This window comes from Numida meleagris, chromosome 12, assembly GCF_002078875.1.
Source record: "Numida meleagris isolate 19003 breed g44 Domestic line chromosome 12, NumMel1.0, whole genome shotgun sequence".
Classification (NCBI taxonomy): Eukaryota; Metazoa; Chordata; class Aves; order Galliformes; family Numididae; genus Numida; species Numida meleagris.
This window is the reverse complement of record NC_034420.1, coordinates 6412498-6543056: the sequence shown is the minus strand read 5'-3', so window position 1 is coordinate 6543056 and position 130559 is coordinate 6412498. Positions and strand designations below refer to the sequence as shown.

Sequence of the window (130559 nt, the reverse complement as noted above, 5' to 3'; positions counted from 1 at the left end):
CTTTTCCAGCCCTTCCACGGCCTCCTGTGATGGATCCAAGCAGGCATCCCAAGGGTAGGCAGTCAATTTTTATTGACTTTACAGACCCACATCTACATCCCCTGTCATTACCCAGCCACTTCATGACAGGTCGCTAAGGATGAAGGAGATCACAACATACACTGGGAACATTTCTCCTTTGTGCTTGCTTACAGCTGTCCTTGTTGGTGATGAGTACAGAGTTTCTTGGTCTAATCCTCCCCGTGAGCCTCAGGGTGATTCTGAGGGTAAGCTGCTTCAATAAATAAGCATTTCAGTGTTCTTTTCATGTGAAATTTAACTTCACCTTGAGGCGGGTAAAAACGGTAGGGGGATGCATGCTGATTGGCACAGTGCGAAAGTTCCAGTAAACGAGAGTTGACTCCACAGCATCTGTGATTGTGTCTCTCTCCCCGGGATGGGATCCTGGTTCTTTGGGGTCTATTAATTGTAGCACTGCGACATCACCTTTCCTTGACCAATGCACAGACACGGAAAAGAGTAGAGTAAGAACAGGTCAAGCTTGGTGATTTGCCAAGCGCCTTGTGAAAATGTCCTTGTGAGCCACTGCAGTCCTTTGCTGCTTCCAGCACCAGCTAAAAACCAGCTGGCATATTGAGGTTAAATTTAAAGCTGGTGTGGGCTCCAGGGAGCTCCTGACATCTCCACATGTGATTAGTTTTGTACCAGTGTGTTGCTAGTGCAGGTAACTCTTTGAAAGATGCTCATCAGTAGAAGAGAGAGATGAGTGCTGTAGAACAACCTTGTGCTTGAACTGCATTTGCTGTTATTTTGATCAGAAGAATTGTAATGACATAGTTCACTGGAGAGTCTCTGTCCTGTGTTTGTTCAAAGATGTGGCAGTAGGTGATGGTTATCCAGCTTTCCAGCTGCATTTCAGTGCTGAACCTCCAGGAGATCACATGGATATGTGGCTTTTTACTTCCTTTGAGAGCTTTCAGGCCAAATTTGAGACAGGTGTCTCTGCAGGTGTGAAAATTTAGACCTGCATGTGTGTGTCCTGTCACTGCATGATCCGTGATAGGTTCTGCTATTCAGTTATGTTGATATTGATCACAGTACATGATGGGAACTTCTTATGTTCTCATGTTTAGTTACAGATGTGCCCCCCGAGAAGGCTTTTCCAGGTCTTCCGCGGCCTCCTGTGCTGGATCCAAGCTGGCATCCAAGGGGTAGGCAGTCAATCTTTATTGACTTAACAAAATAAGCACTGCTTATCTGTATTCTTTGGGGGCAAAATTTAACTTCATACTTCATGTTAAGGTACTCAGAGAGCACATTATACAGCTAGAAGAGGAAAAAAATCCCCAAAGAAATCAGAAGCCTTGGAGAAAATGTTGAAGGAACTGGCGCAGGCAGCATCTGGTGAGTCCCAAATCTTTTTCTCTTAAACTTTATTGATGTATTTGTAGAAGACCTGCCGCCTGAAGACAGCATTCTCCTGATGAGGAACACATAATCCAGCTCTCATGCTTTCTTTTTAAAGATACATCTGCAGAAACTATGCAGAAGGAAGGAAGCCGTCGCATGCCGTCAGTTTCTGGTGTAAAAAGAAAGGCAATGCACGCAACTAGCATGCCATGTAAGTGCTGTTCCCTGGCCAGCCAGTGTCACAAACCAGAATCCCTGTGTGTTAGTAGACCCTGGCCCCCGCCAGCCCTCATGTCAGCCACTAAACCTGAATGTGTCAGTACAGAGCAAGTGCTGCAGAAGAAGCCAGGAATGGCTCGTGAGGAATGGCTGTTGTCCCTGGTGTGTGGAGATCAGTGCCACCAGTACGCTAGAGAGATGCTTGTAGTCCTCTGTGGAGTGCTTAGACATTTTCAGCTTGCCACTGTACCCAGTTCCCAGGGTCTCTGGAACATTAGGAATGCTCCCTTTTAAGAACTAGACTACTTGAGGGCTGTAATGCAGACCATGCTGCCCTGGGGCCAGCTTTCCCTCTGCTGCTGCTAGGCTGGAGTCTAACTTCTAGCCTGGGGGACATCCTGGGAGAGCGCTCAGGAGATGTATGCTTGGGAAAGCATGAGCATTTTTCCTTCAGCTCTGCTCCCCTTGGATGGGGAGCTGGACTCCCAACACCCAGCTCTAGCCCACAGTCTGGAGGAACAGATCGGGGCAGCATCGGTGCAGCCTCTCACTGTGATCCTTCTTGTCCTTTGTTGCTAAGACACCACAGATGGAGGAACTCACCACTGCATGAGAAGATCTTTTGGGCATGTGAAGCAAACAGTGAGGTTATGTGTAGTACAGAACATGATATCATGTTGAATTTTCTCTTTTCCTCTAGGGGCAGACTCTGGGAAAAATACAAAGGCAGTCAGTGACAAACGTCAGCGGTTGTACAGTACAATGTCTTTTGTGGTCCCGATGGCGCTGCTGTCTTTGCGTCTGATGCTTTTAGTTAACAAACTGCTCCAGAAGAAAAGAGAGCTGTGAGTTGGCTTTTCCCCAAAAGTCTTTATTGCTGCAATTGGCAATGAAACCCCTGAAGTTATGGTATCCTGGATGGCCAAGTCAGCTGTTGACAGTACTCTGCTGAATTCCTGTTGTAAGATTTTTTTAAACTGGCTTCTTAATTCCCACATAATCAGTAGTATTTTCTGAAATCCATCCTTACAGAACGGAAGAGAGTGAAGAGGGAGCACCGGGACAAGCTAACACTGATGCTGCCTCGACTGGAGAAGATCAAACTGGAGATGCAGCATCAAAAGAAGAAACAAAATGACACTCTTACCCAAGAAGACGAGACAATCAACAACAGCCTCAGTCCGTGCCCCAGCACCTCTGCACCAGAGTTCACTCAGCTTTACAGCAACATGAGTGCAGATGCCTCACCTCTAAAAGCATGTCCCAGCAGCTCTCCTGTTGATGGTGGCTCTTCTCCAGACATCCACGTTTCTTTGGATTCACCTCAGCCTGACCACTTCTTGTGTCCCTGCTACCAGTACCAGCAGGAATACTGTAGTTCAGAATATGATTCTTTTCTAGAACAATGAACATGTTCTGGCCAAAACAGTGAGTTCTTCCCTCTTCTGTCGGGCTACAATGCACGGAGCTGGGGTCAGCACAGGATCTGAGAGGCAAGCTGTCACAAAGCTTCACATAGGTGAGGGACTCCTTGGTCCCAACATCTGCCTGGTTTCCCAGCTTGGGCTGCCACCAGGCACTAACCCACCGGAATGGTAAACAGAGCAGGTCCCCTGTAATGAAACGCAGAAAGGTACCTCTCAGAAGCTGCAAGATACATCCTCCTGATAAAATGGTCATTTGTGCAGAGGGAATGTGCTACACATGTAGGTTCAGCATCACAAAGCTGCAGATCAGCCTGGGGCACATTTATGGGGGAATCAGGTATTCCCTGCCAGGGACACAGGCTCTCATCCCCCTCAGGCTCCATGTGCCTGAGTCACAGTGGACAGTGCAGAGCTCCCCTCCTTCCTCACACCAGGCCCACCAATGCCTGCCTCCACCCTCCATGCCTCTTTCTGCAGAGTTGGATAGGGAGGTGGGGCCTCCTCCCAGCCCCGCTCTCCCATGCAGCCCTCCTCCAGTGCATCCCAGAGGAAGGGGCCGTGAAGACCCAGCAACTAGCACGGGAAGCAATGCTACATGTGGATATTTCCCAGACTTGATGTACCCGGTCCAACAAGGCTCACCAGCAGTCTGTGGCCACCACAGCCTGAGCATGCATGTCTCTGCACGCTTCCTGGCAGATCCCCTGCAGCTGTCAGAGGCCAGAGATTTGAGCCTCCCATCACTCTCCCCCAAGACTGTGTCCAACAGACCTGCAGAGCTCTGGGGCAGGGCATGTCCCAGCTCGCTGAAGGCAGATCACCCCAGGAGGGAACAGCTGTTCCTTAAGGTCATCCTGCAGCAGGCCAGTGAACTTGGTCTGTGCAGAGGTGTGCAGCACCCACCCGTACAGGGCTGAGAGCCCTTGTTCCCCAGCCTGGGGAGGTGAGAGCGATGGGAAGGGAGGTGTGGTGAGAGGAGGAAGAGAGGAGAGTCCCCTCCCTGCCCCGCGCTGCCTCTGCTCCCTGCCCGCGCTAACTGCCAGGCACGCCCCGTTTGCGCGTCCCGTTGGCAGCGCTCCCTAACGGCTGCTGTTACACAGGCAGGGGTTGGCTGCCGTCGCTCCCGGCTCTACCCACACCATGTCAGCACCCGGGGCGGCACAAACACGGCTGTTGTCCGCTCAGGGTGGAGCTGCCGCGCTGAACAAACGGTTCTGCCCGGCAGGTCAAGCCACGGTTTTGGGGGTTGGTTCTGTTTACCTCTCTGCCAGGATCCCTCGTCGCAGTCGGTCTTGGTGAGGTCCTCGCTAAAATGGCGATTCTCGTGCCGAGCTCTTCTCCTGATAGAAGGATTGACGCTGCTGGCAGGGTTTCCTACGCAGCTGAAGGAGATAACACAAGGGATTACTTCAGCCCATTGCACAGCAGTTCCCCTGGAGCTCCAGGGACATCTCCAGGGAGGCCGGTTGGTGGCAGAGGAAGGGAGGCCTTGGGCTGGGCCTCTGTTGCTGCTCAGGGCTGGCTCCTGGGATGTGGGGAACTGCTGGCAAGTGGGCTGTGCTGCAGCGAGACAGCTCTGCACAGGAGCAGCTCCTCTGTACGGAGAGGGAAAACAACTGAGAGCTCACCGACGGAGGAAGTTTCATAGACTCATGGAATGGCTTGGGTTGGAGAGGACCTTAAAGGTCACTGAGTTCCAACTCCAGATCACGCTGCCCAGGGCCCTGGCCAGGGCCTTGGGCATCTTTAGAGATGGGGCACCCACAGCTCTCTGGGCAACCCAGAGGAAATGATTTTTGAATTTTTTCCTGGAAAAAAATAATGGTAAAGAGACAACTTCTTCAGGCAGCTAAATCTGCTAATGATGAGCTTCATTCACAGTACTCTTTAGTATCATGTTATCATAAGAAATTATGTAGTGTAAGGATCCAGTGTCTGTTGGAAAATACTCCCTTGAAGGTGTTCAGTTAGAGCATAATATTACACAACTATAAAAGCAAACAAACAAAAACACAGAATGACATAAATCAATTATTCATGCATTCCTTTTTGCACAGATGAACCTGACCCACCACAGTTGCTCATAGAAGTTACTTTGATTACTATGACATTTTGACTAGCTTATTGTAAATGACATTCTTTGAATGGCAGACATCAAACGGTAAAGGAAAGTGGCTACTTGTAATGTGAGGGAGCATTACTTTGCTGAAAGCTGTGAATATAATGAAACTAATTTTCCATATGAGATAGGTGCAGCCATAAAGAGCTTTATGGCTATATTCTGAACAGCTGCTTGGGTCTTTTCTAATTGGAAAGATGCATTGTAGACAAACTAAATTGGACAGTGAAATATGTTTTATACTTGTATAAAAATTATACAGGAATAGGGAGAAAACGTACTAAATGAATAAGCAAGAAAAGTTTCTTAGCTAGTAAATGAGTGAAGATCATCTGACACCAATATTAAATTTTACCATCTAAAGACTGATTCTGTTTTGTGGCTCAGTAAATTCACTACAGTGCACATCTTTGGGGTAGGTAAATGCATATTTTGGAAATGATTTCCTTTCCCCTTTCTTTGTCGTCTGTTCTATTTATATTTTCAGTGCATTTTTCCAGACTCAGGAAAGGACTGGAGGACCTAAAGTGATCTTTGATTTTAAGTGGAGGCAATTATGTTTTGCCAAGTAACTCTTGACCCCAGTCATTCAGTCTCTGGGACCTTGATGCAGCTCAGATGCTGTCAGCAAGAGATCCCTGATGTTCCTGATTGCCCAGCACCCATTGCACACCTCTGAAGAGTATAGTGCTTCAAAAAAACATTTCAGATTGTAGCCTTCTCTGTCAAGCAGGAATGCAGGTCCAAATCCAGTCAAAAATGAAAGTGAGCACCTCATGTCCCCGTGTAATCCCACTAATCTGAACCTGTTCATGCTTTGTTAAGCTGGGACTGCCTACAAAGTGAGCGCTTTTTTTCCCCTCAAAATCTTAATATCAAACACGGTTTCATTCATCACTGATTAAACTGCTGCAAACATCCACTAATGCATGTAAGAGAAGTCCCTGAAATGCAGGATGTGTTCTGATACATAAAATAAACTTCGTTTCAGTTAGTACTTAACCTCATTAAAATATTAAAAACTGAAGCAAATACACATCTCTGACAAGCAGATTTTTACCTGCTCTCTTTGTTTTGTGTAATAGTTACTCCTCACAGTACAAATGCAATTAAGTCAGAAAACAAATAAGCAAATGCTCCACTTTCATCTGGGGTTTTCGCTGATAACTTCGTCCTTGCTTGCCAGGCCTGCCAGGGCTCCATAGGGCTGTTGGGCCTCACTGGCCCCTGTGGGCAGCAGTGTAAGGTGGGGCAGCCAGGGCAGCCCTGAATGGTGTGACACAGACCTAAGCTCCTCTTCTTGGGAAGTGGAGGCATTAAGGGGTAAATCACTGGTCAGTAAATTCCTGACCATCCTGCAGAAAAAGAGATGCCCTCAGACACTCAGTAAGAAAGTGCACCAAGATGGGAAAGGCAGCCCATCCTGGGCATTCTGTGCAGATGGAATGCTCACCTGAAGTGCTGAGGACTTGTGAAGGAGGCTGGTAGGTAATGTGTCATTTCCCCTGAAATCAGCGCAGCTTTCAGAGCGCTGTGGGTTGTTGCTAGTGCAGTTTCCACTGTCATGGAAGGCATAATCTTTGTTAACACACTGTTCTGATGTAACAAAAAGCTCTCCCTCTCAAATCTGAATCACCAAAGTATGCTTCACGTGTTTAATTTTTATCAGATAAATTCTTCCTTACTTAGTAAAATTAACAAAGTATCTACAAATTTGTCAGTTAAAATACAGGATCTGGCACTGATGAACCTTTCCAACAAATTTCGAGAAAATAATTTCAAGTTGTAGGTAGGATTCAGTTCTATAAGCAGGATCCAAAGTAGTTTAGATAGGTACCTGAGCAATAAAATGATCAAAACTCTGTCTTGTATCCTCTAGAACAAATTCACGAACACATGATTAGTTTCTGGGATTTAGGAAGTCTCCTATTATCAGGTTATTTTGAAAAATTTATTCCAATATTTTCTGAGCTGCCTGCTACATAATATGAAGTAAATAAAAATCCTGGGAATGCTTCTTTGATATGGCATTATAGTGGATAATATATATTTTTGTAATTTAGCAAAATAAAAAAAATACATAAAAAACGAATAGGTGAAATCTTAGTAATATTCCTGTTTTTTTGCTTCACAGACATCATCTTGAAAAAAGATGAAGATACATAGTAGCAAAAAAGAATCATTACTGTGCTTAAGATAAATTATTGGTTTGTTAATTATCCACATCATTATATTATGCTTTGCTTTCAGTAAAAAAGTGGAATGACTTCAGCTTCCTATCATTGAATCTTTCACCTGCACAATTTAAAAGCCTCTCCTATCAGAATTTTCCCCTTCTCCTTCTGAACATTTGTAGATTTTCATATACTCTCCCTTTTTAACTTTCTTTTGCATAAAACAAACAGATGAGATTTTTAGTATGTCTCACCTCAAGACAAGTTACGTTGTCCCATGAGCGTGGTTTCAAATATTTCCAGTAATTCAATATCTTTTCAAAGCCCCAGCTTATACTTCTAAATATCTCATTCATGTTGACAACTAAAATATTTCGCTTTAAATTTGTCCAAGAGGTTATTAACCATAACCCTAGACTATTTTCACCATCACTGTATCACCTTTTCCATTTTGTATGTGACCTACACTATTTAATCTTGTATGTATAGTTTGTGTTTCAATATGATGCCATTGGCAATTATCTGAGAATCTGTCCAGTTTACATTTTACATTATAAAAAAAAGGAAAAGCTTTTGTCTCATTACAGCCACTGTGTTTCACAGCATAGATTACACAAGTGAGTCTACTCTGGTTTTCTTTTCACACAATAAAAAATGCATCCTGAATTCAAGTGGAAGTTCCTTGGCAATGTTACAAAATTTTGGATAGTAACTGAGCTCCCAAATAAAGTGTTTGATATTGGAGAAATGAGGCATGAAGTGCGGTAAACAGCTTCGAGCCAGGAACTAGGAGACACTCGTCTTTCCTTCGGACTCGTAGTGGCAGAGCGTCTCTGATGGTTATTGCTGTGAATTTAATGTGTGGATGCATAGTGCAGATCTGATCATGTAAAGTAATTGATTAGTATTTTCTTTCAAATAAATGCAGAAGCCTTAAAAAGCCACAAAAAGCAAGTAGTCACAGTTATAGAAATCTTTGCAATCCCAGTTTAACAGATAAACTATTTTCACGTTGAAACTGGTGGCTTCAGCAATGAGATTTTCCATTTCCACACAACACAGAGAAAATAACTACCATTTAAAAGGCTATCTATTTACTTCATTACTGTACGTGAGCTTGGATAAGAGAGTATCAACAGAATCCTTCTACTATTGAAAAGCTTGCTATTGACCTTTTTAGTTTTCCTCCTACCACTTTATGTAATATCAAAATCTAAAAATGCTAACTTAGGCCATCTGTTCTTATTCCTATTTCCAGCATTCTTTTTTGTTTTTGTTGCATTCCCTCAGTTTAACTCATTTTAGCAGTACCGAAACTCATTCTGTGACATTTTGCTACAGGGAAAACCCATATTTATTTCTATACAATTTAATAGACTCAATCAAACAATGAATATTCAAATTCTGGAAATAGCAAGACTTGAAAAAGAACTGTGGAAAAAAAAATCTACTAATAAACACAGAACCAAAATGTTAGAGAGCAGCTGTAATGAATGTTACAAAGGAGAATGAGTATTATAATTAGCTTCTAGACGCTACAGAGAAATATAGGATACACTGCCCAGATCAACAAATGGAATAAAGAAAAAAATATTTAATTACGCTAAAAATGAATGGAGATAGAACTAAAAAAACTGTAAAGTTTTACAGTTTAATAGTTTATTCACTGCCAAAAGGAGAACAGAAATGATGAGAAATATTTGCATATGTGGATGACATTTTGAGCAAAAAAAAAAAAAAAAGGTGGAGGGAGAATTTTCTATTTTAGCATTTTGCTTTCTATGCTGGGGAGAAGGATAAGAATAAGTGGCAAAAAAAAGCTGGCCTAAACTTGGCTGGTATTACCTTTGGGATGCTGATGCCAAGAAATCCCCAGCTGCTTAAGCACATTTTCTGTCCCTACTTTGAACAATGTAAAAGAACCAGGGTTGGGAACGTGATCTGACAAAACATATCTGAAAATTCAGTTAAACCATCCATAAACAAAATGAAAGGATGCAAATAAGCAAACATGTTGTCATATATAAATAACTCTGGGTCGTGTGCGGTCATCTGTCATTTAAAAGAGGCTAATTTATTTGTTTTCCCAGGATTGCCTATCACAGATGTTGCAAGAGAAATTTTCCCCCCTGTCTTTCTGCAGGATTGTGACTTCAACGTCCACTAGGGAGGATTATTTTGAGAAACAGTCTCTCCATCTGTTGTCTCTTTCAAACAGTGTTAAGCATTTTTTCTCCTCACTGGGAAGGCTGTCCATATATTCCATTTCCGCCGTGCAGCAGAAGCCTGGAACACCTAGGAAACCTAACCAAATGGAGCAGTTTCAAATATCAATGTTTAATTGAGAATAAGAATAGATTTACCTTCATATGGAACATTATAAAGAGCGCACCTTTTAATGCATCATAACCTGTGGCTTTTAATTAAATCCCTTGATATCTCAACAATACAGTCTGCTGCAATAAAAGGCCACTTTCTGCTCTCCCTCCCAGCAGTGAAGCTTTGGTGGAGACGTGTGGGAGCTGGCAGTACGGGGGCGCAGCGTTGCTTTTTCACATCCTTCAGGGCAAAAATACTCAGAGAAGTGCTAGGGCAGCTGCCTGTTTCCATGCCTGGGCGCTTCAAAGCCAAACTCTGGGCCGCAGGGTAAGCTTATCTATTTCAAGACTAGAAAGAAAGAAATTTCACTTGTAAAAGCTAATGTCAGAGACATTAGGCTAATTAGCTTTAAAACAAGTTAAAATTTCTGAATTTTTGACTTCCCACTGAGGACTGGGAAATTTCAGTTTTAGATGTGAACTTGTGAGCTTAGCCCCACCTCTCTGAGTTTTTCTTCAAATCTGTTTCTTAGGGTTCGATGAATTATTAATGAAGAAAGAAAGAAGGAAAGAAGTGCCCTTCTGCCTGTGGTTATGCAAACACGCTACCTCAGAGGCACAACGTGTTGCTTCTGTTGCTGAGGGTGTTGCTCTGAAATTATACGAAACTTAATTAAAAAGCATCTCTGAAAAAATTCAGCCACTTTATTTTGAATGACTAATTTAAATAAGGATACTGGTGTCTGCTGCTAGACATACAGACATAAAAGCATCAAATTAGCATTTATTCCTGGATACATACTGAGATCCCTGTTGTTGACATCGTCTGACAAATAGGAAAGTGTACAGTCCATTAGTTTCTTGGCTTTTTCTCTGGGAAAAGTACAAAGCATTAAATCAATATATGCTGAAAGAAATAGCTCAAAAGTTTTAAGATCTTGGTTTTAGCTTCTGAGACATCTTTCTAAAATAATGGGAGTGTGTAAAATTAACCCAATACCTAAAAAGTACTCTGTCTAAAGTTTTCTTGCAGTGTCAGTTCACTAGCAGATCAGTACCACTTCATTTTCAACTGGACAAATTTGGGGATTCTCCCATTTTAATTTCTACCTGATCTTATGTATTTGACAGTGGTAGTAGATACAAGGTATTGTCAAAAACAAGTCTTATAGTAGTTATTTTAATTCCATTTTTCTTGTCTTGCTTTAGTTTTTATTAATATATAACTTAGTATTTGATTTAGTCCAAGCCTTTGGAATAATAGAGCACACATTGCAAGGCCTTCAGACTTCAAAATAAGCAGTGCCACCTAATCATGATTATGATGTTATCAATTTTAATAACAGCACGATTGTTTAATAATTACCATTGTTAATCATTATCCTAACCTGACTAGACATTATAGTGTTTTATATGTTTACATTTATTTAAATGTCTGTATTTTTGCAGTTATTTCTGCTCTAAAATTAGTTTCATTTACACTGAAGATCTAAAGGGATCTTTTTGTGCTTTTTTTTTTCCTTTTTTCTTTTGCCAGCAGAAAGTGTACAGAGCACACAGTCTACAAAGTGGGCACCCCCAATTTTTTTTTTTCTTCAATGTAAAAGAAATAATAACTATAGCTTTTCTCAGGCTGGTTTTAGCTAGCAGTGTACCCAGACCCCAGATTTCAGCCTGATGCTGTCACATGTCTATATGGCAGGCCTTCAGAGATATTTCGTGTTTTCAGTCCCAATTCTGAAAGCTTTATAGTGCTGAAGAAAGTAAAATACTGAATTAGTATAATTTCTTATCGTCCTGTTACTGCATGGAGTCATAGCAGCTCCTGAAGCCTCATTTCATATGAACAAATAAACTGTGGCAGCCAATAGGGGAAATATTTCTTTCACTATACATATGACTTACTGAGTGACACATGGATGATATAGAACTATAGCACTATATATTTGGGGGCAACAGTGTTCTTGAAAACTTATAACTGTGAGGAAATCTGTTAATATGTGTAGAAGCTCAAATCAAGACTGCAGCTGAGATCATCATACAACCTACATTTCTGTGGAAAAAGAATGATTTGGAACTAATTTTTATTATTAAAAAGTCCGTATAATTTATAGGTGCTAAAGATGGTAGTGTAATAGGATGATGCTAATATTTACTATCAAAAAAAAAAAAAAAAAAGGCAAGAAAACAATCAGGGAAGGGAAATAAGGGAAATAAATGCATGATAAGTCTCTTGCAGACCCACCGATCTGAAGAGATTTCTGATGCAGTTACAGTTCTGAGTATGTTGTAAGTAATGCCAGACCAAATACTGTGAAACGCAGTAAGTTTATTTTAGAAATACGATCCTGAAAATCATTACTTAGCAGTGGACTTTCATGTCAGAAAACTGAACTTAAGAGGGAGAGATGAAAAGAAGCTATAGACTTTATATAACATCCTAGGAAATCACTTTTTTTCTTCATTTTCTTTTGATCTTGTAAGCAATACTCCCCATTTCCCATTATTTTTTCTCCATTTGCTTTTTATCTCATATGCCTAATTTATCATTACCTTTAAAATGTGTTGTTTTCCTCTTTTTTTTTTTTGTCATCTAAATCATTAAAAATGCATCTTTTATTTAGAAGGCTTCAAATGTTTCACTGCCCTTTAACATACTAAAGGAATGAATTTCTATGGGTTCTTACAGATAAAAAGATATCACCTTTTTACTTTTATGTTTAAAAGCTTATCTGAAAAATTCTCTTTTGTTTAATTGCAGTCAATTTTTTAATATAAGCCTTCAGCTACAGTTTATATACAGCGCTTCTCTATCAGTCACTGGAAACAGCATTGATGGGACCTTTATATACCTGTTTGACTTCAGCAAATTGTTCCAGTGTTCCAAGGTTCCTACCACGGGACTTATTTTTTTTTCTTCTGAATTATCTAAAGATAATTAATCAGTAAGAATACACGCGGTTAGAAGTTTTCTTATGCTGTGCACATACTGAAAGCTAACCTCAAAAAGAGTATGTAAACAGGTTGAATGATGACTGATCACCGTTGTACTGGAAATGATTGAGCTGAACTCATCCCACTGAAAGTACGTAGGTTTCTTTGAAAGTAATGCCTGCTATTTATTTCCATGAAAACTACAGCAGATACAAAGAGCACAATAACATTATTTGACAGAGCAAATTTTCAGCTAGAAGACACTATTCTTCAACATAGTCACCAGCAGTAGCTATGCATTTTCGCCAGCAATGAACAAGAGCCTGTGTGCTGCACCAGCATTGCTGATACGCTGTTTCACAGCTGCTATGACAGCAGTGTTGCTAGGAAAATGTTGCCTACTCAGTCCATCTTTCATTGCCCCAAAGAGATAGAAGTCAGAAGGTGTCAAATCTGGACTATACATGGGTGTGGTAGGACAGTCCAGCCAAGATTGGCAGTGTGCTCCGTGGTCTTCAAAGTATTACAGTGCCTGGGGTTACCGTGTTGCAAGAGAAAGGTTGTCTTCTTCTCTGGCCTGACTCTGGAAGTTTGAGCCTTCATCTTAGTCAGTGTTGCAATGTGGCGGTCAAAGTTGATGGTTTGTTTGGGTTCCAGGAAATCCAGAAGGATAACCCCTTTCCTATCGCAAAACCCTGCACATCACTTTACCTGCAGAGAGCTGCGTCTTGAACTTTTTCTTCATTGGGAATTCACATCTCACCAGTCAGTGGACTGTGGTTTTGGCTCTGGCTCATAGTGGTGATACCACATCTCATCATGGGTAATGATGCATTTCAGAAATGTCACCTTCAGCCTTATATTGGTTCAGCACGTCCTGACAAACTTGCATGTGGTGTTTTCTCTTGTGTGAGCATTTGTGGGACCCACTTGCTGCAAACTTTGAGATATTCCAACATTACCACTATCATTTCCAATGCATTGAAGCTGATATTCAGCTCCTTATGCAGTTCCCTGATTGTAATCTGCAGATTCGCATGGATAAGCTTATCGAGGTGTTCTTCATTTAGTGGTGGGACAGCTGTGCTTGGCTGTCTGGAACATGGCATGTCTTTCATTTGTCTGTGACCACTGCTGAAAGACATCACCCATTGCCTCACTGTGCTCACATCCACTGTCTGGTCACATTCAATAAGAATCAATGAATGTCAGTGTGTGCATTTTTTTCTGGAAGAATTCAGTGACACACTTTTGCTTCATACACACTTCCCTGTCAGACGCCATTTTGTCAGACTGCCCCTCTGCAGCCATCTGTTGCACGGCAACAAACAGTGCCACTACCTGTCTGCTGTGCCTCACTCTTTCAGGAATGAGAGAATGAAGACAACTCTAGTTTATTCCTTTTCCCCTCATTTCAGTACTTGACTAGCAGAAGGAGGAGCTGCCTTCCTCGGGTGGTCTCATAGAATCATAGAATCATAGAATTAGCTAGGTTGGAAAAGACCTACAAGATCACCTAGTCCAACCATCCACCTACCACCAATAACCCCACTAAACCATGTCTCTCAACGCTATATCTATATCTGCTTTCTTGAAAAGCAACTGGTCTTTAACTTAGAGATTTAGCACAAGGTATGGGGAGAAAGCTGTAGTTCGGATACAGTTTTTTGACCTGAGCTTGTCCAATACAAACATACTCAAAATACTACGTGCAAGAAACCTTGCTAAGATGAATACATACATGAATATATATCTATATATGGGTCCTGAAAATAGCACTTTTCTGAAACTCTTGTGGAGTTATCTCTTAGGCATTAATGATGTTGTTTAGAAAAGAACCATTATTGTGTTCCTCAGAAAGTATCTTGAGCTGGTGATTTTTTTTCAGAGAAGAGTTAGTGTAATGGAGCTGGATCTTTGAGCATTACAGCAAGGGAAAGCTTTCTCAGGGTCAGTGGCTGGGATATGTGGAATGCAGTTTGCTGAAAGGGTTTTGTGATCACAGAATACTAGATATTTATAGAAAGAAGTACCTTTTGTTACAGCTTTTGCTGGCAGAAACTTGTAAATCTAAGTACAGCAAGCGAGCTCATAGTCAAAAACATATTTTTGTACTGTTTTAACACAAGATCAAAGCATATAAACAAACACAGCATTTTGGGATTGTGTTATGGTTGCATTTAGGCTACCAGAATTGTAAGTCAGATGCTCAGAAATCAATGGCTTGGAATAGAAACCTAATGAAAGAGCTTAAATAAAAATATTACTGAAAAAAAATGTACAGTTTATATAAAAACCTGAAATAGTACTGTATACATATTTTAGAAGATAACACCCTGCCTTTTTAATTCTTAAACTCTAAAACAGTTCTAAAAAACATAAAATCACATCCCAGACAGTACAATATTTTGGCTTTTTAAAAAATTCAGTATGTTGAATCCTCTGAGAAGTTGGACCCAGCATGACGGCTTTGTCCAAAGGTTTATTATTTTTACCTTTTTCATCTCATTTTTCTTTTATTCTATCAACTTGTGTGAATCATCTTTATTGTAATAAATAGCACTGAAACAAAGCTTGAACCATACTTTCTCAGTTAAATAATAAAGTCTTACTTTGCCAACCTAGGATATCCATCTTGTACACAATGATATGCAATCTAACTCCATCCAATATTTGCCAGGCAAGAGTAATAGTGATACTTAATATTACAAAGTGATTAATATAGCTATATCACAATAAATAATTAGATTTATTACATTTGCCAAAATAGATAGGACTGTATTTGGATATATGGTACAGTATAGTTTTGAGTTTATCTTCTTAGATCTGATACAAATGGATAGATCTGTGCAGTTGCTGTTATGTTCACTTAGAATCAATTAAATACAAACTCTTTAAAAGGACCAGATTTCCTCTTCATTAAGAAGTAAATAACCATCTCTAAACTAAAGAGTGTAATTTCTCTTCAGCACACATCCTTACCACTCCTTCACAAAATATCTGTGGGTATCTGTGGATATTTTCTGCAAATGAATTAGAAGAGAACTAGACCTCGAGGTGTTCTAACTGGAATCTCCACCCACAGGCCCTTGGCTTGGAAGTAAATGGTCAGAACTGGCAGTTCCTGCTCTAGAACAAAATTTTCTTTGTCACTGAGATAATAAACTAATAAACTAACAGGAAAACGCACCCACCCATATGCAGTCACAAACATATGTACCCTAATAGCCACTTAAAAATGAGCTACCTTTCTTCTAAGAGATGAATCTGTTCTGCAAGAATCATTTTATTTCTAGGTGCTTTCAGTTTGAATATAAATTTATATCCCTGTTGAGCAGAAAATACATTAAAAGTTAGGCCTCAGGAAGAGTGTCATTTTGACTTGTGTTAAAGCCTAGAACACCATCTGTGGAACACTTTTTGTTGGACTGTACTTTGCTCAGGAATTCAGTATTCACAGATTTTCCCAGTGCTTGAACATGCTAGGGCAATTTTGGAAAAAAACAAAATGCTATCAGTGTTACTACTACTACTATTACAAAATATATCTGTAACTTTAAACAAATTTTTATTGTTATCATTGTTGAATTCATACCGTTCAAACATTTCGTCGATTTTTCGAAGGATCAAATGATGAGTTGATGTGTAATTAACAATGTCTGCTAAATCATCACTAGACAGCTTAGATGCCAAGACAATGTTTCCCTTTTTTTTTTTTTGCCTTTAAGAAATACCTTTATCGTGACCTATAAAAGCCAGTGTTACATCTTCCCCGAGTTTTATGCCACTTGAAAGGTAGCAAATTAGCTTCAAGAATGTTTTGTTGCTGTTGTTTTTGTTTGTTTGTTCGTTTTTCTTGTCTAAAATGTCACAATAAATGACAAGCTGATACAGAAAGGACTTCCAGATAGGGAAAAGATAAATGCAATCTTTTCTGGGGATAATTTCGCAATCTCTTGACATTGGCAGTGTATATATTTTCACTTTGGCCCTTCCCCTTCCCTTCCATTTTTTCTTTCTGCAAGCCAAAAGGGGTGCTACCAGCTGTGGAAGAAATTGCTTTGGCTGCAGGGAACAAGTAGATGGCTTGACCAGAGTTCAGTACTTTTTTATTTCAACTGGATCCTTATGCCTTCTTTGGTATTGTATAATACAATATTTGATATACAGGAAAAATAATTTCAATAGTAAGGAAGAGCCAGGTTTTCACTGGGCTTAAAGATAAAGACATCTTGGAAATCAGAGGGATCTGGAAATCTATATGTAAATGAACAACACATCTGCCAAAGTAGGATACTGCTGTATTATTCTGGTCTGATATAGAAAGTACATTTTGGAACAGTCACTTTTGTGTTCAATTATTTTTTGTAAGACATCTTTTTCTACACAAAACCTTTAAGTCATTTGTTGTGAAGATATCATGTCTGTGCTCAGGGACAAGTGAATATGTGGGATTGATTTATCACACACACAGTGTCAAATAAACATTTGACACCAGGCTGTGTCCTCATGTAAATTTGGTCCTTTGTGATAATTTATTATGATGCAGTTCTGGAAGATTGCTGTATGATTTGAGCTTGTAGATATAAAATGCAGAAACCTGTTCTTCAGAGACAATGTGTTCAAATAGAAAACATTCTACTAGATTTTTGTTTGGCAGAGCAGTTACATCTGCTACAAATAAACAGTGTTTTTCCCTGCAAAGATTGTTATCATAACCAGAGATTATAATGCTTAAATGCATTGCGTAAAACCTGGTTTTGCTTTCTTGCCCTCTAAGCCATGGCCAAGAACTGCAGGATGATTTTGCATCCAGGATTACTTACATCCAGCATTAATGGTGGGTAAGTTTTATGAATCATGGTCAAGTATTCAGATACTGAAATGATGTTAGCTCTGATATCTACTCTCTAGAAGCACTGAGAAATGTAACTTGGCCTTTGTGTGGTCCACTGATTGTACCAGAGGCCAAATCCTTAATTCCCACTACCTAAGTTGGTGCCCAAAGTCAACTGCACGCATCTGAAAATCATCATAAATCATAAAATGATGCCACTTTTAATATGAACAATATCTGCACAATCTTCAGGACACACTGATCCATCAAAATGCAATGATAGCCAATCAACAACATAAATAAAAGATACAGTTAATACCTTACCTACCAGAATAATATTATTGATGGGCTATATCTCTGTACATCTTAATGAATTCCAAGTGGTAGAGGATTAATATAACACTTCCTAACTCCTTTTGAGATACCCTATATATGATGGGAAGTGCAAGGAGAAAATAAACAAAAAATCCTGCACACACACACACAAAAAAACATAAAACCTGAAGATCTGACAGCAGAAGTTTTTTTCTTCATTTGCAGACCCTTTGCCTCTCCAGCGGAGCATAATGAGCTGGACCTCTGGAGTAAATCTGCAGAATAATTTTGCAGGGAGTTGAGGAATTATTTTCAGACTAAAAGGTTAGGAAACATTTTGCTTTGGGACAAATTTCAGTAAATAATCTGTAGTATAAAGTTGGTATTTCCTATGTTACATCAGACTTAGTTACTGTAGTGAAGACGATAACATTAGCAGAGTTCAGATGCTTAGATCAACTATAAACAATGTTGACTCCCACATCAAAACATGCACAGTATTGTTAACCTTCAAAGGGATGTTTGGGTAACTGATGAGAGAGACTACAGTAGTAAAACCACAAAAGTGTCATGTTGACAGGTAGTAAAATGAACGATGAGCAAATGTTAATGTTTGAATATGCATACATACGCATGTATTTACACACATATAGAGAGAGAGGGATACAGGGAGAGAGCATTTGCAATTTTTATAGCTTTTTATCTGTGAGTATTTCACAAATTGGTGAAGTGACTTAATTTAGAATAAGATCAGTGATTGGAAATATTAACAATCAAGCTCCTAACTTGGTACTTTGCTTGGAAACACTGATGAACATACAGTGACAATATTATATATGGGTATGAATTATCACAGAAGGTAATATCCAGTTTCAAGATGTGTTTCATTCATCTGATGACATTGATCTATCTCTTGTTGTAGTTACATATATAAACTGTTTGGAAATGAGAAACAAAAGTATACAGCTTGATGGCCAAAGGCTGGATCTATGTTTTTTGAGCTGTCAGGAGAACAGTTACTGTCTATTTTTCATGGATAAAGTACACTCTGCATTTGGACCTTGGAGTCACCACGTCAGCCCAAGTATTGGCAGGTTTTTGTAGGATCCAGCCATTGAGTTTGGTACAGATGTAAATGCTGATGTCTTTATTCTATCAGAAGCATTTCACTTGCTCTCTGAGCGCTCCTTAAAAGAATTCTTTTCTCTCTTGAGTTCTAGAGGGATGGGCTTGGAACTGAGATGGCATCAAGTTACACTTGCCACTTCCTTCTCATCCTATTTGCACATCAGTCTCCCAGCTCCTAAGCAGGAGGGTTTGAGGAGGCTTCAGGCTGTCTGTATTTGTTTTGACTTCAGGCATAAAGAAAATGGAGGGTCAACAATTTGTTAGTGGTCCAAGTGACTGTGTTAGCCCTGCCTCTGGGAAATCATGAGATTCTGCTTGTTATACTGCCCTAAAAGCAGCTAAATTACACATTGGAACAGTGGAACCTAGGATTCCAAAATTTGGCAAGATTCAGCTTTTATAAGCATCTAGTGTTTCCCCTGTGCCCGGGAAGTATTTCCTGTGTTAGTCTAACCTGATTTTATTAGGGGGAGGGGAGATGAAAACCTTGCATTTCTCCCTAATCCTATCACACACTAAATCACCTCATTCATACTGACTCCACCAATGCTGCTTTCCTTATTTCCTGAGTTACTTAGCAACAACCATCCCTCCCCTTTCCACTCCCCCGATCCATCCTTTTATTTTTTCCCTTTGCAATCACGATTTTCAAGCTGTTTAGAAAAATGAGGATGCTCAGCAGCACAGGGCAAGCTTTTCCTTCCAACCTCCCTTTTTATGCCTGCCAAATCCTTCTCGCCTTCAAAACGAAAATCCAGGCTGCCTGCATATGTGTAATCAAAGGTTAAAAAGCACCACGGCTGACACCACGCATGTGTTAATCTGTGCTGCAGCAGAGTGCATCATTTCCACTTTGACCTCGGAGTTAATCTGCATTCAGGCAGAAGCTCCATTGCTTTATTCTTTCATTTCTTTTTGTCTCTCATTTACTCTTTCCATTGCTGTTCCAGATTTTTTTTTTTTGCACGTATGTGAGTAGTTCTGTAGATATGTGCATGCGTATGTGATTCTCCTTCCCTTGACTGTTTTTATTCTGTGAGTGTCTGTGTGTTTTTTCTGTTCTTTCCTCCCAATTATATTATCCCCCTAGATCGGGAAGCTGCTGCCTGCTGCCTGAGCTGACGTTTTTTGATTATATCTGCAAAGGGCTTGTGCAGATCTAATTTCTGCCCCCCTGCATATTAATTCCCGCAGCTGGGCGCAATGTATCATCCCACTGACGGGACCTGGTAGGGAGGGGGGAGAACCACTACCAAAAAAAAAATTAAAGAAGGGGACGGATCCATCTGCAACCAAGAGGAAAGGGGAAAAAACAGGGTTGGGGGGGAGAGAGAAAGAGATGATTCCTCCAAATCCAACAAGCCTGGGGAGCACTGCACTCTTGAATCCTGCATTTTCTCTCAAAATGATGGTGTGGGCACTTGTGTTCCTCTCTCTCATCCAGTGGTAAGATGTGCTTTCTGATTCTGTTTGTTGGGGGGGGGAGGAGAGGGAGGGCTGGGGGGTGAAGATGCTGTTTGCAAATTTGCAGAGCCATAGTGAGAATGCCGGAGGTTTGGATAGCGGCATTGCATTCATCTGTCTCCTAGAAGATGAGATCTTAGAATGTTTTATTTCTGTTACAGTTGTGGTTGCTCTGAAACGGACGGGGAGGGTAAGCAGCGGGTGTGTGCGGCGATGGTATGTGCCGGGTGTTTCATGGAATTTGATGCCATATTAATGAAGCCTTCTGTCTCTGAATTAGTGTTTGCTAGAGTGCAAGGAGTTACAGTACAGCTGTGTTTTGTGGGCAGATTGTCTGTGCCTTCATGTTTGTTTCCACCTAACCAGCCGCATCATGGCTGTGCCCGGGCTCTGGGCTCAGAAGCGCTGTAGTTTGCTCCATCTGCAAGGAACTAGCGCGAGGATTTAGGACCAAGGACAGGGATGCAGATCTCTGCAACCCTCCCAAAGCAGGCAGTGGGGTGCTGCCCACATTCCCCAGTTTCTGAGGTGCTCTTAATGCTGATGGAGCAAGCAATGGGATGTAATAAAGTGTTTGCAAATCACACAGCCAGTCAGATTAGATGAATGTTTACAATAGGTTTTACCCCCACAGGCTGGCACATGTACTGTTTGAAGATAACCTGTGCATGTTGCATGTGTGCATTGTACACATGAATGCAAAGATGCAAAAAATTATAGCAGAGGAAGAAGGAGTTTATATGTGGATGGGCAGAAAGTGGAGGGGGGGAGTGAGTATAGCTGCAGTGCCAAGCATTACGCTGAACCAGGCTTTTTTGCAAAAAATGTGGACTGTGCATTTAACGGATTGGATGAGAAAGTAGCACTGCATTGCAAAGTACCTGGCCTTTCAAATGGTAATAGACTTTTCCTCACAGCTGCATAAGCCATGTTGTCATTTATTAATCATAGAAGTTAGAACCCACTACCTTTTATTTTATTAATGCTGTATTCGTACAGACTCCTCATTCAAATTCACTTTCTTTCTTATCTCAGTCCTTTTCCCTGGACAATGCTGTACTAAAACATGGCTTTACTTCTTTTTCTTTCTGTTTTTTTTCTGTTTAAGTAAAACTGAACTTTGTAGCTACAGGGGTAGGATTTAACTTCTAAGCAAAACAAAAGGCCAAAATGACTGGCCAGGAAAATTAAAAGTTGCTGTTTTCTTTATGGTAACTTTCATCACATTAAAAGAACTTTGTGAAGAATTCCTCTAAAAAATAAATGTAAAATGGGTGAAAATTGAGTAGAAAGTGAAAAAATACTTGGTGAGCCCACTAGGAGAGATACTTTGTTGTCAGAAGTAAGAAAAGTATAAGGCTTCTCTGATTTGTAAGAATTCCTTCAGATTACTTTGAGAATACAGCAATAGAAAATGAGCTTTTAGAGGATTATAGGAAGGCAGTTCACCTGAACAATGCTGAGGGCTTCAGCTGAGGTGGCTAGACCTGTGTTTCTACTGCTCTGTGTGATTATTCCTTCTTTCCCGTTGCCAAGTGCTCAGGTTACACAAACACAGCCTCATTAATTTACCATAAAACTTCCACCAAAATAATCCCTGATAGTTATTTTAACACACTTCTTTCTTTTCACTCATCTTTCAGATTGACGTAGCCTTAGAGGAATTTTACCAAAATTATTTCAAAAGCTTTAAAAGAAAGTCTTCATAGTAGAAATTAAAGTTTCAGCTCAGAAAAGGATTGTTTTCTGCTCATAACCATCTGATAGGTGAGATGGTTTCCTCTGACACCTCCTTGACATCCTATTTTACAGAAAAATAGCAGACAGAGAAGAAATATTAAATAACTACAATTTAAGGGGAAATTTCTCCTAAATGCTTTACAAAAATATTTTCAGTGGATCAGCATGAAAATGTTTTAATTCTAATAATCAAGACACCTTTCTCCTCCTGTTGAGGAAGAAACTTTAGTGTTAGTTTTGGAAAGTCATGGACTGAGAGAGAGTTACAAAAGGTGATTTTATATAGTGTTTCTTTATAGCCATCATTCAGAAAGAAAATTTTTCTTTCTTAAAACTCAGCAAAAAATTCAGATGGAGGAGGACTTAATTGCAGTATGTGTCACTTGTCTTGGACGTTGAAATTCTTACAGACATATGTAACTGAACTCTAATGTGTTCCATGTTATGTGTGTGAACACAAGTGTTGTCATCAGTCAGTACATGCAAAAGTTAAAGTCTTTGCAGAATCTGATGGAAGCTAAACAGATTAATACTGTGTAGAGGATTTTCCCATTTTAATATAAAAAGATTATACTCTTGAGAAATTCATTGGAGAAAACCATTCAAGCATCACTGAAAACAATAAACCATGATTTGAAACAATTCAGAATAAATGTCCCATTACAGCACAGTAGGATATTACCTTTACAGTAATTTAATATCATTAGTTTCATCACATCCACACAGCACATCCCTATAATTGTGCACACAAAAGTTTTAGGAAGTGCTTCCTTCCATGTTTCATGATGTTTCTAACAGTTCTGCAAACACTGCATAGTTTCCCCATCACCCCATCACTCAAACAAGGGTGCCTGCATTGTGCAGCCCCCTCCCCCCCCCTTGACTGAAAATCTGTTTTAGCGAAAATGAACCAAACAAAACTCCAGAGTTCTGTGCACCAAAATCACGTGTTTGAGAAAATGCTTTAAAAATGTAAAGAGAATACTTTAAGATTTGCACACCAATGTGGCATTTAATTGGAACTAATATTTGATTAAACTTATCAAACATGCAATGAGTATTTAATGCATGTTACACGTAATAGATCTTACTGACCAGCCAAGTTTCAGACAGATTTAAAGCTATACCTTGCATACTGTTTACATGCAGGTTTTATCTGTTATTTTTGCACAGCCATTGGTTTTAAAAAATGGTCAGCAAAAATCACATGAGAATAATGCAGAGAAATGCCTAGATGTGAAATGCTGGACACTGGCTACTTTTATTTTTCTTCTTGTAAGTGCCCAAGCAGTGGAATGGCAATGTTTCTATGCTGCAGCTAGAAACTTAAAATTGAAAACTGTCAAGATTGATTAGAAAAAAACACAAGTAAGAAAATCATTTAAACACCAAAATATTTTGGTGTGTATGTGAATATGTATATATTTATTAGTATGGATATAAATAAAATCGTTCTTGCAAAGCACTAGCAGTGTCAGCTGGCTTCTTGTGCTGTGTGATAAATGATACAATAACAATGATTAAAAGGGGCATGAATATCCCTGCGCTGAACAGTCCTTTAGAATTACTGTAAAGACTGCTAACATCAGTTTGGTATTAATCTGGTAAATGTGGTCATTTATACACTAGCTTCCAATGCTTTCACACAGCATATAGCACTTGTGTTATGCCAGAGGTCCTGTGGAAGTCACCAGGAGCGTTACTGGAATATGATGTAGTTCAGCAAGAGCCAATTTCTCGACTAATAAGGAACAGTCCTTTGTAAAGAGGCATCAGGACAGAAGATGTGAATCTAGGTGCCGTTAAACTATGACTTGTCCATGCTACTATCAAAGTGAAGATTTAGTGCTGACTGGGCTATATACCACAGTGTTTGTTTCAGCAGAGGTGAGACTGTCTGGACACAGGACCTGAATTATACTTGAAAAATTGGGGGGCAGCATGGAGGACAAGATTGCCTTTGAGTTTTTCACAGTCATATTGCATTACTGACTGCTACCAACCATCAGCTATAATGCCAGAATTCAAATTGTTTCAGAGAAGGAACTTGGAACATCTATTATTCTAATAAAAAGACCACAAAAAGCAATGATATAAACTAGATTTGAACAATTAAATAACATTCTCATTTGCTCATTATTGATATCTTGATGGGAGCATAAAAAATTGTAGACACTGTTTCCCTACTTGCACTTAAAAATGTGGATTAAACCCTTTAACTTCTGTTTTAGTGACTATACCACTTAGCCATAACTTGCATGCTAAAATTAAATTATTCAAAATTACTGTGATGAATGTGCAGAGTAATGTTAGAAAGCCTTTGAAAATCTGAGAAGTAAAACTTGTTAATAAAAATAACAACAAACTACAGAAAATATAGCCTTAGGAATGAAGTTGCTCTTTAAATGTAGTATTTCCCATACAGTTCATATTACATGTCTTCTCAATGGCCATTCAAACTGTGCCTTTGTGTTTTAAGTTTAAACTGCTCTAGTTCAGTGCTGATCTGGAAAAAATATCTTGTTGATTTGGACTGTGGTCTTGTTTTCTTGTTTCTTGCTCAGTTGGCAGGTCAAGAAACATTGCACAAAAAGTTAAAAGGGAGACTGTCAGGAGCAAATGTATTAAAGGAAAGGAAACACACATTTGGTCAAAGAAAATTCACTGCAAGTGTCAGTCCTGCTATGCTTAAAAACTTTTGTACCCAAGTAATGGCCACTTCTTGCTCCAGCAAAGAACTGAGTTATGAATTAAGAGTAAGGATTAGGTAAAACATTAGATACAGGTGAGAAACAACTGACACACATGCTTATAGGAAGGTTGATTTCTTTATATTTTCATCTCATATTTCTGCTTAGACTATTCCAGCACTGTCTTGCACCACAGAGATGTACTAGTTGATTTAACGTTATCTCAGTACTTGGTAGCCATTCCCATGTTATGTTCAGCTATAAAAGTTTTACACGTTCCTAGATACCAATTTTATAATACAGTATTCATTTGATTATTATTTGAAAACAGTCGACAAGATGACTAGAGTGCACGGTGGTTCTCTGCATCACCAGTGCAGTATGAACTGCTGCTTTACAAACTACTGTACCTGCAGCCCCACTCAGTCTTGGACAGAGGAAGAGGAAGATTGTGTGAGAATGGCAGTGGAGATTAAAATGCTAGCTAAGGACTCCCTTAATATGGATTTGGGCTTGCAATATATACACACATACACTAAAAGATTGACTCAGGGATATTAGAAGTGAAAGCTTTTCGTTTGTTTTGATGCATCAGAGACTTTTTAACAGATGTTTATTGCATTATAAATTCCCTATAATATATATAGTAAGGTTTGATTTTGCATTTTCCCAGTGATGTCTACTAAGAATTCAACACTCTATTCTACATCTAATTCTGAACATCTCAGCAGCCTCATATAATGGACCTAGTTGAATCCTCTCACTTGACCAAATGAAGTCAGTCTGCTGCTGAGAGAAAAGCCAGGACGCATGTGATGTGTATTGTTATCAGTAGTTATGTATCTAGAGCTCAGAGCTGGGAAGCAACCCAAAGTTAACTTGTAACTTAAAAGAATCTTCAAGAAGTGTGTCTTACACTTATAATGCTGTTACTCTTTGCTAAAAGATCTCAACCTACATTCCAGCTAACTGATTTACTATAGCTATAAACAGGGTTTTTTATTCCAGGGTGAAATATATTCCCTATAGAAGGTCAGCTTAAACTTAACACTGCACTTCTGGCCACAAACTATAACATAAATTGATCTTAAGTGGCACACAGGTCTTGTCCTGACCCTCTTGGCCATAAAGGAATTTCTCCATTAAAGAGCAGGGATTGCTTTCGGTGAATGGAAGTTCTGTATAAGCATTAGGGAGATTCTGAGGCAGTAAAAGAGAAAGATGCATGTTTGTTTATCTCTTTTTAGAAAAGATGTGACAACTGATGATAGAAATAGGTGTCCAAGTAACTCTACTGAAAGTAGAAGTATGCTTCTGGGTGCAAAGGTGGAGGCTGTTTACTCAGGACAATTTACATCCATTATATGACAAATTAAAAGACTACATTCCTGAAGAAAGCACCAGGACAGAAGCCCAAACTTCAGGTAAAATAAGTGCATTGTCATAGTCAGGTAACTACAGTAATTATGAGGCAAGCAAAAGCCTATTTCACAGAATGAGTCTAAAATATATTGAGCACTAATGAAGTTAGGAAATATAATTACCTGTAGTGAAAATATTCATTGCATTAAAAACAAGAAGAAGAGATATTTCAGCTAAAGGGTAAAAGTGATATGATAAAGGAACAGTTTAAACTGTCCATTCTAAATGTATTGATTTTAGACTTGAGCTTCAATACAATGAGCGAATTCTGATGATCTAAAACTTAGCATTCATTTAAGGTTTCCTTCTCATAGTGGATTACAGCCCAAATCATCAAGGTGCTAACAAAAAACAAACCATGAGAGTCTAAATGCCCCTGGTGTGTACACCTGTAAAAGCATATTATCTTTACAGGCATTTTATTTAAGTGAGCTCCTGACACAGAAGAGCTCCAATAGGAGCTTTGCTGTTTAAGTTGGGTCCTGTTTTCATTCTGTTATGTCCAGAAGTAACGTGCCTGTTTGACTCTTCTCATTAAGAAGAAATTTAGGTTTGGTTTAATTCAGGAGATAAAGAAAACATCAGTGAGTTTTATCTTTGGAAAGAAGGAAAAAATAGCGTTTACTTTTAAACCTGTCATATGAAGTGGTCAGAAATTCATTTATAACATAGTATGTAACTATTTCAATGTGGGAAATTTATATAAAAACTATATTTTATACAAAAAAGAGGTACATAGAGGTTACATATTCTCACAAGATTTAGCATCTGCCAACTTACTGAGACAAACTGACTTAAAAGAGGGGTAAGGCAGTAGGTTGAAGAAAGCTATTGAGATAACAGTGGGGATTACATCTGGTGAGATTCTGGGTTGTTTGTATAGTTGGGACAGGAAGTTAATATGTGAATCTTGTCAGACTGAATATTGAGCATTCAGTCTGGCACACAATGATATCCTCTTATTTATCTAACTGGATAATATTTTTAATGCAACTACTCTCAGAAAAAGGAGGTTTTAATGCTGCTGAAAGCCATCATTAAGAAGAAGTAATTCAGTGACTGCATAAGCAGAGGAGAAATCTTGCAAACACTTTCCCATATAAATGACTGCTTTAGCTGCGTAATGCTTTTTCATATGATGTTCTAAGCAACATCAAGAAAGTTCACAACAGAAGCACCGCTTGTTTTCTCTTATGTAAAGGGCACAGAGCACCTCAAGAAATTATCATTGGCTGTGTGAAAGTTTAACAAAACGTTTTTCTTTCTAATCAGTAAAGTAACTGCAGAGTCTAACGTTTTATATAGAATCAAAACCAAGAAAAATACATCAAGGAGCACTGAAGTCAGTGGCAAGACTTCATTACAGGAAATCTCCAGCTGCATGTTTCTGGAAGTGGAGAGATTTTACCAGGGAAGAATTGCTATATTCTTGCCACAATTTTTACTCTTAGCTTCTGCTACTGGCAAATCAGATGCAAAATACATGGCCTGATATATACCTGATCAGAGTAATCATTATTTTATCCTCATGTCTGCAAAGTGATTACAGCTGATAGCAGTTCAGTAATTTATACAAGAATCTCAATTAAGCAAACGATTAAGAAAGAAAAACACGTGTCAGTCATATTTTCTAAACTACAGAATCAGTTCTATTTTTTTCAGATTTAGTTGAAGGACATTTTCACACATAATCAGTAATGTACAACACAATGCGTAGGCCTAACTGTGAAATCTGGCCATTGAATATCAAACTAAATATTGCTCTTACAAGATAGAACTTTCATCTGTACACAGACAGCAAAACATAAAAGAAATAGCACTTCTACAAAACCTAAGCCAATGTATACAGATTAGTGCCATAAATAAAATATCAATAGATGGAAAGAAAAATGTTTGAAAAAAATGAAGGATAACAATAAGCAATGGAAGGAATGGAATGAGGAACAGATATTTACTTTTTATGCCTGCATCATTTCAAATGATGCAGGTAATCACATATGAAATAGTATTTTCTTACTGAATGCCACCTTGGGTGTTTATGTGAACTTGTGAGATGAAAGACCAGCTGTTCTCTGAGCCACTTATATTAAGCTTTTTGAACTCTTCGTGTCTTACAGAAAAATAGTTATGGCACTATAGAGTGATGAAGAGTGCATCTCAAAAAGATTCTCACGCATACCCCAAAATAACTGTCTGACAGAATTCCCTGGAAAACACTGGGTGAAATCAGAAAATGCTTTCCTTCAATAGTGATTCAGTGCCGTATTGTGTAACACAAATAGCATGTTCTGGTCATATGAAGCTTTTGTTAATCTGTAGTGAAATATCTTCAGATATAAGCAGAAATCTGCCTGCTGCAACAGATTGCGGATTATGTACCGAAATGCACTTTCACTTAATTTATCCTGTAAAAAAATGTCCTTCAGATTGTTTTTCAAAAGAAAGCAGGAAAAGAGATAGAAAGAGGAAGAATGATGAAAAGTACAATTAAGAACAATTAACATTAATGAGGTAAAGTTAGAAAGCCTTATTAAACTAGTCAGTATATTATTAAATATGTTACTAGGTGCTGCTGCACTTCTGTAACTCACTGATCCATGCATATTGTTGACTAAGACCAAGGAAGTCACCAAACCAGTCTGAATTATGCTCAGAATGGTCAGATAAGGGAATTGGTCACTTCTTACTTCACATCTTGTACAATCTGTAAAAAGATGGTACAGGACATACTCTGCTTTTGTACTCCCAAAACTGATGAAGGCTCAAAAGACTTCTCACTGTAGATTAGCACTTAAAAGTCTTCAATCAGGTGTGCAGCAAATACTGATGCAGGCAAGGGAGCACAGCTGATTAAGGTTCATTAAGTTCATAATCTTCATGTGCTATCCCAAACTAAATCTCTTATTTCTATGTTTATAGGCCAAAGAGCCACTGTACCTAAATTTAGGCACTCAAACTGTGCCTGTGTACAGAAATGTACTCAACCGACCAAAAAACATAAATAAATCAATAATATAGTTCCATATGCAGATTATTGGCTCATACTTACTTGTGGTACAGGCAATATTTTCAAAACATTTGAGAAACCATTGCCCAAATAGATATCACACTTAAGGCAAACAAGCGGGCAGATGCCAGTGAATGAAGAATATAATCAAATAATTGATATAATTCCTATTACAGTCAGCCTGACTTTCTGTAGATGAATCACTGATAGCTCTTAGAGAGACTTACTACTGAGAGCAAGGGCTTTAGCTGCGAGAAAGGCTGCACAGTTGTTACAAATAGGAGGTAGAACCGAAAGCAATATGGAAATGAATTATGAATTGAAATTAGACAGTGTTTTGAACATAGTGGAAAGAAGCTTGGTGTTACTTCAGATAGGAAACCAGTGCAGGGATTCAGGAGGATGGGTTATTACAATCAAATTAAGAGACCAAAATGATGAATGCAGGGCAACCTTTTGTATGAAGTTGGGCTTTATGTATTTTTTTGGAATTAGAGAGAAGGGAAACGGCACCATGGAATGAGAACACAGATGAGAAGGTTGATCTGTTTGGTTGATTGGTTGATAGTAGATCTCAGTTGTGCAGAAAAAGGAGAGAGAAGCAAAGAAAATCCATTACTACAGCATGCAACTTTGGTTGGATGTATAGTGATGTGGTAAGAGGATTTGGAAGAGAGAAGGCATGTGATCAGTGTAATAATACTTACATTGCCAAGAACTATCTTAGTAGCTGAACTTAAGAATCAAAACACTCATTTTTGCTTCTGTATAAATAACTGATACGATGCAATTTGATCCTATGGCCAATAAAGCCTGTGAACCCTAATCTGTTTGTGCATTACACTACTGTTCTGTAAGGTAGTAAAGGAATTGCTGTTTTATTGGCAGATGGGGATTTGGAAGAGGGGAATGTTGCCACTGATGAAAAGCTTTGAGGACCTTAAAGGACAATCACAAATACTACTGCTCTTTTGTTGGACCAAAATAGTTAACTATAGTCAAAGACTGCTTTACAGTGAATAAACATGTATTGATATTTGTAAACCCTTTGGGGCAAGGACAATCAGCATGACATTCATTTTATATATATATATATATTCATTTTCTCTCTCAGGTTTCTATAGGAAAAGCTCAAAAACCTTACTAAGCTGCATTAAAGACTTAAAGCGTGTGCTTAAAATGACTTAAAACCTTTCTAAACCTCTAATGCAACACATGAGATTAAATTGCCACAAATCTTTAGGACCAAATTCTTAACGTCCAGGTCCAGCGTAACTAATCAAGCTATGAACGTAATATTTAAGAGGCAATGATGAGTAGCATGAAAGGATTCTCCTCTTCCACTGGTCATGCTGATACAATTCTTCAACCCTACCCCCTTGATGTCAAAAAGGTTATGAAGCTAAGGTATCTCAATTTACCACAGGTGAGGACAGTGTTCCTTTCATCTTATAGCATGCCACCACTGCCTCTAGAGAGTGGTAGCTTCTCAGTAATAGAATGAAGCAGTTCCAAGTTCATATTTACTATTAATATCCAACAACATTTTACCCTTTGGTCTGAGTAGGCACCTCCATAAAGTTTATTTATTTGAGTTTCAAAATTTACTATTCATTTATCCAGAGATTATCTGTGTGAAAACAAACCCTATATGGACTTGATTTTAAAAGGAATAAGAACAATTTTACCTTTACAGATTTCAAAAAGTATATTTTACAAGGGCTGCCGTGGAAGTAATGCCTCCTATTTTATTATGTTGGCCCATTATATCAGAGGCGGATGTTGGTGGGGTGGCAGTAGAAGTTGAACCTTTCCACCAATATCCCATTACATTTTGTTGCTGTGCGATAGATGGCAGCAAGAGGCACTCTGACACAATGGCATGTGACATGGAAGTGTGTATGAAGCAAAAGTGTGGAACTGAATTCCTCCATTCATCAGTGCTTGCTGAACATTTACGGAAACCAAACAGTGGGTGTGAGCACAGTGAGGCAGTGGGTGGTGCATTTCAGCAGTGGCAACAGTGACAGTGGGTCACCTCTGCTGGTAGAGATCTTTACAAGTGCAGCAGGCAGGCTCTTGTTCATCGCTAGCAAAAATGCATAGCTAATGGTGGTACCCATGCTGAAAAATAGTGTTTTGTAGCTGAGAATTTGCTCTGTCAAATAATGTTATTGTGCTGTTCGCATCTGTTGCAGTTTCAATGGAAATAAATAGGAGGCATTACTTTTGGAGTGACTTACTTAGGTTTTGCAGTAAAATTAATCTCTGGAAAGAAACTAAGAATTATAGCTCACATGGTAACTTTGAGAGTTTTCTGAGTGTGTAAAGACTTCTGGAGCAACTTAGAACAGAAAACAATTTGCTGCTTTCATTACAACAGCTGTTAAGGAAGGAAAAAAAGGAAGAGGAGACCTCCTATATCTGTAAAATCAATTCTTCAGTTATGGTACACAAATCGATATTTCTTTTATACTCATTATAGTAAATTAGCAGCAGAAGTGATTAAATCCATTGCAATATGCATTCAGATTAGAGAAGCGTGTTATCTGCAGTTGTTACCTGCACACACAATGCTTTGAGATCTTCAATAAAATAGTAACAAATGCTTTAGTGAAAAAAACTGGAAGCTTAATAATGAAATTATGTCCACTCATAAACATGATGTATTTTAAATAGGACTTCTCATTTTAGTTTACTTGCAAAAATTCCAAACAGCATGTGAAGAATTTACTACTTTAACAGAGTTGTCGTGTCTACCAGTGACAAGTTTACCAGCATGGTTTTCTGCACAAGAATCATAATACTATGCAATTAGCAGTGTGAAGAGCATAATCACAAAAATGCTGATGGAGATATGCAAAAATGGCAACATTGCCAGTTCAGTGCATTCCAGTTATGTCCTTTCTTCTAAACGATTTTACTGAGAACGTCTCCTGGAAAATGGTAAGGTTTGTAGCAGCACCTGTTCTTCATTTAATAAAATATCTCAAGGCATATTTGCCAAATTACCTAGGGATTCAGGGGAACAAACTGCATGTAAAAGGCTTGCTCCGCTGGCTCCCAGGGGAATTTCTCCTCATCAGTCCTCTGCCAGTTACTCTGCCTAAGTCTGTTCATAAAAAGCTGTTGGAGCCGTAGCAAGGAAAACTGAATATGAATTTAGCCATGTGGAAGATTTGCTACGATTAGTAAAACATCTTCATCCTACTTCAGCTTCTGCTCATGTTCTGTTAATTTTAAGCCTTTGCCCTCTTTTCAGGTTTTCCAGTCTCCATTGTCACCTAATTGTCCCATCTGGCTCAAGCCATGAAAACCATTCTTGTTCTTAAGAGATCTTGACAGTGACGTTTGCAAAGTGCCAACATAAGCTCTGACGCATCATAGAGTCGTCAAGTGTTCTACATTGTTTCTTGTAGAACCTTCTCTGTACCCATAGAAAATAGGTTATGAAACAATGCGTTTTGCCAGTTGCCTTATTTTTCAATGCCATGATGGTTTTGCTGCTACCCCAAATATCAACATGGATCTTGCTTCAGTGCTCACAAATAGTACACCATCAGTGGCACCACATTTATCTGGTGCTCACATTCCTAAATGGAGACCCAGCAGCTGGGAGTGAACTAGTTCCAGATGAGCTGGTAATGTTAGATGGTAGCAGCTGCCCATCACTGCTTGGTTTTGCATCTGCTCAGCTTTAAAACTTAGGGCTATTACAGTCATAGTGGAGGTTACATAGAGCTCTGAGAAAGGGCCAGGAAAACCTGCTGGGGATCTAGACACTGTGGTCTTGAACATATGGATTTTTAGTTCACATTTGAAAAATGCTCTGCAGTATCTTTAGTGGATCTTTTGTTTTAGCTACAGTACAGAGCTGCAGTGAAGACCAAAAAATAAAAAATCCTCATATAATCTTTCAAAGTGAAAGAATCATTTTCAATTCTGTATGTCTTTCTTTTCTTTGTATAATTCTCTGTGATATAATCTGCATTTCTTACTGTTTTGTTGATAAGTAAGTTTTGAAAGTCTATTTACCTGAGTCTGCATTTGAGACTTTAATATGTTTTCATATTGATATGTTCAGAGAGATATGTTCTCCCATTAAAGAATTTCAGAAATAAATCACTAACTCTAGAATCTTTGTTCCCAATGCTATTTTCTCTGTTTTTGGGATATTGTCATGGTTACATCTACTGCTATTTGTGACCCTTGTAGCCAGTTCCACACATTACTCAAACTCACTGAGACAACTTTCTTAGATGCTGCTTGTACACTGTGACTGTTCTGATTCTTGCCCTCTTTTTGAGCTATGAAGCATTCATGTTCTTCTGTGTCTGAGTATCTTCTACCTCTAAAATATGTTCCTAGAGCTTTCTCTTTAAAAACTTATTTCTTTTACGAAGAAATAATGTCCTGCTCATAATCAGTGCAATGAAAATTTATAAAATGAAATCCTACTTTACTGATGAGAGAGAGTGAAAAAAGATGTACCAAAATATTTCTCAGAGGAAAAAGTCCGGGAGATATATGTTTGTGCATGTGTGTGTAAAATAGAAATGGCTCCTATTTTCCTGGTGTTTTGACTTAATAGTCACATTTGAACATAAGGGATAGGAAGATAGGTTTTGCAATGATCATTATGCCCAGCCCACTCAAATGTCAAAAATTTGAGAGGTAGATAAAATTTGCATATTACGTGCCTAACACTTTATTTATTGGAGACTGATAGTGGGGGCAAGAGAAAAATAAGACAACAGCTAAGTGAATCCATACTCAGTTTCTTCTCATTAAAATAAAGTTGCTAAGATCTTAATAGTTATCATCATTAAAACTAGCACTTTCTCAGAAAAAAAATGAAGTTCTTGCATAAAAAGCTGAATACTAATGATAGTACGATTCTCTTTCTACATAATAGATATACAAAGCTTTTTTTTTTTTTTTTTTTTTTTTTTTTTTTTTTTTTTTTTTTACATCTTTTTCTGTACCTTGGCATTGCTCATTACAGGCCATGAGCTTTGCACCAGGCCTGCTGGGTCTGGACTTTTCTTGACCTGCCCACAGCTTTGTTTTAAGTAGTTTAGCTGCTTCAGCAATTTCTCTAATTGACCAGGTCTCTATGGCTAATTTGTATGACTTTTGTTTATCTTTGTATGTTATAAACCATGGTTTCATAGACAACAGTTAAAAATGGTGACTCTATGAAGAATGAGCTAAGGCCTTGAGAACTGAAGACATGGGATACAGCATAGAGGAGTATAGGCACGAGGTGATAAGGGATGGGGCATAGGCTGGGACTGGAGTGCCCATAGCTAGAAACATGCCACTGATGAATTGTAGACCTAGAGCTAGGCAAATGTGGTTTAGAGGTAAAAAGAATCATGAATTAGTACCTAATGTAGACACCTTATGTGGTAAGCCTGGATGTAATGTGGAGCTGCAGACCAGTAAAGAAAGAGAAAAGATATAAAAGCATGTTAGCAAACATAGAAAAATGATCCCAAGTAGATAATTTGGGCAAGAAACAAGAAACTACCAACATGACCATCACATTTCTTCCAGCCAAGGATGCAAGATGGTGACATCTCACAATAACAGCCAGCTGCTGCCATTATGGCACCATCAACCTCAGGACCTAATTGAGTAGGGAAAAGGTGACACTAACATCAGGAAAAAACATAGAAACTATATATACTGTATATACATATCTATCTACACTATATATAATAACTTTATCATTACTATCGAAACATTTTCTGCAAAATTATTACTTCTCTACACAGTTACATCTGGACCGATGATGATTCTTGGATTAACCTACTGAGACTTCTGTTACAACAAATTCTTGGCTTGTTCTGTAAGGTGTGTGTCTTTGTTCACAAACAAGAACACAATAGAACCATGATTCCCATGGAGTTTGGATACTTTGCTAGCACTGGAGAACACATTCCTTCACACCATAGCTTCAAAGGATCTTTGATGGAAGTAAGAATGCCTGAGATAAACTTAGATTCTTTCTTTGTTTCTTCCATGTCAGAGTGAGAAAGGTGTCCAAAACGTTTTGCCTTCAGAACTACTATGTTTTTTAAGCAGAGAAACGGCTGTTCTAATTCCCTGAACTAAATGCCTTTCATTATGCTTGGTTTTGAATTTTTCCAAAAGTCAAATCACTGATGGATTCTTTGTATCTTTGCTGGGGACTAACTGTGTGTGCATAACCAAGTGGGGCTTCCAAGTTGTTTCCTCCTAGAGGAATCTAGTTTTGACACATCAAAAACTCTCTGCAAGCTAAATAAGCATGCAGTAAATTTTTACTTATACTTGAGAGTTTATCTTCAGAGCTCTACTTCTCTGAACCGAAACTAATACAGACAACAGCCTTGTCAGGGACAGAAGAGTAAGGCTAACAGAGCAAATCTTTCATCAGGAAATCACAAAAGCAGCAATGGAAATGTAGAAATGAAACTTGGGTTCATAATAATCTCTTACCGTGCAAAGATGGAATGGAATTCTGTACATACAGAAATACACGTGTCAGATGCTGTTTGATAAAATCTGGCTCCTGTGACAATTCTGTGAATCACAGAATCATAGAATCACCAAGGTTGGAAAAGACCTCCAAGATCATCCAGTCCAACCATTCACCTACCACCAATATAACCCCACTAAACCATGTCCAAAAAAAAAAAAAAAAAAATCCCTATCCACAATAGCTACAGTCTTGAGCATGAGTATTCACGTTTTCTTCTCTGTTTGTGATTCTGTTGTTTGCTCAAAGTCACCAACAGAAAACCAGATTACATCTCTCATTGCTGCAAATCTGAAAGCTGTAATAATAATCACTCTATTTTCTGACATATAGAAGCGTGATCTGTGATTGCTTGTGTACATTATTTTCTTTTGAAAAGTGACTTAAAATTGGAAAGGCTTAAGAAATAACATTTTTAGAAAGTTTTTTTTTAAATATTTCATTGAACAATTTAAGTGAAAAATAAATATAAAACGTATCAGGTCTCCACTACAATGTAGCATGGCTATCATATACTATGGAAAGGGCTCCATCTCTCTTCTCATGAAGTACTGGAAATAGAATGGAATTTTTCTTTTGCATTTACTGGTAGGGAAGAAACACAACCAGCCATTTCCTCTGAATGGGATAGTTTATTATGTAAGAATAAGAGATTGAAATATAGTTCTAACCATATTATAGGATTATGCTCTGTCCCACTCTTTTTGGGATAAAGATTTATTTATGGACATTCTATCTCCAATAAAAAGGAAGAGACATAAAATAAGGAGCTACTCCAGAGGCCTAAAGCTCATAATATTTCCACTGTATTCACCCTAAGTGCATATAACAGCAGAGGTGCTAACAATTCTTATGCAGAGGCTAGGATGTTTGTACATCCAACAGAATTAAGGAGATTCTGACCAGAACCATGTCAATAGTACCAACCACCAAGGGAAGTCCATTGGAATTCCATAACAAAACCAACACAGTCCATTTTATCAAAATAAATGTATTCCATGGGGAAAATTCAGGCACACTTGTTGACAGTTCTCCTACTCAGCTGACACAGAGACATTAGCTCAACACTTACATTAACGTATCACACATTTACCCTGTGATTAGGACTAAACTCCACATCCACCCATGCACAGTCTGTTTTATGCGTATGAGTGCAAACAGTGTCTTGCATGGTATAAGTTGGTTTAAGTGGGAACGCATTGGTTACTACTGGTTACCGTGCATTAAAAAATGAAGTGTAATCAAAAAGGATTGTTTAAGAAAATAATAATTTAATTTTCACTATTTGCTTACACTCATTTTGTGAATGAGCTAGTTTCATGATGAGTTAATTAAAGAGCTATGTATCAAGCAACTGTTTTCTGTTCATCCAGGCCTTATTTCAAGACACATTTTCTGATAAAAATGACAGTTATGGCACTTCTATGATCAAAAGAAGCAAGAACTGCGAATATACTCAGAAGAAACAAATATGCCTGTATTGTTTTTAATTTATCATTGCCTGGCTCCCTAAATATTTTGGAGTTCCTGATGTACTTGACCAAAGATAAGGGCTATAATATGGCTATTAAGTGCAATGAAATCTCATTTCCAGTAAGGCATGGCTAGTGATTGATTTTTCTTCCATCATGAGATGCCTAGCCTTCAATTATGCCTAGCCTTTACCAAACACAAATAACAAAGCACATTTACCTGCCTATTTATTTTGTAAAAATACACACTTACATGCAGAGTTGATGTAACTTTTCCTCACCAAGATCTTTCAGTGAAAAGCAGATTTACAGTAAGAAAATAGATTTGTTCCTAAGCAATTAGGTTCCAAGATTAGATGAAGTCTACTCACATAGGAGATGTAGTCCAAAGGTTTCTCCAGGTGACAGAAACAAATTTGCATTCAACAGTACTCCATTAACATACCTGAATAAGTTAAGTCAATGACCTAATCGAATCAATTAGCAAGAATAGGAACTGCAGAACATCTGAAGTTTACTTCAGCAGGAACGCTGCTGGGAAAGCCTTCTAAAGCATTCACTTTGGAACGAGCAAATCTGAGGACAGGACTTGTCAGAGAGTGGATGCCTGTTCTAGAAACTATGATGGGATGTCTGTATTATAATTCATATCTTAAACTTGACTGATAATCTAATAATCTTTCTAATAATATTTATCACAGTACTGTCAGGCACAAAACAGAAGATATCCTATACAGTGTAATATTATTAGCAGTATTTCTTAAATGCCCTGGCTTAGTAAAACAAGTAGAATAACACTAGTCCTTTAATTGGGTTAAGCATGCAATGTTTCTGACTCCCAGCCCAGTATGGGGAACATCACACTATAGTGTTTTGCTGCGTACTTAAACATGTGAGACGACAAAGTAAACTATAATGCTATTATATTTTAGTCTAATGAAGATTTATATTCCATTTAAGATGAATTTTAAAGCTCACATCTGTAGACAAAATATTTCTAAATCTCAAAAAAAAAAAAGTTCAGGAGGGTTATTCAATAAGAAAAACTGCTGAAATTTCTGGCACCTCACATGTTTGTTTCTAAACATTGACAGATCATGATGTAGAGATGACTACACCATGAATTATTGATTCCAGAAGTGACTTCCTTCTGGGTGAAATTACCATGCTGGCAAAATACAGAAAAATTGTGCAAGCATTCTGACAAGCCAAGAATATGAAAACATATTCATACAAAATTACAGCTCAAAACAATTTAAAACAATCATTTTAAGTTATGGAGGCATATCTAAATCATTTGATCAGATCTTAGACTCCTCCAGAGTTCTTACAAGCATAAATGCTGCTCTTTCAGGTCAGGTTGTTAAAAATGCGTATGTATAATTGCTTTTATAATTGTCTCAATTTTTTGCTTACTGGCTATAAAAAAATTCCTTTGCATTTTGTTATTCTCCCTGGGGATGGTGTATGTTTCCTCTCCTTACTCAGAAGTTTTATTGGGGTATAATTCAGTTTCGGTCACTTGTATCACCCTACTCTGATAGACCTGAAGATGGAAATCATTTATCAATTTATTTAGCCAACGTGTCTCAACTTTCTGCTGGAAGATTGTTCCTAGGCTGGGTACTACATTTCAGCTCCCATTCTGTTTTGTTTCTTTCCTGGGGCACTGGTCTCTGTTTCTGGTAATCTTGGTGACAATTAGTCGTAATTTTACATATACTAGAAATATTTAAATCATGGCCACGATCCCCATGCGTACTCACAACTTGAATCCAATAATTTGCATAATGCAAAAATTACACCACAATATTTCAGTACAGTGAACTAAAAAACACAGTAAATGCAATAAGCCGAACGTTTTACTGATAGTACTCTTCATAAATGAACCTCAGTATCTTTTTAAAAAAAGCATTTTAAAAAACTTACAGGCAGCAAAAAAAATGAAACTGAGTTTAAGTTTTCATTTTCTGCCCTTCTCTGTAAACACTTGCTATAGCCAATTTCTGCTGAACCTCAAAATGCAGAAAATAGATGATTTAAATACTAACTAAGGGCTAATATTTATGGTAAGGTGTAGTAGCTAACATGAGCACACATCTTAGGGCAATGTAAATACTGACAAGAATCTGTCCAGTCTGTAAATCTCAGTGTAGGCATGATTTTCAGAAATGTTTGTTTGTTTGGCGGTAACCTATGGTCTTCACACACTGTAGAGATGATAGCAAATCTTTTGCTGGAAGGATCCATTGGTGCTATTCTAGTGATTTCTGGGTCCTGAATACTCCCTCTGAGACTTGTGTGCTCAATCCCTACTTAATCTTGTTTCAGCTACAGCAATTTATTTGTGAGAATTACTGCATTACTTTAATCATGTTTTCCTTCTATGCTTCAGCACTTCTGTGACTTAACAATGATGGAAAAACTCAACTTTGTTTTTTGTTTAAAGCAGGGCTCCTGGTTGTGAATGGTAGCTCCCAGACCTGTGTCATTTGCCATGGCTACCAGCAATGTTACACTAGCTATCTAAGTGCTTAGTCCGATCGTTTCATGACCAGTTTTTCAGTAATTTAAATGATTAGAATATTTCATGGAATTATAGCTGTAGCAGTAGTCCAGGAAATAATCTTCCACAGGTGACCTACCTAAAATCTATGTACCCAAACCATTAAGTAATGGTAAAAAACATTTTCTTTCTCTTTGTTGTGAACTTCTCTAGGCTCCTTCACCACATGACTAAGTCAAGTGGCCGAAACACAGCTAACATGCCCTAAAATCCATCTCTGAAACAAAGCTTTTCTAGAAACATTGAATCTTAGAATTCCAGGTGTTGTCTGGCTCTTCTGGGACAAAGCTCCATCTGGATACCAGAATCACGGTCTTACCAGTACCAGTGCTCTTGGAGGAGGGAGCAAGACAACAACACACTTTCTCACTGATCTCTCAGCCCAAATCTCTCAAAATATTTTCCATTTTCTTTTACATAACTTGATGGATTTCCCATCTTCCTCTCTAAGCAAAGCATTATCCTTATCCTGTCTCTGATGTTAGAACTGACAAGTTACTTGAGAAGAGAATAATCTTCACATTATATGAACTACAGTTCTGAGGAAAATGGTTGGGTATTGTTCTGAACACTCAATAGTAAAGCAGAAAACATGTACCACTATAGTGAGGAGGTGTCAATCTGTTTTCTCAGGTGACAACTAATAGAACGTAAGGCAATGGTGTGTGGATATCATGCTTTAGAGGCATGATTTAATGGTGGACTTGCAGTGTTAGGTGGATAGTTGGACTTACTGACTTTAAGGATCTTTTCTAACCTAGATGATTCTGTGTGAGGTCTGGTCCTGGGTAAAACTTTAGGATCTAAATAATGCAAATGGGTAGAGCAGAGATGTAAGCAGGGAGAGGAAATTTGGTATATTGCTTTGTGAAAACATTTTCTATTTTAAATGAAACAGCTTTACTTAAGATATAATCAGCAGACAACAGGAGAGAGGACAGATACAGTTATATTTCCACAGCCACTATAATCTCCTGCAAATATGCTATTCACTGAACACTCACATCTTTGTATCTGCAGGGAAACACAGAATATATCCTTCCCTCCCAGTGACCATTTTATCATCATGAATAATGTATAACATACAGATTATGGTGAATTTTTATGCACAGCAGAGGATGAATTTAGCTTGACTATTCATTAAGTTAAACAATGCTGTTAAGTAAACCAGAAAGCTTTGTTTCAGTCCTTCACTGAGAGGTAGAAAACCTTGGTGCTCTAAGTGCAGATTTACTTTGTGCGTGAGTAGTTTACTAAATCTTTGCTGTAGGATCTGTAGCTTCTATAGATACTTGGTATAAAAGATAAAATTGGTCAGATTTTTTTTTGACAGATAAATTTTAATTGCAGTTAAACTAATTAGTTGTTGGCTATTCAGTACTGCTGCACGTCTTCTACATCAGGCACTTTGTGGCCACTGTGATTCTGCTTGCAAATAGCAATGCAATAGCAAGTGGATTCCAGCAGGGATAATACACATGTGTATGAAGTTTCTTACTAGAACACTTACAAATAGTTAAAACTCATTTTCTATATTTAAAAAAGTTAAATACAGAGCTACAGCAGGTAAAAATCAGAATATCTTTGTTGAAGTCACTGGAATTCTAGGGCTTTTGACCAATTAAATATATGACTTCGTATCTGAGTGCTGAAAGACTGAGCTATCACAGTAGGTTTCTGCTTCAGAGAAAAGCATCATTTCCCTTTTATTGTTTATATCATCATTCAAATTCTGCAGTGCCAAGTTGTGAAAATCACCATCCTGTAGATTAGGAAATATCTACCTTATTTCAGAGGAATATCCTTTGTGAGCGACTGCTCACTAATGACAAAAGATGTGCCCAATCTGTCTCTCAGTTTAGACTGAAAAATTGTTGCTGTTGACTGTGATTTTAAATGATCTGTCGTGCATCCTTACTGACAAATGGTGATGTCTGTCCAAGAAGTGCTACACAGGGTGCTTCTGGAAACTATATAAGTGTGTCTTTGATATGAAGATGTTGCAGAATATCAGAGGTTGAAAAAGTTTTTACACTGACTTAAAGTTAGCAATTAAATAAACATGGTGGTTCTGAAAAAGATAATCCGTTCTTTATTTGAATTTTGAACTAAAGAATTTAGGCCAGAGGGCTCCAAAGCATAATAATTAATGACATCAAAATACCATTAATATCGTTATTTGCTGAATTTTACTAAAAATATTCTTATTTTTACATAGCCCTCAATCTTACTTCTGGGAAATAAAAAAAATAATGGAAAATACATCATATTGAGTCTGTTAAGAGCAGGAATAGATTCTGAAACTGTTATGTGGACAACTGTGGCTTTGTACTGCTAAGAGGATAGGATATCAGCACATTAATGAAGTCTTTGACTTGCAAGCTTGCTTTGTATTCTGGATGAGGTTCAGAAAAGAAGATGGAAAAAATGACTTTCCTAAAGCATCAGTAATTTCAAAGCAAAAGTATCCTCTCAGAGTGACTGAACTAATCTTCTACTACTTCAACATAATTCCAGTGTAGAAATGATGCTTTTGATGCTAAGGTGTCTGTGAAAGTGTCTGTGACAATCAAATACAGCATCTCTTTATTAGTTCTTCATCCTTTGGTAGGAGAACCTATTTCTACCTGCAGTACATAGCTCTGCCTAAAGAGACAACAATCGCTCAGTGAAGAACAATGACTAAATGTTGCCGAGATGGTGCTGCAAAAAAAACATATGGATGATGTACACTAGCAAAGATCTTGATAATCTAAATTTTTAGCTCATATAATCCCGGTTTTTGCTAAAGTTACAGCTCACCAATGAGAGTCTCACAAAAGAGCTATGTACATGTTACACATCAGGTAACAAATTAATGCAGAATTAGGATCGGTATAGTGAGGAACTGAGGAAGCTAAGAAACATGAATTAAAACTTTTTTGACCCTGCTCTGGTAAAAACTTCACTAGCACAATGAGTTTCATATATAATTGTGGAGTGGTTTACCAATTTACAGATCTTTACACCTTTTATCACAAAATAATGAAAAAAGGGACTCAGTCTTGTGCTGTCCTCTCTCTACAAAGCATCCTGTTGTCCAAAGGAATGCACTTTCTGATCTAAATTAATAAATGTTTATTAACATCTAATCATTTCTGCCCTCTGTCTGCTTTGTGATTATGTGTTTCAAGTAATTCGACACATTCAAAGAGCCCCCCTGAATTTCAGGCTGAATAGTAGTTATATATTTAAGTAATTACAAGCCTAGCAAACTCTTGCAGTCTCAAGTAGCAAAATTTGTTTATTCAGTTTATTCAGTTATTCAGTTATTTATGAGAAGGGATTGGACCAGATGACCTCCAAAAGTACCTTCCAACTTTAATTACTCTATGATATGAAGTCTCAGTTTCACATTCTGACTCCCTTAAACTGTTTTTCAAATAGGGAAACTGTGTGTACCTAGATTGGTCTTGCACACATCTTATTACAACATTAATGTGAGAAGTAGGAATATCTCAATGAGTGAGATTTTGTTGCAATGTCCAATTAACTTTCAAAAAACGTACTGTAATCTGCAAATATGGAAAGACACATGCCTTTGCTTACTTCTATTGCTAGACATGAAAACTTCTAGCAGTCAAAAATAAAAACAGATTTCTGTGTGTATTTAAGTATAATCTGGGCTTTACCAAATTTGTTCTGGATATTAAAAGCTCTTTCAAAATTCAGGCCATATAATCCTAAGGACTGATCTAAAAGTCTTAAGGAGATGAAAAGGACTTTGTCATTATAACTTTCATTAGTATTAATAACTTGCACAGCTAAAACTCTGCTCATCTGGATATAGATGCACCTCTGGTTCTTCTGGCTGGTATGCAGTTTTACAGACAGACATTTAGGCAACTGGATATCCATGTTGACTTACGATCCACTTGGAATTCAGATAAAAGACGGAATTCAGTGGCTTTATCCTTAGTTGCGTTGGCTGTATTCCCCTCACTCTCCTCCACACTAATCTCATAAAACATTTGTTGCATTTTGAGATTCAGAGTGCCAAAATGGTTTGTAACGCCAGATAAGCAAACAAATAGCTGTTACTTTCCTACAAATCACTATCAAGGGAAATGGAATGCCTGCAGGCTGCTCTTCAATAAAGTTGTTCTAAATTTGAGAGATGTCCCAGAGAAGCATGTGGTTTTTCATCTTCTGATTCCACAATGTCCAGTACACCAGACTCAGTACTATCTGCTTGACTTTGGACATTTTTGCAGCACCTTCATATTCAGGGCCTCACTGTCTTTGTGAAATGATATATTTGATTTGCTTTTTCTTTTCCATTTAGAAATGGATTTCTTCTTGGAGAAGGGATATTTAACTGGTTATACAACAAGAGTATGGGTTTTTATTTTTTTCATTTACTCTGCAGACTAAAAACACATAATCTAGTGCCTTCTGTTTGCAGTGAATCTATCTAGAGGGATTTCCTTCAGGAGGGAGAACCCTGCTTCAATTACGTTCTTCTGAATTTTAATTAGATCTTTGAACCCCAGACAGCTGAATAAACAAATTTCCCTCACCAATTTAATTATCTTGGCCTGTTTTTCATTACCAGCAGATTACTATGTAGCATATTGCCATTTAAAACTCAGCCTTTGATTGCCAGTAAAACACTACAGACAGGTTGTGGACTGTGTTGCCAAAGGGAGGATGGCTGGATTGCTATTGTTTGATCTGGAAAGCTGAAGCTCTAAGAGATGTAATGCTGATGCAGGATGGGTTAGGCGGTGCCTGGACGCTGCAGTCAGTGGTATTTAGTACAAGCAATGAAGGCATGGGTTGATGTAGCTTCACTAGCAAGCTCAATTCAATGCAGTGCAAGCCTGGCTCTCTCATTCATGCTGTGTGTTCCTGCTTGCTTTTGTCCTATGCGCAGTCTCATGCTGCTTCCAAGTTCACTGTACCTTCAGCAGCTCCTGGGAAAAAGCAGTCCTATGTGATGAGGCTGAGCAGTGCTGTGGCTCCTTCTCATTAGGCTGTGCTGATGGGGGACAAAGAACTGAAAGCCTCTTTCCTAGTGAAGTTGTATTTGTGCCACTGGCTAACAGCTCCAAAGGCTCAAAACAGGGGAAAACCCTCAGGCCACTCACGCTGGGTAGCTCTAAGCTGGAGGCATCAGAGAGCACTGTAGGGAGGAACATGCAAAGCCGCAGCTGAGCAAAGGTCTACATTAGAAGAACAGAGCTCTTAGACTCTGGGACTACTTATTCCTTCACTGCCACTCCCACAAACACAATCAGCTGTGTCTGCTTTCATTCATGTGTGCCAAGCATGAGATCTAGACCCCCTTAGAATCTGCTTCCCTGCATTTTCCCACTTTTGTGCTGTTATGGAGAGACAGCACAGATTCAGTCTGAAATAGGAACATTAATTTTTGACTCATTCATATCCAAACTCCACGTGCTTGCTTAAGACATTGGTAACATCATTAAGAGTTTCAGTATCCAGCAGAGTTCAAACTTTGTCATAGAAGAAGGTCAGGGAAGGAAGGCACTGGTATATTATGCCTGAAAAAAATCTTAACTGTCTAGTACCATTCAGTTCTGATAAGCATTGACATACCCAGTGATGTCATATACTAAGCTACAGAAGCATATCTTAAGCATATCTTCTCCTCTGGAACTGGCAGCACAGATTTCAAGATAGCACAACAACCATTAAGGCTAGCCTACATGCTTCTGATGCCGAACTTCCCCTTCCTTACTGCACTAAGCAGGTTGAATTTACTAGATCTGTTGCCAAACCGCTCAGTAGCAGAAAAAAAAAAAAATGGTAGATGGACTATTTTTATTCTTTCTGTGTTCTGGTTACCAAAAGTGAAAAACACTGAAAAAAAATTTATGCTGAACTTTCCAAATGCACAATAAGCTCAAGTTCATCAGAGTGGAGAGAAGCTGTGTGACTGAGTGAATCTAATTATTGTTCTTGTCAGTAATGTGTTGCATCAAATTGTTCTCTCAAAGGAAAGTAATTCAACAACACTGTGTACATACTAAGTGATATTTTGGTGGAGAGTTGCATAAGCTAAATGACAATTAGGTTCGTTTTATAATAGGTCCCACCTGAGTCAGTGAGAAGAAAAACAGACATTGCAAAGGTGATAAGCACTGATGCTTCTCCAAATATACAGACTATGAGCTCAACCGTATTAAAAGGAGATTTTGCTAAAGTGAACTGTAACCTCAGCAGTAATGTGTTACTGTGCGTCTCCATTTATAAAGCAGGCTACTTCTCAATGTTTTGTACAATGCTGTTAAAATCTGAAGTGTGTATTGTCTCCTAAGAGTTTGCCTGCAAATTCTTATTTTTCAAGGCTTTCCATTTCTTCATTTTTATGTCTTTAACAGTTCCACCCAAAAGGGAGATGATGATTATGAAGATTACACTTCAAATAAGACTTGGGTTTTGACTCCCAAAGTCCATGAGAGTGATGTCACTCTTATTTTAAATGGCTTGCTGGAAGGATATGACAACAAGTTAAGACCTGATATAGGAGGTATGTTGGTTTTCTTTTAAGCCCAACTTTGATTAAGCGGTGAAGTGAAAGCGTTCTCATACTATTTTATACTGTGCAGGAAGCAGAATCCATTTAAAGTAGTTATGAAAACAAAATAAGATATAGTAAAATATCACTGGCACAAAAAGAAGCTGTGATTTTGGAAATGTGCATAAATTTTTAAGATTCCTAAATCTCTCCTGAGACAGCTAATGAGACTGTTGTGATTTGCTGAATCAGGCCACATGCCATCATGCACCTGCACAGGAAGTTTTGGAATTTAACTTTTGGTGGATTAAGAAGAATTTTTTCTCCTTTGTGTACCTCAGAGAGGTTGTTAGAGTCAAAAATATATATATATTGGAAAGGAAGGCCCAAGTAAGGAGAATGCAGTCTGATCCTTGCATGGCATGATGGACACTCAAAGACTCTGATGGTAATAGGTCTGAAGTGACTGATGCAGTTTAGAACCATAGAATGACAGAATATCCTGAGCTGGAAGGGACCCACAAGGACCAAGTCCAACTCCTGGCTCCACACAGAACTGCCCAAAATCCAAACCCTGCCTGAGAGCATTGTCCAGATTCTCCTTGAACTCCAGCAACTTGGTGCCATGACCACTGTCCTGGGGAGCCTGTTCCAGTGCCCAACCACCCTGTGGTGACCAACATTTTCCTAACATCCAACCTGACCCTCCACTGACACAGCTCCATGTCGGCCCCTTGGACCATTGCTCAGCAGAGCAATAAGGGTCTCAGGAAGGTTTCACAAAAGATAAATGCAATTAACTTACTTTCCCTAGATTTCCCTCACAACTAATGCATGTATATAGACTCAAGCTCAGACCCATAATTGAAATCTTATTTGAACTAAAACAACTTTTGCGGGGATCTTCCTCTCCATTGATTATTGAGGGTTCTCAGAGATAAGGGTCCTTGAGCTCACAGGAGGTAGATTGAGAAGGCCCCACGTGGGCACAGAACAGCCAGAGGATACGTCCGTAGAAGAGGATATGGAAGTAGTAAGGTCATGGTAAAACACAAAGAGAATTCACAGATGATGCAGGCAGAGGAAGACAGAGAACAGCCAGGTTAATTAAAGAAGCTTCTTCTAACAAGTTTATATAGGCTTATAAACCAAAGACATTTTACAATAAGGAATAACAGGAATATTTAACCTCCAGCGCACGTATGTAGTCTAAATCAACAGAGGAATTTGCCTTATTCTCTCTAAGACATTAGAGAGCTGAGAGAAATTAAGCATTCATAAAAAGCATCTGGGAAAACAACCAAACATGTTTCACTCAAGGTATATGAGAATAATAAAGCTAAAGTAGAGTAATTTCAAAATAAATTAATGTAACAACTGGTTTTCTTTCCTGTTTTAGAGCCTTGAGTATTAATACTGTTTTGAGTTGGTTAAATTGTCACTTATCTACAGCTATCTCTGCAGGCAACGGCAGTCACATTGCTTTCAGCACAGTAATGTTAAATGAATGATGCAACATATTCTGAGAGGACTAAGTTTACTTTTGCTGATAGTGTTTTGTCAGATGTGTTGCTGTGATTTGACACAAAATACACATACTCTCTGTCAGATGTGACTCACTAAAGTAATGACGCTGATTTCTGTATTTCTTCTCATAGCATAAGTGAATCTGTTCTGATAGAATTATATATCTGATATTACATAATAGTTTGTCTCAAAGTTCGTTCAACTTATTTCAACCTGGAGACATTGCTGTAAAATTATATTTATTCTATCTGCACATTTAAATGTGAGGCATCCATAGCTATACAACAGAGGTATTAAAACAATCATTTTTTAGACTCTTTTGGAGTTGATTTTGACCTTCACTCACAGTAGTGATTCTTGTTTCTCTTACAGTTAAACCGACAGTAATTCACACTGACATGTATGTGAACAGCATTGGGCCAGTGAATGCTATCAATATGGTAGGTAAATGACTACCACATTTTTCTACAACGTTCAGCTGGTTGCAAAGCCTCCATCATTTTTGACATTACAAGGTTTCCATTAGTTTTAGTGTTGTGTTATACATAAATTATTTTCAAATCTCATTATTATTGAAGATGTGAGGACTAGATGAGCTACAAATCTGGAAAAGACAACAGTGTGAACTGTGAATAATTTTAACAGAACTTCACACATCTCTGTGCTGTATTCTACACTGTTTTGTGATAGATTAGCTCCTATGGGACTGACTTTCCAGGTTACTACAAAACAAGCAAAAACATTCACCTGTGATAATACCACTCCTGCCAACAAGAGATAAAAGGGAAAAACACAGATCCTAAGAGCAAAGTTTAATTATGTCTTCATATAGCTGATGGAAATTGGTCTAGCCTTAGCAGCACAATGGCTACTTACTTCATTCTCATAGTTTTAACATGCAGAAAGAAGTCTCAAAAACTCTTTTGCATTCTGCAATTCCCTTTGCAGCTACTGGCTGCCTGGTGCATGCCAGGGAATGTGAGACTTCACCACTTTGACATTAACTGGCAGTCACAGCTAATAGAGGCAGTCAAATCAGCTGAAATCTTAACTCTCCTACGTCCAAGGGAATAAGTAATTCTTCTCTAACATGATCAGGTGTGGGCTGAGGCATGGGGATACAGAATATGTACAGTACATATTTTTACTGTAGGTCAATTTGTCAATAGGAAAATAATGACATAAGTATTTTTTTAAACAATAATCTTTGGTAAGCAACCCTCTCAAAAAACTCATTAAAATGTTTTAATCGGTTCTAGTATCATCTTCGGTATTTCACTTTTTTTTTTTTCATATGAAGTTAAGGAAATGTCAGGAGTAATGTGAAATGCTGAGTGCTATGTTTTCATCAGTATTTCTGGTTAACACAACAGGAATATACAATTGATATATTTTTCGCCCAAACGTGGTATGACAGACGTCTGAAGTTCAACAGCACTATAAAAGTGCTCAGATTAAACAGCAACATGGTTGGGAAGATCTGGATACCTGACACATTTTTCCGAAATTCCAAGAAAGCTGATGCTCATTGGATAACGACTCCTAATAGGATGCTGAGGATCTGGAACGATGGCAGAGTGTTGTACACACTGAGGTATTTACACTTGACTTTAATTTCAGTTTCTCAAGGGAAAACCAAAAAGATGGGTTCTGTGAATTCAGGTCACTTGACATCAGCACACATTGTTTTTTCCTTATGTGTGGAACCCTGAAAAACGGACATATTTAGAATATACTATTTGTATGCAATTTATTTGATATTGACTCAGTAAAATAGTTTCATTTCTACTTATAAATTTTACTGTCTCGCTCTCCAAATACTTAAATTTCTATACAAAAAATAATATGAGCATGGTTAAAATAATTCATTTTCATTTTCATGTCCTTTGTTGTTTACCTGTGGTTTGGTCCACATTGCCTTTTAACTTTTTATTGGTTTAAAATAATGAATTTGAAATATCCTTGAATCAAGATGTTATAAATGAGGTATTATATGCAGCAGAGGCCTCATACTCTATCTAAGTAGTAATCATTTCAGATAAAGCTTCACACTGACAAAATATTTCATTCCTCAAATATATTACGAAAATAAGAAATATCTTTTTATCATTGGTTATTTACAGTTTAGGTCAAACCCACAGATATGCCGTGTTTCACTAAAATTTCCATTAATCCAAATTTGAAATGCGTGTCTTCAGAGTTCTCATCTACCTGGATAGTTTTTCTTTTGAGACCTTTAAAAATCTTTTAAATAATTAAGTTACACGCATGCCTAGATTTCAGCATTACATATGCAATGTGTGCTAATTTAAATAATATGTGCTCAATTATAATATATTTCCTAAATGTGGAGGTCCTAGGTATGTTTTTTTTTTATTTTTCTAACGTGATGTAGTAGTTGGATCTACGTAAAGCATGATAAAGATGGTATCTCTTCAAGAGAATTTATAATTTAAAAGGAGAGTACGGAATCAAAGATGTTAGGCGTAAGACAGGACACACATCAGACCATCTGAGTTTCAGACCATTTTTACGAAGTGATTTTCATTTTCTGCTCTTGTTTTATTGGGTGGCAAAAAAAAAAAAAAAAAAAAAGCAGAAATGTATGTTCATTAGCATTTTAATGAATCATTTGAAGCTTTCCTTAAGACAACCTTTTAATGTTGCAAATATTTGAATTACAAAAAGGAGTTTTATTTTGTAATTATTTTACATTCACTACACATTGCATCACCAGAAGAGATAAGAGAATGACTGGAATTGAAATCCAAGGTAAATCAAAGTAAGCCTGATAAAGAAGATCCTAGATCAATTTTTGAAATGTTAAATTGGACTTAGCTACACTACTGTCTCTTCGGATTTTGTCACCTTTCTCTTCAAACCTCTCAGTTTCTCTCATTAGAACGAGATATATCTGATATAACTTACAGTTGTATCAAATATTTATGTATGCCTAGTTTCTCTAGTGCGTCACAGTAAGCACCAGTAAGGATTCAACCTGGTTGAATCCAGAAGGGAAATGCAGTAGTATCATTGCAGAGCTGGGATTCTGTCTGAGAGAGATGGTTGATTTTCTCAATTCCTTCTCCCCTGCTCAAAAACATACTCCTGACTAGCAAAAAAATCAAGCAAGCAGGTCTGCATGGATCAACACAAAGCTCCTGACAAAACTGAAACATGAAAAGAAAACGTACAAGAGATGGAAGCAGGAAGAATACAGAGACACTGTCCAAGCACCCAGATACAAGTTTAGGAAAGCCAAAATTCAACTGAAATTGAATCCAGCGATGGACAGGAAAGCACTAAGTCTCTATACATGCATCCTCAACAAAAGGAAGATTAGAAAAAGTGTGGGCATACTGCTGAATGGGAATGGGGATCTGGTTTCAAAGAACACAGAAAAGGTCAAGGTACACAATGCCTTCTTTGCCTCAGACTTTACTGCTAAGACCAACCTTCAGAAATCCCAGGTCCAGGTCCATGAGATGCTGGAGAAATAGGCCAAGATGACTCTGGTGGAGCTCAGCATAGACCAGGTGCGGTCTTCACAAGGGCAGAGCAGAGGGGCAGAATCACCTCCCTCGACCTGCTGGTCACACTTCTCTCGATGCAACAAAGGATATGGTCTTTCATCAACTGGCACCCACAAACCTTCTCCTTAGGGCTTCTCTCAAGCCATTAAAAAAAAAAAGAAAGCTTGATGAAATCTATTCAATTCATTAAGAGAAATATTTCTTTGTCATAGAAAAAGCACTACTAAGGGAAGAACATTTTTTTTTTTTAAAATCTATATTATGATTATCTTCAAATGAAACTGAAGATGATCGAAATTAGAAGAATGGACAATGTACTTAACACAGGGAATCAGCTCTCCTTCTGTGTCACAGACACAACTTCCCTTAGATTCAAGACAAATAAGATTTGTTCTTAAATTCCTAATGGAGAAAAGTTTCTTTTTGATTTCATGAACCTGCTGACTAGCAGCCACAGCATCCATCTACATCCTAGTATGAGATTCAGAGAGACATCTGAGCGTAGCACCTACACGCAGCCACCAGAAAGCACATCCAGCTCGCAGAGTTGCTCATTTGGACACCAAGGAACCAGCAAACAAAAGAAATCTATGGTTTTCATGGAGACGCAAGGAGCAAATAAACATTGCGTGCTTTTTCCTCTCTCTCACCTCACCTCCTTCCTCCCTTTCAAAGCCTTTTCTTCTGCTGCTTATTTGCTTACAACCCAGGTGTAATGTGGCTCATGCATGACTGGGACTACATATAAGCTAATTAAATGAAAAATGGTGGAGCTTTTAGCAGGCAAATCAGGGGATGCATTTCATTTAATTTTGGATTTCTAAAAGTACATGTGTCTGCCTGATAAAGATCTGCATCTCCTACACCACTTGAGATATCATTGAGATTTTCTTCATATTCAGTAGGGAGAAAAACCTTTCTGGTGCATTCCTCTTCTGATTTAATTTAGATGTCTATTTTGGAATGAAATTAAGTATATCCCCAGAGTACCTTTCCACTAGATAGGAAGATAGTTGAGATGGCTATCTTGGATGCAGATGTCTGAATTTGGACTCCTATCTATTATTTCTTAAGATGTATTTTTTTTTCCTGTAAAATACATCTCCCCAGTGCATTTTGGCATGTTGTGACACAGAGATTTGCTACTGCTCAAGACAAGACCTGTGTATCCACTTAGGGATTTGTTAACCATGAGTAATGCTGCCACTTCAGATACATAGAAACAGTACTTTTAATAGCTTATTCTACTATACAGTCCAGAATGTAGGTGGTAAGGGCCAATTATCTAAAAACAAAACACTAATTACTAATAAGCACAATGTCTTCCAATGTTTGGAATAGCCAAATTAACGCATACACTTTTCCTTTCTGTATTCATTGTATGTATGCGTATTTCATACTCAGGTTCCATGCTAGTAACAATCTTGTTTTGCTTGCCAATATGAAGCTTTTAATACAAGCTTCTCATGTATGTTCTGTATACCTGATCTCTTTCTCCTCAGACTGACAATTGATGCTGAGTGTCAGCTACAGTTACACAACTTCCCAATGGATGCCCATTCCTGCCCTCTGGAATTTTCAAGCTGTAAGTAACATGCTTAGCAATAGCTCTTTCCTGACCCACTCTGAACTACTTATTAAAAACTTAGAGTCAGTTGGGGTTATGTTTTTGATAAACATAATGCAATGGTTTTCAGTTTTACTTTGAATTTATTTTGAAGTATAGGCATCACATACGTGCACAAAGATAATTTAGGAATATTATGTAAAAATGATATGACTCCTGGGATCCTTGCAATTAATATTTATGCTTAATCTTTAGCATGAAAATAAACGTTTTTCCTTCAGAATTGGAGTCTTGTGGCCTGATACTTTCTCTTTGCACATGGATGCTTTACTATTGCAGCAGTTGGAGTCAAGAGTTTGAATTTTGTGTTTGGGTCAAGGAGTGAATACTGCGTCCAGCTGAAGAGGTTTTGGCCTTAACAAACAGATGGGCAAAGCTGCATCCTATTATGTACAAAAGAGTGGAAAACTCAATTTTTAAAAATGTACCTCAAATGATATTTTAAGTAATAATAGTTAAAATGTTACATTAAGTAAAAGGCACGAAGTAACTTGAGGGAAATATATGTATATATATAAATTTACTTGCGATATGCTTCTCCAGTTTCTTCCAGAAATAGAAAATAGTATTTTTACTCCCCAGAGTACATTAAAATCCTAGCAATGACTATGAAACAAAGCATTCTGTATTTTCCATTGCAATAAGATGGTTACCCAAGGGAAGAGATCATTTACCAATGGAAGCGCAGCTCAGTGGAGGTGGGGGACACCAGATCCTGGAGGCTCTACCAGTTCTCCTTTACGGGATTAAGAAATACAACTGAGGTGGTGAAGACTACATCAGGTAAGACAACTGATCTATTTACCATCATATTTTCTTTTTGTGATTGTACCGAAGGAAACTAAGACGAAAGAAATCTCTTACAATCTGGAACTTGACACTGGCAATTCACAGAACAGATACGGCCTTTTCAATGAGGAACTATTCAGGCTTTAGTATTTCCAAAGAGGAACTCACGGGAAGTTGCTGCCTGCTATCCATTCTTGCCGTGTGCTTGTGAAACACCTGGCACTGGCAGGAGACAGCCACTCTGCAAGGGGTGGGTGGGCAAAAGAACTTCCTAGCCTGCGTCAGCATAGGAAACAGCACAGCTGAGCCTCAAAGTAATAATCTGATATTGGTTTGAATATTTAATAGTCCTGTTCCCAACACCCAGAAGCAGAAAGTTGACCTGGACAGAAATGAAATCCGAAGTCCCAGCCTCTTTACTACAGCAGCTCCAAGTGTATTTTGTTCATTGAAACAGGGCACATTTAGCTTTCAGTGAAGAGAACAGCCTTGCAAGCTTGAATCTCTGATGATTTTCCTGCATATTTTTATCTCCTTGGAAACAAGTAATGGAATTTAAAATAATAAATGAGGAAGGACTCTGCTTTTAATAAAAATGGCAGTTTGAATCCTGCTAGTTTTGCAGGAAAGTACATTCTTCTAGACATATATATTGCTTTATTTGTCAGTAGAAAGGAAATCGGTGAATATGAGAAAGGATGCAAAGAAGAATTACATTTTAATGTTCATGTACATCATGATATCCCTTGTCTTTGATTCCTTACTTTAATGAAAGCATTTTTTCTTTCAGATTGCTTTTGATTTTCACCTGATTTTATTGCTCTGGCAAATATATTAATTCAGATTCAGATATCTATGTTTGGTCTGACCTCAGAAATATCCCCATCCATTGGAAAGAATAACACAATTCTTCCTAAAAGGTCAGCATCACTGTTATATTCAAAAGGCGAGCGAGCTACACTAGAGCTGAGAGCAGCCTGCTGTGCATTACACTGGAGTGCAAACAGAGAGTTTGAGAATTAATTCAGCTCCCAACTCCTGAGTCACTGGATATTAAGCACCAGTGACATGTTTAGTCATATGAGCAGGGCAAAAATGAAATGAAGCCTCCCAGCTGTAGTCACATTTGCCTTATGGCATCTTCTGCCATTTTGGCTGAGGGAAATATTTAGTCAGCTATTTAGGAAAGCATTTGACCTTTCTCATTTTCCCAGGGAAATAAAGGTGCAAAAGAGGACAAGATAGCACGTGTGTTTATAGAGCCATAGCTGCTAATAACTACCATAACACAGGACACGTTGAAGTTGCTTTCAAAGCAAAAAACCACAAACAATGCATCTCACCTAAGCCTGGCCCTGCAGCAGTCACAGCACAAAAGCAGCAGTAAACCACTAAGGTCTCATCCTGCCCAGGCTCAACACCAGCTTTACTTCAACAATAACCTGAGTTTCTTTTATTTGCCCTTTTTTTTCCCTTTTCTGCTTGATTCATTCTCTACTAAACTTAGTTTGGTCAGAAATAGAAAGCAACAAAATTTTAACATGCTGCAAGCTTCAGATCCACATCTTGCTCTGGTGAATCAAAGGCACTCTCTAATGTCCTGCCATTGTGCAATAACTGTATCCTGGGAAATAAGCAGTAAAGCACACACACACACACAAATACTTTCCCATGCAAAGATAAAACTTCCTTCAGGGAACAGCCATTAAAGCCTGTAGTACTAACCTGGCGTACTACCATAATGTTGCATCAGTAATTTTCACATGACACCACACCTTTTAAATAAAAAAAAGTAACTGCCAGTTAGCACACCCTTCAAAGAAGAAAAAAGTCACTCTAAATACTCAACTACTGAAAAAATACTCATGAAATCTACTCAGCCTCCGGCACTACTTTAGAGATCTGCTGAGTACAACTTGAAAAACTAGCCTGTGCTTCTCCTCCTGCAGTTATCACACGTTTGATTTTCCCTGATACTTTGGGTTGTACAGTCATAAATGGCCAAGAATTTGCTTTGATTTTGATCCAGGTGCAGAATCTAAATAATTAGAAAACGTGAAAAAAATAAAAAAAAAATTAAAATGGAGATTGTCATTAATATGGTCTACCCCCTACAGATATTGTGATATAGCTGGCAGGGCCCAAAGAATGTTCACTGCTTACCTAAGTTCTTATTAGCATGCTGGGAACTGCATTAAGCTCAATATTCATCTGCCCAACCAATTATCTACCTATAATTATTCTAACACACATGCATTTTTAACAGTTTCCCTAAAATAAAAGACAGGAGAAATATTCCAAGCTATTAGATATACTTGCAACCTATGTGCACCCTGAGTACACAAGAGTTAGAATGCCTGCATAACCAAAATGAGACATGACCCTTTATGCAACTATTGCAGCGCTGCGGATGACGGAGGTTAGGTACAAACTGATGGTAGTCCCACTTGAATGCTGTAGGAGACTATACTACCCACAGCTCTTCCACCTAACAATTTGGTTGACAACAGAAATCAGTAAAACCTGAACACAAGGAGGAGGAGTTAGAATGTATGAGATGGAACAGATGTAAATCAGGAGGAGCCTAAGGGTAGTACCCAGGCTTTTGAGTAAGTGGAGTATATTTTCCATAACTTCTTTTATTCCATTTAAAAATAAAACCTCTTGGTTCTGGCTTCATGTCTCACAGTGACTAACACAAGCTACTCCTTGAGGGCTATGCTGGCTTGGTGACTGAAGCAAAAATAGAAAATCGGAAAGGATGGCTGAGACTTGGTTATTGAAAACTCTCTTAGCTCTCTTTCTGTCATGCCATAGCTGAATATTTGAGATCTGCACACAGTTATGGGCAGAAGCAAATAAAAACTGTTTGAGTGTAAGCTCTGTAAGATCGGAGGGACTTGCTAAAGTGACTACCTGTCGGTTAGAGAATCCTGTCAGAATAAGGCAAAGATGGAAAAATGAGGCAAACTGGAAAAGACAAACCATCCTGTCTGTTTATCGTGTCTGAAGCAAGCCACTCAGAGTTGTCAGCTTATCTCCCCACGGAACATTCTAATGTGACTCTAACGTTTTTCGAATGTCACGCACCAAGTGATAAACTACGTCTTAGCCAGAGGAATCCACTGTCAATAGGAATGGGAACTGCTAAGATAAGTGGTGGAGTTCCTGGGCTGTTTTCCCACCTCATTTGTTTCTTATTCTTAATCCACACTGAATCTAAAAGGCTAAAAATCAGATATAAAATGGTTTTTAAAGTGAAAACAAGAACTCTCCTTCATTCGAATTAGATAATATAGAGCAACACCAAATGAGCTTATTGAGGATGGAAAGATATCTTATGATTGAGCAGTCATTTGTGATAAGGAAAAAGGTAAAAAGGAGAAAGGAGAATTGGAAAAGGGTCTGGCGGCTGCAATAGTCAAAAACACATTAAGATATGGAATGTGATACTGTTACAAAGAAAGTTTTTTTCCAGGTGCATGGCCCAGATTGTTGTATATAAATGTATGGTAAATATTAACAGTTCTAATATGTGAAAAGTCAATGCCAAATAGTTGTTGCATTCACTTTTATGTGCAACATTTTAAGAAAGAGTGGGAAGTGCAGAAAAGGGTAAAAGTGAAGGGTTTAGAAAACATGACCTATGGAATATTTGGAAGGATGGAACTAGTCTGGAAGCAGGTATAATTGGTGATAAAATGAACTCATGTTCTTCACTTATGGTTAGAAAAGAAATACAAGCTAATTTGCATCAAGTAAGATTTAGGCAGGAGAATAAAACAACACCTCTTAAACCACAATAATAATCAACACTGGCACAAACTATTTAGGGAGGTAGTAGAAATGCTAAAACCAGAGGGTTTATGAAATAAGTATGAGACAGTCAGGAAACACAGCGATCCTACCTCAGACCAGGAGGAAGGAACTGTCTTGTACCTTGAAAAGCTTTGCATCAATAAATTGCAACAAATTTCATAAAACTACTGCACAAAGGATTGTTCTACTGGTTATTCAGTGCTTTAGAATGGATTTTGTGTTATTGAATACTGTACTATAGAAAATCATTTGTGAATGTGCTATTATTTGGGAGAGATGGAACTTCTGGTATTCCCAGTTCACTTCCGTGACTGAGTAGTTCCTTTTTCAGACTGGGTATTGTATATTCCTTAGTTACAGAGCAAGCCCTGAACTTTTAATTAGATACACAGGCATTGTAAGAATAATCAATAAACAGCAATTCAACAAGCTGCACCTGACCCATGACTGGTAAGCCAACATCTGTAAATTCCATTTTATTTTCTTTCTGTTCTATGTTTTGCAGAGGTAATCAGAGCGGTGCAACAGAGATTTTGTATTGCTCATAACTGATAAACAGTGTAAAATTGGTAATTAAATATTTATCTTGTTCTGCATCTACTTGGCTACATAAATAGATGTGGATCTGATTTCTGCTTTATCTGAAAAACGTGGCCAAGGCTATTATTTCATGGAAGAGGATAATGTACAGGCTTTTATATTTTATCTTAATGGTGTATTAATGAATTGAACTGTTGGCAGGCATGCGGTCTCATAGCACTCCAAAAGAACAGGAGCCCTTTCTCATATTTTTTCATAAAGTCAAGATATGGTATGACAGGCACATAAAATATTTGAAGATATTTCCTGCTGTTGGGAAGAGACTTGGCATTAAAGAATGGCCATACACAGATTTCCACGGTGCTTAGAAATAGCTTAAAACTGTTCTAGCTTCCAGTATGTGCTAATTATAGCATATAGCACTGTCGGGGAGAATGTTTGTCTGAAGACTGACAAACTCCCTGTTTAAAGATATTGATCCAATGAACAGGCAGAAGATACTAGTCCCTGCATTTTGCTTTTGAACATACTCTGTACTCAGATTTGCAGAGGAGTAAATGATGATGTGATCTGTAAGTCAGAGGACCCATCCTGTTGTGTCTTGTTCTGTGCACCTTTATTGTTCTCCTGATAACTGCACGGGGTATTTACCTCAATATTTTAGTGTTTTTTTGTTGTTGTTTGTTTTGTTTTTTAATGTATGCTATATTATTACCTTTCACATACTTGCTAAAAGTATATTCTCTGTGGGACAGCAAAATATTTAAAGCAGCAGGCAGACACAACACAACTGAACACAGACACAACTGTTTGAAGTTATGTTTGCTGCTTCAAAGGAAACCCACAGGCCCAAACGAACATCCTTGATACTCTTAAAGTATCTTTAAAAAATGTTAAGATTTTATTCTTATTATAAACATGACTTCTGTAGAAAGAGAGTGCCAGTAAGATACATTTCTTCTTCCCTTTTTTTTTTTTTTTCTTTTGCCATTTGAACTCTCCCTTACTTTAATAATTCAAGATTGCCCACATAAACCACTGCTTAACAGTTCCATATCCAGGGCACAACTATATGGAAATAAATACAGAACTAGCAAAATTATTTAACTTTCACATAGCACTACTATGAACTGTTACAGAGTTATACGTGATCTGTGAGCAGAAGGAAGATTCTTTCGTTATGATCATGGCTCACAATTTTGATACTGCTGTCAGGGAATAAAATAGGCAAGGTAAATACTCTTGCACATTACTTACAAAGAAATATGAATGTAAATAACAAACTTTACTCAGATAAACCAGATGACTCCTATCTGCTCAGCAATTCATCAACTAATGAACATTTGCTAAAGTTATAATGTTGTAAAATTTGTTCACTGAAAATAGCCTATTTCTCAGAATGACAGTTTCAGAGTAGAGATGTAGTACAATTCCCTCCCTCCCAAAACTGTTATATACTCCACATTTTCTCATCCAAGTCGGTTAATTGTGTGGCAAATGAGTATTCATAAATTAATTCACATGACTGCATTAATGAGCTAATTCTGAAAGCAAGCTTTTTGTTTCCTTCCTGTTAGACAACCAAAATCTATGCACATGCCCCTTTTCAGAACTGCAAAATGAGTACACCTTATATCTGTTTATCCCCATGTCATATGTGTGAGACAGACAAGAAGACAGGGCAGAGCTGAAGGCTTCCTGAGAAACTGGGCCATGGCAGATGAGAGAGGGAGGCTGCTCCTGGAGCGGCTGGGAAGGATTCATGCCAACTTCAGTGACAGCTCTTCTACTGCGCCAGCTGCTTGGTAGCACTTCTAAAGACCTAAGGATATCTGCACAGTTGTCTTTCTGCTTTCTCTATCTATTCAAACTCTTCTCTTTACATCATCTGTACCATCCCCGTGACAGCAAAGCAATATGAAGATTCATGGCACCTTAACAGCATAGGCAAGACGGAAGGGAATTTAACACAAATATTATACCAAAAAGGGTGGATCCAAGTGATACATATTAGAGTTGAAAGTCTCGTGGATAATTTTTTTTTAATCTTTTGAGAAGAGTTTAGAGCATTCTTAACATTCCAGTGACAGAAATTCAGCTCTTTTACTCTCAGTTTTTCCAAGGCTCATTAATGTTGATTGAGTCACTCAGCAGTGACTGTCCCTGAAGAAAAGGGTTGTTGGAACCTGGAACCTCTTGACCTCCCAAATGAACAGAGACTCTTGAGGGTCATTTATCTTTCTAAAAAAAAAGTGTCTTTCCCATATGTGAAAGCATGGTTTGCTCCAACATAAACTGAGCTTTAGAAAGGTCAGGTAAGGACAAAAAGGATTAATATACAAGGAACCAGAGAATAAGGGATAATGTGGAACCTTACAAGCACCTCAACTAAACCAAATGCAATGTAATTGCAAAAGCACAGATGCTAAAGGCAAGACTGATTTTCTAGAAACAAAATTTTGTGGATATAAAAGAACGATGCATTTAAGGAAAATATTTGTCCAATTAAGAGTAAGAAAATAATTAGGAACTTCGAGAACTTTTTTTGAAAAGTCACCAAAGATGGCAATCTTAAATATTTTTAATTTTATGAGAAAATAAGCAAATAAACGGAGTGATCCTCTCTCAAGGGATTTCCTACAAATAACTTAGTACAAAAATTTATGCAATACCTCTAATATGTCTATGAATATGTTTACGTAGGTGCTAATGAGTCTGAGACACAAAGTATATTAACATACCAGGTCTCTTTTTAATTTCTGTTTGGTAATGAAATCATCGCATTCTATCTACTGATTAACATTCATAGAAACTTTTGCAATATCACAAGAGAAAATCGTTGTAATTCCACTCTTTACAACTGATGTTAGATCTAATTATAATGAATCGTGGGATAGCTTAGCAGTTAAAGAAAAAATGGGTACTTACAATTATTTTAGCAATAGGATAAATGAATATTGAACATTTTTAGAAGTTTTTGTCCTAGTGAATATGTACATTTAAATTATTGATTTAAATAATATTTTATTGTGCTACTTAAATAATTAAACTTCAAGCAATTCTGTAATAAATTAGAGGTTTCATGTGTGCCTAAGTCTTTCAGTGGTAGTGTCAAAATAATTCTGGTAACCTGTAAATCGGTTAGCACAGAACTGCTGTTTGCTTTTCAGTCTGATGCTTCACTTGTAGTCCCTTTTCATGTTCAAAAAATACATTTGTAGTCCAATGATTTTAAGATAATTTCTTTCTTATTTTATTCCTTCCTCATTATCTTTGTGCTCTTTCAGTGGAAAGAAACAAATTCAGGAAGGATGTCTTAAGGTGATGACAGTTTAATGTTCGTGATTTGTACAGTGTAGGGATAGCTTATTTGTAATAAGTTTGGATTTGCCTTGGGCTCATACGTGTCCTAAATAAAAAACATATGTTTCAAAGGCTGTGCTTGCACAGCTAAGTCCCTTCAGTTTGTAAGCACACTTTTGAGCTTCTCAATCTCACATCATTACATTGCATTCTCAGCAACCTACTTGTCCAATATATTGTTTAGTTTGGGGAGGTTGTCTCTGTATTTGAATAGATATAAATGTAAGTCTGATTGGAAAAGATATACAAGGCTTTGTAACACGACTATCAGAATCAGGTGGCATTGCTAGGAGTTAATAATACTCACACCCAGCCAAATATCTGATGTAGAAAATGAAACTAACATAAAACTACTACATTTAAAGACAGTTTTGATTTTTGATTTTTTTTTTAAATGTCAAATAAAACAGGAGAAACAAAAAGAAAATAGACCAAAGTGGCAAATGAAAATGTGTGCAGTACGCAAAGACTTGGAACACTCTGCAGTACCTTATGAATATAAGAGCTCTGTTTATACTTTCAGATACATGTGGTCTGCGATACCATAAAACAATTTTGTATTGACAACACATTCTCAAAGAGAAACATAGTAGCGTAACAATGAGCATGGAAATAGCATTCAAATATTTGTAATGATCATTTTTATTGTTAAAATAAATTCTTAATTGTAAATAGTGAGTTTCAACATTGCCTTTTAAAGCAAGGCATAATTGTCCTCATTTTGATGTACGTTACAGAAGCTATAAATATGGCACTTAATAGACTGTATCACATTTTGAGATAAGTGAGCTCTTTGCTATTTTCAAGAAGACTGCATAATTAAAGCCAAAGAGCTGCAGGATAAAATTTATGTAACAATACTTTCTTGTCTCATGACCTACATAGAAGAATCTTAAAATATTATTCAAGACTTAATGCATAAAGCATCACAACACCCTTTGTGCCTTGATGCTAGTGACTAGAAATGACCATGAAGCTAGTTATCAAATTGCTCTTTGTTCTTGTACCTGGTTCTAAGAATAGAGAAAACGATTAAAAAAACAACTTTATTATAAATAATGTGTTCTTGTTGACTGTAGCTCATCACTGCTTCTCTTTTTAACCTTGAGAATATGAATTTGAAGAAGTAGAGTTGTATTATATTAGTAACAATAGCGATACAGAGTTGCTTACATTCTGTGAGTGGGTTAAAAAAACCCAACAACTCTCTTCCTTTGTACAGCTCAAAAACCTAAAATAAGTCCATATCTCCCCCATTCAAATTAGAGCCAGCAGTAACAATTTGACTTTAACGTTCATTTTCTAGTTATACAAAATACACCAACATAGTCAATACATAACTAGTAGCAATTTCTTATTTCCTACTGCTATCTAGTAACATTTAGTAAAATAAAATAATAAAAAAAAATAGAAATTCTAAATGATTCCTTCCACTCTTCTCATGCACTAAGATTTGTTTTGTGTATCACTGTAGCAAACTATTGTTCTGGAACAGAGCTGCTAGAAATAATCAAAGGAGGTAAAAATCATAAATGAAAGCAACTATGTCTTGGAACTGTATATCTTAAATAAAAAACTTATTAGGATAACTTATTAGAGTGTACTGTCACTCTCCTGCTGTTTGTTATAGAGCTAAGGGTCTGAGCTACGAAACAAGAGTTCATGAAAAACACCATCTGTCTTCATTCTGGAAAAGTCTCAATTTTGAAGAAAATCAATTAATTTTCTTTTGCCTATTATTATTTTAAAAATCAGAATTTTCAAAAACAGAATGCCTAGATGTAGCAATGCTGCAGGAAAAAAAAGTATACTTTCAAGCATGAGTATAGGAAATCTGTGATATCCCTCAACTAAATTGCATCCATGTAGCAGAGAACTTTGTTGGGAGAATGTTTTACTAGCAAATAGGAAAAACTAATTATGGATCTCTAAGTTAGAGAAGAAAAAGGAAAGAGGAAAACATCAACCTTCTGAATACTGGAATACAAAAACATAATATTTCTGCCAACTCATGAAATAGCTCGTATTACATGTGGAGATCAAATCCCAGCCATACCCCAGAAAGTAAAGGCACTGCGGTGCCCTCCCATCCAGAGAAGAAAAGGTAATTCATATCAGAACATGATCTCACCCATCATGGCAGCACTGTTTCAGAGCTTGGCAATGACGGAGATGATCACTGAGCGTCCTACCAGCTGGTTGATCTACGATAACCCGTGCCATTAGATGTGGTAACGTCTGCTCCACGCAGTGGAATAAATCATTTTGTCCTCACAGGACAGCTACCACAGCTCCTGGACATCACATTCCCAACCAATCCAGTATAAAGCTACCCAAAGCAGACATCCCTGCTGAGCTTGTCAGCTTTGGAGCCCATCCATTCTGGATTAGCCATATCCCAGACATCATGCTGGGGTGAAAAAACCTCTACTTCTTATCTCTTTCCCTGTGGCCTACCTCTTTCTTGTGGTCACCTCCTGAAAAGTTTAGAATGGATATTCATTTCACAACATGATAGGAGACTTTACATATGGAGAATTAAAAATGAAAAATGAATAGTTCTGTGAGCAGAAGGCTGATTTTGTACAAATTTGGATCTTGTGGCAGAATTCCCTACTGTCTAATGAACATGTAAATGCCAACTTAAGCTTTTTCAGCAGCTGAAGCATTCCTCACAGGTGTTCTCTCAGTTGCTCTGGAGCCTGATAAGAACAAAATTCATGCTTTAACCTTTCTTGGGAGGAGAAATGTGTGCAGCAGTGGATGGTGTAGAAAGCAGCATTGCAGCATTACGTGACAGCTTCTCTCTACATGTATTTTTACGCCTTGCAACTTCTGGTTTAATAGTTACAATTGATCAGTGTGTTCAGAATTACAAACGTGGAAGTACTGAGATAGTATAACCTTGATTTCTCTTACAAGAACAGGATAAAAGGTAATATGCATCTCTTCATTTTACCACGAGCTTAAACAATGTCAGTTTTGAGGCTCTAAAAAAATGTCTATTCACTCTTTGTTTCATTTTTAATTAAATTTCACAAGCCATTGTAATTTCAGCCCCCAGATGGGACTCAAAGTCTATGAGCAAAAATGCTGCAATGAGAATACTGGGAATTAGCTGAAACGTGGAAACAACTGGGAGCTTTCTGGAAATCTGAGAGTTTTCAGCCTAATCTTTGTAGGCCAAAAAATGGAAATCATTTTACGTTCAGTTCAGATAAACAATTCATGTTGACGTGCGGAATCAGACTCTATAACCCACATAAGGTTATAAAGCAGGTATGTTTATTCAGAGCTGGGTGCAAGGAGGATAGCTCCTCCTAACTTGCACACCAGATGACAAGAAAGGCAGATATTTAAAGAACAAGCAGCTTACATATGCATTAGATTTCCAAGAAAAGGTTGGGTTATTACAATGAGTTCCCTGCCCCGGGTCCCAGTCCTGTTATGCATGCGTGGTATTTCCTCGGTGGTTGTCTTGTGGTCTTTTTCTGATGAAAGGTCGCAGTATCCCTTGCTGTGTACCCTGACCTGGCTCGAGTTGGAAACGCTGACTTGCTCTAGCCAGCCGTCTTAATGGCTGCAACTCTGTTCACCAATCTGCTGCTTCTCTGTTAATTCTTGCGGTGTACTGTTCCAGCTGATTGCCTTGCATTCCAGAGATAGGGCAGCTATCAGTTTTATTTGGAGAAATAGGAGACCTGCTGTCTGTAGAATAACTGCTTACATATAGAAAAGCATCTGCCATTGGGGACCTCTCGGGGGGAGCCATCCCCTGACTGTTTCACCTAGTACTGTATACCACTGTTTTAACAAGGACTACATGCCCCAGACTTTCTCCTTGTCTGTCTTTTCAACACCAAATTTCACTTTGCTAAGCTACTCGCTAAGCTAACTTTCACCTATTCTATCCCCTTTTCTATAGTCTAAGGTAACTTGCACCCTTTCGGTATGTAGTGTTTGTGGAATCAAAGAAATAGTAATATTCAAATAGTCACTGAACGTTTGCATGAAGATTCTGTAGCAGACATAAAAAAAAAGAAATGAATAGAAAATAAGTAATATTTGGCTCTAGTACCTCTGAAAATGATTAAATTCAGCTCAAGCTAAAGTGATCCATATAGAGATTCTACACTTCAAACTAGATTAGGTTAATGAGGGGACTTCATTCCACCTCTACTAGTTAAAATCAAAGATATATGTACAATCATTACTGATTCTCCTGTCTGAATGGAGCACCACAGGTACTTCCCAAGCACAAAACTTGTAAGACATTACATAAAACCAAATGTAAATGAATAAGTAGCCCTTCAGAAAAGGGCATTAAGGACTAATATTTTTAATATGGTAAAGCTGTTATTCTGGGGAATACAAACTTGATGGATAAAAACTTCTTCTTGATATAATTTATTTTATAGCAGAATCTTAGTCTACAGTCAGGATTGCTAGCTCATGGTAGCACAACTAAACAAATTGTATCATGTTCAGAGCTGCCTGCTAAACTTTCTTTACACTTGTGTTCATACTTCTGAACATTCACTTCACTTTGCAGGAAGGAAACTACATCATACAACATATTTTTCAAAAATATGCCATCAGTCATCTTCTTTTGAACTTATTCTACTACTAGAAATAAAAAAAATATGTTTAAGATTCATGTGGCTGGGAACCCTTTGAGGTGCAATTTGAGAACATCACAGCTGTCATTTCCACAGTAAAAACTAGTCTTTAAAAAAAAAAAAGATGGACTTCTTTTGACTCTACTTCTTTTGAAGTATTTTAAATGCTCTCTTGGCTCCAATTGCTCTCCCAGCTGCTGTATGCACGAAGGTGAGGTGCTGGTAGGGCGTGGGCTTAACAAAGCAGAACCCATAGGGCAGACTGCTGCTGATACAGCATCTGACAGAGCAGTACTGTGCTTGCAAGGAGGAAGTGATGATTTCCCAAAGGAAACCGGATGGCATTTCTGTAGCCATATCCATTCCACGAAACTCATAAACCCCCTTCAAAGCAAATACTGTTTTCCTGAGCATGAGGACTTACTGCTTACAATTTTATTGTTTTGTTCTTGTAGTAAGTGAAGTAACTTTAAGTCTGATCTGAAGTACTCCATAGCAAGCTATCCCTGTGAGATAGAAATGACCATTGTATCATTTCTGCATGTATCCTAACATCTCATCCCTCAAGTCTTTTATGATAGCATCCTCCACAGAAAGATAAATGAAGAAACATTGGGTGACTGGAACATGTTTTTCTTGTGCTTAGCCCCAGTTGCAGCCTTTTCTCTCTATGGAGTTACAAATACAGCAGCTATTTTTCTAAGAAACAGTCTAGGAGACCTTCTATCTTCCAGCAACTTCAGCACCTATAGGGAGGGTATGGTCTAGCCCAGGTGGCAAAGATCAACTCAGAGGTGAGGGTCCTACAGCCTTCCAAATGCAACCTACTCTGTATGCCACACAGCCTTTTAGTTCCAGTATCGTCAGTTCATTTTTAAAAGCTTTACACTATGTAGCATTTTCAAATGTTAAGAGAGGAAAGTTTCAAGAAGACATTACCCATAGGAATCACAATGTTATAACCTCACATTTTGGAAAAGATAAGAGTTTGTACTTCATGGCCTGAAAACACACAATGTGATGGTATTCACACTGTGATGTGGAATGGACTCCCAAGGGAACCTGTTCTGTAGTAGCCACGAACATTATCCTGAATACGTCTATTTGAGAAATAAATAGATCCTCAAAAGTATCCTCTTGAAAAGGGCAAGTCATTTAAATACCTTGTAGGATTTGAACTAGTGTGATTACACACATCTAGAAGCTCTACCTTTATCCCTGCAAAGCTTGGTAACTTCAAGATGGTATCTGCAGTCTCTAAAGAATTTTTTTTTTCATCCTAAGCTTGATCTTTTTGACTTCAAATAGTGCTACTAGTTATAAATTATTCATTTTTCATAGCTATTTCTTCCAAGACATGATCTACAAAGTAAGGATTCTCTTCATCTCCATTCTTCTCTGCAGGCCTGTTGCATGCAGACCTGTGGCCTACCTGACACTCATGCTAGGCAGTAAAGATAATTTTAGAACACTGTCTCACTGTTAACCAGTTTCCATTCTTGTAAGATTTCTCAGGTTCTTGTATCAGTGTATGATACCTACTTCATGAGTTCTACATTTATTTACTATTTTTACCACGTCCTAGGTTCTTCTGCTCAGTGCCTTTATTTCTTCTTGCTCTCTGATAGCTGAAGAGATTCTGGATTTGACAGTTTCTTTTTCCTTCCTCCATAGATTTTAATTTCTACCTAACGTCAACTACATCCTCCTAAAAAGCTCAAGAGGTTAAAAATATACCCAGACATTTGCTATATCCTTTCGTAGCATATCAATAACTGCTCTGTTAGACCTAGTTATTTCCATTCCATTTCCTCACCAATCACACCTCGGACTGGTTCGCAACACCTACTTTTGTCAGCGTATGTTTCTGCTGTGACATTAGCTGTGATTGTGAACAAGATTAATTTGCACATTGCTAAAGGCTTGCACCTGGCTTCTGTGAGACAAAATGCTCAAGAAACTAGAAAAAATTTGGAATCTGCTCACAGAGCAGTCATTGTCCTCAGGCAAATTGATAGCAGGGGAATGACTGCTACTGTTTGCCTCTCAAGCACTCGTACCCAGTAGCCTTTTCAGAGAAATGTCGCAAATTGGAATACAAATGCATTTGTGATATTTTTAATTAAAAATGTTCTAAGTAGTCATTAAAAAATAATACAATTCAGAATACCTTCTTTTTAATATTTCTAGATGTGAACTCTGAAGTAACAAATTACTCCAGGTACGTTGGCAGCCTCTTACAGCAGTAAAGGGGATTTATCTACTTAGGATCACAAAAGAAAACGTGTCTCCAATTCTTCCACGTTCCTCACTGGAAAAATGCAGTTTTCAGGTGTATACTTTCCCAAAACATATACATGAGTGGGAGCAACCTTATCTGACATAGCAAGTTTGCATGTACAGAGAGATACAAGCACAATTTACGTGAGAGGGAATGTTCTTGTGTGAGATAGCAGGTACTCAGAAAGAAGGTAAGCAACAAGTTATCCCCTGAGACAGAACGCTGTTATTTCCATGCCTTAAACAGACCATGCAAGATAAAGAAAGATGTATTCCTCTTCTGAACCATGTATACCTCATAATAGCCAAATTAAGTATATTTTCAGGATTACTGTCCTTCAGATTAGAAAACTGATTTCTTTCAAATCTCATCTGTTCTCTTAGTTCAAAAGGTGCCCTTCTAACCAATCCAAACTCTTTACTCTGCTATGTTCTATGAGCCAAATTTCTATGAAACAAGCTAAAATCTATACACATAGATAAATCTATATTGGCTAAATAGAACATATTCTCTCCAGAATGACCAATTTCAGAGCATGAACTAACCATAGTCCACATTAATTTCTAGTTTTATTTGTGCAATCTAAATGCAACCAAACTAATTTTTTTTTTAATAAGAGTTAAACATAACTCAGCTTCAATTCCAGGCAGTCACATACTACAGTGAGAGGAAAAAGCCAAGTGCACTTCTGCGCAGCTTCAGAAAGGCCCTAAGATTATTTATATATAAGAGCTACTTCTACTGTCAGTGGGGGTAAGACTCAAAACTGAAGGAGCTTTTTAGGTTGGGTGCATGGCTGGGAAGCTTCCTTGGACCACTAAGACACCAGTGCTTCTTTAGTTAATAGTTTCTGAGGGTGATCCTAACAGTGCCCATGTCCCCAGAATGTAATTGTTCCTTTCACAAGGAGAAGTATGACACTAGACAGATGCGGGAAAGAAAAATTACCTAGCCCATAAAGTAGTAGTATCAATACTGCAGCTCTGATGGCAACTACATTTGGCTGCATGTTCAGAAAGGTGCCATGAGGCATTAGCAAGAGCATAAGGCTCACTTTCTTGGTATACAAACAAACCGTATGCTGCTGCATATAGGCAGTGAGAACAAGACCATACCACAGCATATAGTAGTAATTGAGAGAACACTGATGTGTACTAATGTTTCACAAATAGTTACCAAAAATCCCCACCTTCTTCTCTCTTTTTCCTTTCCCCTAACATACACAGACACATTCAGATCTCTTCCATCAGCAGCTCTTCCTGGTGTAGGCAGCTTATGCAGACCAAAAACAAACCTGATAGGTGCTGAATCAGGATTACCCTATGTCACAAAGCACCGGAGTGAGCATGAACCAATTTGCTGGGAGTCAGCTCAATTACAAAAATGATATGAGGAGGGTGCAAGAATGGCTCCATAAGGAGGCAGCCAGGACTGAGCAAATCTTTAAACAGGGGAGACATTGAAATACCCAGAAATAGTCTCCCAGTGTGTGCTCAGAGCAGTACTGTTGAGGCACAAAAGGGCATTCCAGATGCACAGCTTGAGCTAACATTTTAAATGCAACACTTGTAGTCAAAAGTTTTGCAGAAATTGTATTTGCTGCTGATCATTTCAGTTTCATAGGAAAAACCTAATTAACAATTTCTGAATGCTACAGGCTAAATACTGCCATTTTCTCCTGCTTTTCTCTCTCTCTTTTTTTTTAATATATATATATTATTATTATTCTTCCATGTTAGCTCAGTAGTGCTGAATGCTAAAAAGCCAATGCTGAGATTGACAATTTACTTTTTCAGTGTTTGCTTTAAATAAGAAGGAAACCAATTCCGCTACTTCTTGCTAATGCAAATGAATACTAAGATGTGCACTGGAATTCCTACGCAGTCATATTAGGAAACCTTAAACAAGAAGTTAGCATTAGAGCACAGTTTAACAAGTTGTATGAACATCCTCTCTTCCTGACTCTGTCTAGTGAAATATTTGAGTCGATAACAGGTTTCTGAAAAACTCAATATGCCTACAAACAGAACTGGAAGCTGAGAAAGAGGATTCCTGCAGAATTCTGCAGACTTTTCAACACTGAAATTCTTCACAATGAAACTTTTTTTTTTTTTTTTTTTTTTTATGGAACAGAATTATCTTTTGCTATGTAATTTATTTTTAAGTCAATATTCAACAGCAGGAAATAATGGAAATTTAAAAGCGCTTGCATTTCTCATCTTGTCATTATGTTTTGCAAGTGCCAGTGCCTGAGGGGTTTTATTCTCTTACAAAGTTCTGTTATCTGTAGGTGTTACCTTACTTCCATGTTGTTAAGTATATATATATGTGTATATATTACAAAACATTTGCTCTTTTTCGAAACACTGTAATGAACATTACAAAACTGAAAAGTTTTGTAAGAAAAAAAACTGTTTGGAGTAATGGAGAAAGTTTCAGACCTGTCCTTATAATAATGTTTGGCTCTTATTCTAAGGGAGTTTATTTTATTTTGCTTCTTTGCTCAACCATACCGATACCGATAGCTTTTAGGGTCAACAGAAAGACAAGAACACTTAAGAAATTTGTTAAAATTAGAAAAAGTATTAGAAAAATTAGAAAAAAAGTATTACAAAAAGAAATTAGTTAAAATTGTTAAAAGTAGAGACTGCCAGATGTTGTTCAAGCACATAGCGTGCACATGTTCCTAGAACTCCATGAGAGGAAAGATGGGTTGGGAGAAGAGAAACAGCGGTCCTACAGCCCTAAAGTTCTTCACTGAGAGAGCTGGGACTAGACCTGAGATATCTTGCCTGCTGCTTCAGTGTCCTAACCAATAATCCACACTGCTTGAGATATTGTTGGGCTGTGTTGCCTTTCAAGAAGTCAATTTTTTTTTTTCTATTACGTATCTGTGTTGAGTTCTTGTGCTCAAAGTCATCTTCTCTTATTACTGAGCTGCCTTAGCTCTCTGAAGCCCCTGACATTTGGTAGCTGATCACACTGAGCTCTAAAGAAAGTTGGTTTTGATCTGTGCTACTTTTGTTCCTTGATGTTTTGCCTTCCAGGATCTCATAACTGGGCAAATTTTAGTCTTTTCTGGGTTACTCAGAACGGTTTCCTGGGGGTTTAAAATTAAATATTTGCTGATGAAATCTTCTAAAATATTTAAAGGATGCCAAAAATAAATGAAATTAGGGTTCTAAAATAAATATAGTGCTCAAAGTCAAGCAATAAAGCATGTTGTATTCCTCCCAGCATCCCTTGGGCTTTTTGTTTATCGTACTGTCTTTCTAGTGATATCCCTGTGCATTCAGTGGAAGAAATGCTGGTGTTCAAGTGGTACTTTCATTTATAAATATTTCTTTTGCTGGGGGGTTAAGACAGAATGAATCTGTGAAACCCATAGCTTCCCTGCAGAACTTTGCCTCCATGCAGTCATGTCTTCTCTCCTCTGGAGAGGAAAGAGAAGAAAACGTCAAGTGTTGTTGCAGCCCCAGGTTATGTAATACTGTCTCTTGGCTCTGAAAATAACTGGAAACATCAAGAGAAAAGATTAAATGTACTGTATCCTCAAATTCCTCTTCTCTCAGAATGAAAGGCCTTCCGAGGAATTCCAAATTGACCTTTGCCATTCAAGATAATTTAGGAAGATTTAAAAGCAAATCCATGAAGCACTGCTGTATAAATTGCATTAGTCCTGTGAAGTCAATTCAGCTACCAGAACGTGCACAGAGCTTGTTAAACAGTACTAGTTCAGGGAGTTTGCTAACATGTCTGTAAGTCTGTTACTTAAATCAGAAATAATACATCGTTTATTTTCTTCTATTGTAGAGTTCATCAAATAGGCCTGTATCTAGTTTTCTACCATTTCTGAAATTTTGGGAAGTCTGCAGTAGTGTACATAAATGCATGATTGTATGCGGACCTTCCTGTTCAGTCATGAGTCGTTCTGCCCATAGGTTCATTCACTGACCACAACAAAACTCTAAAGCCTAGTGTCAGCTGAGATGAGAAAGTCTCGCAAGTTAGCCCACCTAAGATCTGACTCCCTTTGGGATCTTTTTGTCTCCCTTGACTGACCATTCGGTCATTTTGTTCTCATAGGTACTTAGGTACATAGGTAGTTATCTCCTGTATTTAAGAGCAGGCAGGGTTGGATACTGCCAGGAAATGGGTATACCATGGGTATACCATCTGGATACCTTGAAATGAATGAAATACAATAAACCATATTTATTATTTGCTGACAATGGTGATCTCACTGCATCTCAAAACCTTTCTTATAATACTGACAAGTCAAATATTCAAAACTAATCAAGTCCTTGCTTTAAACATGTGGAGCTGTCAGCTGTTGGAGTGTCATTTTATTATTTATTTATTGAAGTGGACAGGCTCTACTTGGTTGTTCAGACAACAACCAGACATCCAAAAGAGCCAAGGACACAAGATGCCTGTCTGTGCCAGGCACAGCAAGTCTTACAGCAGAACAGCACCCAAACTGGTTATGTTACCTGGAGATTGTGGCTCTCTGCTTTCTCATTTTACTTGAAATTTTTGTCAGCCTCACATTTGCTCATCTATTTGTTCCTATTTTCTACCACAGTACATCAAACGAGTTATTTAGAAACCTAAGTACTTCTAACTGCCCAGAGATGAGATGCAGAGCTGGGCGAACACTTCCTGGGGAAGAGAGAAGCTGTAAAGGGAGCAGAAGGTTCTTTAATTTGCAGATTATTTACACACTGGCACATAATGACTCCCTCACAGCAGTTGCAACCTATTACATCATGCTGCTGCCACATCTGAACACTAATCCTGTGCCCTAAAAATCCTCCTGCATTTGCTGATGCCACTATAGTAGCTCAGCTGCCTTCAAAACAAATACCCCAAAACAAATTCAGTTGTTTATAATTACATATTCAACAAGAAATATATATATATAGGTAAAAAAAAAAGGCTCTGTGTCATACATTTTTTTTCAAAATTGTAGCATTCATGGACAAGTCTTAGAGACATACAGAATTTTATGTCAATTTCCCTCAACACATTTCCTCATAGTGATATTTTCAGCAACAATTCTTAGGGTGAAGCATGTCTTTGTGAATTCAAAGGGAAAGTGGGAACAACAATAATAGATTTTAATTACTGTCTAGAGTATTTACATTCTTTCCTTCTATAATTAGAAACAAATGAGAAGTGGAACACATTCTGTCAAACAAACTGAGAAAACAGCATTTCACGTGGAATGAGTAGCTGAGGAGCAAAAACAAATTCAGAACTGTGGTCAGAACGTCATGTCATACATAAAGAAATTTCATTTGCTTGGATAGCTATAATGATTCATCTCATTTTACAGGAATTTCATCAGCTGGGGTTGTCATTTCACACAAACACAAACTAATTCCAGCTCCTCTCCCCCTGGTCCTGCAGGAAATCAAGATGTTTGACGTCAGACACATTCACACACAGACATACATGTGTTACTCTTTAAAAACAGAAAAAAAGAAAAGGAAATCTCCTCCCACCCTCCACCCTGCTGTTCAATGTAGTTAGGATTCATCCTTTGGAATGTGAATTGAAAACCAGGCTTGCAGCTATCTGAATCCCAGAGATAATCTTATATAAATGGACTATAGTACCAGCTTTGTGAAAGTCTTAATGTTGTTTTACCCCATTACATAATCAAGCTATAATCATGGCTTAGAAATGGATATTTAGAATTGGGGTGGAAGTCACTTAGTACAGCTGCCACGTTGGATCAGCAATGACCATGAATCGTCTTGTCCTTTATGTAACACCCAGGCACAGCAAGCACCAGCAGTCAGGTAGAAAATGAGACTGCTTCCAAGTGCTTCAAGTCTGTTGCAAGCAAATATCTACAATGCCATTGCAGATTTTCTTTCTTTCTTTGCCCCAGAGGCTAAACATTCACTGTATTTTATTTCACATCATGACTTCCTATGACACAATACTGGTATTTCACTGCTAAACCTCAGAGGGAAAGAGAATGTTGAGCGGTTTTGAAAAGGAAAAGATCTAATTATTTTCTGAAGGTGTCTGGCACTTATGCAGTCCAAAAATGAGTCAATGAAAAAATCTAAAACTGTGAAGTACAGAAGCAATGAAAGGGTATCTAGGAAAGGATGAAATAATGAGAAAGTGTCACGGTCACATATCTAGGGTACAGTACTCTTTCTGACTCTCCCTTTTCCCCAGAGTCTTTTATTTTACCTGGCTGTGTAAAGCAATAAATCCCATAATTATCAGCTTATGATCAGCACTATGATCAAGTATCTGTCTTATCTTTATGGAAATTCACTCAGGTGCCCCTGTGATCAAATATTTTGGCCAAAATGATTTTACTGTGACATATGTAAAAACATAACGCAAAGATGAGTTAATGTCATCATCTCTTTCTTTGACAAATATCCAGTTTTAGAAGTACTGTTTCTATTAGTGCTGGACTAGGCAAACCTAAAGACTTCCTGATCTGCGGTAAGAAAGAAACATCACCAAAAATATGGGATATTAGATATTCTACGAAAGTGTAATTTGTGTAGGTTAAATATGAATCCTCACAGAAAATTGTGTTTAGAAAGGAATACTATGTTTTTCTTATATTACAGTAACACTGTAAGACATTTCACTGACCTCTTACCCCAAACAAAACAATAAATGCTAGCAAGAATTCCAAACACAGACCCTGTCAAGTCAAGGAAAGAGATGGGAACAAAAGCATTGAAATGAGTACACCAATCTTAAACTATTTATGTGATTTTTCATCCTAGATTAAAGCTGCACTGTGCAGTGTAGCCTGCAGTCTGACACTGGGGCCTAGTTTGGGAGAGACCTGAGTCCCTGCTCCTGCTGTCCTCTCTCCTGCCTGCCCTGGGGACGGCAGTCTACCCCAGTCACTGCTAAGCACCAGAGCTCAGCTGCCATCTCTTCTTCTGACATGGAAGAGAAAAGGCTTTCCCCATGTTTTACCAGTCCTTTTTTGTCTGTTTGCCCTCCTGCCCTCCAATGTCTCAGAAGTGGAAGTATGCGTATGTACCAGAAGTCAGCCATTTTACAGGCAATTTAATTACCAATTAGTTATTGATTATTACCATAGAATGATTATTATTTATCATAGAAGGGACGCTAAAGCCCATTCAGTACCAACTCCCCTGCCATAGGCAGGGTTACCCCCACCAGCTCAGGCTGCCCAGGATCCCATCCAACCTGGCCTTAGGTACCTCCAGGGATGGAGCATCCACAGCTTCTCTGGGCAGCCTGTGCCAGTGTCTCACCACCTTCTGAGTGAAGAATTTGTTTGAATGCCTAATCTAAATCTACCCTCTTTTAGTTTAAAGCCAGTGCTGCTTGTCCTTTCACTACAATCCCTGATAAAGAGTTCTCCTGTAGGCCTCTTGTAAGTACTGGGAGGCTGCAGTGAGGTCTCCCCGGAGTCTTCTCTTCTCCAGGCTGAACAAGCCCAGCTCCCTCAGCCTGTCCTCATAAGAGAGGTGCTCCAGCCCTTTGAGCATCCTCATGGCCTCCTCTGGGAGGAGAATATTTGTATAAAAATGGCGCCAAGCCCAGTCCTTTAAAAAAGATGGAGGCATTTAGAATCTCTTTTGGTCCCATTTGCTAATATTTTTATAATCAGTGCTGGTCTAAAAAAATTGAATTTTTAAGAACTAGAGAGAATTAGAATCTCATCTGAATTCATTAGGGTTTAAGTATGTATCTCCAGTCCAGATACTTAGAACACTGAATTAATGCACAGCAAAATGCAATTCTGTCAGCTCTAGAAAAGTAACAGATGGTTTTCATAGATTCTAGAAATCTGAACACCTCAGACAATGGCCCCTTTGGGTCTGGGAATATCTTGTTTTATGTGTGGGTAAATCATCGCAGAAGCAGTGTCTAAGGCCTTTCAATTCTGTAAAAATACTTCAGACATTTTTCAAAATCATTCTTTCAAATGCCTTGCAATGTGAGTGGCCTTCCTTTGTCTTTTTTACTGACGTTAATTCAGAGACAGCTTACCTTGAGTACTGACAGCAACGAACTTATAACTACAGTTCCTCTTTTCCATTACACTACCATTTACCTGTTCATTCTTAAAAAAAAAGAAACGAACAAAACAATAAAAGAAAATAGCATTAGCTGTGATCTCCACCTAACAGAAAATGAGACCTCTGGCCATGTTAACAGTAAAAGAGAGAGAGAACAAGGATGTTTCCATTACTTATTTATGAGAAAAAGAAAATAAATTCTGCTGCTATGGTTGTTCTTCATTAACAATTTATGCAGTTTATACACTCATTACGTGTAGCACAAAGGTGATATTCCTCTGGTAATATTTCTTTCATACAAAAATTGGTTTTATTCATACAAGTGTTGCTATATTAACACAGCTGTAGAAGTCAGTTATGCCATTTGAGTGTTTGTATAAATCAAATGGAGAATAATCACAGAAATTTTTACAATTCAGTTTTCCACGGGCAGACTTGGAATTGTTGCTCATTTCCAATCTGAGGTGACAGTGCCCTCCTGTGGTATGATTTTATTTTATTTGCCATTTTCCTATGTACAGTCCATCCAGAAACAGGAGCTAAGCAGAGTTTTCCATACATAACGAGTCATTTCTGTACTTGTTTATAAGAGTTAATTGAGAAAACCTTCCATTTCTATCTATATTTCTATCTGTATGGTTTTCCAAATAAATCTTCTATTTGGTTTCTGTTTAAAATTAGGAGAGAAAAAAAAGACAGCGGAAATCTGGGCAGCTGGTGTGTGTCTGGGTCTGTATGCACCATGTGGCTTCTGTTGGCTGCATAAACAAAATTGTGCCTGTTAGTTACTATACAAACAGTGACTTATGTTAAATCCCAGTGGCTAGCCATTTGATCAGTCCTTGAAGAACAAATGATGGCTTGTAGGAATAATTCTGGGGGAATTTGGCCGGTATATTACCATTGTTTTCTTCAAATTTTTAAAAGATACTATGAAGCTACTTGATACCATTTTTTTCTGCCTGTTATTGAATCATCATTAATATTCTGCTATGGAATATACGGATATATTATGAATATAGTTTCTTCACAGATTTTTGTATTTCAAGCAGGAAACATACTAAATCCTAAATACTATCAAGAATCACTAAAGCACTCATGGATTTTCATACTATTATACACTAGTGAAAGTATTCAAGGTAACTAAAATACTGAAGGAAATTCATGTTCAGCCCCTGTCATACAGTACTCCAGTTCTTGGGGGAGAATTGCTCCTACACTATGGAATCGACACAAAGTGAAGAGTTCTTGCTCTGTATACTTTCATCACTTAGAGATTTTCTGGAGGTTTTAGGTATTAGTCTGTCTGAAGGAAAAAAGAAAGCATGAGGAGAACAGAGACATGTCATTGTGTGAGCATCTGTCTCTTTTTGCTGCGCCCTTCAGAGCGGTGCGTGGTTTGGTAGGAAGCAGAGGCAGCATGAGGCTAATCAGAATCAAGTCTTAGCAAAGATTCTCAACTGCCTGTGTCTATGGACACATGGGTTGTTTTCCAAACTGTTAGCTTAGCCATGAAAGATTTTCACAGAAATGCCATCATGTAAAAAGGCCTTTGCTTAATTGAATTTCTTTGTTAGAAACCCTGTATATTTAGCAGGAATGAAACACTGAATTTTATCCGCTCCAAAGCTATCTATGGGAATGAACTGAAATCACACATATTGGTAACTCGATCAGGTTGCCAGCATAAAATTTTTGAAGGTCTTGTGCAGATCTTTCTATAACTTAAACTAGTGGTTTAAAACAACAGAAAATTGGATCCTATAATAGTAAGGGTGAGGCAATCTGAGCCGTAAGTGTTGCTACCTGAACTATAATTAAGACACCAATTTCCTGTGATGTTAGAAAGCTGTTCTTTTCTCTAGCATTTGTACTAGCTTCCAAAATAGGTTTAGAGAACAAATTAGAGTCTTGTTGCCCCAGTACCTCGCACTTTGCACAGTCACTTAAACATGCATTACTAATAGGTGTAATTTCCCCCTCACTTTGCACAGGTATAACTGATTCCACAAGTGGGACGTAGTGAAGGATCGCACCCACTGTGCTGATTAAGTCAGCTAAGTGCAGTGCACATCTCCCCCTGGCTACACTTCCTGGCACAACTAATTCCTTCTATTGAACCTTTGGGAATTAGGCCAGGACATATGCACAGATGGTTCCTCAAATCAGGAATTCACTTCCCCTAATGTCTAATGGAGCCAGAGTCTGAGTACTCAAATTGCTGCATTACACAAGTATATGGAAGGAATAGCTTCAAGTTCCCACTGGCTGCGTTGAGTCTGTGTAAATTAGAATGGCAGAGGACTGCTGGAAAAAAAAAAAAATCCTCTTGTAAACACTTACAGAAGTCATGATCACCAAGCACTGATAGAATACTGATCTCCATTTCAAAATATCTCCTACTCTGTAGCTGTGAATTTAGGCCCATTCACTTTCTCTATATGTAACAAGGATTTTTGCCACCGAGAGAAATCCCCAACTTCCAATTCAGAGTAGCAGCATGAAGAGGCTCTGCCTCAAGTCAGAATCCTGCTGCACGTCTCCTAATCTTCAGAATATAAACAGCACGAATATTCACTTCGTAAAAAATGTGATATGAGTATTTATACATGAATATAAGCATGATCTGAATAACATTTTCCCAAGGGACTGCATTCTGGTTAAAATTCAAATACACGTTACTGAAGAAACTGTTGAACTGATTATCATATCTTTAGACTACATCTAGCTATCTATATATACAGACATAAAGGAATAGAAGATATATACATATTCATAGGGTGGAGGGGAGAGAGAGAAATGATGTCTAAATATATTAAGGATGACTTGTGCTCTTCGAGGTAATGAGATTATTTTTGCCAGAGAAATACTGTATTTCTTTAAAAGTAAAAAACACCCGGTATTTTCTAGATGCATATATAATGTATATAAACCATAGAATGGGTAGGGCTGTGATATCTCTAGTGAACAGCTAAATAATGCAACATCATCTAATTAAGGTGCCAAACATTAAGTACTTAGGTATGTTGTGTCACAAAGAAGCTGCCAGGTTACATTATCATTCATTTCCAGAAAAGTCCAAAATTATATCAGTCTTCCAAACAGCAATCTGACAAGTCTGAGAACATCCATAGCTGCAGTATGCAACATTGGATAGACAAGAACCAGAGCTCAGGGAATGAGGATGAGGTAATAATGAAAAAAATAACAATTTACCAAGTGAGAACTAGTGAATAACACTGTGCTAAGTATCAATTCTGGTCATTTTTTACTAAAATAGCATCTTAGCTTGACAGCTTCATGCAGGCATCACACCAGGAGTGAAAATCACCTCAGGCACAGAGATAATCTGAAAATAACTAAGAATGTTTAAGCTGGTCCCAGCTGAAGAGCAGAGAAGACCATGAATAAAGTCAGAAATAAAACAAATATGGATAAAAACAGTGCTGAGGCAAGATTCCATTTTAAGAGGTAATGATTTTAACTCATGAAAAGTGGGATTAAAGCAAAGTACTGCCAAGTCCATGTCTCACAGAGGACTTAATGTGCTTTACCTTTTGGATGTATGTTTTATGACAACTGGTATTAGGTACTAAATTGCACATCTTTGGACTTGCATTAGTTTGTATGCTTCTATAGCATTATGTATTTGATTATTTCCAGAGTATTTCCTTATTTTAAATCACACATGTAGAAGGCCTGTTGTTACACCATTACATTGCTTGCACAGGCAACGCTTAGCACCACGCTTCTCTGGGGCACTCTTGCTCTCCTTATGGCTTTATTTAAAATTGTTCATATTACTTAAAGACTGCAGGAGATATTCAATACATTACAGAATTATTGGCTTGCCTTGTCAGACAGCCTTTCCTATCATATGCTGGCGAAAAATCAGTACAACCCACATCCCAAAATCCCAACCCAGCAAGATAAGGAATAAAAATTCCTCTCTGTGGTATAAATGTTATTCCTTTCTCTAGAAAGATTCTCTGAAATAGTGGAATTTACTCCACAGCACAACATTTGCAGCACCAGTAGGCTTTCAGATTAGAAAGCAACATGTAATTTAAAAGAATTTACATATATTTAAATAGTTCTTCTGACTGGACGGCTCCACGCTGCCTGGCAAGTTATACTGGACACTGAAGTTCTGACTTCCTCTGATTTAGCTAATCATTTTGTAAAAAACTTAAAGCCTGTTAAAGTATATATGGGCTCGTTTAGTTGAGCTTTCTGTAAAATGTTTCTGATTCTACAAGGTGTGAAAGCAAGGTCTGCCAAAATAATACTGTGGGCATTGCTACAAATATCTGAAACTGACAGAAATTGTTTCCAGTAAACATTGTTCTGGAGTGGCTGGAATTTTTTACATACACATCTATTAGGAAGGATAGGCCTTGCATGAAGAAAAGTCCAATTACATTTGTAAGAAGTGAACAACATCTAGAACAATTACATCACTTTCTAACTTTATAGAACACAGTAGCAGAAATATGCTATTTCCAAATTGGTTAAGAAGGCCAGTATTATTAAATAATAAAAAAAAAAAAAGCAGAAGGAATTGTGTTCAATTATATAAAAAATTCTTCCACCTGGATTGTCTTCAGTTTGTGTAACAAAAGCTGTGTGTTGGGACACTGCTGTCACTCTGTGTAAATGGATTGTCCTCAGTGCATGTCACTGAGATGACAGAGATTTCAAAGTAACGACTCATTGCTGCGGAATGGACCAAGGCCTTCACGTGTTAGTTAACATTTTAAAAGCTCATATGTGTCACATTTTGAACAAAATATATGTTTAATGTAAATAAACGCATAAAATGTTGTAAAAATATATTAGTGCAATAGTTCACTGTTCAAAAAACACTACTTCTATTGAAAGAAAAATCTAAATAAATCTCAATGGAGACCAGATAATCTCCATCAGGTTTCCTAGAGAAAACAGTAAAACACTGTTTGTGAAAATCATCTAGAAAACTGAAAAACCAAAGTTGCTCCCTCTCTCTGACATAAACACATATCTGTGTGATATTCACACCATTTGGTGGGCTTGCACACATGGTTATTGAAGAAGGAGTCTCTGCACAAAGTCTTTGCAGCACACCCCAGTCTGGGTCATATGGATTAACTTCATTTTTTCAGGACTGGTGCTGAGTTGTGGATTCGGCTCTAACAAAATTGAGCAGTAGTGCTGGCTTCTGTACTAGACTGTGATATTTTCTGTTCGTTTGAGTAAAAGATCCTACAAGGCAAGAGTGTGAAAACCAACGAACAGACATGCCCAAGTACAGGACAAGAATTATGGGCAAAATAGATGAAAGAAGCAGTTACCTAGGATCTGATTTATCCACTCAGCTACTCCCCAAGATGGTCTACCACAGCTGCAACTTAAAAAGAAACAAGAGCAGAGAGAAAACAGCCAAATTTTATTTTGGTTCTGAGCTAATCTTTACTAACTTTCTATGTTGTCACATTTTTTTGGCTTTGTATTTCCCATCTTTCTGGTAATTTGTTGATTCTAAAGCAATACAGTAACACTGAACATGAAGTCAGCCTTTTCTCTGAGACTGTTCACTTTGAAATAACACAACTACTGCTTTAAGTTATCTCTACAGTAATATAGCAGGGGAAAAAATAAATGGTTTTGAAAAAACAATCTTAAGAAATTCATTGCCCAAACTGACAAAATAGTCACTTTCAAGGAAGTTAGTAGATGTGCCACAGAGGCGAAGAATGAGGCTGGCTTCAGTTCTGGTGTTCCTGGTCAATGTCTTGTTTAGCACATAACACACACATATAAGGCAAGTTTATCTGTGAATTAAGGGGATAATCAGACAACATCTATTTGTTAAATCTGGTTGCTCATATTCAACCAGATCTTCTTGTAAATCCCAAATACACAATTTGCTTTTTTAAGTTTCTAGTTTCCTTTTAATGCAATGAAATTAAAAACCAGTTAATCCCTGGGATATGGACATTCATATTGGAAAAAAGAAAAAAAAACAACTGAAAAATGATCTCTGAAGTTTCTCCTGTGACTAAGTTCAAAGGGGTTATTATGCGGGAAATGAAAATTTTAATTACATCTGAAAACAGAACTTTCTCTGTTAAGGAGCAGTAGTGATCTAAGCAGAATGCACATTAGCCACAGAGTCTCTTGGATATTTCCGGAAAGGATCTTACTGTGGATTTGCAAACCCTCTTCTGTTTGAGTTTGGGATTTATCTCTGGACCGCATTTCATAGAACTGCAATGAAATCTTTTGCAGCCTGGGGTTTTGCAGTTCTTTTGCAATCAAGATTTCCCAGGAGTGCTGTAATCTGAAGTAAAGATGAGATCCAGGGTTTTTTTAGCTTAGAAGAAATACATCAAAATCTGAAGCTTTGCTTTATTCCTGAGTCCTGAAGAGAAATATCCATGCATCTGCAAGTTGTGATGAATGAAGTGGTAAATTAGAAGCCTGCTGTGCTATGCAAAGGAGATTACCCTTGAAATCTGAAGTTCAAGTTATATAAGTGAACATGCATGACTTTCATATATACCTCAGACATAGAATAGGAAAGTCCTAGCTAACATCTAGTAATTCTATGACCTTTTTTTTTAACATATTATTCTACTTCAGTATCTTTTTATTTTACAGGAGACTATGTAGTCATGTCTGTTTACTTTAACCTGAGCAGGAGAATGGGTTATTTCACTATTCAGACCTACATTCCCTGCACACTTATTGTTGTGTTGTCCTGGGTCTCCTTCTGGATTAACAAGGATGCAGTTCCAGCCAGAACATCACTGGGTGAGTTGTTTTACCTTCCTGCTTTTATTCAGCATTATGATGTTAAACTGACCCCAGTTTCTAAATACAAGAGGAGAGAATTTCATACAAGTTCCCCTCATTTAGAATAATGTAATCGCTCCCAAGGAATAACAGTGTTTAAACCGTATTTCTCTCTCTTCCATTTTACTGTGTCAGATCCTAACTAGGAGTACTGCAGATCAAGATCATCTCCAATAAAAGCTTTTGCATCTTTTCTGATTTAGTAGAAAGTGAGGAATGTGGGACCAGCATTCTGCTTGAGGGTCCAAAGGTCAAATGTGTCCTTCAGACCACAAAATCAACTGAATTTGCCCGTATCTAAAAGGTGAAATGCAATTAATCCGAATTAGCCCTTTCTACACAGTTAGCTCTGACACAAATAAGGAACTACCAAGTTCAGCCTGCTTGCACAAACCAGCTGTACCTGTAAGAACCAGCAGTGTAGAAACTTGACTGTGGAGATGAAAACACTTAGTTTTCTACTTCTGAATTAAACCATTGCTACTAAGAATTGTTTTAGTTTTTCCTTCTGCATTTTCATTTCCTCACAGAACTACAGAACAGAGCACTGCAGGGACAGCATTTTCATTACAGATTTCCCTTGAAAGAAACACAGGAATAGAGGACTAACGGCCCCGTGACATAATGCTTTAAGTGTTTTATTGCTTTTTTTCACTCTCTAAAACAAGGTTGTAAAATGTGCTTTAAAGTATAAAATGAATAAAGGCATTCAGCTGTTATTTTTGTTTTTGCTTAGACGTACAATGCAGAGTGGTCTCTCTGCTGAGAACTTGGCTATTCATACAGCTGAGAAATAATCTGTGGTATGAAATTTGCCATAAAAATATGATGAATTTTAACTGTTCTGATGCATTTTTAATATTCTTTACATCACAGTACAGGGAATCATGTTCTGAAAGGAGAAGGGAAGGTGAGGCACGTCCTAGTACTTCTAGGTTATAAGCTATAGCCACTTCTGAAGACCAGAGGAGGCACAGCTCTGGCACTGAGAGAAATCTGACCTCACAGTGTGACAACTGTAAGGGGTCCTGAGAGACTGTCTTCCAGCTTTATTTGCAAGAAATCACTTAAATAAGCAGCAACAGAGAATTCATATGGGAATTTAGGACTAATACTTTCTCCTTACAACCACAATGCATTTAAAATAAGAGAAAGAAAACACAGTCTCATTTACATGGCACACTACAAAGAGACACAGATTTTGATCTGAATTTTCATCCAGATTACATGCTTCCTTAAGAATTTTCATAATTTCTATCTCATATAATGGCTGCAAATGCATTTCTTACTAGCATTGTTATCATTACTGATATGAATTCAATAAATGAAACTTATCCCGACAGCATGGAAAGTTTTAGATCAGCCTTGAGAGTACTTTGAAGAATGGACTAAAGTGATCGGTATATTTTTTTCTCCACCGTGACTTCTCACTCCTCACTCTGTTACAAGAAGTTCTCTTCTCTCTAACTGTTCAAGGATTTGAGACCAGAAAACCCTAAAACTAAAGTTCTCAATTAAAACTGAATAAAGGATGCCTAAAAATGAAACTGTAAAGCTAAAAGGCTAAATTAAACACATTTCTTAGAATCAAAATCCATCTAATGAAAGAATTCTGTAGAGCAACACTTGCAATGACTATGAAAAAATGATTCGTGCTCCCTGTTCATCCCTGAAGCTCTCAATGAATCCACATCTCACTGCTTGGGATGGACTGATATTTTTGCTATCTATCAGAACTGCAGGAATCCTTCAGAAACAGTCAGAGAGAGGAATGGCAAAATTACTCTGTTACTTGAAGTTATAACGTTTCTGTTGTTTTCTGTCTGTCTACCAGGTATTACAACTGTCCTGACAATGACCACCCTAAGTACGATTGCTCGTAAATCTCTTCCAAAAGTCTCCTATGTGACAGCAATGGATCTTTTTGTGTCAGTCTGCTTCATTTTTGTTTTCTCTGCACTGGTGGAATATGGAACTTTGCACTACTTTGTCAGCAACAGAAAGCCAAGCAAGGATAAAGACAAAAAGAAGAAAAATCCAGTACGTATCTTTTTACCAGTAAGGTATAAAATTAAATTAGGTTTTCTGAGTGAATCTTGCTTTATGCCTGTACTTTCATTTGAGCGTTTGCTATTACTTATCTACACTTCTTTTGTATTAATGGGAATACATTTACCTTGACAATAAGAAAACCTCATATATTACAGTTGCCTGGATGCCAGAGAAATGAATTTCTTAGAACAAGGACCCTTTTTCCAAACCGTTCTACAAATAACAACTACCAATGAAATTGTTATTTATATTATAGATAGAGCTTTTGCTGTGACCTTTTTGGAAGAACTGTCAGTTTCTCTATTTTAGCTTTAGCAATATTCTCTGCTGTTAACGTACATGTGTATTATTGGCACAATTCTGGATTTTGTATTATCAGAACTAGATTTAATCTTTTATGTTCAAACTATGGACTGTGCTTTCTTTCTAATTCCCCTTTAAGCATCTGTTTCCTTTTCATTGTTTCCTTATCTTCTTTTTCTTGTATTTTCTCTCTCCGTTATCTATTTCTCTCCTTTTGAAGGTGATTTATCAACATTTTGCAATGTTACTTATGGATGCATGCTACACAATAATAAAAAATGTATATAGTAACCACAGCAAAAAAAAAAAAAAGTCCCAGGAATATCCTCAGTAGATTTCTAGGAGTATGCTCAGGTAGGGAAAAAAATTTCTGTCTTATTTTGTCCAGGACAGACTTCTTGCCTTTTGCTGCTGATTGAGAAGTGTGCTGTCTAGAATCTGTGAGGTGAAAAGAAAGAGTGTAAAATACTACAGGGAATGAAAGTATCCTAATCTTCTTCTTCAAAAAAATCAAATATGCATCTGCAAAATGTGACGAACACAAGTGTTCTACATTAGTTAAGAATATTTTCAAATCCACTTCAGGCATCTAAGAAATAATGCAAGTGCTTGGATTTGCTCTGCTAAAATCCTACTTAAGATATTCTCTCTTAGTTATAACACAGCAAGAAAGAACAAATTAGCAAAATGTATTAATTAAAGTACCTTTCACTACATTGTTTTGTTATAATTTCACCTTTAAAAGATTGTTGAGAAATACACTCAAAAAAAAATTGCAGATATACACTGCAGTGGATAAACAGCCAGCAAAACATCCATAAGACTACACAGGAAGAATTTTCACCTTACTTTAGGTATGGCGAATTTGGATTTCATCACAGGCATTTTTTGATTAAAAGGCACTTTTGGATGGTGACATGTACTTGCCAGTCTTAGGCTGAAATAAATGGCTGCTTATGTGCACCTGTGTCAAAGACAATTAAGAGAGCAAAGATTAGCTATCTCAAATGTAGTTACCTCAGTTTGAGATTAGTTGCTCTTTACACTACTTATCTGGGACAATCCTGGGACAAATAGAAATAATAGTTCCTCAGAAACTAAACCCAGAGTCTAGAAATCTTAAAAGTAGAGTCTTCAGCGCTCAGTGTTCAGGTAATTTTTTCTAAAATTTGCATTCATAAACTCCAAATTGTCTCTTCTTTCAAAACAGTTTAACATGAAAGATTGGAATACCCTGAGACTATGAAAAGATCTAAATGGAGTTTGATACACTATGTATTTGGCCTGGATGTAGTTACAAGTCAGAGATAAGATAAAAATGCGGGGGATTTATACCATAGATACTTGTTTAAATGGCTGTTACCCCAAACTTTCTATAAATTTAGTTCTTTTTGACTTACTATGTTTTAGAAACATATTTTTAATTTACATTATTTTTTTCTCTCTTTCTTTCTTTCTTTTCTTTCTTTAATTTAAAACCAAACCTTCTGATTCTCTTTTCTGTCTACAAAATGAAAGCTCCTTCGGATGTTTTCCTTCAAGGTATAAAGTTTTTTGGAATGGAAATTCACTGCATGCGACTGCTGAATTTAACTATTAGAGCTTATATGAGAGTGCTGTTGTTTGTTTGTTTTCTTCAATTAGACATCTAAGCATTCTACTCTAGGTAACTTCCTAATTAAGTAGAATGGTTACGCTTCTCTAAATAATACGTAGAGTTGATTCAGCAGACAAATTATCAATTCACTATGATTTTGAACTTACACTAAGTTCAAGAATGACCAACATTATTGGATCGCATGAATTAAGAGAGTTTCAGTTCAATACATTTCTGCTTCTCTCTTTTTCAATTGCCCATGGGATCCAATGCCACCAGCTACAACAGAAACCACCCTTTTAGAACTCAGCTCTGATCCCTCAGTTTATGACTTAACTTCAAATTATAAATCTGTTCTGATGTTGACCTGAACGAAACTCAGCGTCATCATCAATTATTAAAATCCTGCTCCTTATGCAAAAAAGTCAGAGTTTTGAAAGGGTTTAAGATGCACATATTTTTTAATGCTGTCACTTGACCAACACACTCTTAGCAAATTAGCAAATATATCTGTGTAATACATCTAGATCTTCATTCAGAAATGCAGAGATTTTGTCCAAAACAAAAAACAACCTTAAAATAAAAGCCAAGAAGTCTACATGCTCATGGAATGAAATTGTAATTATTTTACCACAATAACTATCTGCAGGAAATTTTAAGACTCGTCATACTACTGTTCACCAGTGCTTAACTGCATTTTAATGCATAACTCGCTCAAATCACTCCAATAAATGTATGCCTACCATATAAAATTGGGTACACGATTAATCTTCTAGTTGGTTAACATTAGTAGATGGTGAAGTGCATACATTCAAACTAACTATTGGAGAGTCTTACCAAGATTCTCCTAACCTTACTAAAAAGACATTAATTTTGCCTTTTTTTCCATATATATATATATATTTGCACAAACCAGCCCTGTATCACAAATAATCCTGCATTTCCAACTGATTATTTCTGTTCTGCCCATGTGCAACACCCAAATTGCCTTCATATATCAAGCAGTTACGTGAAGTATAAAACAAAAGCAATTCAAAATATCATCAGTTGTATTTCTGTTTCCTTTAACCTCTATTGTTTACTTAGTCTGGCATTAAAGCTAACTGTCCTCAGCTGTCAACTTGATCTTGATTTGTGCTGCTTTCTTGTAAAGTTAGTGTATGATGCAACTGATTTAAACTGATTTTTAAGTTCAAGGTAATATTACCAATTTCCCACGTACCCCCTGCAGAACCATCATTCACATGTTGACCATTAGTCTCTGTTTCCCTGTTGGTCTGGTGATAATAACAGAGTGTCTCCCTCCTGCCATCTTTTTCTTTTCTGCCATTCCATCCTAGGCACCTACAATTGACATCCGACCTCGATCAGCTACTATTCAAATGAACAATGCTACACACCTCCAAGAAAGGGATGAAGAATATGGGTATGAGTGTCTCGATGGCAAGGACTGTGCTAGTTTTTTTTGCTGCTTTGAGGATTGTCGAACAGGAGCATGGAGGCATGGAAGAATACATATCCGCATTGCCAAAATGGACTCCTATGCCCGCATCTTCTTCCCCACTGCCTTCTGTTTGTTTAACTTGGTGTACTGGGTATCATATCTTTACCTTTAAAAGCAGAAGGAGATCAGTGGTATGAGCCTTACTCGCTGAATTTCTTAGAGAGATGGTTTCCAAAGTCCACTTGAAGTATCAATGACGCGCTTTATAGTGGTCTGAATTCTTTAGTGCCATAACCCAGTAAATACCAATTATATCATTTATCCAAAAATTGCCATCAGGTTATTGTGAATTAAATGTCCATTCAACATAGTAAAATATCTCAAAATAAAAATCTCATAAACAGGTAATATACTGCTATACCTGATGGAATAAGGAGAAACAGGGCAGACAGGGCAAGGGGAGCACAGCAACATCGCTTAATAGTTGGCACTGCCATTTAAAACAGGAGTGACAGAGAGGAGAATTCCCAGGTAAAGTACTGTACAGTTTGTTATCATTGGCTATAATTATGTTATAGCTTTATTCTCTGTGGGCTTTTCTTTTTGGAAGAGTCATCTCTCACTTTGAATATGTATTAATAAGCTAGGAAAGTAACTTTTACTCCCATCCATATAAAAATAGACCTTTCCCTTTGCCATCCCTTTAAGAGCACATGTACAATGCTGTAAATACTTCAATACCTTGTAGTACATAAAGTCTAGTGCATGCATCTTTGGGGGGCCAAAATAAATGAAACAAAGGTACCATAAAGTATTGTCTTTTATTTTGTGTCTCTGGCTGTGCTATTGTAATTGAAATGTGAATAAAAATCATATTTTTTTCCTTGAAAAATGTCCCCTTTCCCTCATGCATGGAAGATCCAAGCAGACAGCACTTTCATGTAAGACATTAGAGAAGCCTTAAGGATTCAAATAAATAACATGTAGACAAATCTGTATGGCCAATATAATAGCTCATAAAGTATACTGTACATGTCTGCTGCAGTTGTAGCCTTCATTTTCCACTGATAATGTTGCTATATTTCAAATGAATTTCCAGTAATTATACATTGCAAGATCAGCTTCTAAATTTAATCCATGTGTTTCCATTGTTCTTCTCCCCTGCTGAACTATTATATTCACATAAGGCTTTTTTCTTCTTTTTTTCCCCTCCTTTAGTCCAGTCCAAGAAATAGGTGTTATTCTAGATATTATTTTTACATAAGAATTTCAAGTTAATTTTGAAATATTTGTATTGTGTATATGCATACGGTTCTCTGCCCATTCATGTTCTTCACCAGCAATAGTTGTTGCCAGCGCTGCTTTTCACTCCTTAAGTACCTTTACTAAAGAAACCCTTACACCATAGCTAGCACACAGATTATAGATATCCTTGAAAACAAAAGGGAACAAAGAGTGTCTTGGCTACTAAATCATATGTACGCAGTTTATGTGTATTCAAAACCTTCAGCCCTCCTGGGTGAATCTTGAAACCCACTTACTACTTTTCAGCACCTGTATGACGCTCAATTATGCAACTTTAAGCACATGTACATATGACTGACGTTTTTTTTATTGTCAAAGATGTAAAATGTCACCTCCTGAAAAGTGGGTTTGCAGATTGAAATGGGAGATATTTAATTATCATTACAGAATTGCTAATAGCGAAAATGGAGGAAAATGAAAGTTTTCCAATGTTTGTATAGTTTTGGAAATAAAAAATGTATAAAAAAAAGGAATAACTCAATCATCAATTGCTTCTTGTCCAATGTATTTGAAAATCTTTTAATAAAGGAATTGCACACACCTGTGGACTTTTTCCAATAAAACTGCTGCACTCAGCTCCAGAGTTCTCTTTTGATTAGTTTGTTAAAAGCACAGTTCAAGGACTAGACTCAGCTTTAAGAAGTTTGATTCATCAGCTGCCTAAATATAAGTGACAGTAATCCTCATAACCCTCTGCATTGTCTCATTTTGTAGTCAAATGGCCCACTCACATTTTCAGGGTTGGATACTAAGTCTTTAAAAACATTTTGAAGATTGCCTTATTCTTAAAAAAAAAAGAAAAAGCTACAAGCATCGTGATGAAAAGAAAGAGAACTTTTCCTTCTTTATTCTGAGCAGCGTCTCTACTTCCTGAGTGAGTTTCAATCATCTTTCACAAGGAAATGCATATCAGCTGCTGCCAGACAGACTGCTGACTAATTATTTTCTGCAGCGGTCAGTGACTTAGCAGCTTTCTGTTAGCTCCTTTCATTTAATGAGTGGCTGATGTCAAACATTCATGAATTCAATTTTTACCTGGATCTTTTCCCTCCTCCGAAATAGCCTTTATACAGATCATTATGAGTCTCAGCCTAAATCAGACCTTTAATTCCCTCAGGCCAAGTGGATTTCAGTTAGCATACTTAGATTGTTTTTCCATGAAGGCCAGTGAAATGAAGGATTCAGACGCTCAGAACCCATTACCCTAGTTTGACCATCAGGCTGAACATGCCTATGGAAGGCCCGCGGCACAACCAAATCGCAGGCACTAATGAGGATCGAACCATCAGGCTGCTTGTGCAGCATGGCCTCCTCCCCCCAGCAGGGGAATATTTTAGCTCAAAATCACGATACACCCCCCACTAGAATAAAGCACAGCATAAAAAAAAAGGAGCATGCCAACTCTGCAGCTAAGGATTTGAGTGACATTTTCTTTCCATGTATCACTACTCAAAAGAGAGCAAACAAGCCCATCCTCAACCATAACCAAATACCACTGGTTCTACCACTCTTATTTAGGAGATTTGTAATTTCCTCCAAAGGCAGACGCGTGAGACTTCAAAAAGACATTTCATGGCAAAACATGTAATTATAGCGAGGAAGCGACACCAAAGCACAATGCAGTGCTGACTGAGCAAGAAGCAGAGAGCTCCTCGGAACAGAGACAGCGCCAGCTACACTGCCCAGAATCAAACGATGACCTTTGTATTGTGGTCAGACTGCCATCATAGCAAAATAGTGAGAAAAATGCCCTTTGGGTGTGAGGAGGGTTATTATTCAGAAGAAAACTGCTGAGAAACCTATGTATATAAACATATTTGCACATATTTATATATACAGAGAATATACATATATACTTTACATATATTAACCTTCCCAGCTGCATTTTAGGGAAGAAACCCTTTCCTGACTCAACACACTTACTAAAATGTGTTCAAGTTCACCATACTGCAGACTGCTACAACTGCTCTTGGATATGTCTGTGGATGTTCAGACAGTTGTTAAGAGTTCAGTCAAGTACATACTAACACTGCAATTATTTATTCGCTGTTTGTGTTCCAAGTGTACGTAAACGTCCTGATCAAGAGAAGGTATTTTTATCCCAGAAATTATGTCATATATGCATATCAACAGAGCACACTCAAAGCTTTTATAAATTTTATAAATTTATAAATTTATCATCCCCAGTTTGTATACAGAGATAGTGTTCAGACAGATAATGTGACTCAATGACAGTTCTCCTATCGTCAAAACTTGGCACTGACAAAAATGAGAACAGAAATTAAATACTCAGTATTGAAGACTTTTAGCCTCTGCCCCTCTCACAGCTGTAATTTTTTACTTCTACCATGTTCTCCCAGAGCTGCACATGAACGTACTGTTCAAATGTACTGTATGTAACAGTTACAATGGCACATCTATAGTAAATATTTTGCATATATTGAAGGTCCAGATATTTAGACCTCCGTCCCGCCATGCCCCAAAGTCCTCCAGTCTAAAGGCACAGATCAATAAAGAAAAAAAAAAAAAGAAGAGTTATAAAATACTCAAGCAAATGAATGTTGTGAGAAATGTAATAAGAAAGCTTTGTTAACTGCATAAATTTCAGTAGCTGGCATCACTGTACATAAAACCAATAAAAGAATGGGGAAAAACTGTTTTAGATGATCTATTTTGACACTACGGCTGGGTTCTGTAGGATCATAGGAGAGAAGAGCAGTAAACCAGGAATGGAAAAAGGATAAGCGTAAACTTTTTCTGCTTTGATGAAGAAAAGGCAGAACTAACGCAGACAGACTTTGTGGGAGAAGCTGGTAGTTGAGGAATAAAATTAAAGCATGATAATGACACAAAAGCTGAAATCAATACTGAGCTGATGTGTACATTAATGGACTAACCAGGCAATTGAAAGCAACAAGCTAAGAAGAGGAGATAAGCAATATGATCCACAAGAGAAAGAGTGACTGTCAAGGTCAGAACCACAGAGGCTGCAGGTCTCTGAACCAACCAGAGCACAGACTGGGTTCTAGCTTTATCTACGTTGGTGAGGAACCACATTCTGATGACACTGAGAGAAAGTTTACGCTATTTAGAAATGAATAAGGATGTCCAATGAACTAAGTGAAAAATGAAGCCTATTCATAGCAGCAGGAAAAAAAAGTCCATGCTAAAATAAGCTGAGGGACACATGGAAGAATCCAATCTCAAGTATGAACATGGGAAAAAAATGCAAATATAAAGGAGCCATCGAGATGAAATTTAATTAAAGCCCAGGGGGAAAAGTGACATTTTAAAATGCAAGTGTTGTCTTTCATAAAAAAATTCAATTGCTTTCTAAAGAGAATTTAATTAAATCTTATGAAAAACTTAACAGGTAAATAAGCTTATTAAACTCATGAGAGATCTATTGTTCCATTTATAAAAAGTAGAAGCCAATGCACTTCCCTTACTTATTTAGAAGAATCCTATAGACGATAAAATTTGGAATTCCTGTTTACACATTAGCATATTTTTCTTTTTAAATTCAAGATTTACAATGGAAAATACATCTGTTGAATATCATAAAGAAAGTTCATGACCTTTAAAAGATGTTGAATAACAGACATCAACTAAAAGCTTTGGTTACGTATCGGGAAGCCTCTTTGAATAATTCACTGAAGAATGCTGAATTAGTTCATAAAAAATATATATATTAAAAAAGTTTGCCTTTCTCATAGGAAAAATAAAAGGCGCAGTATGATAAGACTGGATAAGATTTTCTCATTTAGACTTACACAAAATTCATATCCATTATCAAAATGAGAACAGGGAAAATAAGAAATGAAGAAACATTAATATAAATTTAATTCAACCAGAATGAAAAACATTAGAAATACTGAACTTCCCACCAGACACATGCTTTGTGATACTAGCATATTGTAATCTGTATCTGATGAGCTTCAAGTTTTCCTGACATTTCTATTTTTCTTTAGAATTTTCAGGTATGTGCTATAAGACTAACTATAGACTCAATTATTTTGCTTTGAGAATCTTAACATTAAATTACTCACAAAAAAAAAAAAAAAACGAACAAAAAACCCATAAAACACAAACTTCTAATTTCATTCTTGAAGAGGGACAAGAACATAGAAATATCTACCAAGTTAATATGTTTATAAGATGCCTATAAAAATAGTAGCTTAGGCTACACACTGAAAGTTAGATAGACCTGCCAAAGGGAATTTTGCACAGCAGGAGACTTTGTTGTGTGAAAGAAAATAAAAACTGCAATTTTTGCTAAATAAATAAATCTGCACACTTGTATTGAAGAGACAATGCAAATTCACAGACTCACAATATTCATTTCTGTATTTTCCTTCAGCCTTAAAGCTAAAGATTAAACTGACAATTTCAGCAATTCCAGATAGCTTTTCCTATTGCATAATCTCATAAAACTGTATGGATTTCACTGCTTTTTCTGTTTCTGAGTTTCTTCTCCTATTTATATCAGCGCTCCTAAACATGCTGCCACAGTGCAATTTCTTAAAGAAAAAAGCATTTTCCTTTTGCCCTCTCAGAACACTCAATGCATTTGATAGCTCTCCTACTTTATCTGACAGCTCTCTTCCTTCTGTCCCACAGATCACTGTATTCACAACTTCATCCAGATTTCTGTGATTCCACTACAGTTACGAAAAATTCTGGTAATTTGCGAACTATCCCTTTTAAAGAAACTCAAAGGAACTTACACAGTTAATATGCTCAGTACTAAGAAGCTAGTAAGAGGTAAGACAAACGTACTGCTAAATTCAAGCTTGCTTTGACTTTGCTTGATTTCAGCAGAGCTGATACCAGCTCAGGATAAGGCCCAGTCTCTATAGATGTAATTTTGTTATCCAGGAGAATACTCTCATTTGCACAGCCTACAAACCCTGGTGGCACACTGCTGTGGCCTAAGTCTCCCCAGGGCTGCACCCTCCCCATACAGCAGCACTCCTCTGGGTGTCCAGCACCTGGAGGGGCCTTCCACATCCAGGTGCTCTGACTCCTTTAATACTTCTGGAAAACAAAGACAGTGGTCACACAGACACAGCTGTCATGACCTCCTTCATAACCTGGGTGATGCTTTATCAGCAGTTTTTGGCTGCCCTCAGTGGATCCAGTAATTCTGCTGCTCACTCAGAAGTCTGCAGCAGCGCTTTTGGAACAACGTGCACCAGGTGAGCATATCCTGGGGGCTCTTGGAGACTCTCAGTGTCAGGGAATCACAGATACAGACTAGATAAGTGTGAGCTCACCTTGGCAGAGGACACTGACACCGGAGAGAGGAGAGTTTACTAAATCATCTTACAGTGTCTGAACTGATAACAGAGCTTTTGCTGTTTGGCTTAAACACTTGGGATAGGGAAGAAACATCAGCTCTACAGAATAAGAACACTCACAGAGTGATACTACAAGAGCAGCTCAAGGAACGGCCATTTAGCTATAGAAGAGTTTTCGTCCCTTTATTTCTATGGATTATTTTCTAAAAATACTATAGCAAAAAAACCTGATCTATATTAAAAAAATACATAGAATATGAAACATGGCTTTTGTTTTGATTTGTCAGAATAATTTGTTCGCTTTCAAATTACTACAGAGATATCCTAAGTAAGACTTCTTAGAAAGTTGAGGGTGTGGCAGAGAGTTTAATTGTCTGTTAGTCCTGCTCCCATGGAGAAGGTCCATCAGAGCATTTGGACAGACAGGTACCAGGCAGCTTCTTTTAGAGAACTGTTTGTGGTGAAATGCATTATTTCAAATTAGAAACCTATCAAAAATTTCCACAGTAGAAAGTACAAATGTGTGAAAGAAACCACCTTGCAAACTCCTAATATGCACAAAGAGACTTGCTTCAAACTGCTCTGCATAATCTGCCACAGTTGATCAGAAATTTATCTATTTGAAGAGTCATCTTGTTCTATTAGATTAATCTATGCTTCAACAAAATAACGTTCTAGGGATTTTTGTCCTTTAGATGTTCACTTTAAAGAAAAGATAGGGCAGCTCCTCCTGCCAGCTGTGGCCGACCTTCTCCACTACCACGTGTGCCCAAGGAAACAAAGCCAAGCCCCAGATATCTGACTGCAGAACTGAACAGAACTCTCAAACAGTTTGTGAGATTGTTTTAGTCAAAATCATAACTTCCTTCCACAGTCCTTTATAGAGCCTTCTCACCTGCCCATCAAGGAATTTGGATTTCAGAGACATGCTTCTCCTCAAGCGTGCTGCAGCTTTCTGCAAGCACAAGTAAGTTTCTCTGTAACTGCACATTTAGAGCTATTTGGAAGTCAAGAAAAATGCAGGAAGCCCACCCAGTAAAGAAGCAGTAGATAGCTCTGCTCAATATGTCTGAAATTTGAGAATCATTTAATCATTTAATTTTCAGTGTATGTGATTTTGTCCTTTACAAGGAATCAAAGAACAAAACACTGACCTTTCTGAGAAAGGTCTTAATATTCATCCCAAACCTGAAATAAGATATACTACGGTATAATTTCCTTAGGGATGAGCTGGAAACAAGCTCATTGTGTGAGCATATAATTTATCCCCTAGAGTTTGTTTTTCCTATCTGTACAAGGAGGAACAACAATAATGCTGCTGTAGAGATGAGCAGTTAATGCAGACACATGGGTGTTGATTATGTAAGCAGGTGGAAGTTCACATCCTGTGTACATCTCAGATAACTGTAAAAATTCTACTGAGGATTTTGCCAAATAAATACAAAGTATTGCATTATTGCTCCTTTCACTTTCCATCCCACGCTGCCTGGCCCCTAGGCACAGGAGGGGTAAGCTCTCTGTAGACATGACCTCACTGAGGATTTCTCCTTTCATACGTATGTTTCAAAGGAAGAATACAAATTTCAAAAACACCCTTTCTTTATACCTGTTTTAGAAAAAAAAAACACACAAAACTAAAAAGTAGCATTTGGGGAAATTTTAAAATGGAAAAAATCAACATTTCTAGATAAAGGAAGAGAAAACTATTGGCAGTCTAATTCCTGGTCTTTATTCTCCTTAAAATTTTAGGAGATTAAGCAGCTAGTAATTTAGAAAAGGAATCTTGGTATGGTAATACCATTATGACCAATTCCATGACAAGCACATTAGCTTCTAAATCATTCTGAGAACTAGTACATTTAAATAATCCTATGCTGCTTGAATAATTTGTCACAGTTCCAAAAAATGGACTGACATTCTGATGTTGCCTAGAACATGTGTTCAATGAGCATTTTAGAACAGAAAGGAAGGGTTCCAGTTTTCAATTTTAGTAACAAAAATCATATTAACTTTTACAGCTTTGTTTAATTCATATGTAGCAGGCAAAGCATTGATCGAAATGCTAATCAAAAATCATGCAAGCTGTAGTAGAAGAACAGAATGCTTTCTTTTAAGAGATAGCAGCAGCGAGTTTCTAAAGATGCTCAACAGTTATGAAGAATAATACGTTTTTTAAATAAATAAAACACAGAATCAGCTCCTTATTGTTGTTAAGAAAAAGATGAAAAGAATTGGGGGGCTGGTCTCGATGAAGTCTAGAAGTCCCTTCCAACCCCTACAATTCTGTGATTCTGTGATTACAAAGGAAATTAAAGGAAGGAAGGCAGAAAGAATTATGACTGAAAATACAGGAAAATAATGGAAACCACAAATTGAAAATGTCACTAGCTACATTTTTTAAACCTTAGCACCCTTGAAAAACTTCACATTCTTCTTTTCCCTGTAATTTGAATTGTATTACTATTAAAAATCTGATTCTTTGCACATATGGTACAAGTATCAATGAATACATTCCCATCTGAAAGTAACTTCGCACCCGTAGTTTGCTCTATTTATAATTTTATTTAGTTTCATCTTGTTCAGAAACAACCATCAATCCTCCCTACAAAACATTAAAAAATAGGTTATTAATTGTCAAAATAATAATATGGTAAGAAAATTTACTTCCAGTACACTGGAGAACAGGCAAAGAAACAGTCTTTAACTAATAAATAACCTATTCATTCTTTATAATTAGCTCAATATCCCATTTGCCCATCTATATGATCTTTGGTGTACCGGTGAAATCGCCAGCGAGGTCTACCACGCAGGAACACAACTGAATGAGAATATTGTAACCAGTGTTAGCAAAAACTGACCCCAAAACTACAGGAACATCTGTTGTGATCTGACTTGTTGCATTTTGTCAGGGATTTTACTGACTATCCAAACCTCACAGAGACATGTACATGGCCATACTTTTTTATTTAAAGCTAAATATTAAGATGCATAAAAAGGCAATGATATTCATTTTTTTCTCATCTCACTCATACCTGTAAAGTGTTGTACTACTTAACAGTATTAAAAATGCCATTTGGGTATAGCATCTTTCTAAGTACCCTTCAGTTTTATTGCACTACTTATTTTGCTGTAAACATCAAACACAAGAAATTCTTCCATTTAATGAGATTCATAAACATTACCCAAAAATTCTTAGGGAAATATCAGGCTACCTAAATATGTTCTGAGAGTAGGTGAAGCTTTGCTTTGCATTTTCAAACTGTCTAGCAATCTGCCTAACCCCGTTAAGGAAAGAAACACTATGAATGTCACCTTAAGAGAGCAGCAGTCTTATTTGTCTCAAGGGATTCTTGTGTTTTTTGCAGGTTGAGGGGCAACATATAAAGGTACACTGCATTATTCCATCCCTTTTAAATCTAAAATGCTAAGATTTTCTCTGTTTCAAGAAACAATAGCTTAATATTGAATCCTCCTTGGAGCAATCACACTTGTCTAGTATTATAAATTGCACATTGATTTACTTTGTATGGGTTATCTTCAGAGAAATTCCTTTTGCTACAATACAAACCAAGAATGCATACTCTACAGCTGATCTGCAAGTTTCTACTTATCATTTGAGTTTGCTCATTTTATGTTTGAGTTGCACATTCAGAATCAGTGATGAACTGAAAATGCATGGCTAAAAGCTTTTTGCACAGAAGTACAATGATTTCGTTCCTTTGCCTCCTAGGACAGGACAAAAGAATCAGGGAGACAGAACAATTGCAGCAATTTTGTGCATCTGTGCAGAGCTTTCCTCCTCTATTGCTGTATAGGCTCCCCGATCTGCAAGTAAAAAGTGGGTAAATTGGTTCATATTGCCATGCAATTCTTCCTATCAAGAACATTTCTGATGGTGCTGCTCTTGGGGACAGTGATAAATGCAATGGCCATTTGTTCAAGCCTCTTCTTAATTCTCTTTTTCCATTCAATTGGTTGATTCTTTTCCTCCTGAGCGTATTTCACAGACTCTGCGTGAAGGGAAAAGTCAGCTTGAGACACAGCTCTCCTTTCCTACAGGTATTAAAACTGTCAGCAGGTAATACCAGACGGCCTTCAAGCAGTCATTTAAGACTGCTTAATGTACAACAAAACCCATCATCCTACTTTCATCAGCTGGAAAAAAAAAGTTTTATTTGTAGAACGATCACAGGTTCACTCATTTACTAGTGCAGAACTCTTCACTTGATTGATGCTATAAGTCTAGAAGACTGAATACCATTCGAGTTCTTGCATTGTTTCCCAAAGCACTTCTTTTTGTATACTTCCAATATACAAAAAAAGAAGAACAGGTTAAAATTAAACAAGAGAGAAACTTCTAGCTGAAAGGGAATCTGGTTTCATTGCAAGTTTAACAGGATAAAAGTCAGATGAGATATAAATCCACAACTAAATGTGAATGGCATAAAACAAATTGCCTTTATGTAAGATATCATGAGTGAAAAAATAATAGCTTCCAGCGGGAGTGTCTTAAAGTGTTGATCTGCATTTATATGCTACTGATATTGCCCTTGAAATCGCCACTGCTGTCTGTGCAGCATCAAAGAGATGAATTTCATTTGTGCTTACAGATCAGAGACATCTACACACTGAAATATAAACATATCCTCATCCCTTACACATCATTGAAATCTGCTTAATGTTTACTTTGTGCTATGCAGAGCTCATATTGCTAATAGACATATTTGGCACATTTTATTTCCATCAGAAATACTCCATTTTCCATCTTTAGCATCAGTTCAGGTGAGAGCAGAGACCTACACTGAGAATGCCCTCAGCCACACATACCAGAGGGATTATCACATGCACAATTGCTCCCCCGAACTGGAGCTATTGTGCAACACCGATCAGGCCTCAATTTCAGATTATAGCAAAGTTAGCTCTTCCAGTACAAAGGCATTTTTGAGATTACAGCATCTAAATAGACTGAGGTACGCTACCATCCCCATATTACAGAGAGGAGGAAAAGAAAGAAAAGATACAGGCAATGTGAAGTCTGAACTGACACACATACCAAGTTTATACCAAAAGATGTAAACTGAACTAGAATCCTTTGAGACTCAATCTATGCCTTAATCACAAATCTGTCCTTTCTATGCCAGAAAATGAAAAATCTCTCCACCTGCCTGTCAGCCAGTGACAGCATTATAAGAAGATTAAAGATGAAAGGCTTTACAGAGGTTTTTAACTGCAGATCTTACAGATTCTTCACTCTATTTCTCATGAAGATTTTATTTGTTCTCACTTTGTATTTTAGTTTTCCTAATCTAGAATGAAAGTCACTGAGAATGAAATGTATGTTTTGCTCTTTATGCACAGAAAACACAGCAAAGAAACTGTCAGTGAAGATCAAACTGTGAAAAACAACAAATTGCTCAGAGAGAGCAAAGTGGAAGTGTGAAGAGGGCTCCTGCGTAAGAAGTAGAAATAACTGAAAAAAGCAAAAACGAGTATGCTCTCAAGCAAGCGAATAAAGCAGCATATTGTTCAAACATGGAAGTTTCCGGTTTAATTAAAAAGAGTGAAAAAAATCTTGTCATGCGTTACAGAGTAGTAATTAATATTTTCTGCAAATTCTCCCAAATAAATGAGTGGTTTTTAACAGTTACTGCAACGCTTGTGATTGCCCCCAGGACTGCTCATGGAGTAAAGAAGGACACAATACAATTGAGTCCTAAAATTATTCACAATTATATTGATTTGGCAGTGTAGGTTAATTTCCCTTTTCTTGGTATCTTAAAGTCACACAAAGGTTTAATAAAGGACATGGGATGGGAAAAAAAAAAGTTAAACAGAACTTTATCATGGACAAAAGTGCACTAGGACTCCCAGTGTCTGAACCTGCAAATCTGAGGAGAAAGAATTTTAAATGCAGTGCAGTAGGGAGCCTTATACCTCAGCTAGGGATGAGGAGCGCTCACACAGGCTGGACCACAGCAGTGGTTTGTTAGAATGGATGAAAACCCACAGATTTCTACTTCTACTACAAGTTGTGCTCACACCAGCCCTGCCAATAGCATATGCCAACACCATGTGTATTGCTGAGACCATGACTCAGCATGGAGTCACATGAAGTCTCACTAATAGCAGAAAACAGATCACCAGAGAAAATTCCTGATCTGTCTTCTACTTAAAATCATCTTGAAACTTGGAAGATACAGTGGAACATTTTCAGTTGTGCACTACAGCTACAAAGTATAAGCAGTGACCTGTCTCAAGACAACATTTTCTGTTTCTCTATAACGATTTAACTGTTTGTTTTCCAAATTACAGGTGTCAGTTCCTTCTCCGTTCTACAGTACCCAGAAGACTGTTGAGAGGTGGCAAGATCACCTGTTTTGGTCTTTTCAGATCCGTGGCTCTCTGTTCTACACACACCACAGACTTAGCCTGGCATTGGATGGAACATTCCCTCCTTTTCCTTTGAGTTTTGGGGGAAAAATAAAAAAATTAAAAAAAAATGTAGCACTATGGAATGCAGCCTTTTGAGGTGACAGCCTCCTGCAACAGGAAGGCAACCTAACCTCATCCATCTCTGTCTCAATCACAGTTTCCTCTTGCAGAAATGTGAAGCATCATTTTGATGCTGTAAGTTCTGAAGATCCCAAGTTCATACTACATTTTCGCTTTTTCATCTCTCTCTTATACATCTGCAACTCCCTGAAGCTTTAACACCAGTTTATAACATTGCAAACACATTTGTTTTCAGTTTTGTGTTGAACAAGATGCCACCAGGTCATAACTCTTGCTCTCTTGGTGGTGTAATTTAACATGCTAATACAGACTGATTTGACGCTATGTATTTTTTTTTACTCCAAGGTCTCTGTCTTGAGTAGGATCCCAAATCTTCACACTGCCTACACAGCATTTTCTAATCATTTCAAGTTTATCCTGGACATCTCAAGTTTATCAATAACTAATTTGAATCAAGGTAAAAGACCACATGGATCTGAAAGTTCTTGCCATAGTCAGAAATGTGATCTACTGTTAGGAAAACAGAAATTTGTGAATCTTTTTGGAAGTTAGCAGCTTGGAGGATTAGCAGATGGCTCTTCAGCTGACTCTCCTTTTTGAGCCTCCAATTGCAGTATCCATTAGGAGTCTGGAACTTTTAAGTTATTTAAACATAAAAGTTGCCAAGGAATGATATTATTATCATTAACTGTTTTCAGACATTAGGTCATATTTAAATTAAAGATTTAATGATGCATCTAAATGGCATTCTTTTCCATTGTAAATGTAAATTGATAAAATGATTTGACTAACTGTTATTAACTACTGTATTAATTTTCAATTCCCAGTTGTTCTAGCAGCAAACTCATACTAAAATATCCTTGATGTGTATTCATGCATCTGGAAACATTCTGCTCACTATTTCACTTCTCTAACTTTCTTGATTAACTTTAAATTCTCTGAGTGCAATTTCTTGCTTTGAACTCTTAAATAAGTTAATTAAGTGAACTCAAGAAATACTTTATTTTTTTTTTTTAACTCAGGCAACCTTATCTAAGAATGTCAACTGAAAAAATAAAAGAAAATCTTTCTCTGTAAATACATCATTAAATAAATTCCATGATAATATAATAAACTGACAATGGAAAACAGACAAAAATAATTGTGATAACTATTCATTTAATTGATTTACTCTTTTTGTCTCTCCAAGCTATCAAGCTCTGGATTTCAACCTGTGGGTCGTTCTAATATTCAGTCCTTTTACTGTGATCATCAAACTCACATTAGATTGATTATGTTACTTATTATGTGATCTGACCTTTGCAAACTATTCCCACTTTTTAAAAGTCTTATTTTGATTACACAATTCTCAAATTTTTATTTAATCAGCGTTTGCACAAGCCAAGTCACACTTGCAAAAGAGATTATGGAGAACCAGTATGTGAGAGGGTCTGGGGGATACAGTATCCTAATTAAAACTGAAAACATTTAGAGATGATTTTTCCCCACTAAATATTAAGGTATGTTCATGAGCTTCAAGTTTCCTTTTTTTTCTGAAAAGGTTACTGTAGACAATATAGTCCTATTATTTCACTAGTACAAGACTGGAGTCTCTTTCAAGATGGCAGCCATTATGACAGGGGAATGAAGATGGTCAGTTGATATTTTACATTATTAAAGAATCAAACAACAGAACATAGTTGAAGAAAAATGCCTTCTTTTATACAGTCAAATTGATTTTAAAGGCATGTCAGACGTCTAACTGAATTAATTGCTAATGTGAAAACGAGGGCGATATCATTAAGGCCAGCACATGCTACGTGAAAGAAGGGGAGCATGGAAACTAGGTTAAGTTAAATACAAACTATCACTGCCTTACATTTTAAAACAATGCTTTCCATTCCCTAGTAGCTCTGCATGGCGAAAAGCTGTCTTTCCTTCCTTCTCTTCATGTATTGAAAGGCCTCTCTCAGGTCTCCCTGGAGCCTTCTCTTCTCTAGGCCACACAGCCCCAGCTCTCATCCTGTCCTTGCAGGGGAGGTGCTCCATCCCTTGGATCATTTTTGTGGCCCTCCTCTGCCCATGCTCCAGCAGGTCCAAGCTTCTCCTGTGCTGAGGACTCCACATCTGGACACAGTACTCCAGGTGAGAATGCTGATTTTTTTTTTTTAATTTATATTTTTAGCTTCCTTAAACCTGTACAATATGACACCTTTTTTTTCCTCTCCTGAACAATTTGTTATCCAAAATTTATTCATGAATTAATTTAGGAAAGGCACCCAATATTCATGGGCTCACTTGGATCCATTCCACTCTTAAAGTCTGAAAAACTGTAATTAAACTGATTTTAAAAAATCCAAATATCAGCAACTGATTCAGAGTGGAGAAGTTCAAGATATGGATTTACTGAAAATTCATCATTCGCAGCCTCACAGCAGCAACACTAACTTACACCAAGACCACGAGGTTACTCATGGATGTTCACTACTCTATGAGGAGAAGCTTGGGGAATCCTTCTCTCTCTGGCTTTCTTTCATATCTATCCCTGAAAATTCATTTTCTCTCTGCAGAGACTTTTCAGCTGTTTATGAAGTAACAGTTGAATCATCACTCAGTAAATAGGCACTGACTTAGGCTATGTTAATAGCCTAATGTATTTTGCTATAAGGAATGGATATTCTTACATGAACAGTTGAGTCTATCCAGTACAAGGGGGATACAATCTCAGCAGGTAAGTGGAAATGCAGCAGGAGACAGGTGCATGACACCCCTCTTCAGACTGAGTCTGAGGTTATGACTTTTACCAAAATTGAGAGTTTAGAAACTTTCATTTCTGTTTATGTCAGAGCAAAATCTTCCCAAGAATTCTTAAGAGAAAGAGTCAGATTTCTAAGCTGTGCCACCATACTAGCAATGCTCTGAAAGTGAATTGAGAGTCTATTTCTTTCAGTGACTTATTGCTGAAAACTTAATCAACAATTATACTCCTGCCAGAAGACTCTGCTTCAGTGAACCAAGTTTGTATAAAGAAGCACCAAACTGTAGAGAATAGACCATTCAGTCTTCTCTCTCCTAAATATTGAGTAAGTAAATACAGCTGAACTCAAATTTATTGTACTTTTTTCTTTTCCATTTTCAAGCCAAAAATTATACTTAAAAATGGCCCTAACCATACCCTCTCCACAATTATTCCTCTGCTCTAAGTTGCCCTACACAGTGTGAATAAAATAGCTTTAGTCAGATTGCAGAATCTGGATCTTAGACTTCTAAAAGATAATGGAGATATATGGCATATGTTGCTGCTGGCAAGTTAGCTTTATTTGAATTCTCAATGAAACTAAATCAGCACTGTTGTTAGAAAAAGTAGAATTCAAAAGTGTGAGACCTTTAATTAACCTTTCATTCGAAAGGATTGATCCTCCACATCAAGGTTCATGTAAGTTGGTTCTATAGAAATTGGCACTGCTACCATCTGCAGTATGGATGAGTAGCAAACCTCACAGCCCTCATCTTTTGGGAGCAGAGAATTCAGATACATATAGAAAAGTGGCTTTTAGAAAGCTTTAAATTCTGCCTGTAGTTAAGGAAAACAGCCCTTTGTAATTAACTGCATATGAATCTATTAGAGAGCAATTAAAATCACACGTTACTGGGCGTCCAGTGACCTCAAAAGGGCAGAAGAGTATTGACAGGTCTGCTGGTGCCTTGCCTGGAACTTGCACTACAAAATGGAGCTTGGTGAGAGAGGCAAGTCACTGCAGTGTTTTTGGAAACAAAACTGAAATTCCTTTTGCAGATGAAAGCCTAAGTAGACTATGTTCAAGCTAGCTAATTTTGTCTTCGTTTTCCGTAGCTGCTAGCACCACAGTTTCTACTGCCTTCAGGTTTTGAAATTCAGGTCACTGAAAACAACCAGAAGAAGTTTTAGGCCAAGTGCCCAGTAATAGTCAGGTATTAAAAATGATTGCTGATGCAGGAAGGACGAAAGGGACCTGATGGAGAAATTATCACTAATAAGCGGTGCCAAAAAAAATCTAAAAGACTACTGGAAAGTTGCCTCTATTACTTTTCAGTGGAATGGATGTGAATTAAAAAGAATGGAATGTACTTTGGGGAGAGGAGATGAATGGAAGCACTGAGAATATAGAAAAAAATTTATAATTCCAGAAAATTATTTATACATTATGTTGCCTTAATTAAGTACTATGCCTTTACACATAAGCACAAATATGTTGATGAATATACCTTGCTGAGAAGAAAAGGCTAATAGATGTAAATAGTAGCTCCACAAAATATGCTGGATTAATAAAGACAAAGTTTTCTTGTTTGCTTCTCTTAAGTCAGAACTACTCCAAAAAAATAGCAAGTCAGATTTCTGACTTGTTTTTCAAAGTCTCTTTTCATCCATTTTCCAAGAACTAGTACAGCTAAATAAAACTGAGATTTGAAACCAAGTCCTGTGGAGTATATATTTTGTAATGTTTAATTTTGAGAAGGGAGGCATACTTTAGAAATCTCCTTCATTTCACTTATCTCATTTAGGTACTTTCAATTCAAGCATCACTTCCTACTTTCCGCTTTCACAGACAAACAAAAAGCCAAACTGTGGCATGACCAAAAAAAAAAAAGATACTAAATTCAATTTCTTGGCCAAAACTCAGATGATTTTAGTATAGCTAATATCTCAAAAATTGTCATTTGCTGCTCCTAGATCTCTCCTCACCAATTTTCTTGCCCATTTATGTCAGCTCTGTTTTTGAAGTCTCTTAAGAAAACAGCAAATACCAGCTTCCAAACTCCAAGCCTTCATCCTTTATTACTTTTCCTCATACATGAAAGGATTTTATTCTCTTGAAGGTGACAAACTATACAAGCCAGTCTAATTCTCAAAAGGTATTTTCAAAGAGATTCATTAAAAACAGAAATAAAGAAGAGAAAGTGGCAGCTGTGTAGGAGGATGGTTGACAGAAAATAACATTTCTGAAAACCCCTCTCAGAGAAAGCATTCAGTAAAGCAGTAATTGAATTCTAGAAAGAGGTGTCCATTCTCAAACCATCATTTTTTCGGATGTTATCCATTAGACTTTCATTTCTTTCTATGTTTGTTAGGTCTTGTTCCTCTGTATGCCCAGACCTATTTTTCGACCCCCTTGTCAGGGATTTAGTTCCTTTGATGCGCCTGGCTTGTTTTCAGTCCAGACATACTACAGAAAGACATTTCCCAGGTTGTTACACCTCATTATCATAAAAGATAGCTTTTTGCTAGCCCACCCACGCATCTTCCCACATAGTTCCAAGATGACCATGGCTTGTACAGTGTACAGACAGACAGCTGTAGCTGCCAGTTTGAGAGTAGTTATGCTCACACTAGAAATCATTTACTGGCAACAGACATTTCAGGAAGAAAACCTAAGCATCTTTACTCCCTTTGCCTCAGAAATATTTCTATCCATTTGGGAGAAAGAGCGCCTTCAGGAGTAAGAATAGTTTCCTTTTAAATCATCTACGTCTTCATCCAAAATATCTTGCTTGAACAAACATGTATTTTCATAATTTTTAGTTTGTAAATTATTAATCATTTTTCCTGAGAGCTGATGTGCACTTGCTCCAGTATACAGAGAGTTATTTTTCCTCCTTTAATCTTCAAATTGCCTGTGATTATCAATTGAAATGTTCAATCCCTTCCCTAAGCAAACAACTCTGAGTCTGTGAATCTCACTTGGAGTAGCTTGTAACAAGTACTTCATGTTCAAAATATATGAAGTATTGATAAACTAAGTTATGCAAAGTCATTTATTTTTTTTAAAGTTTCTGATTAGATGCATCATATAAATAACCAATACTGCTTAAAGTGAGAATGTTCTTTTTGCTACAAATTACATTTCAATTGCAAATGCATTTCTGTGGACTTATAGCAGTTAAATTTAATGAGTAGGCACTAGTGTAGTGGTTTAACCTAGTGAGTGGCTCAGCACCACACAGCTGTTCACTCACTCCTACCCTTCCAAGTGAGATGGGGAGGCAGAAATTGAAAAAACAAAGTAGACCTCATGAGTTGAATCTACTATTTACCAAGGTAGTGAAAAGGGAAAGGAAAACACTTATGACTATATATATTTCTAAATGCATACAACAAGTGATGCACAAGGAATTGCTTACCACTCCCTGACTGGTGCCCAGCTAGCTCCCTGAGCCATGAGAGTGAGCAAGATGAACTCCCACCTCCTTCTAAACTCCTACCACTTAATGCCATATGGTATGGAATATTCCTATAGCCAGTTTAAGTCAGCTGTCCTAATTCTGTACACTCCCACCCCCTTGGGCCCCTCACTGTGAATGGCCTTGGCTCTGCACAACACTGCTTAGCAGCAACTATAAACATAGGTGTGTCATCAACATTGTTTTTCTCCTAGAACCAAAACATAGAGTCACACCAGACGCTCTGAAGAAAACAGCTTAAACTAAGACAACTAGGTACTTTTCTTATCTTGAACATTAGGGAAAAGTTAATGAAATACAAATACAAATAAAAATGCGGCAGCAAACAATAGCGAAATACTCAAAATATCAGTAAGCACATCTGTTTTTTTTTTCTCTTTCAAGTTTCCAGTTCTTTACTCAAGAACAGAAAATGGTTAAAATCCAGCGGTATGCTTCTCAGTGTTTAATTATTTTTCTAGGAGGACTAGGATATCTCACTCCCAGGTACGATCATTTTCTGAGCTGCCTTGCAGGAACCGCATTTCCACGTTGGAGCAAAGTTCTGGGCATCCTCTAGTAATGGAAGGTAACAGTGAAACAGAAAGTACTGAGGCAAACTCCCAGTTGCCAATGCCAGCAGCCACTGCCTTCAGAATTTACTAACTCATCTCTACTAGTATAATTCAAGTGTTGCATATGGGTCGTGGCAATCCCTGTTATCAGCCCTGCTGAAAAGGACCTGGGGGTACTGGTGGGTTGTAAGCTGGACATGAACCATCAGTGTGCCTCCATAGACCAGAAATTCAACCATATCCTGCCCTGCAGGGCAAGGGAAGTGACCCTGCCCCTCTGCTTTGTGCTCATGAGACCCCACCTGGAGTAATGTGTCCAGATGTGGAGTCCTCAGCACAGGAAAGATACAGATCTCTTAGAGTGCATTCAGAGGAGGACGACAAAAATGATCCAAAGGATGGAACATATCACCTACAAGGACAGGCTGAGAGAGCTGGAGCTGTGCAGCCTGGAGAAGAGAAAGCTCCGGGGAGACCTGATAGAGACCTTTCAATATCTAAAGCGGGTATAAGAAAGAAGGGGACAGGCTCTTTAGCAGGGTCTGTTGTGACAGGACAAGGGGAAATGGTTTCAAACTAAAAGAGGGGAGATCTAGATTGGACATAAGGAAGAATCTTTTTTTACAATAAGGGAGATGAGGCACTGGCACAGGTTGCCCAGAGAGGTATGGATGACCCATCCCCGCAGGTATTCAAGGTGAGGCTGGACAGGGCTCTGAGCACCTGATTGATCTGTAGATGTCCCTGTTCATTGCAGGGGAGTTGGACTAGATGACCTTTAAAGGTCCCTTCCAACTCGAATGTTTCTATGATTCTAGCAAGTAGCAATTAATATTAGTTTTGTACTACTGGTGTGCCTTTAGTTTTCAGTTATTAGAATGCATATGACACATTGGGGAAGCCAAACCAAACTGATTCCTCAGCGATCCCCCTATCACACTACAAACTCCTATTCATGACATGGGACTAAAATTGCCTAAAGAGACTTTCCTGCTAGGAATCCCTTATTTAAACAGGAACACTACTGGCAGAACTAACAAGGTACTGATTTTAGCAGTGCAGAGTAGCACAAGATATTTTGTATGTTAAAAGGCATATCATTATTAGAATAAATATCTTTTCAATCTATTCTTTCACATCCTTCATCCTCTTTTCCCTCTTAGTGTGGTGGTATTTTGTTTTGTCCCAAACCCAAGTAGGCTCTACTATCAGCAGATAGCATTACACAATTAGAAAGTAATGCAGCTGTAAAGGATACAGTCAGCCTATTAATTTACCACTCAGCATTTACTCTTACACTAATTCAGTAAGCTTCTAAACCCTGGAAGATGTAGGCAGAGCAGCACCAGCATAAACCTTGTAAATTCATGAATGAAACAACCAGCAAGCATAACAAAATTGAATTTTCTTAGCATGTCTTGACATTATTATTTCTGTAAAATGCATGTTCTCTGGAACTGTTTATAAAGTTAAATAGATTAGCACTGGTATTAAAGGACCTTCAGTAAAACTGTCCTAAATAACGTCTACAGGATCCAAAAATTCAATAAGGTTTTAATTAGAAGATATGGAACAGAGTAACTTTAGAAAAATGTTTTTGTGGAAGTTAATCTGGCATTTCTCTTGGTCAAATCAGAAGAGTTAAAATTTTTCAGTTACTGTCCTTTGCTTAAGAAAAATTAGGATATAAAGTTTATCATGGATTATTGCTTCTTATATTAAGGTAAAGCCTTGTTCAAATCTTCTTAATAATATTCTACGTTTACCTGGTATCAAGAGGCCTTGGATAATCTGAGGCCTGTGTGTATTAGATTACTACTGATCTAGACCAGAAGCCGCTACACAGTTGCTCAAAACCCATTTTTTCCTGCGCTCTTTTGGAAAATAAAGTTAGGAAAGTAGTTACTGTATTTTATTTATTAATGCAATTATAAGAATTTCTTATACCATCTCAGTACCACCACCTCTTGCTTTCCATTCCTACCTATTTTTCCTCTTTCACTGTTTTGCTGAGCATTGGAAAGAGTATTTGCTGAACGCTAGGAAAAAGAATAGCTTCCTCAAAGTATGTACAAATATACAACTACTGCTACTTTAACAGCTACTAGAGGACTGAACTCTACTTGTAGAAGCACTCTTCCATTTTCCTTTTTCTGAAATTCATTACTGAGCTGCAGCTTTCCTCCATATTATAAATGATTGTTTCCTTCACAGTTGTAGTTCAATATGTTCCATAACTGGACCAGAAACTCTGACAACTGTGAGTAAAAGCAAATTCTTCATATTACCAATTTGGAAAAGACAACCTCTTCTGTCATATAAAGAAATATTGTGTTTGAGGAGCAGAACAGTGAAATTCAAATGCCAGGGTTCTCTTGCTTTTTATGAATTACGATTCTTAAATACAATATTGTTCAAACCCTGCGGTACCCTTCTTTCATAAAATAAGGCAGAAAGAGCTATGTACGTAAAGAAAGCTATCCTATATTGAGCTATTGAAAAGAGCTACTGAGTAATTAATACTAAAGCTCCTTCAAACTTTGAGGCAAAGGACAAACCCTCTGAAAGACATTGTTTGCAAACATATATTACAACGTGGCTAAGTCTTTGAAGCTGGCCTTGCCCATTTTAGGAGTGGTCCGTATAAAAAGCAGAAAATGAGCCAGAAAGCAGATGAATTTCACCAGGCTACAGCAACCGTACTGAGTCCAAGTGTTCACCCAGTTCTCATCCTAATGGACTACTTATCAATATAAAGGTGCTTCTGGACTGCTGTGAACTGGCATCCTCTCTGAGGTTTTCTTTGTGAAGATATATGATAATTCAGTTTGGAGTCTTAGAGGTTGTAGCTAGTTCTTCTTAAATACAAATAATCTATGTATTTCCAGTCTTTAATTAAAGTACAATAGCAAGACTTGCTTGTTTTTCTTTAAATGGTACATAACAGAAAACAGCATTGTCACCATCCCAGTGCTGTACCTAGGGGATTGCTAAAGACAATGCAATTGCTAGGCCGACTAGAGTAATGTGCTGTGGTATTTCAGTACCTCCATTATTTTCCCTGCTTGTAAAACTAATATTTGAGAATGTAGAAGCCCATGACTTTTTCTACTTTCTAATCTTCATCATTTATTTTTTCAATCCTAAAAAGTGTTTCTGTCTTCAAACTTATTCTCTTATATCTTCCAAATGGATAAAAAAGTCATTACGATCTAGGCTTCCCTAACTGCTGTGTTACACCTGAAAAGTTTGGAGTCTGTTTTCAGGTGTCTATGTTAGGTACAGTGGGAGACCCTAGGAGCTCAAGCAGACCTTGCTCTCAACAGCTGCAGCACCTGTGTGCTGCCAGGCTCGCGGCAGCATCCTGGGCCCTGCAGCACATGAGGCCAAAGCTCTGTTCTCCACGCAGGGTCTCTAAAAAGTCCCACACAATGCTGCTGCCTGCATAATCCACACCATTTCTGATTGCTGAGGGGGAGTGACACCGGAACAGAGCTGGAGCTTGAAAGAGAGCAGCTCCCTCAGAGAAGCAACACAAACTATTTCATTGGTCTTCAGCTCTTCTGAGTCACAAAAAAAAGGCACTGTAACGATGCAGAGAGAAAATCTGGGCATGCTAGATAAATTTCATGAGGTTACAAAACACCTCATGACCTAACCACATACAAATCACTGCTGCAACTGAGTTAGAATATTTGGGTGCCTATCGCTTATAGAAACAGCCTACAAGCCCTTTTTGAAGGAGGATGACGTGCAGAATCACATTTGTATGCATTATTCCCAGTTAATTAATGTGATGTTTTTCTCAACTAAATTGTTTGGGGCAACTGAGCTGTGGTTGCCTGGAAACACCTGCTGGCTGATGGGCCTACCAATCACAAACATCACAAAATGTTCAAATGTCAAATCAATGCATCTTTATCCTTCTGTTTTTAGTGCCTTCTATAACAAGAGTAGATCCTTCACTTTTATCTGGACTGATGAGGAAGAAAAAGCTAGAATGAGCGTTTGCTGATACTGATCTTGTAATATTTTTACACCTTTTTTAGTTATATTAGAATAACCTAACAGGTAAGGCACATTTCAGCCTGTGAGAACATCCACATGCTACCATTTATAATCCATCTGGGAATCAGAGCAACCTTGACAAGTATAACAAATTTCAAATTACAGAGAAACAATTGCAAAGTCTTCTGACCTTCACAGGCACGAGTCCTGCTTGATCAGCACAATACCTATGTTCTAATACACGGTCACTTAAACTACCGTGTAGTTATATCCCAGCCCATTATTTGTGCAAATTATTTTTAGAATTTTACTTGACAAATATTTTAAAAATTAAATAAGGCTGAAAAGATAGTATTTCCTTTTAAAAGGTTCAAGGACCTTTTTGTATGACTGCATAACACCACCTAAACTTAACTCTCTATCAGAACTGCTGTCACTACTGGATAATACACACCTCTTCTTCTGCAGCTGCCTTAGAAAGAGGTGTAGTTCTGTTTTATTTGCACCAAGTTTTCAGTAGTTTTTTTTCCATTTTAATTTTAATTTTCCATGAGCAAATAAAAGCTTCAGTCACACAAATACACTGGCACAACTAAAGAGCTGATGCTTATGTTATATTAGCTAGTTTAGCTTCTATGTACATAATTCTTAGTTCTGTGATGGTAGAGATGGAATGGAGTTGGTTCAGAGCTATGCCTTGTAGGTGCCCACAGCCATCACAATGAGTAATGTAACCTCACTTTGCAATACTCATCTGTACTGCAAGCAGGTTAAATGAGAACATTTCCTAATCAAGTAAAAATGAATAAATTAAAACCATTCCCATTTAAGAAGAGCAGCAAACATTTCATTTGAAGTGAGAAATACTGGAAATACTTTTTCACGGAAACACATGGGAAAGAAAACTGTAAAACTTCCCTTCTTTACAAGTCTTTCACTAAATCTTGGGGTTGGTGCAAGTCAGCACATTTTCAATTGATTGCAGAGGTGAGTTCTCGTTTTCTCAATAATGGATCAAACTTTGTCACTGTAAAAAATTTTGATGCCTGCAGTTCTTTTCAGACTTAAAGGAGTGCATCCCGTAGTAGACCTGCATCCAAGATGATTACCAAACACAATCTGTTTTACAAAAGCATTGCAGTCCTTTCCACTACATTTCACCTTGAATTCAAAGAAACTATTTGTTTAAAACTGACAGATTCTTTAAAATATATTGATGTATAGGGTTTTTCTCACCCACCTGTGTGTAGCCCCGTTATCTATGAAGCATATATATACAAGGCTGTGTGCTCCCAGCTACAATATTTCTTTAAAGTGCAAGTTCTTTTGTGGAATGACCAGAAGTGCATAGATAAGTGTTGCTCACAGATTATGGTATTCATAGCAGGACAACACAGGTCTTGCTGCTGCATTATCAGCATAATTTTCTCATCTATGCGCTGTTTGCATTTGCAAATGTACTTGCTGCCAGTAATATTGTATCTCAGTATTTGACTACTTAGGTGAGTCACAGTGCATTCCAAGCTGCACTCCTACTCGTTTGAAAGGCAGAGTTCACTTTAATTTTTCAAGTACTTCCACTTAATATCATGTATCTCCGTGACAGAAAAGTAAATTAAATGTGTAAAAATTGCAGTTATCTTTTAATTGGGAACCCAACTCCTTGCAGACTGGTGATGCTGGCTTCTGTTCCAGGCTGCTCTTAATTTCAAGTGACTAATGCTATTTTTTTTTTTTTTTTGAAACTGTCACTTGCTGAGATCCCAATCCCAATGAAGTTAAATTGGTAGAGTGCTAAGACTGCATTCAACGCTATAATTCTTTTTTCCTTCTGATCACTTTTTTGGTCTGTATCATCTATAGTAGCTTGTTACATGGGTAAAGTAGATAGAAATGTCACACAGAGTGACTTTTCATCTGCTGTACTACTAGTATAATGAATACTAATGCTCAATATTACGCCTAGTAATAGCAATCACAATAAAATTTGTTACAAAATAGTCATCTTATTGGTCCCTAAATCCCTTTTAATATTCCAAATTTCATCTCTTAAGATATTTTTCTAGTTCATTTGAAATATGCTAAATATTATTAAATCTCAAATCTGACAGTTAATAAACTTTGGCAAATAGCGTGGAGAAATATTCACAACAACAAAAGTTCATCAGTTACACTGTGCTGCTCATCTTCAGTAAGAATGAGTAGTGGGTTTTTCCATGTCCACTGGATTTTTTCCTTTATGTAGGCTTTCTTTTTCAAAAGAATTATTACATATTTTAAAAGGTTACCTAAAATGCAAACTCATTATGTGCACATGCTGGCAACATGAAACAGCAGTTTGCATTGTAAAGTTTATTTTAATGCTTTTATTCTACTTTGCTAGCTTGTTCAAATATTCAGTATTGGCAAGTAGATATAGTGCAGGTGCACCTGAAGCAGTGTTCCTGAATATTCATTTTGCTGTCACTGCATTACTAAATGAGAAATATTTGTAAACAGAAACAAAAAGCAAGTAAAATAGTAACTTTGGGCATCTTCAAAAGAGAAAAGCCACACTCCTGAAGAAGCCACTGAAACTTAAAGCGTGTTGTTGGCTTTTCAAAGGCCCTCCAGTGATAACAAGCTGCAGCTGCAGAGTTAAGCCAGGAGGCACTCCATCTGCATCCAAATCTGCATTTGTTTGGGAGCAAATACAGACAACAGAGGTGAAAGGTCCAGATTTAAATTTGTTCACTTGAGAGGAACTGTCACAGACTATCAGGGTGTTTCCTTGAAAAACCAACTGTAGACTCTTACATAGAAGAAGGCACTCAGAAGGTCTTAACTCAATTTTCTTGCAGTTGTGTGAGAAATTCTAAAAAAAGGCCTATAAACTATGAACTTAATTGTTAATCTCCTGAATTACACAGCCAGTTGCAGAGGTCAAGATTAGAGTGAAAGGAGAACAACAAATACATAATGAAAGTTTGCCCCATAGGAAAGAAGTTACAGCTTAGAAATAACAGCTGTCCATCTATTGCACACTTACAACTCTCCAGAACTACACAGGACATCAAAATACGTATTTTTCAAAGGCAGTGGAGAAATGGCGAAGTCAGCACTAATTCATCACTGCTTCAGTGCATCTACACAGTACAAAGAGTTGCCTGTAATTTAACATTGTAATCCAAGATACTGTATTTCCAAAGTAAAGAACACAGAGCACTGACATTTGCTAAAATATACTGTAATGTTACAGCAAATAAGTAATTTCGGACAACTATGAAATACTCCTATTCTTCGTTTCAAAACCAAGAATATACCATTAAGTACTAAATAATCTTACTGTGCTTTGTGCATTGAGTAACAGGTCATCAATTTTTAAATTTATCTCTTTAAAGGTATTTCCATGGCATTACATTTCCTCTTTATTTTTAAGTGGTTTTCAAGAATATATTGTTTGAAATATTAAATAAAATAGCAAATTTCAAAGTAGAATGAATCTCAGATTAGCAGGTGCTTTCAGGTGCTAGATTTTTACAATGAATAACAGCTACATATAAACACTGAGCTATATCAGTCAGCTTAAGAGGCAGGAACCAATTACTGTAATGGAAACAAAGTAAATATTGAAAAAAGTACCAGGCATTCTGTTAGAGCAGGGTAAGGACTGTGTTAGAACCCTCCAAAATTGAATTTCAGTGTGAACTTGTAAATCCATTTTCAAAAACAACACAGGTATTAAATCCTGCATATTAACAAAATACATTTCCTGACAGTCATTCCATGGAGTTCCCCTAATCTATGCCAGCTAAAAAACTTGGGTGCCTGCTTTTGAATTTGAACAGCTTCATGAAACTATCAGGATCTGTAGTTCTCACTGTACGACCCTTGCCTTTAGGTATATTGTTTCAGTGTTTATGAAGAAAGCAGTATGTTGTTGCTTCAGGATACGAAGGAATTTCTACCTCTGGTTGATTTTATGAGGCACTATTTCAGCAAAGCGTTGCTCACACGTAATCCTTAATTTTCTGTGCTATAGCTAATTTCCTTCACATGCTATAAACTTAAGACATATTCAACATATCAACTACTGGGCCCAAAGCCTACTGTGGAGCACACCAACATCAGTCATGTTACGGTTCTTTGTAGCTATTGGCTGAGTACAACACAGATGTTCAGGTATTGTTTTTGCTGGTCTCTTGGTTTGGTTCACTTTTTTCCTCTCTGGTGGCCTAAAATTTAAACTGAGTAACTGGCATTTCTCTTTCTTGATAAAGTCAATCAGTGGGTAATATATTTTGCATATTCGCTTTTTTTTCCTGGTAGATATTGCATCTTGGTTTGAGCAGGCACAAGATAACCATTATCACTTTTACACTTGGTGTAAATTCCTTCAGAATGTATACATTCCAAAATTCCTTCACATTCCATCAGAAAGGAGTATGGCCAGATCCATCTACCCTCCTAGTGCTATACATTGGTTGCCAATGTAGGAATGCTTGTGTGGACTTAGTCAGATACATTAACATCTCCTTTATATGTGTAGTTTTTGGCTTTAGAAAGTTAGATTGGGAAAGAATTTTAAGCTACTTTACAGGAAGAACACTCATGACAGAATAGAGAAAGTTAATAAGGGAAATGTATCTGTGTGCCTAAGAGCTGTAGCAGGTAGTATTTGTTTTGGAAAAAAATAACTTTAAACGAGCATGAGCAAGCATGCTGAAGGAGCACTATAGAGCGATGTATTTTTTTATAAACTATTAACAATTATTTTTCTTGCAAAGCTCAAAAGAATAATGATCACACTTAAAAGTAATGGTAAATCATCAAATTTGAGGGATTCTTATTGTATAGAATCATACATTGATTTTCTTTTTAATTGAATTTTTAAAGACTTCCTGCATTATTCTCTCCTATCTTCCCCCCTGCAAGTCTGAAATGCTCTTTCAGGCACGCTCATGTTTCCAAAAATCTGCTTTCAGTTCTTCCCAGGGCTCTACACAGCTGAGGACTTGTGATCACAGCCTGCAGAGAGCTGAATAAACCGGGACCAAGATTCAGAATGGTTAAAAGCCGACAGCAATATCGCTACAAAAACACATGTAAGAGGTACTGGGGACTTCACAATTCAAACCCTGCTGGCAGCCCTGGATCAGGAGCTCTCAGCAGCTGCAGTGCCTTGTTTCCCACACTGCCCACTGCTGCCCTGCAGTGCTGGGGATGGTTCTGTCCTGCAGCAGCAGCAGGCTGAGGGCAAGAGCTGGGCACTGGCTGCTCGGCAGGTTGTGCTGCTGAGAAGTCAGGCTCCTTCTGCATAGACCAAGTCAGGTGGAAAGCCATCAAACCCTCCAGCAGACTGCCACTTTCAATAGCCACTGCCTTTGTCTAACTTTTTTTTTTATCTTATGCTAGAAGCTACCCCAAAGGTGCACATTTTGAGAGGTCAGAGAATTTGGTTTGTGAAGGACTGTGCATTCTACCTGAATGATTAAAGCTGAAAAGGCCATGTGATTATGTTTTGGTGCTCAGTGAAATCTTTCAAAGCCATCATTCTCAGTAAATTAGACAACACAAAGTGACTCTCTGCCCTAATGTTAGTACAAATTAATTTATCATCATCTTGCTCTGCATTTTTTTTTCCTAAAATTTGACCACCATTGTGCCATTACCTTTGAACAACTTGCAGATGTGCTGTTTTTCTAAATTCATGGCATCTCTTGAAAGGAATATCTTCTGTGGAAGGAGTTAAATGGTTCGTTTTTATTTCAGTTATTTTCAGTAAATTCCTGCTGTTCCAACATTAAATAAAATTTAGGATTTATGAAATCTGCCTGTAGGTGGCCAAGTGCGTGTGGTATAGCATTAAAGAAAGTAACCATGTCTCGTCTTTAACCTCCCATTGTCCTTCTCCTCCAATCAACATATAAGCAATTGTTTGATTATAAAGCAACTATCAAGACCACTAACTGTTTCTCAAGCTGCTAAAATTACTGTAGATTTTTCTTGATTCCAGATATTTATATATATATTTTTTTCATTTCACTCCGTCAGAAAAAGAAATCTGGTATGCTGATAAACTCTTCTGGAAGACTGAATGCAAGATTTTGGAAGGCTCTTCAATGATATGCAGTCACACTGCAACAGAGCAGCTGAAGAGCTCGCAGCATAGCTGTCTCTTGACAGTAATAATTTACTCCAGCTGAATGCTAACAGCAATCATTGACTCTAACTGAATGCTAACAATCCTTTCTTGAGACAGTGTCATTATACTTCCACCTATTGCCTACAGCAAAGTCAATACAGTGCTTCTAAAAATAATGTTAATTTTTTAAAATAAAAATTTAATATTATCTGCTGCAGGCTAATTTCAAGTTGTACATGTTGACTGGCCAGAGAATTTGGGATGCAGACCACACACTTTTAGGTTCATGCTCACGTACTTCTCTTCTGCAAGGTACTGAACCTGAGTTGATGACACTGAGTGCAGCTCACAGGTCTGTGGTACTGAGAAACCCCTGGCATTAGTGCAGCAATACTTTCTGTAAAGCTGCTGCAGCACTGTGCCATTGCTTTTTGCCCCATACTCAGGACACTGTAGGGAGATTGACTTATGGACAAGACTGCTCTAGCTGCTCTGATCTCTACTATTTGTTTTGGAACAAAAAGCTTCTATACATACCAACCATACCAAGGCATCTGAGTTTGTTTTGTTGTTTCCTTTTTTTTTTCCCCCCTCTTGTTGTTTTTACCTCACTGACATCCACACATGTACATTATTTTAGACGAATTTCCATCTTTTAAGCAGTAAGTTCACTAGAATAACCACATCAGCTCATGACTGTATCCATCTCATAGGGCATACAGTTTAAATGACACAGTCCAGTACTCGTTTTTAATCTCAGGTACTTCAGTCTATTCAGAAAATAAAGGTATTACTGAAATATCCATTAGTTGCCATCATTCATAGGAAGACTCAAATTAGAGTCTGTACTGGAGTAAGAGTTGAGCATACCAACCAAACAGCCAAGAACTCCTTTCACATGAGTAAAACAGGATCTTACATAACTGGTGAAGAAGCGGTTTACCCAATTCCAGTATAAGTTTCATGTGCAATAATGCAGGTATGATATATACAGCAAGACTACCTGTATGTCCTGGCACACGAGTGACTTAACTGAGTGCTCTTCCCCCAGCTGAAGTTCAGCAATTGGCCACACCAATTAATCCATTTCTGTTATTGCCAGTTATAAATCTAATTTACATTCTATATTGCATGAGGAAAAAAAATAAATTTGTTCTTTTTCTTTTTTGAAAATGCAGTATGCTCCACACTGGGATGGTGAATAGTTCATTGCCTAGTTAACCATCCATGAACACTGATATTTGTCAGCGTTCCAGGCAGTCAGGCATACCCTATTCAGGGCTGTTTAGAACAGATTTGAAATAACATTAAGCAAATAAATGCAGCACTTCATAAAACATTAATGACTGTCATAAGCAATAGAAAACGTCATCACATAGAACAAAACAATGGGCTTAAAATGCCCGCAGAGAGATGCAGTACCAGTTTCACTTGCAAACTAAATATGCATTAGACATTTATCTTACTGTGGTCAATAAAGTAAGAGGTTTGATAGATGGCTGAGTTGGGGCACCCTTCCTTCCACTTCTATCAGGCTATGAGCCAGGTAGGGAACAGCCTGCTCCTCACAGGAGTTATCCCAAAAGTTAGCAGTCAAGAACAGAAATAAGTGGCTCACAGTCATGGATTAAGGTATATAGAAATGAAGGCATTTCCCTTTCCTTTTTCACCATTTTAAAGTTAAAGTTGTTTAACTTTCGTAACTGTAGGTTCATTAGCAGTATCAGTTTAAAAGCAGGTAAAGAAAAAAAAAGGATAAGTGAGGAAAAAAACCTAGTTCTATCAGGTTACTGCAAACAACAGCAACACGGTGATATTAGTAGAAAGCATACTTTAATCTGTTGATGACCATACCAGTCTTATGTACAATTTTAAATATCCTGAAGATGAGCAGTTCCTTCTCAGCGGAATATCATCTGCATTAAATAGCAGAGCTAAGATTTCTAAGAGTAACCAAAGATCCCCAAATGAGTGTAATTGATATGATCAATCACACACTAGCATTGTTCAGCATCTGCTATGAATTGGTGCACGCAGAAAGATGGTTCAGATGGAAGAGAGAAAATAGAAGAAAAAATTCCCAGTGACTTCAGCCTTGCCAAACACAAGACAAGATAGAGACAACTCTGTGAGGCAAGAGATCCGCCAACTAGAAAAGCAAAAATAGGGGGAAGTATGTATGAGAAATGTAGTTGAAAGCATATTTTAATGTGCTTTCCAATGAAAGTAACTGAATGATGATGGTAATAAGTAAAGCTGGGACAAGAGATTAATAGAAGAACACTGAATTACAGCATATTTAGAAGTGTTTAAGGTGCTAACCTGGATTTGTTTTCTAGCTCAACTATAAAATTTGTTGTAGCCTTGAGCCATTGCCCTCCGCCCCATGCACCAGTCCAGAAATAAAGGCAGTTTGGCTTCCCTGTCCAGAAGTTCCCTTTGAAAAAAAATATTTAAAAAAAAAAAAAAAAGACTCGATTCATAGACTAACATGCCTCTAACAGATTAGAAAATCTACGAAATAATTTCTCAAGTGCATCCAATCTTCATTTCTCTCAGAACATAATTAGGAAGGAAAAAAACCACCTACATAGCTACCAATTTTATTTCACAACAAATTTCCTATTGGTCCTTGTTCCCTGATGGTGAGTAGACATACTCTGTGATAAATCAATAGAAGAAAATTAACTGCCTTACACTGGTTATAGCATTTTCATCAGAGAGGAAGTCAGGTGTTTCTATTTAAGCATGGTAGGTTTTGACATGGAGAGCCTGTCCTCCACTTTAAAAGGACTCCCCACAACTTACATTTGAAACAATGAAGAGAGAAGGGTCTTTCTTTTTGAATTCAAGTATTATCTTTAATTCCTCTATCTTATTTTCCTAAGCAGAAGTTTTTCAAAGCTGGGGAGTTTACTCTGTAGTTAAAAAACAGAGCCCCAGTAGAAGCAGGAGGCTGCACTCAGGAGCAGGTGCTGGTGTTCCTCTCTGTCTAGCAGCATTATCATCAGGAAGCACTCCATACCACACAGCTCTGTGGAACATCTTTATGAAGTCAGACACCCTCCTCTATGCTCCTTATTATAAATTGTTAAGAACCATGAGTCATTTCCTCATCAACATTCATTTGTCAATCATGGTGTCCTATTTGCTTCATTTTATCTGGTAACTAAGAATCTAAGCAATCTATAGGTGAGGAAAAGGTATAGTGAGTTAATAAACTAGGTTGCCATGCTCATATGCATATCACCAGGCTGACAGGCTACATTTCATATTTGCTTTTTATAGGTCCTTATATTTATTTACTGTGAGGCTAATTCAGCACTCATTCAAATTAATAGGCATGATTTTTTTTTAAAGTTCAGCAGGTTTCAGACTGTGGCCTAAAGGCTCAACGTCATGCCACCATTTTCCCTATTAAAACCAGAGTTCAAAAAGAAGCTTGGTGTCTCAGACACCTGAATCATGGTGTAAAGAGATGGAAAGCACAGCAATACAGCAGAGCAGCAAGGTCTCAGGCTGCAGCAAGTGAGGATTTGCTCAAATTCAACAGCAGTGGGCACAAAAATAAACTAAAGAAGCCGCTTACCCTTGGAAGGCCTCAGATACGCAGAGATCTCCAGCAAGATACCCTTGCCTCCACAGCCAACCCTTAAATGAGGTCACTGCATACACCTGAGCTCCTGTGGGTTGGCCCTGCCTTCCCACCAGGTGCTCAATCACTGTTTCAAGCCATGACATATCATTTCTGCTACACATGGCCAATTTCATTCCTCTCAAGGATGGTTCAGCCACTTTTCCCATTGGCTAGCACTGACTCATTCTGTACTTCCATGGTTCCTACTTTGTTTTTCACCCCCTCAAAAACATTAACTGAATGCGAATATTATTTAGGTGGAGGTTTTTAACTCCAAGAACATCCTCATGAAAGTCCATGTTACATTTCTAACGTGGGTTATTTTTTCTTTTGCTTTAATGTGTTATAATTGTTTTCATAGGTTATGCTTAAACCACAGCAGCTCAAGCTATTTCCTTTTCTACAGCTCAGTTCTACAGTTTTGTTAGCAGTCACTAATACAACAAAGGTTTTGCCTCATGACAACAAAATTTGGTCCAGTGTTTCTTGGCTTAGGATTTTGCAGGCAATCTCAGCACCCTGTCCTCTGCTGTGTGAACATACTCCCTGGCATATGAGTCATTTATAGTAATGGTAGTCATTTTTTTCTATTATTTGTAATCAGTTCTCCCTTACTGGAATAATTTTCTCTGTATTTTAAAGTGCTTTGCAACACAAGCATGAATTGCCCTATGAGTACTAAATTAAGTACAAAGAGCATCCAGCATGAGTTTATTTAATTTGTTACCCAGCTGGTAGCTAGTTAATCTAAATACTTTTCAATCAGCTGTGTTATCTTGCAGTTCGAATGACTTCTACAGCTGGTACAAGGTTATTCATTCTCCTTTTGTTTAGCTTCTGGAAGCTCAGGTAACCATGCTAGCATCATTCAACTTCTAACTCTGAGCACTGATAATAATAAAAATGAAATTTCAGTATATAAATGTATTGTGAGCCTCTATTTATACAGATAACTGGTAAGAATTTAAGAGGGCAGAAATCAATTTTGGAGAAACAAGAATTTTTAAACAATTTGATAAAGGGAAACCAAATGGAAATCAAACAAGAAGGGTGACAAGATATCATTCAACGTAGTATAAAGTTTATATCACCACTTGGGGAGCAAGACTTTAGTATGAAGAGTTCAAGAGAGATCAATTTACTCGGTACTGTATAAAGGATAAAGTTCTGTAACAACCTTGTCAGCTTGAATACAAAGCTCCTCACACTGTAGCAAGCCTACCATAAATTAACAATGAAGGTCTTGTGTAGCTTTTTTTCTTTTCTTTTAAAAAAAAAAAATTGGAAGAGGAATTGAAAAATCCTTAATATCTCTCATATATACAGAGTTAAATTTTTATTTACTTTTAACACAGAAGTAGTGGCCACACTGAAAGAAATTAAGAAACCAAGAAACTATCTACAGAAGAACGTATATCTATAGAATTAGGGTATGCACACCACTTACTACACAGATGTCAGAAAGCACCACAGATCCGTGGAAGACAGCTCAACTACATCCATATACACCAGTGGAAAATCAGCACTAAAATGTTGTTTTAAAAAGATTGTACTGGAAATAGAAGGAGAATTCACAGCTAAGTACTGTTCTTACTGCAAAAGAAATGTTATTTTCCACTCACTTCATTACAAACAGTAAGCTGAATTCACCTCATAAGATATTACTTGCAGTAATCTTCCCAAACATGTGGTAGTATTTAGGGCAAGAGGACCTGCTTTCTTTGTGTGGAACAGTACTAACAGACCAGGAAGTTCCTACTGTCTCTTCCTCCAACACTCATTTCTCCTTCTTGTACCCCAGAAAATAAAAAAACAGGAGAAAATATCCTTTCTACTGCCCTTCAAGCCAAGAAATGACTGGAGTTCATAAAAAAAAATCTGCTTCCAAAAACTCCTGAAACAAAACTAAAATATAAATTTTGTAAAGTTTACTCCCCACTTTGTAAGGAAGAATGTGAGATGGTGGGGAGAAGCTGCTATCAGCTCCTTTTGACAGGTCCACTTGGGACTGACAAATGCCCCCATACCATAGGAGCATCTTCTACATTAACTCTAGCTATTCTGAGTGGGAGAAGCTGCTTGCCAAATTGTTTGTCAGATGAACTTTAAATCCATACAGTTCTGTATAATGTTCTGCAAATGTCCTCACGTCTTTGGAAAGTCTCCCATTAATCTGTAGGTTCTGCAGCATTCCCCTGCGAATAACCTTTTTTTTTTCATCCACACTTTTCATCTCAAGAAATATATTTTGGGCCAAAACTTTAAGAGATTTGTTGAACAGCAGCTTTATCTCTAGGTGTCTCTGCAAACCTCAACCTACCAGCTCATTTCAGATAAACTAGCTTAGCATTTCTCTGTGACCTCTGAGGTTTCCTGCAAGTAGGCCTAGGAGGGAGAGAGGTGCCCAAAAATAGAGGCTTCCCACTGGTGATGTTTAGCCTCCTGCTTTATGACTGACTTCGCCTCTGCAGGATTTGAGCCTGTTCAAATCTTAACACTTTCCTTCTTGCTAATATATTGTTTAATCACTTCTACACAGGGCACACACATTATTCCAGTGAAGACATACAGGCATCAGAGGGGCAATTATCCTAAATATTCAGGCAGTAGAAATAACAGGGAAGTAGCATCAAGATAATAAGCTACTCCTGGAGCATGGTGAAAAGGGCAGCTACCTGGAGGACAGGAACACAAATAGACGGAATGTACAGTTGCTTGTAAATGCAATGAAATATGCACTGCAAAAAAAGAGATGAATGTCAAAGACAAAGTTACAGTGGCCTGAGCTGCTTATTACATGGTCTTGAAATAGGTAAAGCTAGAAGGCATATGCTAATAGTGCAGCGAGAATCACATGCTAAGGCTAGAATGCGTCACTGCTATCAAACAGCATTAACTGCTAAGATTTTTAAGCACGCAATTCTGTGAGCACTGGCACGAAAAATTCTATTTCTCAGTAATTTTATCTTGTGATTAAATAAATGACTTTTCAAAACTGAATTGCTTTAATGCTGTAGTGGGACTGCACCCTTTGTGAGACGCCAGCCACGATCACTGATCATTGCCAAGGTTTATCAGTCAGTGTTTCTTAAGCTTCATTGTTTTACGCAACAAAAGTATTTACAGGAAAACTGATATTCTCTTATACTCAGCTGCTAGTAGATGTTTTTTCCACAAGGTCTTTGATATGGATGTACACAATATAAAGTGTCTAGGCACTACTTTCTTCAGAACTGAGAGTAAAAAAGTATCTTAGAAGACCTTGAGCAGCTGATAAAGCTCCTAAAGACTCTCAGTGCTGCCCTCACTCTAAGTGATTTACTCCCTTGAAGCACTGCTAAATTTATCACACTTTTAATGGGCATCTCACTTGCCTGTAAATAGCTGACAAGCTTCGTTTTCAATCAGGATAACACCTGAAGTTTCAGTTTAGATCTTATCTGTATATATCTCCTAGGCTATATGAATCATGCACTTGATTATTCCCAGATTTTTTTTTAATACTAATTGTGATTCATATTACTTTTTAATTATAAAGAACCAGAATTATTCAAAAAAGCAATAATTACAAATTCATAGATCTATAATTACTTGCCTTAACAGTTCAGAACCAAAGACTCCTCAAGCAGAGGTCATAAAAGTCACTCAAAATACTTACTTTCATTAGATCATATTCTTATTTCTAGTTCAGAAATCTAGTGACAACTATCATTACTCAAGTTCTGCATGCAGTGATACAAAAAGGAATCAATCAGAAATTTGTTTTCTGAGTTAAAGTTAAATACAAATTTTTGGAGGGTGAGTTCTCTTCCATCTGTCATTTTTTTCTGACAGGTTTTGTGAGTGATTCTGCTCCTGCCAATGTTTATCACAACACGGCAGACTCCAGATAAAGAATTTTTAATAGGTATCAGGAGATCATAGTTTTATCACTCAGTTTACAGTCTGAGTATGCTCATTTATGTCCGACCAGCTGAGCTGAAAAAAAGACTAATGAAAAGAAGTGCTAGCTCCTCTGTCTGGTATCGAAGCAATTGAGCCGGTCCAATTCAGCACAGTTTAGTCAAAGCTGATCATTAAAGCTTGGATCTTGTATTTACTACCTTGAATGTACACATGAACACATTTTTTTTTCAAAAAGATTATAATTCATGTTTCTTAAACAGTGAGGCGCTTTCCTTAGCCACTGAAACACTAGTTACAATTTGCCAAATCCCTACATTTCTAACTTTTGCAGGATAAAGCTTTCTGAAATAATAAAAGTTGTACATCAGTAAAGAAGGCAAAAAAGGTATTTGAAAATGTTAACAATCACCTAAGCAAGACAAATATTTTTATTGCACCTTTATTAGAAACATGCAAAAACAGAGACCTGCAAACATTTTCTAAAGGTTTGGCTCAATCCTTTCAGGTTAATCAATAGCAGATTCATTAAAAACTAAAGACTTGTGTCTAATGAAGCTAGACTTCATTCTAAAGAAATCATTGCAGTACCATTTAAAGCACAAAAGGCGTTTAGGGGAATTGCTCTGTATTGTCTTTGGTATTTAAGATGGCTCCACTCTGACATTCTAGTGATTTATAGTTTTTATTAATGCACAGGAATAGAGGCCAGAAATCTAGGTACTAGTAAGCTTTTCCTTTTTCCTCTTTGATTGTCATTTCTAGGTTAGAGAGTTTAATTTCTTTAGAAAAAAAATAGTGAAAACATTGTTGAGCTATTTATACAAATGAATAAATGGACTTCAAGTTTTCTTGTTAATGTCTATATGCACTATAGAAAGAATAGCACGATGCCTACAAACTAATACTTTTTTTTATTCAAAAACTACTGATTATTGAAAATATCTTCTGATAATTAGATATGTAGGTTGCTCCGAAAGTAATGCCTCCTGATTTATTTCCATGGAAACAACAACAGTTACAAAGAGCACGTGAACACTATTTAAAGGAGCACTTTCTCAGCTACAAAACACTATTTTTCAACATAGTCACTACCACTAGCTGTGCATTTTCCACCAGCAACGAAGATCCTACATGCTGTGCTCACAAAAGTCTGCACTAGTGCTGACTCACTGTCATCATTGCTGAAATGCACCACCCACCACCTCACTGTGCTACATGCACTGTTTGGTCTCCCTAAGCATTCAGCAAGCATTGATGAATGTAATGGGTGCCAGTTTTTCTTCATGGAGGAATTAAATGACACACCTTTTCTTCAAATACACTTCCATGTCAGATGACGTTGTGTCATACTGCCTCTCTGCTGCCATCTGTCGCACAGCAACAACATGCAACAGAACACTGGTGGGAAGGTTCAACCTCTACTGCCATCCCACTAACATCTGCCTCTGACATTGTGGGCCAACATAATAAAATAGATGGCATTACTTTCAGACCAACACTTGGACAATGTAATAGCTTCTGATGGAACTTAACCTTCCCGGTCTCCAACAGAAATAGTTTTCATGATTTAAACAAGCAAACAAGAAGTTTGTGTATGTTAGAACAAAAATTTTGTAAATAAATGTTCCGATTTTACAAAGATAAGCTTGAATAAGAAATTATAATATTGTTTACATGTACTAATTATTTTTCCCTGAAATATAAATTTACTTTTTATTAGAAAACTGTCATTTATCATTGGGATGAATGACACCAGTTTTAATTTTAATTTTCGCAATATCTTACAGAACATTTTTTAATCTAGTATATCAATTAAATCTTACTAGCAGTTAATTTTGTTCTGCTGTTTGATGAACTTACAACTCTAACATGTGTTTATTAGCTTGATTGTTTCCAAGATGCTCACGCTTTCATTAAGTCTACAATTGGTGCAATATATCATATAGGCTTATGAGATAATGAAGTTTATATGGAGCTCTCTACTTGCTCCGACCGTTCCATTTGCTTTTCACCACTTATTTTGCCTTTCACAGAGAACTTCTCTGGAAGTCTGCTGATGTTTTCCATGCTTTTATCCATGTTTCCATGACATCTGCTGGTACTTGACTTTCACAGCACCACCTTGTTGAATCAATCGCCATTGAACAGGACAAGGCAAGAAATTTCACATATTTACCTTCTCTACTGAGATTTTTTGTGCGAAAGGCTTCCTATGTCACACATCCCTTTCAAATTGGTATTCGCATTCATGATGTGGCAAAGCTGATGACACCTTTTATACTTAATTCTCTGATTGTTCTGCGTTATCTGTCCCTCATCTATAACTCTTAAGGCATTTTTGCCACTGAAGCAGTACATATTAATAAACATGAATCCTTTCATACGTATCCTCTCTTTTACACTGGTGCAATGCTATATTTTGATTTTGGTTTTCTATCAGGTTGAGGAACTAATGATTATATTGTGACCTCTCACTTTGTACTGCTCAGAGTTGTTAACCACTCACTAATGCATCTTATCCAGTTAAAGTACAGCATTGCTTTACCAGGGAGTATGCAATTCATGATGCTGCTGGTAAGCCTACCACTGATAAAAATAACAGACTTTAAAAGGTTTCTTTATAAAATAGAGAGAGAACAGAAAAGACAAACATTGCATGACCTTAAAAGTCTAAAAAATTAGCTGTTGTTTTGTGACCTTGCCAGAAAGTAACTTGAAATAAGAAAAAAACAACAATCAGCTGTTAGTTGTGCAATTCCTGTTTTCAAGAAAGCAACAACTGAATAATATCCTTTTAAATTGTGTAAATGCAAGCTTAATCACTTATTTACTCAGTCTTAAAATTGCCATTTTTCAGAGTCGATTTTTTCAGCCTCACTGACGAAGAAATAAACTGAGTATGTACAGGGAGAGATGAGAAATGCAGAAGTAAGAGGAAAAGGTAAGGTAGGAACCAGGGAGAAGGGATATGTTGTAGAATAGTAGGATAACAGGATAGGACCAGAGATACATATACTATAGTGCTCTCAAATATTAGTTGAGATGATCTTGTTAAAAGCACAGGAAATTCTCACAATATGTTTCTGAGGATATAGTTCTAACAATTATAATTCCAATATATTTTTATTTACTTAAATTTATAAAAATCTACAGTTACGAAAAACCTATTGAACAAGAATTCAGGAACACTAAGTACTATTCTATTACTCCTATCCTTAAGATAAGCCATTTCCTTTCTTGATTCTGTTCTTCAGCAAGTTTGCACCTTCAAAGCTATCCTTGTGACTTCTAATTTCTTGCTTTGCAAGATTGAGGGAAAATGCATATTCCATGTTGCTGTATATCACATACTCAAGTTCTGATGAGTAAAATTCAACGGAGGTAGTTTTTTATTAAAAAAGAATAAAATACATAAAAAAGGTTTTTTGTTAGCTATCAGTTAGCTCTATCCACAAGCTCTAATTACCCATTCTTATGGGATTCCTGATATATACACAGACATTCTTACAGTAAGGGTGGTGAAGCACTGGAACAGGTTGCCCAGAGATGTAGTGAATTTCCTGCCCCTGCAGACCCAAGGTGAGGTTGGACGGGGCTCTGAGCACCTGATTGAGCTGTAGAGTCCCTGTTCATTGCAGAGGAGTTGGACCTGATGACCTTTAAAGGTCCCTTCCAACTTTAAACATTTCTATGATTATCTTAAAGTTAAGTCTGTGTAGATTGTTTCTAAAATGGATGATAACAGTATTACCTACTGTTATTCAAAATCAGTCTTAGACAAAGATCAGACTGACATGAAGAGTAACTCTTCAATATAGTGTCCAGTTGAATTTGGTAGTGATTAAGTTGAAATGCAATAATAATAGTAATCAGCCATTTGAGAATCAAGCATGTCAAGTTTAAAGGAAGATACTGATAATCATTTACTAAAGAAAGAATAAAAGAAGTCAAATTTGAAAGAAAGTTTTGACAATATTCAAAGAGAAGCATGTAAAGAATAAGCACTATTTCAGTGCTTAAGTCAAAAAACAATTTTCTTTCATTCTTAAGTTGTGGCCACACCCAGCTGAACTGTTGTATTACACTGAAGGCTTCAGCATGTGAACTTGACATTTATGGAAATTTAAAAAAATGTCAGTTGTGATACGTCAAGAAAATACTAGAAGTTGCACAAGTAGAATTAACCAGTCATGAAGCACAATACAAATTAAACCTTTTGAAGCATTCAGAAAGCTACTTGAAAGCAAAGTTGCTATTTTTAGATCCCAGCTTAGATTAGTCTTGAATTGCAACTGTAGAATTTTCTGTCCCATTCTGTCATGTACACACACATCTGCTGTGTGTCTAACA

General features: G+C 37.4%; 2 protein-coding genes across 4 annotated transcripts in view; both read left to right on the top strand.

Moving 5' to 3' along the window:
- Positions 1-8559, top strand: part of LOC110405524 — a 10949-nt gene extending 2390 nt beyond the window's left edge. The window contains exons 1-7 of one of the 2 annotated variants that reach the window (XM_021410887.1): positions 7-54; positions 195-266; positions 1134-1211; positions 1303-1404; positions 1526-1621; positions 2330-2474; positions 2662-8559. In XM_021410887.1, the coding sequence (XP_021266562.1) occupies positions 30-54; positions 195-266; positions 1134-1211; positions 1303-1404; positions 1526-1621; positions 2330-2474; positions 2662-2767 (624 nt within the window). In that variant the 5' untranslated portion in view covers positions 7-29 and the 3' untranslated portion in view covers positions 2768-8559. Of the gene's footprint in view, positions 1-6; positions 55-194; positions 267-1133; positions 1212-1302; positions 1405-1525; positions 1622-2329; positions 2475-2661 lie in introns of those variants that run through there. The other variant, XM_021410886.1, reaches the window with a different exon arrangement.
- Positions 19395-90527, top strand: GABRG2 (gamma-aminobutyric acid type A receptor gamma2 subunit). Of its 2 annotated transcripts, XM_021410909.1 has the most exons (10): positions 19395-20327; positions 46155-46303; positions 48191-48258; positions 49192-49412; positions 52854-52936; positions 53624-53761; positions 83074-83226; positions 85103-85308; positions 87142-87165; positions 88561-90527. In XM_021410909.1, exons 1-10 carry the CDS (start codon positions 20221-20223, stop codon positions 88834-88836), a joined length of 1425 nt encoding a protein of 474 aa, XP_021266584.1. In that variant the 5' UTR covers positions 19395-20220; the 3' UTR covers positions 88837-90527. The 2 variants fall into 2 exon arrangements, with proteins under 2 accessions (XP_021266584.1, XP_021266585.1); XM_021410910.1 differs by lacking the exon at positions 87142-87165 and having other exon boundaries at positions 19397-20327.

What these genes read in the sequence shown, in the direction of transcription:
- GABRG2 (XM_021410909.1), top strand. Translation starts at nt 20,221, where the DNA reads ATGATTCCTCCAAATCCAACAAGCCTGGGGAGCACTGCACTCTTGAAT. An exon ending in TTCCTCTCTCTCATCCAGTG is followed by an intron (nt 20,328 to 46,154) that starts GTAAGATGTGCT and finishes TGTCTTTAACAG; the next exon opens with TTCCACCCAAAAGGGAGATG. An exon ending in GTTAAGACCTGATATAGGAG is followed by an intron (nt 46,304 to 48,190) that starts GTATGTTGGTTT and finishes TTTCTCTTACAG; the next exon opens with TTAAACCGACAGTAATTCAC.